The sequence below is a fragment of the Drosophila virilis genome, chromosome 2 (genome assembly GCF_030788295.1).
Source record: "Drosophila virilis strain 15010-1051.87 chromosome 2, Dvir_AGI_RSII-ME, whole genome shotgun sequence".
Lineage (NCBI taxonomy): Eukaryota > Metazoa > Arthropoda > Insecta > Diptera > Drosophilidae > Drosophila > Drosophila virilis.
In genome coordinates this window covers 20143518-20265413 of record NC_091544.1, presented here as the reverse complement: position 1 = coordinate 20265413, position 121896 = coordinate 20143518, and the positions used below count along the sequence as shown (strand labels likewise).

Sequence of the window (121896 nt, the reverse complement as noted above, 5' to 3'; positions counted from 1 at the left end):
TAGTTTCCATTTTTTTTTTTTTAAATGTATTTAAATATAAGTTTATGTCGTTAAGGTTGCGTTTGCTTTTTTTTTATTTATGTTCTTAAAGATAAGGCGCGAAGGTGCTTAAAATAAGCTTGTACTTTTTTCTTGATATTTTTCCAACACGTTTTCAAAATTGATATCAATTTTTTGTTGTTTGTTTTTAGCCTTGAGCAGAGTGTGAATCCTGCATGTTCACGTGTTTCCCATTTTTCTTTTTGACTCCGTCTGCTAGTTCACTTACGATTTAAATTTTGCTTTACGAAATTTTGTTTTCCAAAATTTTGTAATTTTGCATATAATTTTTGGATTTCGAGTTCTTTTTTTCTTCCCATTTTTGCCTAAAGTCTAAAGAATTTTTATTTTTGGTTTTAGTTTTAGTTTTTTGTTTTTTTTTTGTTTTTTTGTTTTTTTTTTGTAAATTTGTTGTCCTGAACTTTACACCGAGAGAGAATTATCCAAACATGGCCGAGAGTTTACAATTTTGTTCGTTTGTTTTTATATTATCATTTTTTGTTTGTTTTTTTTTTTGTTTTTGTTTTTGTCATCATCATTTTGGGGTTTTAACGCGTTATTCATTTTGTTGTTGTTGTTGTTGTTGTCGTTGAAAAGTACAAATTTTATTTTGTTCAAGTTATAAGAGAAATAATCGTGAAACATAAACTTATTATCGTAAACTAACAATTCTTTTGCTTAATTAAAATGCTGCCTGTAAACTATTTTATTTATTATTTTTATCATTGTTTGCCAGTGTTGCCAACGCTTGCCAAATACGAGTTTTCTCTTGTCACCCATTTTTTTTTGTTAGTTTTTGTTTTGTTTGCTAGACATTTTTATTTTGATATTCCAAAATGCTAAATGCTGAATTTTCGTGTGTCCAAAATTGTTTATTCTTTTTGTATTACCTTGTTATATATACATATATATGCATACATACATATATAGGTATGTATATATAGGAACATTACCGAAATATTTTTATATTTATAATTTTACACTTATACCTAACACTGTAATCTTGTATTTTTTTGTGTTTTTTTTTTTTTTTTGGCTTGGAAAATCCGTATTTGGCAGGCGGTCGAAACACTTGCAGCGCGTATTTTGTCATTTGTCATTTTAGAGTATTTTTGCGTCTTCTGTTGTTCCGAAATGTACGCCAAAGTCTATGCCGAGAGTTATGTTCCAAAGGAACATTTTTTTTTGCATTTCTGCATTACCGCCTAAAGTCGTCTTGGTTTTTTTTTTTTTTTTTCATTTTGTCTTCTGTTACTGTCTAAGCCGAAATATTCTTGCTCGAAACTGTTGCCTAGAAGAGATTCATCTAATGCGATACCACTTGAGCATGTTGCCGAAAAGCTCCTTCCATCGAAATTGTGCGCTGTTATGCTGGTGAAAATTGAATCCCACATTTTAGATTCCGTCATATCGTAAATACTCATTGATTTTTCGAAGTATTTGGTTTTTGAATTATGCGTCAACGAGTATGCTATATGAAAGTAGTTAAAATTGGCGCGGAATTCAAATTCGGCACATATATAAATAGTTTCTACAATATTATGTGTATACCCCTTAAAAGTATGCTTTAAAATGATGTTTCTTGTGTGTGTGTCAGTGCGTGTGTGTGTGAGTGTTTTTTTTTTGCTTTTAAAATGTTCAGTGTCGAGATATTGGTTTTGTTTGCTGGACATGGGTTATGTTGTATAGTGTAAATTGTTGTTAAATCATAGGTTAGCTAATTGATAACTGAGTGGCGTCTAATTAGTTCTAGTTCTAGTTCTTAGCGTTTGTTATTGTTGTTAATGTTGTTAATTGAACGGCATTTGGTTGTTGTTGTTGTTGATCTTCTTCTTGTTGCTGCTTTGTTGTTGGCTGGCGAAAATGTCTATTTTGTTTTTTGTTATTTTTTTTTGTAGTTAGTTAATTAGTTAGTCGGCTTGGGAACTATGTAAGTTATGTCCTATATGCGAATTGATTTGTGTCCATTTGCTTAGTTAATTGCAAAAAATAAATTAATTACGATTGCTAAACTATGAGTAGAAATTTATGTTTGATTTTCTGTTTTGCTTTTTGTTTTTGTTTCTTTATAATTATGTAATTTATTTAAGTACGCTTAGTTATCATACTTATGCTGACATTGACTTTTGTTTTTATGTTCCTTTGACTGTGTGTGTGTGTGTGTGTGTGTGTGTGTGTGTCTGTGTGTGGTTATAGTGTTGCTGTATGTGCAAAAAATTAAACCTAAAGGCGGAGCCTCTCCAATTTGACCGATTTGAGTTCTTTTCCATTTCTTCTTGATTATACGTGTAAGTAAAAAAGGATATAAATATCATACGTATTTTTTTTTGTATTGAGTTTTTGTTTTATGGATTGGAACATTTCTGCTTTTTGACTGTTGCTGTTGTTGTTGTTGTTGTTGTTGGTTTGCTAATTTTTCTGTTGTTGCTGTTTTTTTTGGGTCTGCTTGTTTTCTGGTTCCTGCTCAACATTTATTGCATACTGTACTGCATATTTGATGATAGTTTTTGTTTTTCTTTTTGTTTATTTGTTGTAATACATATTTAAAATAGCAACTACCATTATTATTATTTTTTTTCTTTTTTTTTTTTCGATTTACTTCATCTTATATAGTTAATAAGTTATATATATTTATAGGGGGCATGTGGCATGATGCATATATGAAGGATACGTTGTTTGTGTAAGGGCGTTGGGCATTTGGTTTGTAGACAGATTCTGGGCAAAGGGCGTTCTTAAAACACTCGCTTATATATGCTAGAAAAAATTGAGCGCAAATAAATAACTTTTCCGTTCTCTTGTGTTGCATATCATTTGAATTGGTTGTTTCTGGTGTATTTCTTTCAGTGTACATTTAGAGCATTAGCTATGCTGCTATGCTGGAATACGGTTTACGAAGTCTACAGTATGTATATATATATTTATTTAAATATATATACATATTTGTATAGATATTCATGTATATAGTTACTTATATCAATAATATTACCGGCACTATTGTTCAGAACTGAAAGTAATTTTGTTTTTAAAACTCGCAAAATCATAGCAAAATGTACCTAAACTTGTTGTTGTTATTGTATGAGCCGAATATATACATATTTATATATATATATCCAGCTATACTTAGTTAAAAGATTATAACTCATACAACAGATGGAAAAATTGATTCAAAAGTTACTACACTTTTGGTTTCTGTTTCTGTTTCTGTTTGTTTTTGTTTTTATTTTTTAATCAAGTTTTGAGGCTTGAATTGTTTTTGTTACTGCTTTGAGCTCGCAATTCATTTCTCCTCACTCTGGCTCTTCTTCTACTTCACTCTTCACTCCTACTGAAACTAAATATAATCTTTGTATGAACCGTTAACTAAATAAACAGCATTTTGCAGCTGTACTTGTTGTTGTTGTATTTAATGAACTTAAACATTTGTTAACTGAAAACTGGTTGAAAACTGTGGCAACGCTCTCTTGAGACCGCCGCCATTTTGGTTTTGTCTATTTCACTATTTGTAACTTAAACGGTAAATTGTTTCTGTGAAAGGCAACTGTTGCGCAAGTAGCTGCAGCCTGCTCCTCGACGGGGGGCTTGGAGGGGGAGGGGAACTGTCTGCTAGGCTGCGGCTCTCGCTCGGTTTTTTTTTTTGTCGTTTGCTATATTTAGAGATTGTTTTTTGTATATGCTATTGTAAAAAATATTATTATAAATATTTTTGTTGTTTTTCGTTTTGTTTCACTTACGTTTTAATATTGACTTACATTTTGCTTACAAGGTTGCGTTTGTTGTTCTTTGTTCTTTAGTGGATGTTCTCGATTTTGATTTTTTTCGCTATTGCAATAAATACTAGAGAATTTAGGTTTTGGCTTTCTTATTACTTGTTTTTAGCGGTTTCTTGTAAACTTATATTATTATAAAATATCTGATCACATTTGTTTGCAGTCTCTGTATAAATATTGTTTGCTTTTAATTCTTTTTTTTTTTGTTTGTGTTTATTATTTATTTGTTTGGTTTTTTATTTGTTTTTATTTTTTTATTTTTTTTTACATATTTTACACACGCACAAGGGGCGTGTCACCTACATACGTCTTGTGTTGGTTTCGCTTTTATGAAAAGTAAAAGCGAACAAAACAACAAAACTGAGATTCAACTAGAATTAGGAAACTGAAAATCAATAATCTATCATATACATATACATATATATCATTTGATAAAATTGCGTTTTTCGTTTGCTCCTACAGTTTTTACAAAAAATTTTTGTAGAATTTTGACAAACGTCTGAGGCGATTTCTGACAAGCGGCGCTCTATTTCGGCAATATCTATGTGTTTTTGTTGTACCTATATTTTTAGTATAGATTGCAATTAGTTTGACGACTGTTCGCGTAGCGGTGCAACAGAATATATTTTCAACATTATCGTCAATTATCTGTGCGATTCATGGTGCCAATATTTGTTTTTGGTTTGGTTGTACTTCTGTTTTTACGGTTGGTTGGCGCCACTTTAATTCTCGGGGAATTACAAAGATGGCGCCCATTGGGAAAATAAGAATAATATTGCTGGGCTATTGTCTGTGGCTCGTTGAGGCGCACATTTTTGCTCGAATTGCTTGATCAATTTATCGCTTGTTTATTGTTGCTATTTTGTATTGCTGTCTGCTTGTGTGTGAGAGAGTAAACCAAAGGAGCTTGCAGTTATTTTCTGTTGCATACGCGCAGGCGCAGTCGCCGCAATCGCCCCCTGTCAGAAATTGGATCAGTTTAACGCACGCAATGCTTGTGGTTCATATCAATTGATTGATTCTGAGTTTTTCGTAAGAGAATTGTGAAACAAAAGGTTTTATTTGCTGTTTTCTTTTTATCACTTATTTTGTTGTCTATTCTTGTTGCTGCTGCCAATTTGATTAGGGATGGTGCCAAGAGGCTCGCCACGCTATCATACAATGTCCGAGCTTTGTTGCTGCAAGCACATGGGCTGGGCGAATATTTCTTTATTTGTTTGTTGTTTGTTTTTTTTTTTTTTTGTAGCAGGCAGGCATCTTAGGGTCATCTTCCAGTCTTTCAGTGTTCGAGTCTTCGACACATGTGGCTTTTTTTGTGGATTCTATTGTTAATTTCGTATATGGCATGTGCTTGCATCGTTTCTCATCAATTGTATTGCGTGGCAAATTGTTGTACTCTTTGCCGGCAGTCAGCTCTGTTTTCTTGTTTTTCTTTTAAACTTAAAACATAAATGTTGCTGTTGTTAAATTGTGAACGAAAAATGTGTGAATTGTCAACTAAAAGTTTTGGCTTATTATGCTAATTGGCTATTGTTGTTGTTGTGGTTAATTCATAATCGATCTTTTGTTTTTGTTTTGCTTATTTTCTTCTTCTTTTTTTTTTATAAAAATATAAATAGTTTTATAAAAATTTATTGGTATGTATTTGTTGTTTGTTTGTTTGTTTTTTTTGTTTTGTTTTGTTTTGTTGTTGTTGCATTGTACTATAAATTATCCCGGTACGCGCGGTTGGCACGTTTTGACTATTGCAAATGAAACTGTGGCATAAAATTCGTTTAGACATTTGGTTTAGTCATTGAAAATTCAACTATATAAACACTTATAATATTTATAGATTTGTTATATATGTTATTTGTTATACTGGGTAAATATCATGTTTAAAATTTGAACTTAGGATGGCTTAATAAGTCAACAGAAAAACATGTTACGTTATGGTTGGGTTCATTGTTTTGGTTTTTGATATGTGTAGACAACCCAAAAAAAGTTGCTGTTGGAAGTGCTGTGTGTGTATGTTGTTGTTGTTATTATTATTATTGTTAATATTATAATAATATTTGGTTGTTCTTGTTCGTTTGTATTGTCACATTGAACTGGGCTTGTTACATTGTTTTTTTGCTTTTGTTTTTGTTTTTTATTTTGCTGTATATGCGTTTCAGTAAAAATAAATGAGAGATTAACTCAAAAATATCACATACGAGTTGTGTATGTTTCCCTGGCTATTGTTGGTTGTTAAAACTAAATTGTTGAATACTTAGTTATCGATTTGTTAGTTATTTATTAGTTAATATTATTATGGTAAATGTTATACAACTTTTTTGATATTTTGATTTTTTGCTTCACAAACATGTGCAGCATGTGTGTGTGTGTGTGTGTGTGTGTGTGTGTGTGTGTATGCATTCGTATGTGTATATGTATGTGTATGTGTGTGAGTGTGTGTTGTGTTTTGTGTGTATAATATATATATCAATCGAATTTTGAATTTTATATTTGTTGTTGCTTTTACTCTTTTATATCATAAGCCAAAAGTTTTAACATCTTTTTATAAACTTGAGAACCAAGGATGCTTAAAATTGTTGCTTTATATTTGTTTTATAATTGGAAAAATTTCATTTATTTGAACTAAATCCGTTTGTGTGCAGCACAGTGTGCGCCAAAAGTTATGCACTGGCTGTGCTGCTCTATTGCAGTTGTGAACTGAAAAATCGGCGCATCTATTACGATGCGCTCAAAAATTGGTATTCTCTGATACTCTTCGCCAAATAAGTGATAAAAATGTACATTCTTCTCAAAACTTTTTGTTGTTGTATTTCTTTCTTTGAATAAATATAATTTTTCATATTCGGTCAAAAGTGTTTGAAAATTTTGTGAATCGCGTTTGCTACTAAAAAAACGCAATCATTTTAAGTATTCGTTTTCGCTTGTTTGTTTTTTGTTTTTGGATTTTGATTTTATTTTATTTTTGTTTTATTCCATCTTTTGTTTGTTTGTTTGTATTAACCTAAACTGCAAATTTTTGTGCTCATTTTCATTATATTTTTTTGTGATCAGATGTTTTCCAAAACAAGGATGTTTAACTAACTTACCTAAATAGAAGCAGATATTATTATGATTTAAAATTTCATATTACCTTCATTTGCCAAAATCATTGTGTTATTTGATATACATATATGTCCTGTATTGGATACATTTGTATCTGTAACTTTATGTATGTATCTGTTGGTTTGTTTTGGCACATGTTCTCGAAAGTAAGAAAAAATCTTCATTTGCGCGCATTTTCAATGCAGTAAAGCTCTGTGTATAAGGATTGCCTTTGCCCATGGCTGACTTTTGTTGCTGAGTTGGTTAGTTGGGTGTTTGGAGGCTGACATAGGGAGAAGGGTTTATTATGCTGTTTAGGTTTAGTTTTAGGTTTGTTTTGCTTATGCTTAAACTGTAGTAATATTTAATTACGTGTATGTAGTTGTATTTAAATGTGAGTTTTATGTACAAATTTGACCAATTGTTCTCATTTAAATCTTTTCTTCATTCAGAGTATGCGGTATTCAGTATTCAGTATTTTGTTATTTTGTTATTTTGCTGTAATAATGCTTTAAAATCTAGTTAAAATTGCATATGGCTGCGTCTGCATTTATATTTGTTATTTGGTTTACGTGTAGTATATATTTTGGGTTTTTGCTTTTTAGATTATGTGTAGTTTTTGGTTTTTCATTATGCATTAAGTTTAATTTGCTGTGCTTATGCTCACATTCAGTTAATCAGTAAATGAAATTCTTTCGCCTTAGTTTTCGGTCTGTGTATATGCTGCTTTACAGCACTGTAGCGCTGCCGCGTAGTACGTTTACCAGCACTGCGCGTACAGCTTAACCTTATTATTTTTGGTTTTTTTGTTTATTTGTTTACCTGGTTTACCTTATTCTGGTTGGCTGTTTTGGATGCCGCCGCATATTTGCGATCACTGCATTTTGTAGTTTGTTGTCGGATGTTGCTGGTTTGGATGGCTGGCTGTCTGGTTTGCTTGCTTTGAAGTTTTAGATGCTTATGCTATGTCCTGGCCTCTCCCTTTACTTAGGGTGTAAACTGTACTTTGGCTGTATTTGTACTATGTTTTTGATGGGTTCACAAAAGCAGTTACAATTTTTGTAGCATAAATGATTCAAACTATTCTCTAGGCTATGGCGTTCGATTTCTATATTTTAGAATTTATGTACACCAAAATCTCGTACACAAAAATGCGTGTGTCGGAAAGTAAAACGCAATTTCAGCGCCTTAAAGTTTACTGCCAAAGAGTTGTGGATATAGTTAAATGACTGTCGCTGCTTTTGTGAAGCCCGTTCTTGAGCTGCGATAATAATTTGTTTTATGAAATAGATTTGCTTACCGTTAGTTAGTTGTGCATGTGGTTTAGGTTTGAGTTTGTAGTGTTGTAGTGTTGGTAAAGGCCAATCATTTCCGTTGATATCAAAATTGTTCTCTGATCATTGCCAAAAGTTATAATATAGTTTTTGTAATTAAAATAATGTAACATAAAAAATGTTGACAAAAAAGAAATAATGCCAAAGTTTGAAAGGAATTTTGTAAAGAAAAAGCAATCTTCTTTTTGTTTGTTTGTTTGTTTTTTTTTTCTCAATGAATTTTGTTTATTAACCAATTATTAATATGCCTTTTTTGTTTTGTTTTTGTTCACTTATAGTATAATTATGTATGTAAGTATAAATGTATGAAATATGTACGTATGTATGTCAATTTATATAGTATATGTAGTTGTATGTATGTATTGTATTTGTTGTTCTTCTTATTGGTACGCAAGTATGTTAAATGGGCTGATTTAAATTTTTTAAACATTTCAAATTCTTACTTTATCTCATTGAATATCGTCAATGAAATGAGCTATGACAATCTGTTTTTGATCTTTTTAATGGTGTGTTCTTAGAAAATCTACACAAGTAAATAAATTGACAAACTAATAAAAGAACAGAACTTTAATTTTTGCGAAAAATTTGTTTCAATTTTGAGGGTTCATTGGCGAGTTTTTTGGCTTTTCCGTTTGTTTTGGTTTTCATTTCCATGTTAAAAATGCTGAATTTCGACTTGCTTAATTTATAAAATTTTGCCTAAAGATTTTTTTGTTTAGCCGAAAGTTTTGTAGCTTTTGTTTATTGTTAATATGCCTTAAATTGCCTAAAGGTTTTTATTTAAAAATATTCTTTTAATTTTCGTTTAGATTCATCTCTTTCAATTAACTATTTTTACAATCAATAATTTTGTATGGCGGCTCGTGTGGCCAGTGGGGTTGACCACCGTCCCCACGTAGCCACCATATTGGCATATACCAAAACAATAATGCTGTTTTATGTTTCATTCGTTTTTTTTTTTGTGCATTTTTGTTTTCTGTCTTATCACAAAATCAGTTACAATTGTATTTAAACAAATTTTTTGCCAACTTCAGTGCCAAAAGTGTTTCTTTTAGTATCGTTTCCGCTTAATAAATTTTGTAAAGGCATTAACAATCAACGAGCTTTCAATTTTGAATTTTGTGTTTGCTGCAAGTGTGCGAAATGAAATGAGAACCTTAAGAAAACAATAGAAAAGAAATAAAAATCAAAATAAATATTTACTCTTGCCAATATAAACAAGTTATGTTTGTACGTTTTGTTAATCTAATTATGAGTTTTTCAATTTTCTTTTAATCTTTTTTTTTTTTTTAAGAAATTTTAATTTTAATTTCGATATCAATTAAAATTTACCGAAAGTTTCATTAATTTGTTATTTTTGCATTAGATTAGGAAACTCACCGTTTATACTTTGTTTAATTTTGTGATAATTACGCCGAATTGCATAAAATTTTGTTAAGTTTACCATAGTTCAATGGGTTTAGGCCTAAAAGTTGTTAGTTCGATTCAATTTCGCTTTAGCTAAAATTCGACTATTGTAAAAATTTTGCTTAATCCATTGGGTTGCCAAAAGTTGTTGCATTATGATGTTGAACATATCAGCTAAGTATGTTCTATATAAAGCGGTGTTCTTCCCGACTCTAATCCCTTATTTTCTGCCAATAAAATAGTGCTAGGGGGCGTTAGGGTTGGGGTAGTCGGCTTGTGCCGGCTTATGAGCTCCTCAAAGCACATGATGGGCCGAAATTTGTGTGTTTCGAATGGTTGCCGCAAAGTTGTTGAGGAATATTTCTTTTAATTTTTTCAAGTTCGATATTTTCGCGATGTTTTTATGTGTTTGCATGCTTTGATGAATGTTATTTTGTTGTTGTTGTTGTTGTTGTTATTGTTATTGTTGGTGTGCTGCTATTGGTGTTGTGCAGCACCCGTTTGCCCGCCCCATACGATCAGAGCAGGCAAACATATCCCTCTTAACCCGCCCACTTTCCATGCTTGGTGTGAAATGAAAGTGCATACTGAGGTACACAGCCGGCGGCACATATTCAATATTCAAAACGATAAAATGTGGGATCGATAACATATAAGAAAAGAAACTCAAATGTTTTGATTTTAATGTGGTTTTCTTGTTTTGTGTATATATTTGGTTTTTTATATATTTGTTGCAACTTAAGGCCAAGTAAATTAAACTAAACATAAACTTAAATCGAATGCTATTCAATTAAACGTATATGTACATAAATAACAGACTAGTGTGTGTGTGTGTGTTTGTGTGTATGTGTGTGTGTTGGTTTTAAAAAATTAATATGCGTGCACAATTAGGTGCATTCAAAAATTTTTATTTAAAGATGGGCCATGTTTTAAAATAAAAAATCGCATTCAAATTTAGCTCATTAACAATAAACTTTGGTTGTATTTTTGTTTGCATAACATTAAATAAATTTAACTACCCTAACGCCCGCTGCTAATACAAATTATTATTAATTTTTTTCTTTGTAAATACTACTCGCGAATTATTACGTTTTTCTTGATTAATTTTCTCTTGTTTTTTTGTTATTTTTTTTTTTTGTATTTTTTTTTTTTTTGCTTTTTTATAGACATTGAATTGTGCTTAATGTTAAAAGGAAATAAGCAACCTGAACTTGGTTAATTTGTTTTATGTTCTTGCGACAACATTGCAGGACACTTTTTTAAAGCTTGTGCAACATTGCCGTCTAAAAGATGTTCAGAAAAGTTTGTCTGCAATTGGATCAATTACAGCTCCAGCTGCAAAGAACTTTTCAATCGGCTGGAAAAACACACTTTAAATTTCTGCGAAAACTGTACCGAAGTGTAAAAGTGTGTGTGTATGTGTTTGTTTGTGATTAGATTGTGTCTTTGGAATGTGTGTCAACTTTCGGTAGATTAATAGATTGCTCAACTATGTATGTATTTGTAATATAAACGTATAGTAAAAATATTTTTTAAAAAATTTCAACTAGCATCCCCAACGGTCAGAGTACAGTTTACACTCTGTATAGATACAATTGTAGTGTATGCGTTTATGTGTGTGTGTGTGTGTGTGTGTGTGTGTGTGTAGGTGTGAGTGTGAGAGTGCTGGTGTCTTTACCGGCTCAGGTTTTAAATTTGCACTATATTTCTTGTTTTTTTTCTTTTGATGGAACAACATTTGGTAGATGATCAAAAGCGTTGCATACTTTTCAGCGCTCACGTTTTAGGCTGAGGCATGTTTATATATATTGTGTGTGTATGTGTGTGTAAGTGTGTTTTTATTTGATTTTGCTGTTGCATTAAACCTAATGCGACTTTCGCCTATTATTGTGTATTTTGTTGCTTTTGTTTAGCTCCAGAGAGCGACGACGGCATTTTGCGAAATTTTAAAAAAAATATTTTACGGCTCTACAGAAATATTTTCCGATTGCAATTTGATTTCTTTCTTGTGGTTGTGGTTATTCTATTCATTTTCGACGACAGGCCAAAAGAAAAATCCGGGGAATACCTAAGAAAAGTGTTGCCTCTTTGGTGTGAGTGTGCACATAATACAAATGTTATATATGCATTATATCCAGTTGTATTTCTTACGTAGATTTAACTTTTTAACTTTTGTTTTCGCTTCGCTTTCGGCATTGCTGTTGTTGCAGTTGTTGTTGTGGTAGTCATAGCAGGGTTCGTAGGTTGATTCTGGGGTGGTGGCATCGTTGGCATAGCCAACTCCTCCACTTATTCCAGTTGCTCTAAAAAATTCGGCGACTTGAAGTATTCGGGCACGGGATCGTCCATGCGTGAGATTATTTTGTATATAGATTTCTTCCACGATTGCTCGGTGTCTTTGCCACCCTGTATTGCACGGAAAAATTCACGCAGTGTCTGTTCGACCACAAAGCGAAAATTTTGGGGTACCTGTGGGCGTGGGCGGAGTCGAAGGCGAAGACGATAACATTAGCAAAAAGGTCACGGCAGCGAAAGATCGTTGTGTTAATGTATTGTGTGTGTGTGTGTGTGTGTGTGTGTGGGTGTGTGTGTGTGTATGCGTATGTGAGTGAGTGAGAGAGTATGAGTGTGTGAGTGTGCCATAGTTCATAGCAACACACACACCCTCACACTTATACACCGTACTCCGTTAATGTGTATGTTAATGTTCATTTTGTTAACAGAGGTGTAATTACCTTATTACATAATAAATTGCAATTACTTTGGTAGTTACAAAAAAAATGTTTATGTTCAAAAGTAATTGTAATAGCGAAGTGAATTATTTTTGAAGTTTTAAGTTACTTGTAATTTAAAGTATTTACAGCTCTGCTTGTTAGTGTGTTTTTGTTGCATACCTCAATGTGATTATTGCGATTGTAGTGCAAATTGAGCACGCGATATAATTCACTATCTCCAGCAATCAACAGATCATCGGGTGTCTTGATGCCTTCAGTGACAGCTTGTCGTGCATATTTCTCCATTTGTATGTAGTAGAATTCTCTGCAGATGCGTAGATGAGGAATATGTTTGGATTTGGTCAGTATACTATTTAGCTATGCTTTGATTTGTTTATTTTTATTTTTTGAGATTTTTTTAGTATTTTGGACAGCATTCAAATTTACGAAATAAAGGTAAAACATACAAAAATCATAAAAGAGATACTTATAAAAAAATTAAATAATAAAACACAAATAGTCAAGTAAATGAAATACATATAATTGGAACAAAACTGAACTCGAATTGAAAATCAAAAAGTAGTCACATGCATACACCCCTAAAAAGGAAGTTCCAACTCGCACTCAAAGGGTGCCTGTCTGCCTCTCTGATGCCTCAAAGCCTAACTCAGACTGCCTTTGCTCTCGACTCTATGAGCTTAATGCATTATATTGGATCGACTTTGCAATATGACATTATTAATAAATTTGCAGCATACTCTTAGGCGCGCCACGATTTTCTACCCTAAAAGCCTCGACTTTGTCTCCGTGTCTGTGTATATGTGTGGGAGTGATTTTTGTGCTTCTTTGTTGTAAAGAATTTTTAATAAATCTCAAATGTGCAACGACAGCGTTGAAGGGTGCTGCAGCAATACATATATATGTATATCCTGGCGCCCCGATGTGGGCAGTAACAATTGCAAGTCAACGTGCAGCGTCTTCTGGCTGTGGTTTCGCTTCCCCCTTTGGGCCGACTGTCGGCTGCCAATTGCCTAGTGGTTGGGGACTTAATTAGCAAGTGCAGCCGGTGGCTCAGTGGTGCCTCTCAGTGGTGCCTTCTCGTGTTGGCTGCTGTGTCGCCGCCTTGTTTAGTCAAGTGATTTGTGTCTGCTATGGAGCAGCAGGGCAGGGCCGGGGAGCGGGGCTTGGTGTGTGTATGTAAGTGATTGCTTGTCTTTTTCTAATGAACAGTCCACCCCAACCCAGTCACGTAGTCTGTGAGCTGCAATTGTTGCTGCCCGCCCACTTTGACAACGCTCCGATAATCGCGCTAATTTCAAGATTTCCCAGCAGCTGCATAATATTTCTCGTGTTGATTTTTTCCAAACAATAAGCGCGCTTTGCGCAAATAGAACTGATTCGCGGTGGCACGTAGCTAAATCTTTGCTAGAGTCTCATCGCGAATGGGAACGAGGCCTGTCAAGCTGCGAGGAGCTCCCCGGAGGCGGCTGCCACGCGCACTTGAACAGCAACTGCGGCGGGCCTTCCCTACAATGGGCAGTCCACATAATAAGCGGAGGTGGGGTGGGAGTGGGTCCCAGCCACAAGAAGCCAACAGTACAAATTGTGACAGATTGTGTTTGTGTGTATGTGTGTGTGTGTGTGCTTGTGAGTGTTTGTGGGTGCCTTTGTTAAGGCTTGCAACAATATCTAGAAATGTGGCAGGGGCTTTGCGCTTTGTGGTCTATAGTTATTAGGCGTTTGGCAACAATGCAGTTGCCTACTTGTAGGCGTATGTGAAAAGCACAATATTTTGTGTGTACGTATGTGCGCGTGGGTGTGCGTGCGTGTGTGTGTGTGTGTTAATGCAATTAGCTTTGGGTTTTCCCTGTTGTTGATGTTGTTGCCGTTTCGCTTGAGGCAGGCTTTCAAATGCCGCATCAAGGGTTGCGGCTTGGTTGGGCTGGGCTATGCCGGGCTGGGCTTGGTTGGGTTTGTGGGGGCCAGGAAAAGGAAGTTTAGCTAACTGCCTGCCATAAGTGTGCACCACTTAATTTAGATAATACGCTGCTAAACACACACACTCGCACACTCGCACACACACAAAATGGCGTCAACGGATGTGCATTCGCTGCTCTAACTAATTAGTTTATATATTTTTCGTAGCCTATTTACAATTCATTATTTTGTATGCTGCATTTTTCGGGGCGTGGCATGGGCGTGGCCATAAGTGCGGCAGCTGCTGCTGCTTCTTCTGCCCATTTGCATGCATGCAAGCGTGCACACACTACTGACTGTTTGAGTGTGGCTCTTGTTTGTATGTGTGTGTGTGTGTCTGTGTGTCACCGTGTGTGTGCGTGTGTGTGTGTGTGTGTGTGTCAAGTCTGCTTCTTTGCTACTTCTTTGCTTTCTTCAGAAGTGCCATTCACTTATGTTATGAATAGAGAGTAAAGTACATTAATAAGCTCACACATACTCACCCACACATATGCAGACATCTCTACCTCATACATTAATGAAGTAATTGGCAACACTTTATATATATATATATATGTAAGCATCGTTATATATATACTGAAATATGTGTGTGTGTGTTTGTGTGTGTATGTTTTTTTATATACGTATCATGTGTGCTGTTGTTGTTGCTGTTCATTTCATGATATTTTCCTTTTTTTTTTATTATTTCAGCAAGATCTTTTCACGCGGCTGGCTGGCTGGCAGGGGCGGTTAAAGAGGGGCGGGGTAGTGGGGGAGTACTTTAGCTTCTCTAAGGACACTTAACCTCAAAAATGCTCGATGAGAAACACAAAAAACAAACAAAACCAAAAATAGGCAAAAGCAAACATAAAAAAAACACAGCGCATAGGTAGTCATGTCATATGTGTGTGGAGAGCGTGTGTGTGAGTTCCTTGCATATCCTTGAGCGCCTTTTAGCAGCTAAGCGGGGCAGGAAGGGGACTGCCATTATGCGCATCTCGCCAGGCGCGACTCTCAAGTAGCTGCCCCAAACAAAACCCAAAGAAAGGAGCTGCACTTGCGCCTAACTGGCAGTCAGAGTCAAACAAACTAATTAGCCTGGCACCCACTGTGTGTGTGTATGTGCTGGCAGGACATGCATGGTACTTTGGCTGCTTTCTTTTCAGTATTTGCATTTGCCATAAGAGCTGCGGCAGATAATGCAATTATATAAGTGCCATACAAATACAAAAGGCACTTGGGCTAATTAGCCAACACAAAGGACAAAGAGTGGCAAGAAATGGCTACACTCAACCCCAGCCATAGTCCCAGCCACAGACCCGGCCCCAGCTCGAGGCCCCCTCTATTTTTAATAAGCAGCGGCTACTGCCACATTCTTTCACACTTCAAATATGCGGCAAAGCACCATGGACCAGGACTCAATGTTGCAGGGCAGCGGCAGATACTTTGCATTTTCTTAAGTGGCCACAAGAAGCGGCATGCAACATGTTATTAAGCGTATAATGTTTGTGCGAGAGTGTGGCTAAAACTCATAATGTTCTGCTTTGATGAGTCCGTGTGGGTAAGTGCTAGTTTCCTTGACTTGCATGTTGAAAAATAAAAGAAAATACAACTGCAAATGCAACATAACCTCATGAGATACAAATGCAAAAAAAAGTTAAGTAATTGAAAATTAAGAAAAAGAAAACCGTTACGTGGCGATTTACCCTTCAGCATTAAGCGATGGGAACTTAAAAAGCAGAAAATAAAAATCAAATGCAATCAACAAAAATATTCCCACCCATTTTAACCTCAGCAGTCGAAAGTTGAAGTCGCAAGCGAGAAAAAGAAATAAAGAGATACGCCAAGAAATTCCCATGCAAAATCTGGTTTCATTCATAAGACAACCCCTTGGAGCAGCAACCCCTAAGAAACTACCCAAAAAAAAAATCAAACAAAAGGTGCAAAGCCGAGGGAAAAACCTCGCAAAGCCGGGCCCGTGCCGAGTTTTTGGTGCGCAGGTAAAGACTACGGCGAATTTCTTAAGACGTTGCGCATGTCTTGAGACAAATCAGGGCAGGGAGGGACGGGCAGGGTTAGGGGATAGTTGCTTAAGCACGAGCAGCCGAAGGGACAGCTGCTAAGTCAGTGAGCTATGTGCGTATGTGTGTGTGCCTGTGTGATTGTGTGTTTTGTGTTAGGGGCTGAAATCAAAATCCAGGTGAACTATTGTCCTGTCGCGTGGTTGGCTGCAGATGTGCCTCGCATTTGGCGCGAAAATCGAAGCACAGCTCTTCACTGCAAAATACTGCAGGACCCTCAGTTGTGCCGCACCGAGCTCTGAAGCCTTTGCCAGCTGTCGTTTCAGTTTTCTGACTTCTAATAAATATATATCTATTTATTTATTATTTCTACTTTTTGTTTTTGGCAACTTCTTGCGCCCCCAGACAACAACTGACGTGCAAATTTTGCAAATGCAAATGGGAAATACATTTTATTGAATACCATTGTGAATGGTATTATTCAGTCATGATAGAGTGAGACATTTACGATTGCATAAAGTACTGATAATTTCGATCAGTCGATTTGTGTTTCTATGCAAACTAGTCTCTCGGCTCTAAAGCTTTCGTCATGATATGCTCAGATTACTATATAATATGGCTGCCATACGAATATTATCGAACAAAAATGTAGCTCTGTTTCTGGACACAACATGAAATTAATGAGCAACACTCGGATTACTATATCATCTAGCTCTTAAAGAATATGTATAGAGTGCAAATATTTTCCGTTCGTAGGATATTCTAAACAAGGCTTCAATAGGCTCCTTACATACAAGGGTATTAACATTTTGGCTTGCCATAAATAGCCGTTCTTTCTCGTAGTTGTTTTTGGGGCGGGCTTCAATGGGGTTGGGAGCGCATTGCATGTGCTGGGACGTCAGTTGGTGCGATTTCTTGAGTGCAAGTCAAGGATTCGACAGTTGGCAATCGGATTGAATTGGAATTTCTGTTGAAAGTGCCTGACAGATATAGATAGTGTATATAGTATATATACACACACGATACTAAACGAAAACATCAATGAAATCATAAAAATGAATGCTGCTTGAAAAAAGTTACACATAATTTTAAGAGTGAGAGAGACAGATATCACAGATACTTATAGAGGTATTATTAATATATATAAAGAGATTAGTGTAGGTGGGCATGTGTGGAGGCGTGTGCAACTTACCGAAAATTCGAGAACCATTTCACCAATTGTGCTGTATTATTTTTGTTGAATTTTATATCCGGAAAGTACATCTTGAGCACCGCTGAGCTCGGGTAGCGCACCCAGAAGAACATCAGCTTGGCCTTGCGCAGGTGCATCGGTGTCAATGTAGAAGAGTGCAGAGGAGTCAAGGATTCGCAATGATTGCTAAATGTATATATATCGTATATAATATGGTATATGGTTATTATAGTCAATGCAGTTTCCACCCAAGGAAGTTTCCACGTTCGTGCCAAGTGTGTGGGTGGGAGCCAAAGAGCCAAAGAGCTGACGAAGGGGCATGTCTAACTTTGCTGTTGCACTTTCGAGTGTTGCAAAGGCAGCAATAAATGCCAATAATGAACATCTAAGGGCGTCGTGTAGTATAATGCTAGAGGAGAGCAGGAAGGAGAGTTGGGTGCTGTGGAAAGGGGCGCTGAGCTTGCCACTTGGCGTTGGCTGATTGAAAACACAAAACTGCGAGAACAGAGAAAACTGACAAGCAGCCAGTTGCAACGAAATTTGATTGCTCTACAAATTGAATAAGCTCGAAGCTAACTATTTGCTTGGCTTTAAACTGGAGAACTCCAAAACTCCAAAAGCTAGCTATTCTTTATATATAGATATTAAGATCCCTATTATAAAGAGGAAATTATATATGAAACTTAAACTTCGTGCCCAGACGTTTTGCCCACCGCGCTACGGACATGTCTTGAATTTATAACATAATCGTCATACCTCACACAGTAAAGAGTATATTGAGAATGAATGCAGGCTGTTGTTAGTGCGCTGCTTAGTGGGGTCCCCAAAGAGGTGGTGGGTTGCGGTGGCAGGCAACACTTGGAGCACATTGCAATTGGCTGTGCCGATTGGGCATTGATTTTTTTTTTTGCTAGTTGCTGTTGCTGCGATTGCAAATGCAACTCAAGCCAAGAGGCGGTCGAGACCGAGAGGATGATGACTTGAGGGTTCCTCGCTGAGGTCTGGATGTGGGGTTGGGTGGTCGTTGGATTGGTTAGCTGTTTGTTGCTGTGTCGTTTGGGGCGTTGCAATAAATAAGGTTTTGATTACATTTTATAAAAGAATTTAGTTTAAATGGGAAATAAATAAACTGAAGAAGACACTTGATTGGTTTCGTTTTGTAAGCAAGGCCCCTTTGATTGCGTTCAGGTAAATGTACTTAAGTCCGTCTCCCCAATGCAAGCCAATTGCTCTGCACCACTTGGCACTGTGTGGACTAGATGGGTTAAACTCACTTGACCATTGGCACTGAGTGCGCTCCGGATAGCTGCGATTGTTGTTGTTGTTGTTGTTTTAAAAAGGATATAGTAGGCTGCATGCCATCGAATGTCATGTCGGCCGAGTTACACTCGGACTGCCGATCCTGGGCGTCCATGACGGCTCGCAGGCAGGTCTTGTAGTCCGGTGAGCCGCCATGGTGGGCAGCTGCCAAAAGAGCGGGATGGAGCATCGTTGGCGGATGTGGCAGTGGCGGTGAGTCGCGCGAATCCATCAATGCGCCCAGGCTGCCTGGCGGACTCGATGAAAGCTGCATCTGATGGTGGTGCTGGTGGTGCAACTGTGCAGCTGTGGGCTGACCGCCATGTGGCGGACCGTGTGGACCCGGCGCCGCATGCGGATTGAAGAATGGACTATACGGCGAAAATACTTTAGATTCGTGCAGCGATGGATTTGGTATGGCCACTGAGGTGGGCAAAGACACTGGCATCATGGGTGGTGGTGGTGGTGGCGGTGGATGATATGTGCCTGCGGCCTGGCCGCGACCCGTTGGGCTCTGTGCGGGCGTTGCATTATTGTTGTTGTTGCTGCTACCATTGCTGCTCTGTTGCTGCTGCTGTTGTTGTTGCTGCTGCTGCTGCTGTTGTTGTTGTTGTTGTTGTTGTGCGGCAGCAACTGCTGCGGCAGCTGCCTGTCCACTAGGCGGCACAACGCCATCCTGAGCCAATATGCGGCTGACGGTACGCGGCGTGATGCGTGTATCGGTGACCTTATGTCGTTTCTTCTTGGGTGTCACCACCAGGCTCAAGGCCTCATTCTGCTCCAGCTGTTGTTGGGTCTGTTGGGCGCTCTGATGCTGTTGTTGCACGGCCTGTTGCTGTTGCTGCTGCGCGGCCTGTTGCTGCTGCTGCTGTTGTTGCTGTTGATCGGGCGGCAGGCAGAAGGGACTTGCCATCGAATTGTAGAGCGCAGCCGCAGCTACCGGGTTCATGCCCTGGGGCGTTTTGGGCGCCTGAAACATGGCCGCCGCTGTGGGCGAGGGACGTATGTGAGGTGGTGGTATATTAAGTGAACTTAAACTATTGTTAGTTGCATTCGTTTGGTTAACAGTATTGACCGCATTGCCGCCAGCAACAGCCGCCTCACCAGCCTGTTGCTGTTGTTGCTGTTGCTGCTGCTGCTGCTGCATGGCAGCCGCGGCGGCAGCATGATGCATTTGCAAGCCCATGGCTGCGGCAGCAGCGGCCGCGGGTGAGGCAAACGACAATTGATTGCCATTGAGACGGGGAGCAGCAATCAGCTGCTGGCAATTTGGCAATTGCTGCTGCGCAGCTGCCATGGCAGACATAACTTGCGATTGATTTAGGGCATGTTGCGGCTGTGGCGGCTGTTGTTGCTGCTGTTGCTGCTGTTGTTGCTGCTGTTGCTGTTGGTGCTGCTGTGCGGTCTGTTGTTGCTGCTGCTGCTGCTGCTGTGCAAGTTGATGCTGTTGTTGTTGCTGCTGCTGCTGCTGATTTGCATTGACAGCACTACTGCTGTTGCCCTGACCCTGACTCGCCTGCTGACTATTAGCTAATAGTATTGAACCATTATTACCTGATTGTGTTGCTGGCGTCGGACCGTTCTGGGCGCCCGGATGGCCGCTGTTGCCGCTGAGTCCGCGATCGGCGACGACTTTGGTGCGCGGCGATTTGCGATCGAGTATCTGGGAGGCCAGCATCAGATCCTTGTTGAGCTGCTCGGCGGCCGCCGTTACCGAATCCGCCTGTTTGCTGAACAGGCGACGCTGATGCACGAAACGTGTAACAATTGTGTCCACCAGAGCGGACAGCGATGTGGTTATTTCTGATTTCAGCACATCGGCGAGGCCCTCCAAATCGGTGCCGGACATGCGCATCATGGAGCTGTTATTATTGCTGTTGTTGTTGTTGCTGCTGCTGTTATTGCTGTTGCTGCTGCTGTTGTGCTGGCGCAGCATTTGAAACTTCTCGGATAGCTCGGACTTGAGCACACTATGTGCGGCAGCAGCAGCCGCTGCAGCAGCGCCGCCCATGCGTGTGGGCAGACGGGCGGGCGGATGCAACTGAACACGTGGCACTGCAGCAGCAACATGATGCTCCATCTGCTGCTGCTGTTGCTGCAACTGTTGCAAATGTTGCTGCTGACGATGCAGCTGCTGTTGTTGCTCTTCCTTGCGTCGCTGCTGCTCCTGCTCCTGCTCATAGCGACGCTGCTGTTCCTGTTGCTGTTGCTGCTGCTGCTGTTGTTGCTGCTGTTGCTGTTGCTGCTGCTGCTGTTGCTGCTGTTGCTCGGCAGCTTCTTTGGCCATGCGAGCCTCCTGCTCGAAAAAGAATTGCTGGTACATGGCAGCCGCATGCGACATATCGCCCATATGTTGCAGCAGTGGCGGAAAGCCCTGGGGCAGTGCTGGATGCGCCACGCCCACCAGCGGATTGTGCTGATGCTGCAGCTTGCTGGACATCATTTTGGACATCATCTGTGTGAGCATATTGGGCGTGGTGGCAGCAACATTGTCGCTGCTGCTCTTATTGCTGCTGCTGCTCTGTGGCTTCAATGTGGGCGAACTGGAGCCGGCACGTTCTGCTGATTCCTTGGGCGTCGATTCGCTGAGCGTGGGTGAGTGGGAGAGCTCGATGTCATCGTTTTGTTGCTGCAACGGCTCTGGCTCCTGCTCCTGCTCCTGCTCCTGTTCCTGTTCCTGTTCCTGCTCCATGCTGTCCATGTCCTGTTCGTGCTCGTTGTCCAGCTCCTGGCACTCGGACTCCTGCTCCATGCGCGTGCACAGCTGCACATATTTCTGTTGCATCTCGGCCAGCTGTTCCTGCATGGAGCGCAGCTGTGACTTCAGCGCATTCTTCTCCACGCGCTTTTGCTGTATCTGCGGCGATTCCAGCTCATTGGATTCGCTGTCCTCCTGGTCGAGCATCATGCTCTGCAGATTCAGGCCAAAATTGAGACCCGCCGCCGCGGCCACATATCGCTCCATGGCGTGCTGTTGGGGCTGATACAGCTTGCGCTTCTTGCAGCCATTCACCTGCAATTGGCCAGCTTGGGCCGTTGCGGAGGGACTGCAGCGCATGCTGGACACAATGTGTTCGACACGGGCACGCTTCAGCTCCATGCCGGGTTTTTTGAGGCAGTTGGAGCCGCTAGTGTTGGACTCACGTTTTGTCTCAATACAATCATCGTCGTCATCATCGTCGTCCTCGTCATCCTCGATGATGTCATCGTTGTCCAGCACCTCGTCCTTGCTGTTGTCCAGCAGCAACATGTCCGAGTGACTGGGCGATGCCAGCGATTCCAGATCAGAGTTGCGCGAATGCCCATGACCAGACAGGCCCAACAGTTCCACCTCGTCCAGCATATCATCCACGGCTTCCTTTTTTGTCGGCAGCACCTCATTCTGAAGCTGTGGCTCAACTGTTGTCGCGGGCGTGGCACGCTCCTCTCGCTGCATGCTGTCCAGTGAATCGGAGGATTTGCGTCTCAGGCTGCCATTGCTAGCGATGCTGTTGTTGCTGCTGTTGTGGCTGTGGCTGCTGCTGCTGTTGCTGCTGTGGCTGTGGCTGCTGCCGCCATGTGGGGAATGCGGCGCCTGTGTTGCTGATGCCATCAACTCAGGCTCACTTTTGATTTTAATCTCTGGCATTTCGCTGTCCTCAATCAAATTGATGCTCTCTGAGACGACGTTGTTGTTGTTATTGGTGGTAGTGTTGTTATTGAGCTTGGAGTGCAGCTCCTGTTGGTGCTTTTCATGATTTTGCTGCTGCTGTTGTTGCTGTTGCTGTTGCTGCATGGCCGTGCGCAGCTCCTGATCGAGCTGCATCAGCTCTTTCTTGCCCTGCAGTATATTGCGCAACATGTGATGCGCCACTAAATCATGCTGCAGTTGCTGCTGTTCGTTTGTGTTGCTGGCGCCACCATTCAACGAACTTACCGAAGCCGCACGCGGCGGTGAGCCACCGGCAGCATCTGTTGCTGCTGTTGTTGCTGCTGCTGCCAGATTACCATCCAGCGAGCGATCGCTACAGTTGGAGACACGCCGGCTGCTGCCACCTTTGGTAGTGGACGAGTGTGCCGATCCTGGCGATATAGAAGCATTGTTGTTGTTGTTGTTGTTGCCGTTGCTGAGCGGCGTATTATTGTTGTTGTTATTATTAACATTATTGAGCAATTTGCTGGTATTTAAACTGCTGACCAGCCCAGCAGCGCTCAGCAGATCGGCACTCGTGGCCGTTTCCATTGCCGCTGCCAACATGGCATTGTCGAGACTCTGTGGCAGCCCACTGGTGGCATCCTGGGCCTGCTTCATTTGTCGCCCGAACAGCTCGTTTAACATTTTCGCCGAGGAGCCGCCAAATAGATTGCCAAAGGCTGCGCTAAGCAGCGATGATGCCGAATTCACGGAGCCCGGCGAACTGGAGCCGGATAATGCAGTTGCTGTTGTTGCTGCTGCTGTTGTGGCAATTGTTGCTGCTGTTGGGCTTAGGTTTGAGCTGCTCGTGATGTTGCTGTTATTGTTATTGCTGTTGTTATTGTTGTTGTTGGTAATGTTGTTGTTAGTGTAGAGTGCACCACCAGCGGCACCCGCAGCAGCCGCAGCAGCGCTACTCATGAAGGCAGCGGTTGCCGTTGCGCCGCCGTTGCTGCAGCTGTTATTGTTAACACTATTGCAAACACTGTTACTATTCAAATTACTGTTACTGTTACTGATATTGTTACTGTCTTTGCTCAAGGATCGCGTGCGCGTGCGATGATTTCTCACTAAGTTCGAATTCGAGTTAATGTTGCTACTGTTACAATTGCTGGCAACTTTGCTAGATGTTGTCGCTGTAGTCAACGGTTTTTTAGCCGCGCACGTTGTTGTCTTGCCGACGGCCGTAGACTGACTGATTTGTCGTTTGAGTGCGTTACGGCGACTACTACGACTGCGACTGCGACTGCGACGGTTACTGTTGGTTGGTGCTGCCGCTGCTATAGCGGTCGCCTTGCTGTTGTTGCCTTCGATTACGACGACGTCGTCCGAGTCAGAGTCGCCCTCGTCGTTACCGTCGTCGTCCGAGTCGCTTGCTCTGCCTTTGCAATGCTTCTCCGCTTCGCTAACGTTTTCGCCGCAGTTCGCCGCGTCGTCGTTACCGTTTGTCTGTGTTGGTGTTGTGCGACCGATGCCGCTGCCGTTGCCGTTGCTTGCCTGCAGTGGCTGCGGCGTTGGTGGTGGTGGCAGCGCAATCGCTACGCTCTTTGCCTGCTGTGGGGGTTGCAGCTTACACTCAGCCTCTGTCTCCAATGTGGTTGCCGTTGCCTTTAGCAGAACATCGTTCTCATCGCTGTACAAACCAAAACAGTCCGCGTCGTACTCCTCTGATGACATCATAAGATGATGCCAAACAGCAGCAGCAGCGCGCGCTCGCCTCTCCACGTTGCCTCTCCGTTGCCTTTGCAGCGTTGCTCTCTTGCACTTTCGATTGCGCTCTCACAGCGTCAGCCACACACATGCAGGAGGCCACTTCTCCAGTTAGCTAATGAGAGAGCGTTTACTTCGCCTTGGCTTCGATTGGTTGTTGGCGATGTTGTCGGCGTTGTCGTAGCCGGCTTTCTCCTGCTCCTCTCCTTAACTTAGTATAGTAATTCGCCGCAGTAACGCTCAATCGGCGTATGCGTAATTTCAAGTTTAAGTCCGCTCGGTTGTCCGATCTGTAATCCTTTTCTTTATGATTTAGCTGGTTGTTTGTAGGTCCGAGTTGTCGTTGTCTGCCTGTGTTTGTGTGTGTGCGTGTACGTGTGTGCGTATTTGCTATGCTTCAAAACTTAGTAGCTAGCCCGAACTACTAATTCTTCTGGTTACTTATCCTTGTAACGGGCTTGCTCTCTCTCTTTCTCTCCCTCGTTTTCGCTGTCTTCGTTTAGTTGCGCCAAACGTTGAAATTTTGCTTTCGCTCAACTTGTTTGTCCAAATGGTACAATTCAAAATTGCTCGCAATGTTGTTGACAGTTTGTTGCAGTTGCAGTTGCAGTTGCTGTTGTTGCTGTTGCTGTTGATTTTGCGTCTACGTTTTCTACGTTTTTTTCTGCGTTTTCTAATTGTGAATTTTGTTTTGAATTTTCTTTCCACCACCACACACATGCGAATGTCCTTTGCATTTAATGTTATTTAAATTTGTGTTGATTTTATTTTCTCTTTTTGTTTTGGTCTTCGTTTAATTTTTTTTTTTTTGCTTTTCTTTATTTGGTTCGTCGTTAGATTTCGCTTTGATATATAATTCTCTAAAAGTGTTTTTCGGCTTCTTTTGTCGAGAACTTGCGTTGAAATTTGTTCGTTTTCGTATTTTTTTGTTTGTTTATTTTTTTTTTATTCGTTTTGTTTTTGTTTTGGCTTTATTTTTGTTGTTTTGTCTTGAATAATCCTTGCTTGCGCTCAAAAAGTGTTTCTGTGAATATAGAAGATGAAGTCACAAAACTTTGCTAAATAAAAATACCGAATTTTTTTACATAAACAAGCAATTTAATTGCGAAAAGCAGCAGAGGGCAACGGGTGGGTCACCAGAATGCTGGGCTGCGGGGTGGGAGGGTGTTAAATGGAAAGTAAAAGTGGCGCGCCAGAAGCTTTTGGTTTGGGTGGCCACTTGATTGGTTGGTGCTCGGTTACTGCTGGGGGTTGACTCTGTTCGCCTGACCTTTGCCTTTGCTCATCTGTCTGGGCGGGTGGGAAGTAGCTGGAAGCTGTGTGTGCGTGTGTTGGTAGTGTTGTGAGTGTTTGTATATGCGTGTGTATGTGAGCTGCTTGGTCCTTAATTCAGCTAAGGCCAACCCTTTGCCCGCTTTGCAATGCGACAGGTTTTTATCTAATTTCTCCACTTGAGCTTATTTAGCTGGCAACTTCTTTTTGTGTCTGTGCGCTACACCCCTTTCTCCTCATCCACCCAATTATCATATCTACCACATACGTGAACAATAAATATAGATAACGTGTGTTATATTTATGCTGATAAACAAGTTTGACTTACTTTCGGTATAGCCACAGATACTTTTATGTAGATACACAGATACTTTTGCATATGCCCAACGAAGCGAATGCGTAAGCACATCAAAATAATCAATAAGAGAACTTTGGAACTGGGAAACTTTGTGGCAGTACACAATGCGTCAAACTGGCACTGATTGAGGGGCGTTTCTAGTCTCGAATTTTGTATCTAAGAGTAGAAGTTTTCGATATCTACATGGTGAATAAATTAATCGCATATGCACAAGAGCTTAAGACTTCATTCTCATCTGTAGAGAGTAGTAAAAAGTACGAGATTTTTTATTCTGATTTGGCGAAAGCGGGAACAATTAAGTTGTTCATCTTCGACACATAATAAATTTTATATTTTTTAAGCTACGAGTTGTTTACTAAACTGCAATTAAAGGCTCAGGATTCTTGTGATCTTGTGAAATATATCTATTACTTTTTCGACAGATTTTTTAAATTTTTTAAAATTGGGAAAAACCTATACGTTTTTTTTAACTAACTGGGAGAAAAAGCGTTATATTATAATTTCTAATACATTTCTTTTTACAAATAAAATTTTGTACCCCCCTTCTAATGCTTACACATTATTTTTAACTTAATTTAAAAACTTAATTAGGATGACTATTTAAAATTAACATTTGCTACCTTTAGTAAATGGATTTACATCCTTGATACGTTTGTCAAGCTCTTCAAAAAAATAATTTTGCGATTCAGACTTTCCAACTGTCTGTTAACTGACAACTTATGGTTTAACTGTATATGGAGAAAGTAGGTTTTACTCATGGAACTGGTGGTTGTATGTATTTGTATAAATGCCATATGCAGTTTTCCAAGAACCGAATCCTCCCCTACGGGAGGCGCCGTTTTAAAGCATTGCCATGACAACAAAGTCGCATTTGCCATCTAATTGCATTGGAATGCAGTTCTCGAGGCGAGCAGAGCAACCAACCCGCCCGTTGCCCGTGGTCCGTTGCCCAAGTCAATGTCAACAAAAACTACGTCCCCACCCCTATGAGTGCTGTGCCCCTTGCCTGGGCCCGTGTCCTGGTTCTTCAAAGGGACTGTACTTGGCAAGCGTGCAGCTTGCAAGGCATCGGCAAGAGCCACCCCTATATGTAGGTATATATCAAGGATCTAACTTGGGCTTGGGATAGGAGCTGCAGAAATGCCGCTGCAGATCTCTAGACTAGAAATACGCGTCAATATATATATTTAAGCAGCATATTTACCACAAGCAAAGCGTTTTTATTTTTCTCCGTCGTTCATCATAGATCCTCCTGTAAGAAATGCAAAAATGAAATGAATATTGATTAACACAAAATACGCACCATTAAAAAAATATATAAAACTAAATATCCTATTTAAAGTTCAATGCACCTAGTGCAAATGCTGTCTTCAGTTGCTCAATTGATCTATGGGCGCACTACCAACCCTCAGAGCGCAACCCAAAAGTACCATATGGCCCCTTTCATAGTTTAGATAGTACACTAAGGATCAAAGTGAGTTGCTTTGCTACCAACTTTCCACCTACATACAACAGACAAACATCAAGCGACAGCAGCGCAGATAATTACGACCTTAACACACTTCTATAGACACCCTGCTGTAGAGTTTTTCAAAGGACTTGCCAGGCAAGACAGCAGAAAAAGTGCCTGTTTAAATTTCTTTTAGGGTCTTAGGGTTTTAAGGTTGAAGAATTTACGATACGATAAGGTTTAAATAAATGGAACAAAAGTGAAAAAGCTCGCAATGAAAATTTATAATTTCGAAATTTGAAATTTCCTTTATTATATTATAACAGTATCTAAAAATGATAGCCAAATAATTGATTTCTATTTATCATATCAATTTGATTATATGGATATTTAAAATGATTGACAATATATTAATACATTTTATATGAGTTGATCACTTTATAACTAAAGTTCAAATTGTTATGTTAATGTTATAGTATTCTTAATGTTATTAAAAATATTAATAATAGTAAAATTTATTTGCAGCATGCCCTTTAAAGAGTACCAGAAATGTCTGCTTCTATAAAATGTCGTTTTAAATTTAAGTTTTTGTTATTCTGTTCAAAGTTGGTCTCTATAATATGTTTACATACTTTGCATGTACGCACACACACACTGACATTTTTGATAGTGTGTGTGTGTGTGTCGTGCGCAGGGCGAATGTATCTCAAAGCGTGCTTTGGAATGTGCCTTCACAGATCGCGGCACACGGTAATGTAACCATCATATCTGCCTGCCGCCTGCTACCTACAAAATGTACAAAGTGTGGCACGGCCATGTGTTCTCCTTCCACTCCTCTCGTTGCTCATTTGCTTTTGTTGTTGTTGTTGTTGTTATTTTGGCCGGGTGTCATCATTAAAATATGCTTTGGCTCAAGTTGGGCCGGCTGGCTAACTGGCCGGCCGACTGGCTGGTTCGGCTAGCTGGCGACACTTGGACAGAAATGTGGACGCAATTGCGTTACGGTCAACTGACTTTAAAATCCGTTAAAAAAGTTTATGAAGCATTTGATGGGCCCAAAAATGATGACAGCAAATCGCCAAATTGATTCAAATATGGCTATTTGATATAGATTTTAATGAATTGTATAAGAACTTTAGCAACAAGATATAGTATATATAGTACGACAGCAGCTTATATTAGCTGTTGTAACTGCCAGAAATCACAGCAAAAATGTAGCATGGAGAGACAAGCGAGAGACAGAGAGTGAGAGAGAGAGTTAGAGTGAGTGAGAAGGCTGTGTTGTTCATTCAACCCCCAGGCGGCCCCTATATGTGTGCGAGGCACAGCCCAGTACAGCTGATGATTATGATGATGATCACAATCGTGATCGCATGACAGGCAACAAAAGCAACAACAACAAGTACGTGCCACAACTCGGCAGCCACGAGCCCAGTGCACACCTGGACATAAAGTGGGACTTCAACTCGGCTTCGACTCCGACTCCGACTCGACTCGAATCGGTCTCGACTCGGTCTATGCCTCAATGCGCCTGCCCACAAGCTGACGATGATCGAAGGAAGCAAGCAGCGTAGCAAGGCGAACCAGCGGCAACCCAGAAGGGGCGTTTTGGCTTCTGCCTGGTGGTGGTTGACATTTGAAAATATAGAGAGAACGCATGGGCTCCGATTTCGAAGCGTTACCTGAAAGAAATTCTCCAAATTCTCAAATACTGCTTGGGCTTTAGCGGAAGTTGCCGAAGGTTCCTAAAACACCTTTCAACTTGTTTGTGTGTAATTGCACAAGAGATGCCCGTTACCCCTGGCTCCCCACAGCAACTGCTAATCCTGCACATTAGCATTAGATTCGCAATGCTGGCAAAACTTTGCTGGCAGTTGTTTCCACTAGAACTGCCAAATGGCTGCAACAACTTTGTGGCACAATTCAAGCGAAAATTATGCTTAAAGAAAATGTCCTTTATGGTTCGGGCTTGTCGGCAAAGATTTTAATGTTTATGGGAAAAGTTTGTTCGCAAAATTGGGCAAAAGGTTGCAATAAAATGCAATTGTTTCGAGTTGGAGAGAATTGACTGGAGGTATCCGTATACAACTGGCTATTGCATCTGCTAATCAAGCTGTTTGTCTGAGCTATAATTTATATATTTTTTATTTGTATTTTGTCCTGGGCTTCTTGCCTTCCAGCCAAGCGCAGTGATATGCTGATAAGATATATTGAGATAGCGTTGACTACATGAAAATACTTTTATAGCCGCGATACCTATTTAGTCGCCATATGGCGGCTCTATAGATATCAATAACTTTCAGCAGCTCTCAAGTGGAGCAACGCCAATAGTCGTAGTCACTGTCACATCTAGCTGGCTACACTGGCAGAAAATGTGACACTCAAGTGAAACAATTAGATAATAGATGCATTAATAGCATGCTTGGCCGCCTGGAGATCAATGTTGGTTATTTTTTATATGAATAATAAAAAACAAATAATAAGGTTTGGCAAAAAAAGAGCTGCCTTTTCTTTGACCTATTTATTTATCATCTATCGTCAGGAGGCGCAAACGCCTTGCATGCTTTTCAACGCATAAACTTGTTGAGAATTGCAAGCGAACAAGCTAAGCGTTAATGCTATCGCTCAATTGTTATAAATATTTGGGATAGCTAGATGAACAATTTAATATAAAATTAGTTGAGAAAACTATAAAAGTGAAAAACCTAACAAATTGTAAAATAATGGTTTAAAATTTGGAATTTTGACTGAGGTTTTTCAATTTGTACGCTTATTTTGTTTGCCGTGTAGCCATTGCACTTAGCTAGCGCAAAGTTGCTAGCTATAGTTTTTATCCCCGCTCCCTCTCTTACCCCCCATTACCCCCCTTAACTCAGCATACGAGTATCAATATCTACGAGGTATTTCTAGCTGCTCTTGTGGTAGTTGTTGTCGTTGTTTTTGTTATTGTTTTAGACATGAGCACTTTTTGTGGTCGCTGTTTGTCGTGGCTGTGTGTTGTTGGGTTTTATTGTCTTTCAGTGCTTGATTAGATAGCTGCCACACACATGCACACATGCAGACATGCACACACGTAGAGCTGTGCCTGTAAAAATGGCCATATGTGGCCAAGTTGTTTGGCATTGTGCTTGTTTGCAAAGGGCCGCAAAGTCCGGCAGCGTCGACTTTGGCGCTGCTTCTTGCCTGAATGTTTTGTTGCATAGCGGCAGGCGCCGTAGCGAGGCTTTTGTCTATTACCTGATGTCCGACGCCGTGAATGTCCGTACTGTCTGTTTGTCCGGCCATCTATATATGACTGTCGGTTGGTTCGTGTCTGTTGCTTATCGCGCTTTTAATATCAAAAAAAAAAAAATAAAAATAAAAAAATGCACGCCTAACGCGTGAGTGTGTATGCATGTCTATATAGTCTCTTATGGTCCCATGCTACTCAGCTACGTTTAGTAGTTGCTACCTTTCGCGTTGCTATCTATGCAGATATCTTTCTCTGTCCGCCTGCCTAGGTATTGTACTACAGATACTATAAATATACATATAGATGTGTATGTTGTGGGTGTGTGAGTGTGTGGCATTAAAAACATTTTCATTGTAATCAAGCGTACTTTCTTTTATTATTATTATTTGCCTCTCTGTCTAATGCTAACGACGCAAATTACTCAAATGTATCTGCCAGATACTTTTTATTTTCTACTGTCGTGTGCAACCCGCTCGCTTGCTTTTTTCTGCTCATATATTATTTATTGATCGCGATAAGCGTCACGAAGCCAATTTCAAGCGCACACCAAATGATAGAGAAACACTCCAACTCCTCTACGTGCCCCACCCAACACACCTCGGTACAGCTAAGCTGATACCTGTGCCTTCCAGCTTTTGCTCATATTTCATATGACAAACTAGGTACAGTCACCGACTCACTGATTTATTTGTTCCTTTACATCCGCTTTGGTGCGTGGCAGCCAGTTGTCCCCGCCGCTTCCCTCAATTAACTCACAATCAAAGGTAGCCCTACCTTCCACGGCCTGGCCAGCTGCCAGATGCCGCTTCAGTGACTCAGTCACCCCACTCTGCCAGCGTCTTGAAGACGCTCTGGGAAAACAACTGTCAGCCGTTGCCTTCGCCACGTGCTGCATAAGCACGAAGCGTAAAGGAAAACCCAAGGCGAGGCGCACTCAATGGAACTGTAAGGCACACACCACCATAGTTCCAGCTCTGTAGGAACTTATCGCCACCTTTTGACTACTAATATGCCTTATGCTCGCTTTTGTAACGTATTTTTCTTGTTTGAATCCCCTTGCTGAGGCTATTACGAATCAATATACTTAAAATAAGCACAATATAAATAAAGATGGCTAATTTCGTAGTATTTTGACACCTGTAAACTCATGAACCTAGCATACTGTTTCTTAAACTTGGGTCTTACGATCGAATTTGGTTTAAGCTTCGGCTAATGGCATGCAAAAAATTGTGGGCTCGGCTTAAATCTGGTTTATAGTACCCCGAATACTTCCTTCTCTACCTATATCAGAGAATATAAAGAATTTTCATGTTGTTTTCGAACACAATACACCATTAGAAGGAAGAAAATGTTTAAATATAGAGCCACATTGTGAAATGGTATTTAATTGTATATGACAGAAAGTAGGCAGCATTTGAGATAAATAAATTGTGAGCATTGGCTACTAATGGAAAACAAAAAAAAAAAATGTCACAACAAAATGAATTTGCTAATAGGCTGATAAAAAACAATTGAGGACAAAAGTTTATTTGATAAAGTAATTGGAGGAAATACCTGACACCATTTGGCTTATTCAAACGCTATTATTTCGATTTATTGACAATCGTAAAAACTATAAAATCTGAAACTTTTATTAGCTATAAACAAAAATTAAATATTTATTATGAGTACCTAAAATATGTTATATGTTTACAAAGTAAAAAGGAAAATATTATATCTGTACATTGCTGTTATGCTCTGGTTATCAACAGGAGCGTAATTCGTAGACTTCAACCTCAGAGGATGAGGAAGAATCCTAACAAGTCATCCACCTATGGCTAAGTACCCACAAATTTATCTGTTAAGCAACAGCAGATGAATTTCTCTAAGACTCTGGCACCAAAATGCTTTCAATATACGCATAAAATCTATTTGAAATCGAACCACTATGTGATATAACAGCCATGGGAAGACTCGGACAAAAAGTTAGTTTTGTGTAGATCAATTTTTTGTTTTACATTTCCGTGCAATCAAGCGCAAGCTGTACTTTTGATAATTGGTCAAGGCTATTTTATTTATATGTCCCCAACACTTTTTGTGGTCTCTAGCCGTAAAGCTAATAAAGTTTGGTTAAGTATAATTTCTTGGAAGTTCGGCACGCAATTCCATTTGTTAACTTAAGTCCGAAGCCAACGCCTCTGGGCAGGCGACTTAATAATTCAATTTTCGTGTGTGCTGGCCGTAATATGTTCATTTAGTGTAATTACGAACGCATGTGAGCGACGTTTAATATGCATAAACAATTCCTTGCCCAGGCTGCCCAGGCACGAGCTTCCTTAACAAAACGCCTCCAAGTGGGACGGGATCAGGTGTGGGGTCTACAACTGGGAGTACACCTGGCGGGTTGCGTAAGCAGCAATGTGCCATGGGGCATTGGCGTTTGGGTTTGACTTATTTCTATGACAAATGTGAGATATGTTAATGTGATAGGCTGCGGGTTATTAAGGAAATTACCTACAACAACTGGCAATGTCTGGACAGGTAGACGTGTTGGTTCCGCGGACCGCGTTCGAGCAGCGAGGACGCATGTCCAAGTCCTTGGACTCTTAGCCAAAACAAATATTTGAAGTTTCAATTTCATGTGTGCGCTGGGCGGTGGGCAAGCATTAATAGATATCCCTGGCAGAGAAATGACTTCATGTCATGCCTTCAAATAATTAGAGGTTGTGACCCGCCGCACTTACTCTTGGCGCCCGCCTTTGCGCCGTTGCTTATCGTTTAGCACAAATCTGTTATATTTTTCTGCCAATACGAACAAGAAAGAACGGCTATCGTCGAAAAGTAAACACCCTTCTTTTCATATACGATATGGTTTGCAGATATGTGAGGAGAAAAGTGATGATCGTAATTGCTGAGCTTAGCTTGGATTTTTCCCAATATATAACTCTGATAAAATTCTGCTCTTATGGAAGAGCCATGCTAAGATTTGCATGAAAGAAATTAATTTTAAACCTATTGTTCCGATTACAGCTATATGATATACAGGCGCGATTCGTACGATTGCGACACATAGAAACAGACAGAAGCAGACAGACGGACATGGATATATGAACTTGGCAATGCATACACACTTCATGACAAAATTATAATACCTTCAAGAAGTGTGTAAAAAGTATTCCATTTGCATGTCCAGGAGCCTTGCAGATGGCCCCCGGATCGATCAGCACTGGGGTCAATGTGGTAGGTGACGGCATGGGCACATGGACACATGGGTACATATTCGTCTGTATATATATATCACACTTTGGTGTCATTAAGAGTCCATTGCAATGACTAAGTCCATCAACAGGCAGAAAATGCTGCAAAAAGCGTTGACTCATCGAGCATTTGGGGGGCAGGGATTGGGGCGATGTTCAATTGAATTGTGAAATTGTGAGACGTGGCCAGCTCTTTGTGTGAACCGAATGTAAATTTATTTAAATGCAACTGCGTATAAACAAATTGATTGCATTTAATTTAATTTAACTCAAGTGCGGCGACCGTGCGCATGGCTCGACAAAAGCTAAACAGCTGAAAATTGACTTGGACAATTAAATTAAAATTCAATTGACAGCTATCAGAGGCAGTCGAAGTTGCAAAGAGGAGCTCCTAGCTGGAGCTTCGCATGTTTTCATAACAAATTCAGTTGCCGGAGTCAAGAAGTCGCAATAAAATCTTGTAAAGCATAAAATTCAATTTCAATGGTTCCAGCAACAGACTCAATTCGACAGCCTTTACCCGTGGTGCTTGCATTTAATAACAAGATCGAATAATTTCTGTGGCACATCGAAGATTGAATACCCTTGCTGACTTGTTGCTTACGGGCTTAAAGATATATGAGGAGTGCAGTTCGTAGTAGCTGGGCTTATTCAAGAAATTATTTATTTATTTTTTAATCAATTCCTTCTAAAGATGTAAATTATATTGATAAGATGCTACGATTTTGCTCACATTTAAGGTTTATGGTATGCTTTTTCTCTGCCAAGTAACAAGATAATAGCTTAAAAACTGAAAGACTTGTATGCCTTAAGGCATTGCACATCACATGACAAATGGTTAATACCCTCTAAAAGGGCATGAAAAGATTTTCTTGGACAAACAATGGGAGATTCTGTCAACTGGACTATTTGTATAGCCGGGCGAATGTTGATTTATGCATTGGAGCTGAATACTTGTTGGGGCTTAAAGTTTGCCAATAAGCAAAGCATTTAAATCTCAGCCCGGCTATCGAGCTGAGCAGGAGTTTGGTTCATTATGTGCGCTGCGTTAGTATTGAAAGAGCTGCTTGAGGGGAAGCGCATCCTGGTCAGCGCTGTTGCAGAAAATCAATGGCATTTTACTCGAGTGTCCGTGCGGTCGGGAGAGGCGGGCGGACATTAACAAAACTTGCACTCGGCCTGCGGCTTGAAAAAAAACTCTCGGCGGCTATAAGTGACATTTTCATTAAAAAGAAAAACTGTCAGCTGGCAGGGAGAGGAGCGGCAGCGGCAGCAGGGACCAGGCACAAGGACGCTTAGCTTAAATATAAACGCAGCGACAACTTGTGGCCAACGGGCGGAGTGGGGAGCCGACCTGGGGCCCAACTCAAGTAGTTGAAAGAGCAAAGTCGCCCAGTCGGCTTCATTATGATAATTTAGTTGCTCGCGAATGCGCTGACATTTGAAGAGAACTTTGAAGAGCAGCGGGCGAAAAAAAATGAAAAGAAAAGGATTTTCGCTGAGCACATTAATGAAATTAAATTTGTGGAAAATGATTTTGCAATGGGGCAGCAGCTGGTGGCAGGGGGCAACAGTTTAACACGTGCTATAAAACGACTCAATATGAGGGCAGATTTCTGACTCAGTGAATCAACTTTAACAACAGCCAGTGGACAATTCTGACAGCTCCTCGTCAGCTGGCATCTCATAACTCAACTGGCAACTGCACCCCGAGCCCAACTGTCCCGCTGTCCAGACCAGTTTCAGTTCGAGTCGCAGTCAAAGGCTTTGCGCACTGCACTTAACGAGCACATCCGGCTGATGGCTGACCCCTGTTGCCAGTCGCACCCCCACCCCACAGCCGCCCATGTGCTGGCCTTGCATTGCTTCATTGCACATTATATTCAAGTCGCGACATTACACAATACACTAACACTAACATTAATGTTCATTAGTCTGCAGTTGGGCCAGTTTTAAGGGGTTTGTCGTCCATCGACAGGTCCGTCCCGTCCATTATGTCTATGGTGTGGCTAGGTGTCAGGGGCATTGCAACGCTTCACGGTTAATTAACAGCGTCCCAGAGACTCATCATCATCATCTTGGAAATCTTGTTTGTTGTAATTGAAAACCAGCCATTTACTTCTGCTGCTGCTTCATCTTTTTCTTCAGGTGCAACTGCGGCTGCTTCTTCTTCGCAGGAAATGCGAGCAACCGCCGTGACATTTCCTTTATTTGCTTTTCGTCAATTCCAAGGCTTTGTTTTACTTTACAGCACTTAAGTTGACTTTTGTTGGGGCAACTTGTCCACTCACTTCTTAGACTTGACCTTTTGTTCTTTATTTCTTTATTCGGCTTGCGGTTCATTAAGGCAACTTGAAACCCTTTGCGGCCTGAGAACCTTTTTTTATTTTACTTTTTTTTTTTTTTTTGACAACAAGTTGAGTGAACTTTGTTGCTGTCATTTGATTTTTTCCCCAGACTTGGCCGATTTTGTAGTCCATCAAAACGTTTGTGGTGTCAATTAAGTGGATGCCTTCAGAGCTATTTGTTGTTTTAGTAGCATTTCTGCCAGCACAACGACTTCAGAATTAGTTGATTTATGAATTATGACAATGTAGAGCGCGGTCGCAACCATTGCAGACATACTGTCGGCCTCTGCCTCTAAGCTGCCGGATATTCTAATAAAGCAAATGCTGCAGCAGCAGCAGCTCTCACAATTGCAGCTAAACAGTGTGCCACAGTGCAGATTTAACACTTCTTGTCAGAAATTGATTGAAGTAACCCCTAGCAGAGCAGTTGAGCTCAGTTCTATCTGTCTGTCCGTCCGTCAGTCTCTCCCAGCAGCAGCTATTAAAGAAGGAACCAGCAATTGGCCCATGCGGAACTAGACTTGTACCACATAAAATACCCTGACACAACGCACAATGCTAACTGTATCATGCATTTTGCAGCGCTTAGTAAATATATTTGCCAAAACCGTTTTATTTCATAACAAAATATACAAATATTGTTCCTATATTGGACTAACAAGGAATATCACCAGTTCATTTGTAAGGTATGAAGAAGAGCTTAGAAACCCTTTCAACATATAAATATATTTTAAGAATTTAGTGCAAGCATATTCAATAGAGCATCAAATGCTCAATGTATCGAATGGTTAGATTTCCTTTCTTCAGCATAGTGGCTGACCAACTTTGGGTGCTTGGGTGTATTCGTGCCCCTTCCCCAACTCCCAAGCAGTTGTCAGTTGTCGCACTAAATGGCAGTGGGAATGAGAACTGTTTTTGTTGAGGCTGTGCTGCATTCAAATTAGTGCAATCAAGTTATCTTGTATCTGCGTATCTGCAACTGCCTGACCACTTGCTGGCAATTGTATCTTTGCATCTAACACTTCAATTGCCGACTCAGTACACTTTGGTGGGAATTTGTATGCATGCGCAATTGTTGCGATCAAGTAAAAGGAAAAAACCATTTAAACAAAGGAAATTATTAAAAATTATTGTCGACCCTTGGTTTTCCCCGTCAAGTCCAGGCGGTCGCATAATGCACCGTGTGAAAAGTGCACCCTCGCCAATGAGATCTCCGAGTTTCAAGTCTCTGCATGCAAATGGGCAACTACTTCCTTTTTGCTTTGTGGTGGTTAGCTGGCCGGCATTGGTTATGCTTCAAGGCGCTTTTCATATCGTTCAAGGTGCTCTATGGGTCAGCACGCAAATAGCTTAACATGATTCGGGAAAACAATTTTTGGGCAGCAGGTTACCAGCTGGCAGACTCGCCATGCTCGAGGTCCTGGTGAGAAAGCATTGGGCTGGCAAGCAAACCGTGAACAACAGGGGCTTATTCAAGTTGATCGGGTGCCTTTAGGAGCCGTTATTAAGGCATATCGCCTGCCTGTTTCTTAATATTCAAGCAGCACAGGCTGCCTGCCTGGCTGGCGTGTAGGTTGTTCGTAAGTTGCAAGTTCATTGCCGTCTTGTGTTTGCCAGCACCCTCGGGCGCAATTCATTACTTTGTATTTGCAGCGTGTATGCGCCTAAAAGTAGACAATGTGCAACCCCAAAGTGGTGCGCACAAACACCCCGAAAATGTCAGGCCAAGAAAAAGCGAACTGCAAATAAAAAAGTCTTAAAAAATTGCACGAACTGAAGCTCAAGCAACAATTTGCGGCAATGCAACGCCAGAAGACAACCCACACCACCCAATACCCAACTCCAACAGCATTCCGCAAAGGGTGGCTGCTGCCAAGGACATTCGAGCCTGCTGCAGCCCACTTGAGGCCTCGCAGCGAGCGGCTTTTTAATTTCTAGCCAAAATCAGTGGCAGGGGCAAGCAAAACGCATTTCTTATGCGGCAACAAATTTGGCTGCGATTATCGCTCCAGAGCTCGTGATTAGCGATGGTCGCATGAGCAACGCGTGAGTGAGGTGCAAGTAACAAAATCACGAACATTTGAGAAGCCTAATTGATTTTATATTGTCTGTAAGGATTCCTTTATTGGGCTATCGAATAAACGGTTTTTTGTGGTTCGGCTCGCGGTTCGAATAAATGTTGTTGTTCAAATATGTGATTCAAGATTGCTTGCCATACATAATTTAAATTTAATAAATGTATTTTTAAATATTTATATATTATTATATATTTTAAAATAAGTGTATTGTTTCCTATTAGAGCTTCGAAGCTGTAAGCGCTTTATTAATTAATTAATCCGTTTTTAGACAAATTTCTGGTTCAAATCGGTCCAGACTTTATAAACTCTAGCTTATATCCTAGACAGGTTTTACAGACAAGTGAATAAGTTAACAACGGTAATATTTAAATTTCTAACGAGATTGTGGCTTGTCACGCGCTCATCTCTAGTTAAAGATTGAGGCCGATGCTCGAGACAAAAGAAATTAAAAAGTGCATAAAATGAATCTATAATACATAATAATAAAGCTTAACAGCAACAGCGCCGTCATCATCATCATCATGATGATGATGATGATGAGCCTCCTCATCTGGCTGTTTGAGAGAGCTGGTAAATAAAAAAGGGTTGCCTCGCTCATGGCCCTTTTTTTGGCATAGCGCACAACAAGAAATGCAAACAGAAAATAAAATTTTCGTTGAAAAGAAATTAAAAATCTGCAAGATTTGCATTTTGCCTCAGACCAGCAGAAGACCCAGACAAGCAACGGGGAAGGATTCCCCCACCACAGACTAAAAGTTATATATGTATAACTTTTATGCCATTGTAAAGGGTATTATAATTTGGTCAGTATACATATATGCAGAGGAGATGTGTCCGAACCTATAAAATATATATATATTCTTGATCAAAATGAACAGAGTCTAGTCGAGAAATGGAAATATAGTTATCATATGAAAAACATTAATGTTTTTCAAAATATTTTGATTCAACTCGGGATTTACTCTTGGTCCTTATATATACTAACAAAATCTTGTTAGCAACAATGACAAACTTTTCTAATTCTCAAAATATCTTGACCAAACTTATCAATTGCGGACTTCGCCATGCTTCTTACTGCAAACCCGTAAGCGATATATCCACAAGGGTATTTGGTTTTCGGTGTGCCAAAGATAGCCTTTTTTCTTGCATTTTGTATTTTTATTATATGCCCAGATCCTGACTCTCATACCCAGGCATACTTTTGAGTGTTCACCTCAAAGTGCACTGGCGTGGACATTGAGAACTTGCGTGGGCGTCAAGGGCGTGGCAGCTGCTTCAGCTGCAACTAGAGCTTCAGCTTGTGCTTATATTTTTACTTCTGATGATGAGGATCAGAGCGCTGGGCAGTTGGGCATCGTAATGATGTGCGCTTTGATGGTGCTCCAGTGGCAAGTTTAGCTCTGCTCCTGTATTCTTTTTTCTTGTTTTTAGCTGTTTGGCAAAGAGTTGCCGCAGCAGTTACTGCTGTTGCTCTCAATTTTGGTTCAATTTTAATTAATGAGCGCATAATTTGCATTCGCATTCAACTTTCACCGCTCCTCCCTCTATCCGAGCTGTGGCCTTGCCATTATCTAAGCACAATGGGCCTGCGACTTGCGCCCGCTTAATTAAAAGGGAGGCATTGCTCGACTTGCGAGTAGCTTAGCTTCAGTCTGGGCGTGTGTGTGTGTGTGTTTTTTTTTTTTTTTGTATACCTGTTCGCCGTATCTGTGGGCATAGAATAAACACAATATGCAAAGTTTTCTCTGCTGCTTTTATTTACGCCCAGCAGCAGCTGCCATTGAGTTTCGCAGTTCATTGAAATGCCCCGAGAAGCACAAGAAAATTCGCAAAGAAAAAGTGCAATTCATTTATTTGCGTTTCCTTCTTCAGTTTTATCATCTTTTTTTTTTTTTTTGTATATTTTCTCTCTTTTTTTTTGCTCGTTTTGGCCGGCAAATCCTTTTGGCCAAGGAGTCAGACTGGCCCGGGCTAGCCCAGTCTGCTGCTGGAATCCTCATCGTCATTCATATTTATGGGCTTTGTGGGTTTGGGCTCTGCTGCGTCTTCTGCTTCTGTTCTGCTTCTGTGCTGTATGCAATGCACTTGTCAAAGCTTAATTGAAGGCAAGATTGCAGGCTGACTCGCTTTCTATCTCGCTCTGACTTTCTTTACATACACATATATGCTGTATGTGTATGTGTGTGTGTGAATGCGGCATATTTTCCTGACGACTTGGCAGAAGTAACTGCAACGTCGCTGCAACGTCGCTTGAACAAAGTGAAAACCAAAGAAAGGAAATTATTTATGCTCTGCGAACACTGAGCGAAATCGTTGTTAAAATTGACTAACATCAACTACCAGAACCTTGATAATATTTATATCTAACTTTCTCCGAGTTAAGCCCAGCTTTTCCATTTATTTATTTATGGTCGACAGAAACGAGTGTCTTCCTAATTATTCAATACATCAAATTATAATAATCAAAAAATTCTACATTGGTTTTCAATAACGAGCAAATAAAAAAGTCGATTCCACAAGGCTAAAATCCGGATTTGAACTGGATCGGTTTATGAATCCAAAATCTGAAGGAAAGCATATTTTTTCTGCAAAAATTGCAGTACAACGGTCAAATATAAATTTAAAAATAATTGTCTTATCAACATTAAAACCATAGACAATTTACTTAAGGCTTTGCCGCCCTGGTTATTATTAAACTATTCAAAAATGTAATTTAGTAACTTTTATATATATATATTTTTGGTTATTTTAAAAATAATTTTAATTTAAATAATAAAATAATAATAAATAAATAATTAAGTCTGTTCACTATGAATTAAAGGTTTTTTTTGCAGCATTTCAAATCGTAATTCGACACAAAAAGGAAAAGAAACGAAACAGAAGACAAAGCCTTGCGCCTGGCAGTTAAGGACCTCGAGTTAAGAACGAGAACGCCTCCAAGGCGGGTTGCCCTACTCAGCAACAGTCGCACACACGTATCCAAATAAGAAATGCCAGTGATGAGGACGGTGACGGCGACGGCGACGGCGACGGCGACGGCGACGTCGCAGTCAAAAGAATGCAGTTAAGCACACAATTGACATTTGAAACGTCAACTTGGGCAGGCACTCGTGCTGAAGAAGTTGCATAAAAAAGTGCCTCCGTTAGGGGTTTCCTACTTTGGGCGCAAGGCAGCACCGGGCAGGCTAAGACCAAGAAGGACGTACGCGGACGAACGGCAAATCCTTCCTGTTACGGCACACAAACACACACACACACACACACATTGCACATGGCTGCAGTTTATTTGCTGAGCAAATAAATTTCTATATGCGACTTTATGACGTCGGCAACGGAGCGTATGAGTTATCTTTCTTGCCGTGCTCTCCATTCTAAGATAATCAACAAACGGCGGCTGATGCTGAAGACTAACGATGTGCGCATATCTGATTGCAGTTTACTGTTGCATGCATCATTAAAATGTGTCTGTCCCACGACCCACGACCCACCACATGCCACATGCCACATGCCCCACGCCCGACTTCCCTTTGCCATACTGCAGCGGAGCATTGCTGCATTTTCTTTTTATGCCACATACTTTGCTCAAGGTGCATCATCGAGTTGTGGGCGCAGTATTTGCATATGGGACAGTAGCGTTGCAAGACTACTCTCGTGGGTGAAAAACGGGGTGATAGGGGGCGCAAGCCATGCAGTGGCACTGGCTTTGGCACTGAATGGAAAGATGCGCGTCAAGCCTTTTGAGTTGCGTGTCGCTGAACCATGCTCCATGAGAAGGTACTCTGCAACAACACTGATGAAGCTTGCAAGTATTAGTTTTGGGCAGCCCCAACTACATACCGAGTATCTTTAATTAATATCTTAGAACTTAGGGATTAGCTTATTTGCTGTTTTAAGAATTCACTTTGTGCATGCCAAGGCCTATTTTTGGCGAGATTGAATCAGTCATAAAATAAGGGAAAGTTGCAATGATAATAAGTATGAACGACTGAATACTGGTTACCTAAAAAACTTTACTTAAAACGAAAAACACATTTGGAAAAAAACAAGCCTACCGTATAGCTTATCCTTAGTTCCGAGTTAAGAGACCCTATATTGGTTAACTGCCGATAAAGTAAGCGGGAGACTGGGTCTGCGCCATTCACATGCCCATGTTTTTGCATTAAGTACAAACCCGTGAAGAAATAACTTTTGCTACATTTTCCTACCAAAATAAAGGAAATAGAGAGTCAGCCAAACGAATGCTGCAAACGGTTTATGGAGGAGCACCACCACCTGCAGCATGGAGAGCAACAGTATCAGCACTGCCAGCAGCGTGAGCTGGTTCAGATGGAGCAACTACAGCAAAAAGTGCAAAGTTTTCAACTGCCTTACACACACACATACATTCACACACACACACACTGTTGAAAAGAGGCGACTGCATACGCTGCAAGCACCCAACTAGGCTCCAGTTTGCACGGCTCGAACCCAACGCTTTTGACCTCCTCTAGCAGGTGGGAAAGGGCTAACAAAATTTTCGCAACGGCAGCTAAGAGCGCAAAAAAATATTATGTTGCATACATTACGGCGCGCACACAAAAACAAAAGAAAACTGCACGGCAACTTTCTGCAGCAACATTTTTCTTGCTGGCGCTGCTTCTTCAGTCTACCCACTGCCCCTGCCCCTTGCCAAGCCCCACGGGGCAACGCTACTTCTGAGTAAATTAACTGCATTTCTTTAGTGGTGCAACCTCGTGGCGCACATTTTGGAGGCTCGACGTGGCAAAAATATTGCTTAACTACCTGGCTGGCTGCTGTCGGCAATGGGTTGGCAATGGGGCGGGGGCTTGGGCGCGCGCCCTAAAGGGTTGCCCCGCCCTGTTGCAAAACAAGTTTTACTTGTAGAAAATGTACTTTGCATTCGCATTAATTAATTAAAAATAAAATATAGAGAGCACTGCCGCCTGCAGAAACCAACAAAAAAAATGTATATATATATATATATATAAAAAAAGGGTGGCACTGCAGTCGAACGAAGGAGCAGAACAAGACTGGCGGCTGCGGCTGGTCGGAAGAGGGGTATGGGGGAGTGGCAAAGTGAATGCAACGGATGCGAAGACATGGCAAAGAAGCATGGGCGAGCGGAAGTGCCAGTTGGTTTGGGTGCGACTCAAAAACTTGATGACTGCAAAACTGGACTTTGGGGGCGTGCGCATAAAAGCAGCGACCAGCAGCAGAAGCAGCAGCAGCAGCAGAACAAAGGCAACATAAACTCGCGGCAAGGGGCCGCTGGACAGGCTGAGCTGGGGGAACTGGCCTGTTGGATTTTATTTTGTTGATTGTTTGATTTTTGCTTCACTCTCCTCACTTGACGTCGTCGCCGACGCGAACACCGACGCCGATGCTGAGGCATTGCAGTTTGGCGCAGTCGCCTGTTGGTCATTGAAGGGTCTCTAGCGTAGCCTCAAGACTTTCTCTGTGTGGGTTGTCGAGCTAAGCGGAAGTGTGCGGAGGGCCGCCGTACACCGGGCCGTTGATGAAAAACGCACTCGAATTAAAACGTCGAGTGTCGTTGGGGGTGGCTGGTGGTGGCCCTGCCACTGGACTCAGTCCCACTTTTGTGGCTTGGAGTGCGTTTTGGCAAGCCAGAGAAAGCAGCAGAGGCTGGGGAGTTGCTCTGTAGCAACCCCGAGTGGACGCCAATATTTGCATAACGTTTCAGATAAGAAATCGGTTAGAGGGGGGTCAAGGCTTAAAAATGAAATTAATGGCAAATTAAAATATTCCATAAGGAAAAGAATTTTGTAAAAAAAAAATATCTGAGTTCTTACAATACCTAATCACAGTTGGGAATATGTACAAAATAAATACTACATATATAAAATACAAATTACTAATTTTCTATAAAGGCAAAAATATTCCATCACTAATTATTTTTAATTGAAACGAGTAGCCTAAGCACATGTAATTGTTTAATAAAAATTTAAATAGACCATGAATTCATTTAAAATAATTAATAAATTTAAAAAACTTTTATGAACGACTTAAAAGTATTCCTTGATTACAAAAAAATAATATAAAATTAAAAAAAAAAATCAAGAACCAGTTTTAAGAACGAATCAAACATTACAAAAAAAAAAAAATAAAATAATTATAAATATAATAATTATAAATAATAAAATTATTTTATTATTTTATTATTTTTAAAACCTTATTTATATTCGAGCTTCAATATGACAAAATTTTGTATTATTACGTCAATTAATGAAAAAACACGAAAGTGCTCAAAATACGAAAGTACGCCAAAAATTGCAAGTGCTTAGTTTTATATGGAAATCTGAATTGAATATCAATTTGGGTTTTAAGATCCTTTCGCCGTGATTGTTTGAGGCTTATTTAGGCATTTGTGCCTCCAACTTGAATTGGGTCTAACTTAGTCTCACTGCAGTCCAACTGCAGCACTAAATAATGCGTACAAATGCAGTCGAGGGTTGGCCGAGAATGGGCATGGGAGAGGGGGATGGGGCGGCAGACAATTCCTACTGCTTTGAGGAGGAGCTGGCAGCCAGCATATTGCAATTTTACAAATCAAACAAAAGGCAGCAGGCAGTAAAAAAACAAAAACAAATGGAAAAAAAAATGGGAGAGAAAAAAACGGCGCCATAAAATGCAGAAGAATGACTGAGGCAGCGCCTGCCGCTCGGCCAAAAAGGACAATGCGCAGGCCGACCAAGCTACACACACGTCCACGTACGTATCCTGAGGATGGCACAGGACACAGCTCAGCTCAGCTCAGCTAATATGCATTGCACATGCAGCCAGTGAGAGCTGCAGACGAGGAGGCGGACACGGACGCGGACGGAGACGTCGGCGGGGACGGGGTAACGAAACTTTTTTCATGACTGTTTGGCTGTTGTTTGGGCTGGAACGGGAATTCGGCTTGTTTGCCAAGCCAAATGCATCCGATGCAATTTTTTTCGGCGCAATATAGACGCAAGTCCTCGCTGCAATCAACTTTGCGAACGCGAAGGAATGATGGTTGGGTGCCTGGGTGGATGGGCTGTTGGGGCCGCTTTGCAAGTCAATCAGTCCAAAAAGTCGCATAAGCCAAGCGACTCGCCTCTACACCCGCACCACGCCCCATTTATCCGGCTGCTAAAGTACCTATTATCCTTGTACGTTGGCTGGCAACGGGCAAAATGCAATATCGAATGCATTTGGTGGCAGCCACAGCCAACCCACCGCATCGCTCAACTAAACGCACAGAACTGCAGCCGCAAAGAAATTGCAAAAGAGGAAAAACAAAAATAAAAAACAACTTTTATCGTCAGCAGGCCGAAGAGTGAATACCCTTGCAGACAAACGGCTCATTGTTTTAGGATTGTAATTGCTGAGCACGGAAAATATATCTTGAGAAAAAGAAGAAGGTTTCCACCCAAAATTTCATTTTGCGATCGATTCTTTTTATAAAGCCGTTTTTTCACATACGAACTTCATTTTTGAACTATTGTTCCAATGAAAGCTATATGATATAGTTGACTGATTTTGCTTATATGTAAGGAGCATGGCATGAATCAAACTGGCAATGTATATACCTATATACTCAATGAAATCTAAGATCTATTCTGCTTTTACACATTTCATGACAAAACTTGAATATTCTCTTAAAGGGTATACGAAATTTGGTATGCTTTGCAATCGCAAAGAAGAGGTGCCGCACATGGGGGCAACAAAAAGCCGAGTGAGATTTTCAATTAAAAGGAATTGCTGCTCTATGTGGATTTTTGTGCTTATTAGGCTGCTGCACTGCCCCACCTATTCCCCGCACGTACCCACACATACACATACACTCAAAGCCCTTCGCATTTGGTAATCAATTTCAGTTTGTTGTGTGTTCGGCGCCGCGTCGCCTGCCTCCGCTGTTGTGTAGACAATCTTCGCTAATAAGCCGCCAGTTACCGCCCCCAACCTCCGTCGAACGACCTCGCCCTGGCACTTGCATTATGTATAGAGCGGCATTTGGCATTCAGAATTCTGCCAAAATGCATTTGTCGGATATATATATATATATATATATAGTATAATTCACGCCAAAATGCTTAGAATGTCGCATTTCAATTAGGACATGCTGCCGCTGGTCTGCTTAGCATAAGGATTAGTTTCCTGATTATCTATCTGTGGCTGCGCGCGTGTGTGTGTGTGTGTGTGTGTCTGTGTGTGCGGGCACAAAAAGTGTCATTCCGGCACTACAGAGACTGCAGCATAGGCAAAATATTGCTGACAATCCTTTGCCCGGACATGTGGGCGTTGCTAGAGGTTCGAACCCTGCTGGATTTGATGCCTGCTCAAGAGAAAGCAATACGATTAATATAAATGACCTAAAAAGAGTAGTGTACTTGCGCTTGGTAATCAAGTTTGATACAATTTGAATAGAGGTTTCAGCTTTAATCTAGCTCTTAAATTTTGATATATCTCCTTCTTTCGTAGGTGACAAATCTGTGATTTTCAAACTTTGCGACACTTTCGGGCAATAGGGAAAGTGTGTCGCCTAGGGAATATGAAAGCGTTTCGCTTGACAGATACTTGACAAATGCTTGATAATGACAACCATCTGTAACCCACTTAAAATTGTTAAAGGTGATAAAATGTATTTCCATAATATCTATAAATATCGAATCTGCGATAAATTTTAAATAGCTGTACATCATAATCGAATCGATGTTTATGAGCTCTTCACTTTATTTCCACGATTCCCAGGCTAAGCTGTAGATCTATAAATATAGACTTGGGGCAAGGCAGAGAGCATTTTAGTGCCGGTTCGTGGAAAATCCAGCTAGCTTATGGCTGTTTATTCTATCGGCTAATTCCTCATCGCACCAGCATTGCAAATTGCGCTAAGGCTGTTGTGTGTTCGAGGCATATTTAAGTAGAGTCCTTGCGACACGCACAACAAAAACTACAAAAACTATGCAAAAATGTAACAAAACCAGGCCGAATAAAGAACAAAGTCGAGGAAAAACTCTTTGACAAAGGCAGGTAGCAGAAGAAGAAGAATCCAAACCAAACCCCAGTTGAAAGGCTACATATGAATGGTCGGGCCCGGGCAAAGGATTCGCATTGGTTGGGAATGCAAAATAAGCGCAAAGGATTAACAAAAGGTAGATTTGGCAATGCCCAAGTGCATATACTTTCCACTCGAATGACAAACGATTGTCAATATCTACCATATTTGAATGTGTGAGAAAAATCTACAGTTTTCCCGACGTTTTCTTCATCAAAAGTGCGCACTTTTACTTTCGGGGCGCAGCTGAAAATTTGATTTCCTTGGCTGTGATTTTATTGATATGCATTCAGCATTCATTTGGGGTTCTTTGTTTGTCTCACCTTTTGACACATTTCAAGAATGCCAGCAGCCCCTTTTGTTTGAATGGGTTAATTTGTATATTTAGCTGTTTGTCCCGGTGGTTGGCTGCCCTTCCCCAAGCAGCAGCGCAGCAGAAGCAGCTGTCCTTGATAGCCAGCTCTCAGCTGGCGCTGGATCAAGAAATTCCTTGGCCTTCCAGGCTGCATTAGCATGCGGCATTATCGAATATTGATGCAGTGCGTCTGCTGCCAGCATTGAAACATAAATCCAATTAAACGTTAAGTTGCTGCCGACAATTTGTGGCACGTTTGTCGATGTTGCACCTTTTGCGGCGTCGCGTCAAAAAGGAAAACGCAAATCATACGCCAAAGTCGAACGACGGCATCTTGGTAATCGATATGCACCCGCATCCCTAAGATGTCCATAACTCATGGCAATGTGCAAAAGTGGATGTATCGCATATCCTGCGCTCGTCCTTTTGTTTGCCAAAATGAAAGATGCAGCAGCAGCAGCAGCAGCAGTCGCCTGACTGCCTGCCTGCCTGCCTGCATGCCCCTCCACGGCCACGTCCAGGTCCCTTTTAACCTCTTGCTCTTTGTTTGCGCTGCATCATCTGGTGCTGCAATCTGTTTTCCGCATCCTCCATGATTAAACATTGCCAAATGCAGCCAAGTCGCATTTGAAGACTTTGCATTGATATCAGGTGCTCTGCTCTGATGACTCCTGCTGCCGCTCTTCCTGCTCCTGCTTCTGCTCCTGCTGCTGCTGCTGCTGCTGCCGCTGTCGGCGCGTGTCTATTTGTGGCCAACTGTGATTTGCCCACTGGGCTATTGTCTGTCTAGAACTAAGGCCGGATCGTCAGCTGTGGCCACCATGTGGCACGTGTGGATGGCACAATTATAGGCTGCAAGATGCCCGTCTTGCTGTTGTTCGCTTATCTAGCTCTACTTGGAAATGCATTTGGATGTATACATACCCTGCACCTTGTGCAATAGGTGAATAAGAGGGTGCTTGTTTCGTATTTCTTACAGCGAAAGCAATAGAGAGGCATACTCATATACATGATTATAAAATACATAAAATAACTCATATACTTCGTGAATTACGTCAACAAAAACAAATACATTTTTAAAGGGAACAAGAATGGAATTACGACAATAATAAAAGGACAAAATGAAAGGCATTCACAAAGACATTTTAAATAAAATCTAAACAGTTCAAAGTATTCTCTGAGAAATATGACAAATAAATTATTAAAGTTCAGTTTATATTTTAAAAGCTATATAAGTTAATTTAAGATTTTCTTAATCTGCTATTATTCACAGGGTAGCTCGTAACCGAAACCCATTCACCATTAAATATTTTTAGGGGCTTTCGTCTGCTGTTGTTGGCATGCTTAATTACCCGCTTTATTATTAACATGTCACTTTGGCCCACATTCGCAGCGTGCGTTTCTTCTTCTTATATAGAACTAGTACACACTTGTGAATATGCAAATACGACTATTTGAGTTTGAATGGGAGTAATGCGATTTAGGCATGCATTACAATATAATAAGAGGGGATGTGGAGTGTTCGAGAGAGAGTTAAAGGGAAGGAGGGACAAGTTTATCTCAAAGTAATTTCAATCAAAAGGAAAACTGTAGTGCAAAAGGCAGAAATATGCAAAAGCTTTTTAATCAGGCGCCTCAAAGTTGCCGCGTCCAAAGAAACCCGTAAAACGTCAAAAAATAGAACAAGAACCAAGCAAAAAAAAAAAAAAATGTATATATTTAAAAAAAAGAAAACTGTTATTATAATCAGCAGCATCTGCATCGTCCGAGTAGGCATCGCCTTCCGTGCCATGCCGCCCCCTTTAGCTCTTGTCGCCTACTTTGTCATTATAATTTTTCTTTTCATTTAAATAAAAAACAAGCAACAACAAAATGAGTAAACCAAGTGCATTTTGTTATTTATTCGTTATGGCAAGTTTTGCTTGGGTTTTTTAATCAAACTGTTTTGGCCTGTGACTGGCATTGTCTCTGCCAGCAAAACGAGGGAAACAGTTGGCCAGACAGTCCAAGCGGAACTCGCTTTAAGATTGCCTCGTTCTTATTGGTCCCAGTCCCAGACACCCACACCAACAACACGTACACTTGATTGAGCGATGGGCACACGATAAGATACCAAATACACAAACACAGTGCACGATATGCAGCGAAAACAGCCGGCGAATAAGAAAACTTCAAGGCACACACACACACACATCCACACACGCACACTTTTACAATTAGAAAGAGTCGGCAACATGGGCATACCACCACCACGACAACAGCTACTGTAAGAAAACTCACACCATTAAAGTTTCAAGAGAAGATGTGGAGGCGAACCGTTTGAACCACTACAAAGGCAAATTGACAACAAATTCGCCGCAGAAACTTAAGCCAGAGAGCAAGAGGCAGCCAGCCACAAAACGAAGACGAATACGAAAACGAAGCCGAGACCGAAGTTGTGCATTGTTGTGGCCATCGTTTCTTTCCCCTGCCCAACGAGGTCGTCATCGTTGCCTAACTGTGACGTCACGCCTCAAGAAACGCTCAAGGAAATACAACGACCTTCAAACGCTTGAATCGCAACAGGGCAAGAAGCGGCAAAGAATGAGCGTGTAATGGGCATAAACGACGATGAGCATAAGAAGAGCCACGCTCGCTCGCACGCTCACTCTCTCGCACTCTCCGAGCGCATCTGTATCGTGCAGTTCTTTAAGATACTCTCTCTCCGTCTCAGACCTGTATCGCTATGTGCGATGGATCTGGAACTGGGCCTGGGTCTGGGTCTGGGCACTGGCACTTTAGTTGTGCGTTCAGTACAACGACGCGCTTTGTATCTTGTAGTTCGTCGCGCAGAGTCAGAGATAAATTTTGGATTTTGCTCGCGACTCATATGTGTGTGGATTAACTCTAATTTGTTTTTGATTGCTGCCCGGGGAACGGGAACGGGAACGGGAACGGCAACGGGTACGGGTGCGGAATCGGGCACGGGGCAACGGAACGAAACGCAACGTAAGTAAAATGTGCAATTATCTTGGCGCTGCTTTGGTCTTTTGATTTCTGGTTTTCGATTTCGGGACACGGGCACAAGATAAGCGCTCGCTCCATGGGGACCGCTGCCGCCTTATCGCCGCTCTCAGTTTGCGGTCTGTCTTGGTGTCTGTCTGTGTCTGCGTCCGCGTCCGCGTCCATCTGTCCATCTGTCCATCTGCTGTTCAAGTGGGCGTACTTCTTTTGCAATTAAAGAGGCGTTTTATTAATAAACCAAGCGATCCAATCCGCTGGGAATCGCGATTTCAAGTGCTCCTCCACGCTGAGCTGGCAATCATCAAAAAAAAGTCTGACTCGTTTCGAAGAAATAGTGTCAAAGTAGAAACAATAAAACAATTAAGTGATGGCAGGCTGCTAATGAAGCGTAAGTATGTGTGTGTGTGCGTGTGTGTGTGTGTGCGTGTATGTATGCCAAGCCAAGGGCAAAAGATCGATGGAAAACTAGAAAAGTGCGTTAAAGCAACGCGCAGCAGCAAAGAGAACTGGAGAAGATCAAGTGAAAAACGAAGACGCCGCTGGCGTCTCTGGCTGCGGGCAGTTGCTGATGACTCAACGGGAAGAGTATTTTGTGGCCAGCAAGAGATAAACATCAGGAAGAGGCGAACAGGCAAACAGACTGAGAGCGTCGATCAACGGTTAGTAACGGCTAAGGGAGAGTGGGTTGTGGCGCGAGAAACGCACGCAAGAATAAGAATCAAAATAGAATGGGGCAAACAAATGAAGGCGCTAAAGAAGACGGCAACAAAGGCGACACATGAATGTTAACAAAAACCCCGACCCGCAGCCCCCGCTCTACCATCTATGCCCCACTGCTGTTTACTTCTGCATACATACATACATATGTATGTATGTATGTATGTATGTGGGCTCTGATGTTGGCAACTCTGTAGGGGAGCGGAACGCGGGGGTCTTTGGGGTGCATTGAACTGGGCAGCTGCAACTGCAGAGTTGTGGCAGAAATTCGATTTACCAAATAATCGTAGCTGTTGCCAATTCTAGGAATTACCATGTAGATGCAAGTGTCTTGTTGTTGTTGTTTCAAATTTGGCTGTTTTTCTTGTTTATTATTTTTTTGCTGACATTGCGAATCGCATCTTTTTGAGCTGCGGCACAAAGCAGAGAAAATGTGTAGGCCAAAAATAATACAAATAAAATCATAAAAGAAGCAGCTGCAATTGAATTACGAATGAACGAGACGCACACACACACACACACACACACACACACGCTCACAAAGAAAGGGCATAGTAAGAGGAGGAAGCGAAAAAAAAGGAGACGACAATGCCGCTGCATGCGACCCAAACCGAACAAGTCGACGAGACGGGCAAGCTGAGAGGCAGGCAGGCAGCGGCAGGCAGTCAGGGTTGGATGGAGGATAAGGGAATGAGAATGACGATGGCAAAATTTGAGAAAATGTTGCAAGCAACAACAACAACAACAATAACAACGCCGAAACAACGAAAACAAGTAAGCAGGATCAAGGACACATGTGTGCGAGCGCTCAAAGCGAGAACCAGAAATTGTTACACGTCGCACGGGGCGAACGAGCGAATGCCGAGGCACAAAGAAAAGCCAGATTAAGGACCAGTTTCATTTCCTTTGTTGTAGTTGTTGCATGAGTTAATTTCTCTTTATTGTGTTTTCGAGGTAAATAGGTAGCTGTTAGGGTAGTTCGGCTAGGTAGCTCGTCCTGCGGATCGCAGGATGTGCAAGCGAAATGTAAGTGCAAAGCAAGAGGGAATCAAGAAAGAAACGAAAGAACACAGCGCGCAACGAAAGGTAATTAATGGACTGCGAGAGAACGAATGAAAATAAAAGAGAGTGAGACAGCACTGAGAGCAAATTACTTATAGAGGGATCATATGGCGGTTGTACAGTGGTGCGAAATGGAACGAAACTGAATGCAAAAGCATACCAAGATCGTTGGATATTTTGATGGTCACATTTATGAGAATATTGTCGATTAAAACAAGTAAGAGTGGCCGACTGGAAGATACCCAGTACTAACCCAGAAGAAACCTTTTATAAAATATGTATGAAATTTTCAGGCAGGCAGATCATACAAGAGTGTGTATGCATATGCCTAGTATGAGAATATTGTCGACTAAAACAAGTAAGAGTGGCCGACTGGAAGATACCCAGTATTAACCCAGAAGAAACCTATTATAAAATCTGAATGAAATTTTCAGGGAAGCAGATCATTCAAGAGTGTGTATGCATTTGCCTAGTACGGGTATAAAAGACAAAATGGTTTGTTGTTATAAGTGATATACTGGATCGGTGTGTACTATACGCCACATGATCTCAGAGATATGCAAAGTTAACTTTTAAATCGATTTTAATCAATTTAAGGGAGGGACTTGTATCCGAATAAGATTGGATGGAAAAGAATAAAATTTGCAAATTGAATGGAATCGCAATCAATAATGATTAAAACAAGTTTGATACGATTTGTGGGCTGTCCTTGCTCTAAAACCCCCCAGGCTCTACTCACATTTATCACCTGTAATTAAATCCTTTGCTGTTTTCCTTGCAGGCAGCTGCTGACACATTCAAGTTGTAAACGCTGAGCGATAAACCAAGTGGAAATTCATGTGACACCAACAAGAACGGCACACGATCAGAATCAGCAACGTCATCGGGAGGGAAGGGAGAGCAAAGACGAGGGCCATAAAAGGCTCGTGGCACATGAGGCATTAGGCCATCGCCTCTAACTTCGATAGCAAGTACTGGGGGTTGTTGAATTCATAAAGAAGTTGCATGCGGTGGGCAACTGAGGGGCGAGACAAAGCGATCCTGTCGAGGACGAGCCCTGCTTATCAGCCATGCGTTGCCAGCACCGCCAGCTGAATGCTGAGGGTTGAGGCTCTTATCTTAAAGCTAACCGGGCCAGGAGGAGGGTGCACGAAAAAAGAGCAGATGTTCGGAGTGAAAACCCAATCGAGCTGACGAGTCCACACTTTGCGCCTTGAGGGTCGCTGAGGGAGTCGAGGAATTATTTACATTTGCCATTTGCCGCAAAGGACGCGTGTGTGGCATGCGCCGAACTGGCAGCCAGAAGCCATATTCCACCAAAAAGCAAACGCCATTTGGCTATTTTAGGAACCGATCTCTTTAGCTTTCAGTTTCGTGTTTGAAGCTCTACAAAATTTGTTAGTTTAGAATGTCGGCGGATAAACATTTAGAAATTGTAGAATTCAGCTTGGCAGATGAGAGTGCGGCAAAAATAAAAGCAGCAGCGGCAGCAGCAGACGAGAAAGCGCCAAAAACTTTTAAAACATCAGAGAAAGAGAACTGTAATAGACAATCCCCGACAGCTGCTACTGCCACTGCAACAGCGGCTGCATCAGTAACAGCGACAGCAAGTGCAACGCCAGCGAACTGCTGCTCGAGTCAAGCTCCCAAGGCGGAACAGGCCACGCCCACAAGCAGCGCCGCAGCCACGGTTCGTCTGGGCAGCCAAGCAGCCGGCCAGGATGCGACCGATGGCATGGGCAATGGTACGGAGCTCAAGTTTCAGTCGTATGTGAATGGCAACGGCAACGGTGTTTACAAGATCATCAAGACATTGGGCAAGGGCAATTTTGCTAAGGTGAAGCTGGCCCTCCATGTGCCCACTGGCCGTGAGGTGGCCATCAAGGTGATAGACAAGACGCAGCTGAACACCAGCGCCAGACAGAAACTGTACCGTGAGGTGCGCATCATGAAGCTGTTAAATCATCCGAACATTGTCCGGCTATTCCAGGTGATCGAGTCGGAGCGCACGCTCTATCTGATCATGGAATACGCCAGTCGCGGCGAGCTATTCGATCATCTGGTCAAGAACGGACGCATGCGGGAGCGAGACGCTCGTATCATCTTCCGGCAGCTGGTGTCGGCCATTCAGTATTGCCACAGCAAGTTTGTGGTGCATCGCGATTTGAAGGCCGAGAATCTGCTGCTCGATCAGCACATGAATATCAAGATTGCGGACTTTGGATTTGGCAACACGTTCGATCCGAATGCCCAGCTGGAAACGTTTTGTGGCAGCCCGCCGTATGCCGCACCGGAGCTGTTTATGGGCCGGAAGTACGCCGGGCCCGAGGTGGATGCCTGGTCACTGGGCGTGGTCCTCTATACGCTGGTCAGCGGCTCGCTGCCCTTCGATGGCGGCACACTAAAGGAGCTGCGGGAGCGTGTGCTGCGCGGCAAATATCGTGTGCCCTACTATATCTCAATGGACTGTGAGAATCTGATGCGGAAATTCCTCGTGCTCAATCCCGCCAAGCGCACCTCATTAAATGGTGTCATGGGCGATAAGTGGATCAACCTCGGGCACGAGGAAGCGGATCGGCTGCGACCGTATCGTGAAAAGCCCATGGAGCTGCAGGATGCAGTGCGACTGGATCAGCTGGTCCACATGGGCTACAAGCGTCGTGATGTTGAGGTATCCCTGAGGGGTCAGGCCTTTGATGACATTTACTGCACCTACATGCTGCTGGGCGTGGCCAAACCACGCGGCTCCCGCCAGACCACGTCGGAGACAACCACTTCGGATAGTTCCTCTTCCAGCGCCCTGCCCTTGGCCAGCTGTGTGCAGGTGACGCTGCCGCTCGAGAAAAGTCTTTCAGCCACAAATCGTCCCCTGCCGCCGCGAGTAGCTAATGCGCTGGCTGCGGCTAGCCCTGCACCGAACTCCATCATAAGTCCGCCCACCACCACCACCAACGCCGCAGCAGCAGCACCACCGCCCGCCAAGCCCACACGCCGCACGCCCGCTCGCAAGACAGCCTCCTCTAGCACCGGCAACAGCTCAACCACCACGCCCAGTCGGAATCGGTCCCCGCAGACGCCGCAGAGCAAGCGTGCCATCAGCTCCAGTGGTGCTGCCGGCGTTGATGTCAAGCCCACGCTGCTCAGTGCCCAGCGGCAACTGGCCCAGGCCCAGAAGTTGGCCAACAGTCCGCAACGCTTCCACTATCAGGGTTCCGGGCGGCGGCCCACAACGCTCTACGAGAAGGCTGAGCCCGCGACAGCAGCACCGACTGCGGCAGCGAGTCCCTTGCAGGCGCCTCGATCGCCCATGGATGGGCGTCTGCTGGAACGGCTGCATGTCAATGCCCAAGCAACTGGTGCTTGTGCCGCTGGCCGTGCGACGCCCACGCCTACGCCCACGCCCCCACCAGATAAGTCCGGCGACAAGCCCTTCACACGCAGCAATGTGGCGCGCGCCACGTTTCACTTTGGTCAGGGGCGCAGTGGCAAGCATGGGCGCGGCAACTCTGGCAACTGCGATGAGGATAGCTACCATCAGGCGCCGCCACTCTCGGCGGACGATACCAAGCCCGCCTCCCGCGTCGGCTTCTTTTCCAAGCTGACGGCGCGCTTTGGCCGACGTGTCATCCAACTGAACGAGAAGGATGTCGCCGAGCAGCGCAAGAACCTGACCAAGTAGCATAGTATTACTATGTATACATATATATATATATATATGTATGTATATGTATATGTGTATATATATGTGTATATATATTTTCATATATCGTCCATGTACGCCGAGAAACCCCAAATGCATGCCTCAAAATGTCACCAAGTTGTTGGAAAGTACAAAAGAAAAACTAAAAAAATATATATATATATATACATATATATATATATATGAAAAACAATACAAAATAAGTAAACAAAGGAAAATGATATGGAATGAGAAGCAACAAAAACATCAAGTGGAAAAAACTAACGTGAAATTGTTAACTGCTCTTTAGAACTATAAGTGATAGTAGAGTATATATTTAGTTGGTATATTTTTTAAAACTGAACAAAATACATACACACATAATCATAATACTTTGCAATAAAAATTCATTTCAATTTTAAGCACAACACATCTTCCAGCAGGGGCGAGTGACTCCCAAACTGTACAGCAACAAAATGCCATGTTGGCATTCCAATTACAGTTTGGCATCCTTCTGGCACCAACGACAAATTTGCTGTCACGAATTGTGTGGTTTTTTTAGATTAATATTTATCTAAATATTATCTTTTTTTTTTTTTAATTATTTCTTTGTATAAATTGTCTGATATTTGTGGAATTTAATTATACTTTCTATCCTTAACTTTGTATGTTATATCTTTAAAATCCATTTAAGCAAAACTAATTCTATTTACAGGTTTAGAGTCGTTTCCAGTTGAATAGCACCAATTGATAGGCAACAGCAAGTGCCTCACAAACTGTACAGTGACACTGAAACTGTTTTTCGCACAACTATTTCCAGTTAGCGTGTTGTCCACACATTAAGCTGCCAATGGGAATTAACTGAGGCAAGCAGTTTGGCTAGAGCGGGCTGCAAAGGGGTCAGCCAAACAACAACAACAACAACGGCAAACACGAAACCGCAATCATTTTGCACATTTTCAAATTTGTTAAACACAGCAACAAAAAAAACAACAGCATAAACAGGCAGAGGTATACAACAGGTATACAAGTCGGCGTAGGCGTTGAGCTGCGGAAGGAAAAGGCGTTCACATTCCCATTAAGATATACACATACATATACCAATGTCCGGGCCCATAACAATATCCGGGAAATTCCGCAGAGGGGCGCTGACTTTTATGGTGGGAACTAACTGGACAAAAAAAAAACAAACCCAAAAGCGAAACTGCAACAAGAACGGGGCCTAAGCTAAGGGTTGGCCAAGGACTGTTCGACTTATTGGACACTCGCATTGATGGCGGAAGTAGAGCGCGGTTAATTTGCGGAAGTGTTTGGGCGGGCGAGCTAACAGGTCGCACATAAATTATGCATATTAGCGTGTAATGGAAAATGCATTTAAATGCTTTTCCAGCAGCACTTCTCCGATAAGGTACTGCTAAACAAATAGCGACAATTTCCATTTGTGAGTGGAAAGTCAATCTGGGGGCAAGCCACGAATCGCATTGCCTGATAAAATCGAAATCGAATTCGAAATAATACTTGCAGCAAGTAGGCAAATAAAAGGTGACTAGTTGGGCAAACAATACGAGTCAATATTTTAACTGGCAGTGCGCCCGACTCTTGATTAGATATGGGCATATATAAATATCTATATGCCAGATATAGCCGCAATCGCGGTTTATCAAGGATTCAAGTGTGCACAAGATTTGACAAACGGTGCAGACAATCAGATAACCGATTAGATAGCCCAAACAACAGCTAAAACCTCAGGCAACGCCAACTTCCCTCTATTCAAAACTACACGGAGAGAGAAATCTAGTGCTCACTTTTAATACGTATTAAATTTCAGATGATGTCAGATTTTTTCATCAACCTACAAATTCTTGATTCGTATATAACTTCCGATAAGTTCGAACTGCTTGAATTAATTATTTTGCATACTTAATTTCAGCTATATACGCAATTTATTGTACAAAATGTACCTTTTTAAAGTTTTTTATTTTAGTAAACTAAAATGACACATGCATCTTGTGCACACGGTCCAATCGTACTTTGAGGACTTGACTTGATATAAGAAAGAATATCTCTTTAATATTATTTTGGGTTGGGTATAATAATTAATAAGCTTATATAACCTCTTTTGCTTTTTGTGAGATTTGTGTTTCTACAGTTAATTAGAGCACGGGAGTTCGATCCCAAAACCTGCGTGCTGAGAGCATCGAAGCACTGCCTACCGCGCTTCTGAAGGACTTCGAATCTCTTGAATTTTTCTCACCGGGTGCGCTTAAACTACCATTAGATATACGTTTAGTCGCCTGTCTGACATCCTCCTATAAATATGCAATGTAAACTTGGTGCGGAAGTGCCAATAAGAAGGCGTCTGCGTAATCAGCTGCGTCTTTAGAGCAAAACAAAAGCTAATTTGCGGCAAAACTCTCATAACGAGCATGTAAATGAAACCAGAACCAAAAACCAAAACCATAAACTGAAACTGAAACTGAAACTGAGACCCAAACAGCCGAAATAAAGAAAACAAATATTAACAAAAGAACATGCTGGCTTACAGGACACTTACAAAAGGACAACGTCTTTGGCAGGATACTCGAGCAGCTAATTGAGGGTGGATTTGTCTTTAGAATCAGGACCTCAAGTGCCTGGCCAAACGCCTTGAGTGTGACTTGTGGGTCGCTCGCCCGCAAAAATTATGTCAATAGCCCCCAAGAACAACTTTTTTGGTACTGGAAGAAATTTGTAGTGTGCATTGTATGTGTGCGTGTGTGTGTGTGTGAGTTGCCGGTCTTACCTTTTTTTCTTGGCGCTTGCCATTGTTTGGCCTGGGCAAATATTTCAAGAAATTTGCCAGAAGAAAGCATAAATAAGTGTGGCCAGCTTAAGCGGTTAACATTTAATGTCAAGTGGGGTCGATGTTGAGTTTTCATTTTGATTTCTTTTGATTTTTCATGTCGCTTGAAAGCATTTACCCAGCAGTTTCTCTCTTCTTCGATTCGTTTTTGGCATTGTGCTTTTCACGCCAGCCAATTAGTCGGATTCGTTTTGGGCTCCCTTTTATAATTTTCTTTCTGTTTTTCTTTTTTTCTACTACTTTTCCTTGTACCTTACGCAAGCTACCCTTAATTAAGGCTGAGCATATTTAAGCTTCTTTTGGCGTGTCTTAGTTTACAACTATTTGTCTCATTTTCCGCCTGACTTAAGCGTTTAATAGTTTTCAGTTTTCAGTTTTACAGTTTTTGCTAGCTATAGTTTCACATACTCCTCGGAGGGCTGCCTCGTTTTCTTGTTGGAAGTTGAAAAGTTTTTCTTATTGGAAAGGGTTCGAAACTTTGCTGCTCACATTGAGCGTGCTCAGCTGAAGTTGATTTTACGGTACATTTTTTTTTGTGGTCTTCTGGCAGTTAATCAATTTTTCTCTATTGTGTTTTTATGTCTTTTTTCATGTAGTAAAGTTTATTAGAAAAGCGAGTCTGTGGTTTGTTGTTGGTCAAAAACTTTTAATTAAGAAAACCTTGAAGTGATTTATTGATTAGGTCTCTCGGACATACACACACAAACAAAAGCCTACAGTTAAGAAAATGCCCAACGAGAAGGCCCTGCCCAGCCCCATAAACTGAACAGCCAATGAAAATTCGAGCCGACTTGCAAGTTAATCAGCTCTGCGAACGGCGGCCAATGCATTAAATGAAAGATAAGTGACAGACGTTCAAGCGTAGGGGGTGGGGTGGCAGGGGGAAGGTGTGGAAACCGAACTAATTCAAAGAGACGGCGGGCGGGCGAATTGAGCAAAGAGGCAGCCAAGCGACGATGACGGTGAGTAGCAAATACAAAACGCGGCGAAATCAATTGTGTGACCAAAGGCGAAGAAGAAGCGACAAAGCTAGCGGCGCGGGAGTGAGCGTGAGTGTGTGGGTAGATAATGGGCAAAATAGTGGTGTAGGAGGGGAGGCGGGGGGTATGACTAGCGATCGACGCTGCGACGGCTACTCCCATATGACGATTTCTCTCTGATTTTATTGCGCTGGTGATTCGCTGAGGCGCGCTGCTTATGCAAGCGCAAAGAAATACACCCACAACACGCACACACACACACACACACACTTACCGTCACGGTCTGCTCATTAGGCGTAACGAAACTCAGAGCAGCAGCAACTGCACCAACGATAACTACAACATTTTCGAATTACTGAGTTCTATTATAATTTGAATCTCTGTCTCTTTTGCTGGCCAATGCGCAACAAGAAGCTAAATTGAGCTCGAGTTTTTTTTAGACAAAATGGCGGATGTTTCCGGTGACAGTTAAAAGTGATCAGGTGCGGCCCCCTCTAGATGTTGACCTGTGCTGCACATTACACGCCCAGCGCCCGCCACGCCTTCTGCCCCCCCCCCCCCCCCTAAAGCTCTTTTAATTGTAATCATTATACAAAGATAATCAGTGCGTATTCCCTCACGGTTGGGACTGCGGCTGACAAAATTCTTCGTGACAGTTCCGCTCAGAGCGGTGGTAGGCAGCGGGCAGCAAGCAGCAGTAGCCCGTGAGGCAAACAACTTGAAGCGGATGTGCTGCGACTGCGGTCACAACAAAAAAGCGGAACTACTCTTGAAAGATTTGCGCTGGCCATTTGGGCCACCACCTTCGCTGTCACTTTGTCCCGTGCTCTGTGCCGCCTGTCTGCGGCTTTTCAGCAGCATCGACAACCACCAACGAGCAACGTGCAACGAGCAGCGTGCAACTTGCAACGGCATCGGAACTTTGCTTCATGGGCGACGCTTTTACCTTTTGCTGTTGTTGCTTTCTGTAATATTATTAATTGTTCGCTTTTTTGTTGCTTTTCTTTTTATACCCTTTTAGTGGGTATTTTAATGTTGTTCTTAAATGTGTCGCAGGTAAGGAGACGTGTCTTAACCAATAAATAGTATATATATTCTTTATCAATAACAGCCCCTGGATCGCTTAATTTTAATGCTATCAACATACACTTGGCATAGGTTCATATTGCTGTTGCAGAAAGTACATATGTCGTAATTGGCAGAAACTGACTACTTTATAATAGGCACGATCGGTTAAAATTTAAAAATGGTACTTATTATTAAAAATTGAGAAAACCTGGGATTAACAAAGTCTTTACAGAATCGGACTACTTATCATATATCTTTATCGGAAAAAGAGCTATTTTAAAAGCCTTGGAACAGAAATTTCAAGATATCTCGATATCAAGTACGAGCTTTGTTTTCCTTCAAATATATTAACAAACTTTTATCTAGTGGGACTACTAACTTTAAGCCACATGTCGACAAGGGTATTTCAAGTGCGGCGTGGCGAAGCGTTCCTTTATGCTTAATATGTGTTTATTTATGTCGTGCTCCCCCTTATTGTTTCGATTTCGGGCTTGGTGCGTGCTATATGGAGTTGTTGGGTTTAACGACTTGTTGTGCCTGCGACAGGGTGTGAGTAGGGCTTGAGGGTGTGCCACTTGTTGGTGCCGCTGCACGTGGGAAACATATATATACATGCGGCGACTTGCAGTTAGCTATTGTTGATAGCAGCATTCGCAGCCATTAAGCTGCCGCCTTGTCACACATTTCCACAATTCCAAATACATGAGTCTCTATCGTGTTTAAGCCAAACTGTACCAGAGCTGGGCTGTGTAATTCGATGCTTCAATGATTTTGCCATATGAGACACTTAAAACGCGAGCAGGGCCAGTGGACGGGCCTAGAGATCCACAGAATCGGCATCAAAATCGACTAATGACACGCCAAGTGCTCGTGCATCCGGTCGAGATCGAGGGGGTTGGGCGTGTTATTCAAATGCTCTTTAGGGGGTACAACAGGTTCACTATAAAGTTTGTTGTGCGCCGAGTGGACAATTTTTATCTATTTGAAAAAACTGTTTTCAGATATAAGCCAATAAATATTCTTATACCATAAGGGTTAAATGAAATAAGTGAAGAATATGTTTTAATTTTGGTTTCAAATGTTCGAATTATATAATTAAAGCTAACGAAACCCGAGAATTTATGCAAATACTAAATATAAATACTAGATAAATACAATGCATTTTTGTTTAATTTTTGGGGTCGTTTTTTCCAGACAAGAAAATTGTTTGAAATGAACTAAACTGTGCAGGCTATGTATATTTTCAAAAATGTTATAACTAACTGTTGAGTATAGTGGAAATTAAGTGTATATAAATTATTATTGAGAAATTTTCAGTAGCATCTTGAAATGTTTGTAGCTAGATATTTACTTCACTTTTTCGAAGACAGTATTGCTTTTTAGTTATATAATCTTCGTTAATTTAAAAAAAAGATAATAAAACGATTAAAATTGTAGAAAATTGGTTTCAAATAGTCAAGAGTATTTAAATGTCGTTGATAAGAGCTAAACTAAGCTGTCTTGCTTTTATGTAAGGTCCGAGCTTTAGTGGACTTTTTTTTTAAATTTATATGATAGATTGTGTGTGCTGCTGCAGCTGTATTTATCTCAGCGCTCGTTTGGGTTCCTAGATACTAGATAGTTAGATGGTTGTTCGCATTCACAGTCATAGTTTTAGTCGCGGTCAAACTTAGTCGTATTCGTCGTATTCATGCATGGCGCGCACCAAATACGAAATAAATTACACTTGATTATCTTGTTGCTCGGCTGGTTCTCGTTGTTGTTATTTACGTCGCCGGCTCATAACCAAAATAAAAAACAATCTCACAGATACATGGACAAGCAGCGACCAGTTGGACAGCGGCACGGATGGACGGACTGACAAACAGTCGCTGGGCATGTGTTGATATTCTACAAGTCATTTGCTGACTTAATTTCCAAAGCGAATAGCGCGCGCGATCGTTTGGGAGCAGTGAAAATTGGGCCGAAATGGGGCTTGGGGTCGGGGGTGGATGCATAGAGATCAGAATGGAACGGTGGCTCGATTCGGGGTCGCGGCTGCTGCTCAGCGAGGCGTGCAACTTGGTCCAACGTTCAAGTGAGCGGCTGCCATTGGCCATTGGTCAGAGCCCGAGTCGGAAGCAGACTTAAGCTTTATGTGTGTGCGGTTGTGTCTGTGAGTGTGTGAGAGTGTCTGTGAGTGTGTGTATGCTTTATTTAATTCTAGATAATCATAACGACTTGTTGCTGTAGCTAGCTGAGTACTAGAAGCCTCGGTCTGTGTCGCTGTTCTGTTTTTTAGGGTAATTTTCTTTTTGCAATTGAATGAATTTGCGTTGTAGTCGCGGTTTTATGTTTGTTTTTTTTTTCCGTTTTTATTTTTTTTTTATTATTTAGTTGAGTATAAAAGATTATGCGCTGCCCAGATGGACGATGTTAGATGTGTGTTTAGATGGTTGCGCTCAGCTGCCGCCGAACTGGCGAACGGGCACGAGTTAATGCCAGAAATTTCACTTCCGTTCTTAAAACGATTTCCGGTCCTGGCTGCTGACTCTTTGAGAGTTGTCAGTGCATGGCGAACAACAGTCGAACAACTTTCCATACTAATTTTTCAGGCTTAGGTAGTCGGGTCGGGTGGGTTGATTAGGGCAACTGGGCAGAGCTCATGGGTCGCTGTGCTAAATATTCAATGTGCAAAACTTTCTTAACACCGAAGTACACTGTTCAGCATGGCAAGTTTTTCAAAGGCGCCCGAGCAGGGACTTCAGAGACGTCATTGTAGCTGGTCCGTGCATTGTGCGCCTAAAAGTCAACTTTAATTTACATTTTTCATAAGTAGCCTTAGGTGCACTTACTTAGGCCGACATAAGAGCAGCTGAGCAGGCAGCGAAATGAGAAGTTGTTGTTGCTGCTGTTGCACATATGGCAAATATGAAAAGAAAACTGGCAAAGTAGCAGCAGCAGCATGCACATGGCCAGCACAAATCGAGGGGAGAGGAGCACACACACGCGGCAGCAACAGAAGCAGGACTCGTGACTCAAGCAGCCAGGCAAAAGTTGGGCCTGTTTAAATTAAACACAGCACAACACAGCACACACACACACACACAACAACAACAACAACAATGCTGGGGCACACAAAGTTCATGATAAAGAAAACAGAATACCATACAGATAAGAGGGCACGACTGTATAATACTAGTCAGAATTATTTTCACTTATGAATATAGTTCTGAGCTAAAAGCCTCAGATTTGAATAATATTTCATATTATTAATATTTAAGCTAAAATTTCAAAATATAATTCCTTTGAATTTGGAATATTACAAAATACAAATTTTGTATGATTTTAATTGCTTGGAGTTACTAACAAATATGTGTTAAGAAACAGCGCGACAAATTAAAGCGACACAAATGGTTTTCATTTTGAAATTTAAGTGAAAATACAAAATAAAATTAACAAAGAGAAAGTTATCTATAAGAATTGTGCTTAAACTTACTTATTTACTTTATTTTACTTTATGCGTACTGAGATATACCCTACTAATCTTAGATGGAGGGTATTCTCGTGTGTAGGAATACTAAAAAAAACTCATTTACACGTCGGCAACTTGCGCGGAGGAGCTGACTGCCAGCAGCAGCAACAAGAATAACAACAAACAATACAACAACAAGAATAATAACGAGACCTGTGCCTGGGCTGGCTTTGGTTAGGTGTGCTAGAAATGCTTAAGACTTGTTTCCTTGTATTTTGTCATTTAAGCTGAAAATAATTGCAACTGCTTGTAAATGTTGCACGGCGGCAGCAATAACGGCAACAACTAACTGCGCCTGCTGACAGCAGAAGGATAACAACATGTCGCATCATTACACACTCACACACATACACACACAAATGCAACTTCAGCAATATCCGCTTCCGTTGCTGTTGCGTCTGCCTTAAGAGGCGTTACCTCTCCGAGCCCGAAGCGCCTCATCTTCTTAGTCAGCGTCTATTTTTCCTATATTGCAATCGAAAGAGTTGGAGGTATAGAGCGAGAGAGAGAGAGAGAGTGGGGTAGAGTAAGAGAAAGATGGAGATAGAAATGAAAGGAATTGGCAGTCAACGTTGCGTTAAGAGCACCTAAAATTAAAACGGACACAGGCTAGTGCTGTGCCATGCATATAAGGTCCCACCTCTTCACTGCCGCCCTACCCTTAAGAGCCGTCGCTCTTGCATCCCCTGTGAGCTGCATAAACGTCACTTTTCTTGCCATTTCATCTTAAGTAGCACACAAATATACGAGTAAACAAAAGCCAAACAAACTGGCCAGGAGTGAGAGCTCACAAAGGCGTCTCTCATATATGTGAGTTTCCCCCCCCGCAATTTCCCAGCCCGTTTCCCTCATCTGTGTCTCTGTGTATGTGTTGACTTTCTAATTAAAAAATAAAGTCCAGTCGGGCACATAAAAGCGTCTCATTTGCAGAAGACTGTATGTCTTTGGTCAGTCTATGGATGGATTGCCTTAAAGATAGCTTAACGGGTACTTACCAAAATTTAAGCGGCTTTCTCATTGGATAACTTCTCGATATGGTGTAACCTGCAAGTAAAAAGCAGACAGTTGCACAGCGCGCAAAAGAATGTTGTGATTAGTAATTTGATCTTTAGGTTGGCGATTTTAAGGCTGCAAAAAATAAATATATAGTTATTTGTGTGTGTGTGGAAGACGAGCTAATCGATTTGAACTGCAGTTGAATCTAAACTTTGGCCTAAACAATATTTTTGACTGGTTCTAGATTTTAATTAAATTTATTAATTTCCTTAATTGATCGGTTTAATATTTATATGCGAGTCAGCATTGCTTGCTCGAAGAATTATTTAAAGCTGCAAGTGAAAAAATATTAAAAAATAATTTTTAAAATTATATATTTTAACAAAAGTAATAAGTTCATAAAATTCTGCAAGAAGTTTTTAAAAATGTTGTGAGCAAAACTAATAAGTAAAAGCATAATTAGATTAAAACAATTAATAAAAACAACAAAAATATTATAATAAATGCATAATTTCTTTTAAGAAGAGAACATAAAATCTTGCTGCTTTTCTGTTAAGTTTATATGCAAGCTTCTAAATTATGAAGTGCAATTGCCTTTTATTTACATAATAATCTACATGATAAAGGGAACAAAGCTCAACGTTTCAGGGGCTCAAAAGCTTTGAAAGTCTTGGGTTTATGTTTTATATCAAGTATGCATATATTATTAGTTTCGTTTAGTAGTTTTTTGTTTGTTTTGTTTTTGCACCAATACCATTTGCGATATTTTACCCTTAATTTAAGTTTACATAGCCATTGGCGATTTCGTTGCGAATTCGTGCAGTGGAAACTGCGTTGCGGCTCAGCGTTCGCTACTGGCGGACCCAGCGGCCCGGCTTGGATGCCACCAAGGCGCCGCCATTGACTGGACACTGACCAGTGGCAGTGGCAGTGGCTGTGCCAGTGGCAAAAGCTCGTGGCAAGCCTCTGCCTGGAGTTGAGGGGTTTGATGTTGACGTCGTTGCTGGCACATTTTGTAGCCGGCTCGTTTGAACACAACAAATTTGAATTGAATTTTGTTTGGGGTCAACACAAATGCACTGTAGCGCTGCGGGCAACTGAGGGGTCAAAAGCGGGCGTCACTAAACACTTTTTTATTTGGTTGTTAAAATTTTGCATCAAGTGGCAAAATAATAATAATAATTATAATAATATCATTTAACATACAGCCGCGCTGAATGCTACATTTTCAAAATTTTGCGTGTTGTTTTCACTTCAAGCACTGCCGAAAGTTGGGCTACACTTTATATTTTAAAAAACATTTTTTGGAATTTTTAACGGCGCTGCATTATTTGAAAAAATTTGTTTGTTTGTTTTTTTTTTGTTATAACATTTTATTTTTATTTTTAGTTATGTTTGCTTGTTAATTAAGTTGAATCTTTCTAGCACATTAAATATAACTTTTTAAAATTTCGTTTCGTTGCCGCAGCGCTTTTCGAGTTTATTATTTATGTAAATTAGTTGTTCAATTTATTTTTAATCATTCTTTCTAATTTGTATGCTTCCAAATAGGGAATTTCTAAAGAATATCTGAGAGAATTTAAATAAGTATGCATAAGTATATCATGAATATGTTTAGAAACATTTTTAAATATTTGATATATGTTAAAACTTTTTTTTATGTTCCAATCGTGAAGACAATTCAACACAATTTAATTTTTGGTAAGCAAAATAAGATTTATTGTATCTAAATGGAAGCATATCAGAAAACTTATGTTCTGTAAGAAATTTGTGTGATTAATGTGTTGGAATTTATTCAACATATTAAATCACATATTTCAGTATTGATTTATTTTTTTAAGCGATTTAGTTAACTCAATCTCTTGAAGTTTTCGCTACTGTTTACACACATTGCTTGTATTATTATTATTCATTAAATATTCATATTTCAAAATTTTGTATATTGGCACTTCTTTAGTGTTTTTATTTTGCACAATTTATTTAATTAATTGTAAGATTTAAATAATTAAATTATTATCATATTGTTATCAATATAATGGAGCTAAAACTAAATACGTTTTAATGGAAATACGTCTCGCAGAACAGTGTCCTTTGACAAAGTCCCAACACGTACCCACGAACTGGATGCTGCGTTAGCCGAACTACAACTGACTACCTGACTGACCAACTGACCAAAGGACCAGCTGCCTTTCCTAACTGGCTACTGCTGCTGCCTCTGCTCCTGACTATGTTCTGCTGTTGCTCCGGCCTGCGAGGCCACGACGCTGACGCTGCGAGCCAAGACGATCGAATGTCTCACAAGAAACGAAGGCCAAGTGCTTTTATATTCGACTCGTGAAACCCACATTGTGGCTGTCAGTGTACGTGTGTGAGAGTATTTATATAAATTAGAAATTTCTGTGTGCGTATTTCAATATATAAGTATTTGTGTGTATGAAATCCAGTTGCTGACAAAGTTGAGCAGTGCTGCGGCGAATCAAAGGCGCTCCACTTTGTGTTTGCTTGTGTGGCGGCTTGCCTTAAGAGTTTTAGATAATTTCCGGCCAAGTTTTTGCCCCAACAAGGCCATGAAGGACTCGCTGCCAATACGAAGCAAGCGAAACTGAGTGACAACTTGTCGTATGCGCAATGTTGGCTACCACCAATGCCAGCAACAGCCGCTACTGAATGTGTATGTGTGAGTGTTTATGTTTTTTTGGTGTGTGTGTGGTTGCCGCGTTGGTTGGCTAATCGAGCGCCTAACTGACGTCCGCTTTGAAGTATGCAACAAATAAACTCATCTCGATTTCAACTTTAAATTTAAACATCATCTGCGACTCTCACGTACCACAAGCAGCAGCCAAATATTTGAGATCTCAGTTATTTATATTTTTATTTAAGATATTACTTTTTGACAAATATTTTGAAATATTTAAATTATTTATTATTTAAGGTGGTAGTTTTTATAAATTTTTTGTTTGTTAGTTGATTTAGCAGTTGCTTATTGCACTGTATATGCTTCCATGGAAATTCCGTTAGTGGCGTTTTTTTTTTAAATATTTGAATTTATTTTCAGTTAAATTTGTAAGTTTGATTTAAATAATTGAATGCATTTTTACACAAGTCGAGGCGGCGTGCGTCAACGTCGTCGGGTCAGAAGACAGAAACGCCAAGCAAAACTTCTGCCAGCGCGCGTGACTAGAAACGTACTGAATTTTGTATTCTAGAATATAAAAGTAAAATGCTTGGTTTGGCCAAATGCCGAAAACCCAAAGACCAAGGCGCTGCTGCTGCTATTTCTGCTGCTGCTGCTGCGACGTCAACGCAATGCCCACATAAGTATGCAGCACTTTCTTGTAAGCAGGCAGCCACGTCCTCGTCGTCGTCGTCATCGTAGTCGTTGCCTGCTTGCTGGCTTGCTTGCTCCAACCTAACGACGCCTGTCTGCTGCTTGCTTGTTTTTTCTATATACCCGGAGAGGAACGAAGAGCGCATTTAAATATATCTATATAATAATATATATTATTTATATATGTATTAGGCGACGTCGCAGTAGCAGCAGCAGCAGCAGCAGCGGCGAAGCAGCAGCAGCAGCAGATAATTTCCTATACGCAGGCGACAGTAAGTGCAAGTAAGTGTGCGCTCGCTCACACACACAAACGCACACACACACATACCTAGACGAAGAAACTCAGCAAGGCAAGAGCCGATAACAAAGCGTCCTCACGAGCGAGGCGACGACTGAACCGAGGAGCACGAACGGCGAGGCGAACCGTACGCGCGCGTAGCTTAAGATGAACTAGAAGAAGCAGGCAGCCAGCAAGCAGCAGGCCTGCTACAGAGAGACGCACTCCCACACACACACACAAGCATACTTGCCCAAGCCGAAGCCCGAAGGATGCCGATGTGTTGCTGCTGCTGCTGCTGTTGCAGGCTAATGTAATGCACTCACACACACACACACATACAAACACACACATACGCACATATAAGGCCAGATGCAGGCGGCAGCTATAGAGAGAGAGAGAGAGAAAGAGAGAGCGAACGCAATTAGAAAGCAGTGCCGCACGAAGCAGCCGAAAATTATGCTGCCCGAAGCACGAAGGCACTGCAGTCTTCGTGTGCTGCCGGCGAGAGCGAAGAGAGAGGATATTAGGAGGTGTTAGAAATGAAGTTGTCTGAAGCTGAAAGGAGAAGTCAGCGGCAGCAACAAACGTGAGCATCTTGCTGATGCTGCGAACCGTTTGTTGTTGTTCTGTCTGATTTCTCCTAATTTCCTTTACATTTAACACCGAGATTTTGCACACATTCTGCTTACCAATTCGTCGAGTCTCAGAGCATCACGTGTGTTATATTTGTTGGTATAGAAAATGTTGTTGCTTTTCGTGTTGTTTGTGTTTTTAGTTGTTCGCGATGTTGTCGTATAAAAAATACATATATACAAATAATAATAATACGTATATACTTATAAAAATGTTGCCAACAATCTTTTGTGCTTTGTACTTTTGATTTTACATTTGAATTTGGTATTTTGTAGTATTTTGTTTTCTCCTTTTTGTTTTTTATTTACTTGTTTTTTATTACAAACTAAAATGTTTATGATTTCTTTTTAAGAGCTTTTAACGTAAATGCAAGATTCAAAATGAAATATACTTGGAAACAGTTGAGAGTTTCTTCTGGTAGCTTGTTGTCGAGATCGAGTTTCAGAGTGTTTTTTTTTTCTTGATCGAAATTGCACATAAAAATGTTTCCGACTTTTCGTTTTTGTATTCGCTTTTCCCAAAAAACGGCAAAATGTTTAATACAATTTTGTTGTTCGTTTTCTTTTTGTTTATGCGTTTTCAATTTTTTTTGTTTTGTTTTTTTTTTTTCTGAAAAGTGTTTTGACTTTTGCTGTAGTTGCTTTGGTTCGAGGATAGAGTTCGTATGCTTATGTACAATATACACGTATGATAAATTTTTGAATGATTTTGTTGTTTTTGGTTTGCTTGTATTTTTGTTGGTTTTGTTTTTTTAGTGCACGCAAAATTAATACTTTAAAAAATAAATGAAAACGTAATTGAAAAATCCGAAAATAAAAATTTGTTTGTACGACGACGTTGATGTGAAGCTTTGTACTAAAAATGCGAAAAATTATTTCGCCGCGAATAGGCCGAGGACGACGCGGTTGCCGCGTCGCATTTCACAGTCTGTCAGTGTGTGTGTGTGTGTGTAAGTGAGCATACATGTATTGGCAGGCAGCCCCAACAACAACCAGTGCAAAAAATTGTGTTTCCTGCTGCAGCCGCGAAAAAATACGCGAGCGCAGGACATTGGCAGGACATCGGGTAGCAGCTGTAGATTTGCAAAGCCAGCAGAAGTCGCAGCAGCAGAGGCAACAGCAAACACAAAACGCAAGCGCTACCCCCCTTTGGGTTCCTTTTTGCAAATAAAATCGTTGACAGCGCTGTCTCCCCCACGGGCAATAAAATAAATGCAAAAACAGGATACACATACACATTAGGGAATGAGTGAGAGGGGAAAGGTGAGGGTGGGGGGTGTAGCACAAAAACTCTCTCTTTGAGCTAGAGTTAGTGCGCAATTCAAATACATGGAGGGGCAGCCAGCAGCGCCATCAGCGCCAGCAGCAGCAGCGGCAGCGACAGTGACGCCAGCTGAGACGTCGACAGCGACTGCGCGTTGGGGCAATAGAACAAAATGGAGTATGAGCGATACGAATGTGTGTGTGTGGGTGTCTGTGGATGCGTGTTCTGGGGGAGGCCGCTTAAGCAACCCCTGCAAATGGGCAGCCGTATTTTGGCAGCAGCCTTAATGCGCTTCGCTTCTTAAGATAAAACATGCCAAAAGGACGCAGATTCCCTTATATGTGGCTGTATTAGTTAAAATACCTGTTCTAGATACTACTGAATGTGTGTGTGAGTGTTTTTATAATGTCTTTGACTTTTTGCCGACGGCTGCTGAGGAATTCGCGGCGAATATTGCGTTGGAGAAACTCTCGCATTCAAGCTTAATATATTTTTTGCTTGAATAAAATTGTATTTTTTTAGATACATGTGCTTGTGTTTGGGGTTGTCTTTGTGCGTTTCCTTTTCATTTTATATGCTTTCTTTTTTCACTTTTGTATATAAAAAGCAACGAGCACGTGCTTGGATTTGCAAAGGACGGAAGCTAACAAGTAGTTTTTTCGATGTGTAAGAAAATGATGATGTGAAAATATACAGATAAAATAAATTTATAAATAGATAATGAATAGAACGATTATACATTTATAATAGTATTTATTTTAAAGATTAAATTGAGTTTTTGTCTGAAAAATAAAAGAAACAAAAAAAAATAATTTAAAAATGGAATCAAAACTATATTTTGATATGCAAGAAGAAGAATAAAATTATAATAACAAAAAAATATGTATATATATATAGATGTACAATATAAATATAAATAAATTAAATAAAAAGCGTAATGGTTCCGAGCGTGAAACAGCTAAAGGGACCATGTCTGGGTTTGGTCTTCAATCGCAAGCATAGTAAAAGTTGCAAGGTTCTTAAAAATGTGGAAGGTTTTCTTGTTTTAAATTTTTTGCGATCACCTACAGGACAATTTACTGATGTTATTTATCCATGGCAATGTTGAGGTTTTCTCTCGTGTCCACAGCTAATGCTGGTTGTCTGAAGTGGCAGTTCGTTGAGTGCGGGGCGCAGCGTGTTGCCAATTTTGGCATTTTTGTCTGCGTCGCCGTCGCCGTTAACGAAATGCGATGCGAACGATCCGAGGGATCCCAACTTGGTGGCTCTTGCAATTGGAATGTGTCAAAGTATCTGTCGAATTGCAGCAGCCTCAATTTGTATGCGTACATGAGAACGCCAAAGAAATTATGATATTAAGCTTTGGTCTGTATTTCTTGTTTGTATTTTTCAGAACTAATACAAGCCGACTTGGGATTTATATTTGAATGTTGAGTTTAGTTTAGTTTTTGATTTTGATTTTGAGGCAGCCATTTGAAATATTTAACATAAACGGTGATCAGACGACGACGCAGACGTTGAAAATTATATGTGAAAGACGATTTGAAAAAATTGTTGGCTTCTTAAAAAACTTGTTTGGACTTGTTGGAATTACGGCTTAAATATTTATCGTGAACAATTTTTTGTTTGTGTTTTTTTTTTTCTCAATTAAAGGTCTGTTGTTGTGACGGGGATTTTTTTTTATTTTTTTTTTTTTAATTGTATTTTATTTCCATTAGGCGGCAATAAATTTTAAAAATTAATTTGATAATGCGAATTTTCATTTTATATTTGCATTCATTCCATTCCAAGCGTTTAGAATTTCGTGTTGTTATTGTAAATCACACGCACTCACACTCGCGCAGGCTCCTGGCGATATTTGATATAGATATATAGATATATATAAATTCATATATATATATATATATATTTATTTTATTTCATTTATTGTATATGAATAATATTTAATGGCATTCGAAACTCAATGCAGGCAACGGCGACCGATACGAGGGTAGCTTCGGGGGCGGTAAACGCGCGCGCACTTTGCGTCCATATAATATATATACATACAATATATATACAATATATATATATATATTATATATATAATAATATGGGTTTTTATATGCGAATGCGAGTGTGTATAAGCATTTTAGAAAATAAGCAAGTCCGAAAATGAACCGAACCGTCGACGACTTGGACCAGCTCTGTCTCTGCCAGGACTTCTCGACGGCGTTGACGTTGCCCGTTTACCGTTTTGCCACTCGGGAACTGCGTGCGTGCGTTCTGCGTCCTTTTGCTCGGTGCGTCGAGCCGAGAATATAAAAAAGCAATGTTGGCACTCAAAAGACGTCCAAAAGCCGTATGCCAACTACCCGCACGTCCGATGCCGATCTGATCTGCGATGCGTTCGGCGTTCCATCAACTAGCGACCAGCTTACGGCAGCCTGTTACCAGCAACCAACGATACAACACGGCACAAAACATAACACGGACGAGCTCGACGCGTACATGGTTGCCACCACTCGCCTTCCATGCTAACCCCTGTTAGAGCGACCGCCAAAATAAAAAAACGGCCAACAGACGCGCAAAATGCAGCGCGGGGCAATGGTTCTCAGGTTCCCCCCAATCCCCTATTTATGCAAGTCCTATGTAAAAAGTATCTGTGATAAGTTTTTTGCCTTGGTCAAAGTTCGCGCGCGCAAATACACGCAAGCAAGCACACACACAAACACACAGAGGTGGGGAGAACAGCTCGCTCTATATAAATCGTTTATATACTGCACGGCGTCGCTGCATTGAACGCACATCGAACGGTTGGGTGGACCTCCCTTCCCAAAAAAAAAGGAAATTCCAAAAACTGCGCATCAAGAAATAGAAAAAACTTGGCGCTGACTACGCAATGTCTACGCGACCACACTTCCGTTGGATGGTGGCTCACAACCCACTTAAGCCCCACACCCACACACAGCCTAACCAGCCAGCTGCCCACTGAGCCGACCAACCACGCAGCCACGTTCACGACGACGACAACGACTATGATAAAGAAGTGCAGCTGCTGGCGGTGCGTGTGGGCAGGCCAACTGCCACCCATTGGGGGCCAGACAGGCTCCTGCTCATCATCATCATGGTCATCATCGCTGCAGAATTGCAATGCACCAACTCCTCGCTGTGGGGTGTGCATGTGCGTGTGTGTGCGCTGAGCTGCCTGCCTTTTGGTCAGTTGCTTGCTGCACGTGCTGAGCCTCCACGAACAGCTGCTCCTGCTGCTGCTGGTCCGGCGTAGCTTCCATGTAAAAGTTACGAGTCTGGTTAAGTAAATAAACGGTTTGGAGCTGGGGTAGGCATAACTTCTAAAAATATGCCGAAAAGAGACAACAAAACATAAAAAAAGAAGCAACGACTACTTGTGTGTGTCTGCTTCCTCCTGCATGCAGGCGCCGCTGCTGCCTCGCACTTCAAGTGCATTTGCGTTGCATACTTTTGGGGGGACTGCGGCCTGCAGTCGCAGCCAACTCTTGCTTTCTCTCTCTCCCACACACACTCTCTCGCTCGCTTTCTCTTTCGCTCACTCCCTCTTTCGCTGTGTTTGGCTCTCTCTTTAGCATTCTCTGGCATACGCACATGAGCTTGGCTTGTTGCAGCTCCTTTTTGGCCATCTAAATTGTGGCAAGTTGACGTTGGCAGCGACGCCAGCGTCGCTGTCATGTACTCCACATGCAGCAGCAACAGCAGCAGTTGGGTAAATGCATATCGTCCCCCTCCCACCTAGTGCACCCTCCCCTTTTGGGCCACTATCTTCTAGTTGCATTGCCATGCATTGCAACATTTCTCCAGTTGGGGAAGCGCAAATGCCGCTGTCAGCGTTGCATTGCGCATGTCCTTGTTTACATTATGTGCCGTATGCCCCAAACTTGGCGTCGCCGACTGCATCTGTGTGCTGCATGTGCATGTGTGAATGTAGAAAAGCAAAAAGTCTACTACTACAACTAAACCTTCAGCTCGGGACACCCGAGTTGTATACACGTACAACCAGCAGCATCCTTCTGCATGCTGCAAGTTGCTGCCGTGTGTTGCTGCTGTAGCTGAGCGCCGCCACCGGCGACGCCGACGAGTCAACTCTGAGAACGACAAGGAACCCGAGTCAAATCTGAGCTGAATTGGGTTGATAGAATGGGGGAAAGAGTCTGGAGACGAAATAAATGATCATGGCCAACTCATACGATCGTTTGCGCATACATTTTCGATCGAACTCCTTAAGTTTAATATATATTTAAAGAGATCATTTTGTGGAGGTAAAATATTTTATATATTTTGATGACAATACAAGGTGTATGAAATATATTTTTATTTTTCTTTTAGTTTATATATATAAATAATAAAATTGATTTTGGGGAACCTTGAAATGAACAAATATACATATATAATAAAAATTGTCTATGCATAAGAAATTAAGCAGATAGCAAAAAAGTATATATTGCTTTTTATATATTTTTGTCTACCTTTCATGTCCTATAAGAAACTAGACTGCAGTTTACTATGATATTTTTAAATATATTTAACAGTAAACAATTTTTAAAAATAAATAAAATATAAAAAAAACTATCCAAGGATCAGCTTAATGTATTTTAATATGACAGGGTTAAAAAAAATGATGACCAAAGGATATAAAATATATATACAAATGATAAATATCATATGTTTATTGCATATAAGAATTGATCATTAAAAGTGCGTTTTGCTTATAGATTCTTTTAATTATATAATAATACTTACATTATTCTACATTGCTTATGTATTAATTTTCAAATGTATATGTGTGTAATAGGGTTAAAATAATTTATTTTTTAATTACTTATCATAATGTTTATATTTTAAAAATAAAATACTTTAATGACTACTTCACTTACCAGAACAATAAAAATATATCGAAAAAATATCACATCACAACAATTTTTGGTATTAATTTGCTTTAATTTTCTTGTGTTCCTAAAATTTTTACTAAACGATCTTAAGTATTTTTTTTTTATTTTCAATTTTCTCTATAATTTGTTCGCGTTTTTTTTTTGTTGTAAATAATTATAATGCGATTTTGCACATGTAAAATTTGGCTTATAATTTTCTGCTTCGTGCTTCCGTGCTGCTCTCGTAGACTTTTCAGTTGTTTCAAAAATTTTCAGGTAATTTCGTAGGTTTTGATTTGAATTTCTCTTCAAATTTGTTGTTTTTGTTTTTAGTAATTTGTTTTTATTTTACTTATTCGCCCAAATGTTCGACGCCAAAATGCACCATTAAATTGGTTAATTAACTAAAGAGTTACGTCTGAATTTGCAGAAAACTAAAATTTGCCGTTAGATGTGGACCGAGACAAGATTTGTTGGACCGAAACTTGGAAAACTCAACTCGAGACGAGATCAAATTCAGACGCTTGAAATTTGCTTCAAATCGGAATCTGTGCGGAACTGAAACAGAAAGTTACTTCTGACTGACTGACTGACTGCCTGCTTAGTATATATGTATATTTAGTAGTTAGTATAAGCTACTAATTATTTTTTCTTGATATTGAATCCTTATGTTGGCTTGTTGTTTTGCTTTGCTGTTGTTGACGAACAAAATGCGATGCGTGTTGTTGTTGCTGTTGCTGCTGCTGCTTATCGTATTGGTAAAAATGTAACTTTGTCTATTTGATTATTTGTTGTTGGCTGGCTGGTTTGTAGTTTTGGTTGTTTTTGGAAATGAAGAAAAAACTGCCTACATGCTAAACGCCGGCGTTTACATTGTCTTTGGCCTGTGCATGGATGGCAGTATTGGGCGTTGGGCGTTCACTGGCATTCAAGATGGCGTTGCGGCGCTCAGGAACGGCGCCTGCAACACCTGCAACCAAGTGGTGCGCCTTGGGCCAGCTGGATGTTGAGCCTTCATGGCAAACGGTGGCATTTCGAAGCACATATATGAGCAGCCCACCTGAAGAAAAAAGGCGATGCCACGATTTGGAGCCTTGCACGTGTGGGCGGTTGTATTGGTTTATATATTTTGGTTGGCTCTGTACTCTTGCACTTCAAGTCATTTTTGCGCACTTTCACTTTTTTTTGCCAAGCATACACATACACAGATGCACACACGCACCCTCACTGCGATGTTTTTCTTTTGGTATTTCACTTTCTTGCCGATGCGTTGCGTTCGAGTTCGAGTTGAGTTCGAGTTGAGTTTGAGTCTGTGCGTTGTCTCGGCCTGGCTGTGAGACTGTGATTTATGCGCTGCGAAGACTGCGAACTGGACTGTCGACCTGCCTGCCGACTGCCTGCCTGGCACTGCCTAGATATTTGCTTGCCTGTCTGCCTGCCTGCCTGTCTGTCTGTCTGACTGGCTGCTTGCCTGCCTGCGTACTAAGCCAGCAGCATGGACAGGACCCGAGTAGCAGAAAAAACGCCGCAACTTGTTTCGCGTTTAGCAGATTTCTGTTGCAATGTTGTGCAAAAATTGTTAACGTTGATGGCCAGCGTCGTTGTCAGACCGGCGGTCGTGCTAGCTGGCGTCGCTGTCGCTGCCTTCGATGACGTCGCTGCAACGCGATTTGATTGTAAAGTTTCACCTCAGTCACCGCACTGCACCGCAACTCCCATCGACCCAAGGTTGGCTTGATGAAACTGGCCGCTGGCCGTGCGCGTTGATGTGGCGGGCGCGAAAGGCGAGAAAAAATTCAACGCCAGCGCGCAGCCAATTGTCCTCTTCGTTTTTGGTTTTGGTGCTTGGCGAATAAAAAAAATTGTTGCTGCGATGGCAGTGGCAGCGGCGGCGTCGCGTTGTTAATGTACGTACATACATGTGCAGTGGCGCACACATACACACACACACACACACTGAAACAAACTCATACATACGAGGCGCACATATGCACATTGCTGGACAAATCCAAAGCACACATAGGGACAGCAATGACATGGACAGGGAACGCGCGCTCAGTCGCGAAAAATCAAAACAAAGCGCAACGACGGCAGCGCCAACGATGGCAGCAGCAGCAGCGAAAGCACACACACACACACACACACGAACACATATATACACAGTTGTAGGCAGAGACATGCACATGCCTCACACAAACAGCTATCCCAATCAAGCGGCGAACGCATTTTGTGTTTGCTGCGCCTAAAAATCAAATAGCGCCAAAAAGTATGCAACACGAAATGCAGCACACGAAGAGTTTTGCGCTAGTGGTTGGGGAGGAGGACTGCAACGTGGACAGCGCTGCCCGCAACGTTGCTGCGTATAGGCAGCTGAAAACGCCGCAGTCGGGCCTAATACATAACTAAAACATTCATCCATTTGACTCGCCCGCAGCAGAAGCCGCCCACTAACAACCCATCCACTTTGCACACGCACACACATGTACATACATGCACATGTGTGGTTTGGGGGCGCGCTGTTGCTCCTAGCTTTGCATTGTTGCTGCCGCCATTTCGCGCTCAATTCGATTGCCCCGCCAGAGGCAGCGGCAGCCCGCATCCCACCACCCTCTGGCAAACCCAAACTTCAGTCTCAATCCCCGCATAGTCTGTGTTTTGTTTTGATTTCGTACTTTTGTTCGTTTTTTTTTTCTCTCGCACGCTCACACATGCACGGCAAATGCAATTCTTTCGTTTTCATTTTCCATCACAACAACAACAACAACAAAAGTGTTAAAAACTCTGCGTATTGCCCCTCCGCGTAAGCAACACTTTTCCTTATTGCGCGTTTTTTTTTTGCCTCCATTTTGGTATTAGTATGGGTAAACGCAAAGCCAGTTTTGCCAACACAATTTTAAAACTGCAGCAAGAAAATACATCAGCACAAAAAAGTGGAACGTTGGCAACAACAACAACTAAATCGTAGCTACAGTACCTTCAATTTTGCCCGTATCCAAAACACACAGATAAATACATACGCATACTAATATGTATTTATATGTGTATCCCTTTATGTATATAATATACTCGGTATTTAGCCATGCACGTACGCACAAATGCGCGGAAATGCATCAAAAAAGCGGAGAAAAATTGTTGGGCCAAAAACACGGCCCCTTGCTGTGAAATGCATATGCATGAGTATATATGTGCCTGTGTGAGTGGCTTATACATGCACACCCATACATGCTCAGGCATGCATATGGCCTGCAAACTAAACAGGGAATGCATTTGATCCCGGCATACGTACGCATTTCGCATTTAACTCATACGCCGTGTAGGCGGGGCGGGTCAAGTTAGGCCTGCACATAACCCGCCCGCTACTACTCACACCTTTGCCACATACATACATATATGTGCTGGGGTGGCCATAAGGTCTGCATATGTACATTTATGGCTCTATCGATGGCATTGGTTATTGACTTTGATTTTGGTTTTGCTTTTGGTTCAAAGTTTAGTAGCTACGAATGTGGCTAGCATCTGGCTGTGTCGGCGGGGTGGCCTTCATTCATTTCATGTACATAAAAGACTTACCAGATAGCTTATAGATTAATAAGCTGCCCCCAAACAAATGCCAAAGCTACATCAAATACGAACACTCCTCTACACCCCGCTATACAGCTAGATATCTGGCCTGTGGACTGCGGTTCCTGATTAACTGTCTGCCAGTCCTGCGGTTTGACCGATCCACCGGCCGGTCCACCAGCCCCCAATCTATGCCCATTAGTCGCTTTGTGATTATTAATTAATGAATCAACGGTGGAATGTGGCTCATAAATTGTGAAATTGCGCTGAAAAGCGATAAAAAAATTCATTTGCATAGAAAATAAAACAAATGAGTGAGTGTAGACAAAAAATGGGGTTGGCCGTAAAGAAATTCCACATAAGTCACGGCTTTCTATAATTTTTATTCTATGTTAGGATCTGACTACAGAGTATTATTGGCCCCTCCAAAAATAATCAAATTATTTTTTTTATTTTAGCCCGTCAAATGTATCTCAATTTATTGGTATATTTTACATATTTATTTAATTTTATTATGTATGTCTGTATATAAAGTGGTTCCAGATCGTATTTTAATATAAAAAACCTTCACTTAAAGAATACATTTTTTTACATTTTATCAATTGGGTAATTAAATTCTAGAAAATATAAATTCCAATTCAAATCAATTAATGCCATACACAGGAGCATATGCACAGCCCTGAACAACTCGGCTGCCCACAAAAAAAAAGAAGAAAACGTAACCTATGTGTGCATATTTTTTATTGGGGAAAAAACGAAAGCCGCGTGCGACTTTTGCAATTGGTATCGCTAATCGGTTTTGCTGTTCCTTCTCGATGGGAATTAAAGTTAGGCGATAGAAAATAAAGGATATGTAATTTTACTACAACACTGTAGTTATCATGTTTAAGAGACAGTTTCACTTTCATGATGATAAAGAATATATATACTTTAGGGGTCGGAGATGCTTCCTTCTGCCTGTTCTACCCGTTGTCAATGTGGTCAGGGTATATAAAAACCAGATGAAAAGTAATGTGAACCCAAATATTATTTAAAACGCCTCGTAATTGGTTGAAATTAATAGCAAAAATGATCGATTAAAATATTAACCTTAATAGAACTTCGGGTATCTAGCTAGGGAAGTATGCAAATTGCTTGGGGCCGCATTTGAGCGTTGGCCGAAATTCCTTTTTAGTTCGATGATGTTGATTCTGTGCGCAGCTGGTAGGACGCCTGAGTGCAGATGCTGATGATGCTGATGCGGCTGTCGATACTGATGTAGTCTATGTATTGATGCAGCTGCAGCTGCTGATGGCCGTTGGCTGATTTGCATATTCCCCAAAGCGCAATGCGTTGCAGTTGCAATTCGTTTGCCTAAAAGCATCAAGCACGGCCGAAACCTTATTCATGGTGGGCCCGGGGAAGTTCGGATGGCCGGTGCATAATGAAAATATGGCATGGCAGCTGCAGCAACAGCAGCAACAACCAAAATGACAAAGACAACGCGGAAAATTGCGCGAAAAACTAAACATGCGACAGGCGCAGAGGGGCCAAGCGACAGCTGCAACACAGCTAACAACAAAAATCCATTCGAGGCTTTGCCCTCGCTCCAAAGTAGCTGCAGTTGCAACATTCTATCAAAAAAAAAAAAAATGCACACCACTAACTGCAATAAGGGAAGCTGCCAACATGGGGTTCGGGTGCAGGTTTGCTGATTTCCATACAGGCTATAGGTACGCATTGCACTTGAGCGTGGCAGTGGGCAAAGAGGGCAATTGTGGGGAGAGTTGGGTCAAGCGACAAGCGGTGCACACGTGCAGGTCAGGCTCGCCATATGGCCAAGTCGCACTTGAAAGTTGGAATCATCATCAGCTCCCGCGAGTACTTTATAATTCATGCGGCTCATTTTTTGTCGCACATCAGTCCCCAAAGATTGCTGGCCATAAGTATATTTTATTAATATTAATTAATCAAGCGAATGAACAGCGTAGCTCAAGGGACCTGCAGCCAAAACGGATGCCCTACAACCGAACTTTGAACTTTCAATATAGAATATTTTGTATGTACTCTGTAATTCTATAGACAATGCGGGCGGACAGCAGAAGCAAAAATTGCTAAGCCCCCTATTTGGCATGTACTCTGAATGCGAGTGTGGGGCGAGTGGGCGTGGCTGGGCGGCCTTACACTGCATTGCTTGTTGTTGCATTCAAAATGCGCGCTTGCGTTTGAAAGGCAACACAAAAAATACAAAAATGCTCCGCCTACCAGCATTCAGGCAAACAGTGAGTGAGGAAGGGGCCGGAGTGGGCTTGGGAGATGGTGGCTGTGGCGTCTGTCAACCATCGTTGCAATGGCAGAAAATAAATGCAACTGCGCTGCAATGGCTACTGTTGAGCTGCGCTGCTCTGCCTGCGTCTGCGTGCATTGCTCATACGCCCCGTGCGACGCCGTTAACATACGCAGAATGCACTTTCACGATAACAACAACAACAAAACCAATAACAACAACAAATGTCGCGCTGTTGCTGCAACTGCTGCTGCTGCTGCCGTTCGCTGAATTTTGTTAGAGCAGCTGCGGGCGTTGCACAATTAAGGGGCATGGGTTGGATTTGCAGCTTGGCATGGGCAGACAGACAGGCAACATGGCTGGGCTTTTACGCTGCAGTTGCTTTGTCAATCCGCGGACTTGTTCATATATATCAATTTGTTGCCCGTTGCCATAGCCTTTATATTTACTGCAGTTGCCCGTCTATGAGGTTGCGACAGTCGTTTGCCCACATTGCCCCCAATTTGCGAGCCAACTTCATTTAATTCCGACTCCACTCGCACAAAAAATGCATAGCCCTGCCTACAAAATTGGATTAAACTTAGCTGTACTCGAGTATTGATCAAATGGCAACAAATATGCATATTCAAACAGCTTAATTTCACTTACGAAATCATTTTTAAATTTTCTTGCTTCACTTTAATTAAGACATTGTTTAGTGTAAAGAAACGTACTCATTTCAATTAAGCACACACACTCGAGACTTTTCTTGTCGTGTCAGCGAGCATAGTTATTACCTGTGCGGGACAAACACGACGACGTCATCTTGGCGCAAGAAAGTGACCATGTCAAATACCCATAAATAATAAAAAAAAAGGAGCAAACTAAATACACTATCGAAATGCTTGAACCAAACAATTTAGATTTTTATAAACTAAAATCTTTGTTTTTATTTTGAAATTAATACATTTACAAAATAATATTATTATTGCTAGTGTTGTGCTGTTTTTCTTTTTTTGTTTTTTTAAAGATATTTTTAAAAGTTAATACGAACTTTACAATTTGACGAATATATGTTTCTTATTTTAAAAGTTTACCACATTCAATTTGACATCTAACTATATTTTTTCTCAAGGCTTCAAGTCGATTTCAAACCAATTTGAAATACAAAATATTTTATTTTTAAGATTTTAGAGTTTTGCTTGAGCGTCTATTAGTTTGTGGACATATTGTTTTTTTTTTTTAAATAATAATAAAACTTTTAACAGTTCGGTTAGATCTAAACTTTTTTTCTTATTGAACAAATAATAATAAAACAGAACAAGCCTAGTGCCAAAGTCTAAGTATCATTAGAGGATAAGGGTACACAAGCTAAGCAACAGCGACATCATGAAACAAACATGCAAATAGTTAAGTGCCAAACCGCCGTTAAGGATAAGCACAATAGCGCGGAGGAGTGCCGCACACAACTTTTATTCACTCACTAACACATGCACACACACGCACACACACTCTGGCGGTCTGTGGTTGGTATGAAATATCTCAGGAGACAGCGCATAAGCCACAACAACTACAGCAAAAGCAAGAGCAGCAGAGACAACGTTGGCGGCATATTATAATTAAAGTAGAACAGCTTAAAGGACATTAACACAAGGACACGCCAGCTGGGCAAGTCGTAAGTTTGCTTGGCTGAAGGCGTCCGGCTGGCGGACGACCGCTGAGCGACGACATCTTTTGCACATTTTGCGCTTTTGTTGTGCGCTGAACGAAAAAAATTCCGCTTGTCATGTGATAAGGATAATGAAATCCTTGGCTCTGAAAATATTTGCCTTGCCACTATTTACATGCGTCGGTTCGTCAGTTTGAATATGTGTGTGTGTGACCACGTGTAGGTAAGCAAAGGTGTGGCCAAAGTTGTCGCCGTCTTTGAGTCCTTTGGGGTTACCCAGCGGCAACTGGCTAGCAACTGGCCGCTATTTTTGTTCGTTTTTAGTATCAATTTGGTCGCAAGTGTTGTCGCATAGCATAAAGACACTTGTACTTATGTGTGCCAGCGTGTGTGTGTGTATTTGGAAACCCTTAAGTCATCAGCAATTTAGCTGGGTGCGCCTTTTACACATATGTGACTAGCTGCAATTTTGAGGTCAAGGAAGTGGCTCCATTTGGCTGCCAGTTAGATTGAGCGATACAACAATTATGCAGCCGGCGCAACATGCCCAGAGCCGGAAACTTTAGCTGGCGCCAAACTAATTGCATACTTGTGGGCGCTACCCCAATTTAATCTTAAAGGCAATTTTGCATTTCTTGCTACGCTCGCCACACCGAATGCAATTTGCAAAACTTTTGCACCCGAAATTGCATGCAATTGCACACATTGTGCAGGATCTCTCGACGGCCTCAAGAGTGGGGGGCTAAGGACTGCGCTGCTGATAGGCAGAAGGCGATTCGGTTCGGGTAATTGCGTTTTGGGCCATGCACGTCTGCTAGACAACAAGTTGGCAGCCTTACAACCAACCCCCAGGGGTGAAAGTCGGGCCAAAGTGCATATTATGCAGGCCAAAAAACTGCAATTCAACAGGAACGGTAACGGGCCATGAGCCACAAGGATGAGCCCTGATTGCAAGCCGGCAAATTAAAAACTTCCATTGATGGCAAACAAACAATGCCCAGACTGGTTACCTACTCGTCATCACAAACATCATCATCATCGTTGCGTCGTCGTCGTCGTCGTCATCGTTCGTCGATTCTTTGTCGTAATTTTGTTGATTTATAGCTGGGAAGTTCGATTAAACGTACTGCTGATAACAATTGGGGTTATGGATAGGTGTGTTAGGGAGAATTCTGCAGGTGTTAATATTTCCTAAAGATTGCAAGGAAATTTCTATTGAAAATAAGTAAAAATATTCAAATTAAATTTTATTTATACAATTCTTTTTATTATTATTATTATTATTATTTTTGTTGTAAAATGAAACGATACATGTGTATGCAGTTATACCTTGCCTAAAGTTTGAACCTTGAAAAAAGAAAGAAAGAAAAAGTTCAATGGGAATTGCCAAAAAATTGATTTTGAATCGAGAATATAAGTTGGGAAACATTTCAACAACCAGCGTAAGTAAAAACGTAGTCATACTTAACTATTCTACATTTATAAATGATTTTTTATAAATTAATGCAAAACATGACAGTCTCATTTAATAAACAAAACTGAAATTGAACAACAAGACTATTCACTTTTTGTAAGTGAATTTAATTTTGATCTTGGAACTGTAATTTTTGCTGTTTCTGCAACTAGCTAATGCATAAGATATGCATAGATGGCGGATCGGGCATTGCCTCGGCAGTGCAATTATAAATTAATTAGATCGGCTTAGCTTAAAGTTCTCAAGTTTCCAGTTTTTTAATATACATTTGACAAGGTGTGGCCTCAAACTTACTCTGACTGCCTTGGTATGGCCAATATTCTTAACCGATTAGTGGCATAACTAATAAAACTATAATTAAAAGAAAAACAAAAGTATTACAATTTCGAATCGTATTATTAAACATTAATGTAAACATGATTTTGTTCAAACACACAAAAGATTCCGAATATCTTAAATAATTTATATAACTTATTTGTGCTTATCAGTGCTGTTGTTGATCTATTTAAATGTATAGTGAGCGTTGCTCTAACTACTTCAATTAATCTGCTTAAAATTAACATTAATATGTATGTAACTTAAATAGAGCCCATTTCTTGTAGCCATTCCTTGGCGAAGAAAACTTTTTGTAAAGACCTTGTTACCGCAGAAGCAGTCGCTGCAAAATTCGGACTGCACGCCTTCTCTTTCATTGTGGTACGCCTCTTATTGTTGTGGGGACATCTGCCAGCTGTTGCATGACGTGTTGCCTGATACACACATCTACACATACAGCCACAGAGAGAGCGACAGAGAGAGAGGCAAGTGTCGTAAATGCACATATGTATAATGAGTTTGACCGGCATTATTTTGCAATTTTAAAAATTGCACGTGATTTTTACGAGGCGTCAAAAAAGGCGCAAAACAAAAACCGTAAAGAGAATGTGTGGGCCGGATAGGGAAGCAGTGGGCAGAGGTAAATTGAGTCGGCACGAGTGAGCGTCGCGTTTAACGACGGCCGCAGTATGAGAGCGAGTACAGGACACCGACCAGCAAGACTCCCATTCAGGCTTTATGTATACAACAGCCAAAATAAAATATAAAAAATAAAACACAAATATAAAAACAAAAATACAGAAAAAAGCAGCACATGGAAATGAGCACCCATAAAACGATATATACGAGCAAAAATTGGCGGCAAGTGCAGTCTTCTTTATTTCCTTTTTGCTTTTGGTGTTTCTCTTTTGTGAGCTGAAGCAACACATGGTTGCCGCACGGGTCCCAAGAGATATTTAAGCTGATTGCAAGCGCCGAGGCAGCAAACAGTTCTAGTTGACTAGAGCAACAAGCAACTGAATTTTCCAAAGCTTGAATCTAATTACATTTGATTCAAATTAATAACTACAACTGAGCTGTAATTTTTTGTGTTAAAAGATAGATTCGACTAAGGCAAGGAAGCCAAACTTAACTATGAACCCAACCAAAAATAAATAAATCCGTAAGCGGGCTAATTTTCTTGAAAAGCTAAAATTTCTATATTTGAGCCATAAAGCATAAAACCCATGTCACCAGCCATTGCGTTTGTCTAACTATATATGTATGTAAGATTTTTCGAAATATTTTCCATAGGACGGGAAATTCTAAATTCTAATTTTAATTCTTTTATACAAAATTAAAAAATATCTAAAAAGTAAAATTGCAACCAAAACCTGCATTAAGGTGAATGAAACCTAAAGGCAGGGAGTGCGTCGAGCCACAGACAACTTTTTTTTTTTATTATTAAGTTTTGTTTTATTTTAATTTTTCTGTTATTATCTGGAACAACTTAAATTAAATTTATATGAATATTTACAACTACTTATTCTACAGGTAAGTCTAACATACTATTTACAGTGTCGACTATATATATCGATCAGGGAGGTCTATTGGGTGAGACCTTCGCAGTCTCCTCCGCGTTCGGAGTCCTCCAATTCTACGCCTATTCAGAAGACGCCTAGCCAGACGATTAGGATGATTTCTCAGTCGCGCTATATAATTTGCGGCCTGTATATTTATTAAATCCCCGACTTTGGGCACTCCTAAGTCTTTTTGAACGTAATCGGGATTTATTTGCCCGTCGTTATGTCGTTATGTCGTTTTGAAGCGACATAGCTCCGCCGATCTAAAAAAATCATGGAGATATGACGTTTCAAAGCGACATAGCTTCGCCGTCGATCTTGGCGGATTCTACGGACCTCCCCGAGTAGCCCCTCCCTTTTTGGCGCCTATCGGGCTTTATTTGGCTGAGATATAGCCATTTAAAGTTTTTGGGGTAGTTATGTCGTTATGAAGCGACATAGCTCCGCCGATCTAAAAATATCATGGAGATCTGACGTTTCAAAACGACATAACTTCGCCGTTGATCTTGGCGGTTTCTATGGACCTCACCGAGTAGCCCATAACTTTTTGACCGCAATCGGGCTTTATTTGGCCGAGATATGACCATTTAAAGTTTTTCCAAAAAATTCTACATACATGACATAATAGTAACGCAAAGCATTGCTTACTTTCGAGCTGTTCACATAAAAAAAAAAATGCAGAACGACATAATCTTGCCATGATCAGCGGCGGAGTTATGTCGTTTTGAAGCGACATAGCTCCGCCGATCTAAAAAAATCATGGAGATATGACGTTTCAAAGCGACATAACTTCGCCGTCGATCTTGGCGGTTTCTATGGACCTCCCCGAGTAGCCCATCCCATTTTGGCCCTCATCGGGCTTAACTTGGCCGAGATATAGCCATTAAAAGTTTGCGGGGTAATTATGTCGTTTTGAAGCGACATAGATCCGCCGATCTAAAAAAATCATGGAGATATGACGTTTCAAAGCGACATAACTTCGCCGTCGATCTTGGCGGATTCTACGGACCTCCCCCAGTAGCCCATCCCTTTTTGACCGTAATTGGGCTTTATTTGGCCGAGATATGACCATTTAAAGTTTTTCCAAAATATTCGTGTGGTTGTGTGACAAGGAAGTAACGCAAAGCATTGCTTACTTTCGAGCTGTTCACATAAAAAAAAATGCAGAACGACATAATCTCGCCATGATCAGCGGCGGAGTTATGACGTTTCAAAGCGACATAACTTCGCCGTCGGTCTTAGCGGTTTCTATGGACCTCCCCGAGTAGCCCATCCCTTTTTGACCGTAATCGGGCTTTATTTGGCCGAGATATAGCCATTTAAAGTTTTCGGGGTAGTTATGTCGTTTTGAAGCGACATAGCTCCGCCGATCTAAAAAAATCATGGAGATATGACGTTCCAAAGCGACATAACTTCGCCGTCGATCTTGGCGGATTCTACGGACCTCCCCGAGTAGCCCCTCCCTTTTTGGCCCCTATCGGGCTTTATTTGGCCGAGATATAGCCATTTAAAGTTTGCGGGGTAGTTATGTCGTTATGAAGCGACATAGCTCCGCGGATCTAAAAAAATCATGGAGATATGACGTTTCAAAACGACATAACTTCGCCGTTGATCTTGGCGGTTTCTATGGACCTCTCCGAGTAGCCCATCCCTCTTTGACCGTAATCGGGCTTTATTTGGCTGAGATATGACCATTTAAAGTTTTTCCAAAAAATTCGTGTGGTTGTGTGACATAATAGTAACGCAAAGCATTGCTTACTTTCGAGCTATTCACATAAAAAAAATGCAGAACGACATAATCTCGCCATGATCAGCGGCGGAGTTATGTCGTTTTGAAGCGACATAGCTCCGCCGATCTAAAAAAATCATGGAGATATGACGTTTCAAAGCGACATAACTTCGCCGTCGATCTTGGCGGTTTCTATGGACCTCCCCGAGTAGCCCATCCCTTTTTGACCGTAATCGGGATTTATTTGGCCGAGATATAGCCATTTAAAGTTTTCGGTGTAGTTATGTCGTTATGAAGCGACATAGCTCCGCCGATCTAAAAAAATCATGGAGATATGACGTTTCAAAACGACATAACTTCGCCGTCGATCTTGACGGATTCTACGGACCTCCCCGAGTAGCCCCTCCCTTTTTGGCCCCTATCGGGCTTTATTTGGCCGAGATATAGCCATTTAAAGTTTTCGGTGTAGTTATGTCGTTTTGAAGCGACATAGCTCCGCCGATCTAAAAAAATCATGGAGATATGACGTTTCAAAGCGACATAACTTCGCCGTCGATCTTGGCGGTTTCTATGGACCTCCCCGAGTAGCCCATCCCTTTTTGACCCCTATCGGGCTAATTGGCCGAGATATAGCCATTTAAAGTGTTCGGGGTAGTTATGTCGTTATGAAGCGACATAGCTCCGCCGATCTAAAAAAATCATGGAGATATGACGTTTCAAAACGCCATAACTTCGCCGTCGATCTTGGCGGATTCTACGGACCTCCCCGAGTAGCCCCTCCCTTTTTGGCCCCTATCGGGCTAATTGGCCGAGATATAGCCATTTAAAGTTTTCGGGGTAGTTATGTCGTTATGAAGCGACATAGCTCCGCCGATCTAAAAATTTCATGGAGATCTGACGTTTCAAAACGACATAACTTCGCCGTTGATCTTGGCGGTTTCTATGGACCTCCCCGAGTAGCCCATCCCTCTTTGACCGTAATCGGGCTTTATTTGGCCGAGATATGACCATTTAAAGTTTTTCCAAAAAATTCGTGTGGTTGTGTGACATAGAAGTAACGCAAAGCATTGCTTACTTTCGAGCTGTTCACATAAAAAAAAAATGCAGAACGACATAATCTCGCCTTGATCAGCGGCGGAGTTATGTCGTTTCGAAGCGACATAGCTCCGCCGATCTAAAAAAATCATGGAGATATGACGTTTCAAAGCGACATAACTTCGCCGTCGATCTTGGCGGTTTCTACGGACCTCCCCGAGTAGCCCATTCCTTTTTGGCCCCTATCGGGGTTTATTTAGCCGAGATATAGCCATTTAAAGTTTTCGGGGTAGTTATGTCCTTTTAAAGCGACATAATTCCGCCGATCTAAAAAAATCATGGAGATATGACGTTTCAAAGCGACATAACTTCGCCGTCGATCTTGGCGGTTTCTATTGACCTCCCCGAGTAGCCCATCCCTTTTTGACCGTAATCGGGCTTTATTTGGCCGAGATATGACCATTTAAAGTTTTTCCAAAAAATTCGTGTGGTTGTGTAACATAATAGTAACACAAAGCATTGCTTACTTTCGAGCTATTCACATAAAAAAAAAATGCAGAACGACATAATCTCGCCATGATCAGCGGCGGAGTTATGTCGTTTTGAAGCGACATAGCTCCGCCGATCTAAAAAAATCATGGAGATATGACGTTTCAAAGCGACATAACTTCGCCGTCGATCTTGGCGGATTCTACAGACCTCCCCGAGTAGCCCCTCCCTTTTTGGCCCCTATCGGACTTTATTTGGCCGAGATATAGCCATTTAAAGTTTTCGGGGTAGTTATGTCGTTTTAAAGCGACATAGCTCCGCCGATCTAAAAAAATCATGGGGATATGACGTTTCAAAGCGACATAACGTCGCCGTTGATCTTTGCGACCCTTTTTAGTAACGCAATGCATTGCTTACTTTCGAGCTGTTCACATAAAAAAAAAATGCAGAACGACATAATCTCGCCATGATCAGCGGCGGAGTTATGTCGTTTTGAAGCGACATAACTCCGCCGATCTAAAAAAATCATGGAGATATGACGTTTCAAAGCGACATAACTTCGCCGTCGATCTTTGCGGTTTCTATGGACCTCCCCGAGTAGCCCCTCCCTTTTTGGCCCCTATCGGGCTTTATTTGGCCGAGATATAGCCATTTAAAGTTTTCGGGGTAGTTATGTCGTTTTAAAGCGACATAATTCCGCCGATCTAAAAAAATCATGGAGATATGACGTTTCAAAGCGACATAACTTCGCCGTCGATCTTGGCGGATTCTACGGACCTCCCCGAGTAGCCCCTCCCTTTTTGGCCCCTATCGGGCTTTATTTGGCCGAGATATAGCCATTTAAAGTTTTCGGGGTAGTTATGTCGTTTTGAAGCGACATAGATCCGCCGATCTAAAAAAATCATGGAGATATGACGTTTCAAAGCGACATAACGTCGCCGTTGATCTTGGCGGTTTCTATGGACCTCCCCGAGTAGACCATCCCTTTTTGACCGTAATTGGGCTTTATTTGGCCGAGATATGACCATTTAAAGTTTCTCCAAAAAATTCGTGTGGTTGTGCGACATAATAGTAACGCAAAGCATTGCTTACTTTCGAGCTGTTCACATAAAACAAAAATGCAGAACGACATAATCTCGCCATGATCAGCGGCGGAGTTATGTCGTTTTAAAGCGACATAATTCCGCCGATCTAAAAAAATCATGGAGATATGACGTTTCAAAGCGACATAACTTCGTCGTCGATCTTGGCGGATTCTACGGATCTCCCCAAGTAGCCCCTCCCTTTTTGGCCCCTATCGGGCTTTATTTGGCCGAGATATAGCCATTAAAAGTTTTCGGTGTAGTTATGTCGTTTTAAAGCGACATAATTCCGCCGATCTAAAAAAATCATGGAGATATGACGTTTCAAAGCGACATAACTTCGCCGTCGATCTTGGCGGATTCTACGGACCTCCCCGAGTAGCCCCTCCCTTTTGGGCCCCTATCGGGCTTTATTTGGCCGAGATATAGCCATTTAAAGTTTTCGGGGTAGTTATGTCGTTTTGAAGCGACATAGATCCGCCGATCTAAAAAAATCATGGAGATATGACGTTTCAAAGCGACATAACTTCGCCGTCGATCTTGGCGGATTCTACGGACCTCCCCGAGTAGCCCATCCCTTTTTGACCGTAATTGGGCTTTATTTGGCCGAGATATGACCATTTAAAGTTTTTCCAAAATATTCGTGTGGTTGTGTGACATAGAAGTAACGCAAAGCATTGCTTACTTTCAAGCTGTTCACATAAAAAAAAATGCAGAACGACATAATCTCGCCATGATCAGCGGCGGAGTTATGTCGTTTTGAAGCGACATAGCTCCGCCGATCTAAAAAAATCATGGAGATATGACGTTTCTAAGCGACATAACTTCGCCGTCGATCTAGTCGGATTCTACGGACCTCCCCGAGTAGCCCATCCCTTTTTGGCCCCTATCGGGTTTTATTTGGCCGAGATATAGCCATATAAAGTTTTCGGGGTAGTTATGTCGTTTTAAAGCGACATAGCTCCGCCGATCTAAAAAAATCATGGAGATATGACGTTTCAAAGCGACATAACTTCGCCGTCGATCTTGGCGGATTCTACGGACCTCCCCGAGTAGCCCATCCCTTTTTGGCCCCTATCGGGTTTTATTTGGCCGAGATATAGCCATTTAAAGTTTTCGGGGTAGTTATGTCGTTTTAAAGCGACATAGCTCCGCCGATCTAAAAAAATAATGGAGATATGACGTTTCAAAGCGACATAACTTCGCCGTCGATCTTGGCGGATTCTACGGACCTCCCCGAGTAGCCCATCCCTTTTTGACCGTAATCGGGCTTTATTTGGCCGAGATATAGCCATTAAAAGTTTTCGGTGTAGTTATGTCGTTTTAAAGCGACATAATTCCGGCGATCTAAAAAAATCATGGAGATATGACGTTTCAAAGCGACATAACTTCGCCGTCGATCTTAGCGGTTTCTATGGACCTGCCCGAGTAGCCCATCCCTCTTTGACCGTAATCGGGCTTTATTTGGCCGAGATATAGCCATTTAAAGTTTTCGGGGTAGTTATGTCGTTTTGAAGCGACATAGCTCCGCCGATCTAAAAAAATAATGGAGATATGACGTTTCAAAGCGACATAACTTCGCCGTCGATCTTGGCGGATTCTACGGACCTCCCCGAGTAGCCCCTCCCTTTTTGGCCCCTATCGGGCTTTATTTGGCCATTAAAAGTTATCGGTGTAGTTATGTCGTTTTAAAGCGACATAATTCCGCCGATCTAAAAAAATCATGGAGATATGACGTTTCAAAGCGACATAACTTCGCCGTCGAACTTGGCGGATTCTACGGACCTCCCCGAGTAGCCCATCCCCTTTTGACCGTAATCGGGCTTTATTTGGCCGAGATATGACCATTTAAAGTTTTTCCAAAAAATTCGTGTGGTTGTGTGACATAATAGTAACGCAAAGCATTGCTTACTTTCGAGCTGTTCACATAAAAAAAAATGCAGAACGACATAATCTAGCCATGATCAGCGGCGGAGTTATGTCGTTTTGAAGCGACATAGCTCCGCCGATCTAAAAAAATCATGGAGATATGACGTTTCAAAGCGACATAACTTCGCCGTCGATCTTAGCGGTTTCTATGGACCTGCCCGAGTAGCCCATCCCTCTTTGACCGTAATCGGGCTTTATTTGGCCGAGATATGACCATTTAAAGTTATTCCAAAAAATTCGTGTGGTTGTGTGACATAATAGTAACGCAAAGCATTGCTTACTTTCGAGCTGTTCACATAAAAAAAAAAATGCAGAACGACATAATCTCGCCATGATCAGCGGCGTAGTTATGTCGTTTTGAAGCGACATAGCTCCGCCGATCTAAAAAAATCATGGAGATATGACGTTTCAAAGCGACATAACTTCGCCGTCGATCTTGGCGGTTTCTATGGACCTCCCCGAGTAAGCCCATCCCTTTTTGACCGTAATCGGGCTTTATTTGGCCGAGATATGACCATTTAAAGTTTTTCCAAAAAATTCGTGCAGTTGTGTGACATAGAAGTAACGCAAAACATTGCTTACTTTCGAGCTGTTCACATAAAAAAAAATGCAGGTCGAGATAATCTCGCCATGATCAGCGGCGGAGTTATGTCGTTTTGAAGCGACATAACTCCGCCGATCTAAAAAAATTATGGAGATATGACGTTTCAAAGCGACATAACTTCGCCGTCGATCTTGGCGGATTCTACGGACCTCCCCGAGTAGCCCATCCCTTTTTGGCCCCTATCGGGCTTTATTGGGCCGAGATATAGCCATTTAAAGTTTTCGGGGTAGTTATGTCGTTTTGAAGCGACATAGCTCCGCCGATCTAAAAAAATCATGGAGATATGACGTTTCAAAGCGACATAACTTCGCCGTCGAACTTGGCGGATTCTACGGACCTCCCCGAGTAGCCCATCCCTTTTTGACCGTAATCGGGCTTTATTTGGCCGAGATATGACCATTTAAAGTTTTTCCAAAAAATTCGTGTGGTTGTGTGACATAATAGTAACGCAAAGCATTGCTTACTTTCGAGCTGTTCACATAAAAAAAAATGCAGAACGACATAATCTCGCCATGATCAGCGGCGGAGTTATGTCGTTTTGAAGCGACATAGCTCCGCCGATCTAAAAAAATCATGGAGATATGACGTTTCAAAGCGACATAACTTCGCCGTCGATCTTGGCGGATTCTACGGACCTCCCCGAGTAGCCCATCCCTTTTTGGCCCCTATCGGGCTTTATTTGGCCGAGATATAGCCATTAAAAGTTATCGGTGTAGTTATGTCGTTTTAAAGCGACATAATTCCGCCGATCTAAAAAAATCATGGAGATATGACGTTTCAAAGCGACATAACTTCGCCGTCGATCTTAGCGGTTTCTATGGACCTGCCCGAGTAGCCCATCCCTCTTTGACCGTAATCGGGCTTTATTTGGCCGAGATATGACCATTTAAAGTTATTCCAAAAAATTCGTGTGGTTGTGTGACATAATAGTAACGCAAAGCATTGCTTACTTTCGAGCTGTTCACATAAAAAAAAAAATGCAGAACGACATAATCTAGCCATGATCAGCGGCGGAGTTATGTCGTTTTGAAGCGACATAGCTCCGCCGATCTAAAAAAAGCATGGAGATATGACGTTTCAAAGCGACATAACTTCGCCGTCGAACTTGGCGGTTTCTATGGACCTCCCCGAGTAAGCCCATCCCTTTTTGGCCCCTATCGGGTTTTATTTGGCCGAGATATACCCATTTAAAGTTTTCGGGGTAGTTATGTCGTTTTAAAGCGACATAACTCCGCCGATCTAAAAAAATCATGGAGATGTGACGTTTCAAAGCGACATAACTTCGCCGTCGATCTTGGCGGATTCTACGGACCTCCCCGAGTAGCCCCTCCCTTTTTGGCCCCTATCGGGCTTTTTTTGGCCGAGATATAGCCATTTAAAGTTTTCGGGGTAGTTATGTCGTTTTGAAGCGACATAGCTCCGCCGATCTAAAAATATCATGGAGATATGACGTTTCAAAACGACATAACTTCGCCGTTGATCTTGGCGGTTTCTATGGACCTCCCCGAGTAGCCCATCCCTTTTTGACCGTAATCGGGCTTTATTTGGCCGAGATATGACCATTTAAAGTTTTTTCAAAAAATTCGTGCAGTTGTGTGACATAGAAGTAACGCAAAGCATTGCTTACTTTCGAGCTGTTCACATAAAAAAAATGCAGAACGACATAATCTCGCCATGATCAGCGGCGGAGTTATGTCGTTTTGAAGCGACATAACTCCGCCGATCTAAAAAAATCATGGAGATATGACGTTTCAAAGCGACATAACTTCGCCGTCGATCTTGGCGGATTCTACGGACCTCCCCGAGTAGCCCCTCCCTTTTTGGCCCCTATCGGGCTTTATTTGGCCGAGATATAGCCATTTAAAGTTTTCGGGGTAGTTATGTCGTTTTGAAGCGACATAGATCCGCCGATCTAAAAAAATCATGGAGATATGACGTTTCAAAGCGACATAACTTCGCCGTCGATCTTGGCGGATTCTACGGACCTCCCCGAGTAGCCCCTCCCTTTTTGGCCCCTATCGAGCTTTATTTGGCCGAGATATAGCCATTAAAAGTTTTCGGTGTAGTTATGTCGTTTTAAAGCGACATAATTCCGCCGATCTAAAAAAATCATGGAGATATGACGTTTCAAAGCGACATAACTTCGCCGTCGATCTTAGCGGTTTCTATGGACCTGCCCGAGTAGCCCATCCCTCTTTGACCGTAATCGGGCTTTATTTGGCCGAGATATGACCATTTAAAGTTTTTCCAAAAAATTCGTGCAGTTGTGTGACATAGAAGTAACGCAAAACATTGCTTACTTTCGAGCTGTTCACATAAAAAAAAATGCAGGTCGAGATAATCTCGCCATGATCAGCGGCGGAGTTATGTCGTTTTGAAGCGACATAGCTCCGCCGATCTAAAAAAATCATGGAGATATGACGTTTCAAAGCGATATAACTTCGCCGTCGATCTTGGCGGATTCTACGGACCTCCCCGAGTAGCCCCTCCCTTTTTGGCCCCTATCGGGCTTTATTTGGCCGAGATATAGCCATTTAAAGTTTTCGGGGTAGTTATGTCGTTTTGAAGCGACATAGCTCCGCCGATCTAAAAATATCATGGAGATATGACGTTTTAAAACGACATAACTTCGCCGTTGATCTTGGGGGTTTCTATGGACCTCCCCGAGTAGCCCATCCCTTTTTGACCGTAATCGGGCTTTATTTGGCCGAGATATGACCATTTAAAGTTTTTCCAAAAAATTCGTGTGGTTGTGTGACATAGAAGTAACGCAAAGCATTGCTAACTTTCGAGCTGTTCACATAAAAAAAATGCAGAACGACATAATCTCGCCATGATCAGCGGCGGAGTTATGTCGTTTTGAAGCGACATAACTCCGCCGATCTAAAAAAATCATGGAGATATGACGTTTCAAAGCGACATAACTTCGCCGTCGATCTTGGCGGTTTCTATGGACCTCTCCCTTTTTGGCCCCTATCGGGCTTTATTTGGCCGAGATATAGCCATTTAAAGTTTTCGGGGTAGTTATGTCGTTTTAAAGCGACATAATTCCGCCGATCTAAAAAAATCATGGAGATATGACGTTTCAAAGCGACATAACTTCGTCGTCGATCTTGGCGGATTCTACGGACCTCCCCGAGTAGCCCCTCCCTTTTTGGCCCCTATCGGGCTTTATTTGGCCGAGATATAGCCATTTAAAGTTTTCGGGGTAGTTATGTCGTTTTGAAGCGACATAGCTCCACCGATCTAAAAAAATAATCGAGATATGACGTTTCAAAGCGACATAACTTCGCCGTCGATCTTGGCGGATTCTACGGACCTCCCCGAGTAGCCCCTCCCTTTTTGGCCCCTATCGGACTTTATTTGGCCGAGATATAGCCATTAAAAGTTTTCGGTGTAGTTATGTCGTTTTAAAGCGACATAATTCCGCCGATCTAAAAAAATCATGGAGATATGACGTTTCAAAGCGACATAACTTCGCCGTCGATCTTAGCGGTTTCTATGGACCTGCCCGAGTAGCCCATCCCTCTTTGACCGTAATCGGGCTTTATTTGGCCGAAATATGACCATTTAAAGTTTTTCCAAAAAATTCGTGTAGTTGTGCGATATAGAAGTAACGCAAAACATTGCTTACTTTCGAGCTGTTCACATAAAAAAAAATGCAGAACGAGATAATCTCGCCATGATCAGCGGCGGAGTTATGTCGTTTTGAAGCGACATAGCTCCGCCGATCTAAAAAAATCATGGAGATATGACGTTTCAAAGCGACATAACTTCGCCGTCGATCTTGGCGGTTTCTATGGACCTCCCCGAGTAAGCCCATCCCTTTTTGGCCCCTATCGGGTTTTATTTGGCCGAGATATAGCCATTTAAAGTTTTCGGGGTAGTTATGTCGTTTTAAAGCGACATAACTCCGCCGATCTAAAAAAATCATGGAGACGTGACGTTTCAAAGCGACATAACTTCGCCGTCGATCTTGGCGGATTCTACGGACCTCCCCGAGTAGCCCCTCCCTTTTTGGCCCCTATCGGGCTTTATTTGGCCGAGATATAGCCATTTAAAGTTTTCGGGGTAGTTATGTCGTTTTGAAGCGACATAGCTCCGCCGATCTAAAAAATTATGGAGATATGACGTTTCAAAGCGACATAACTTCGCCGTCGATCTTGGCGGATTCTACGGACCTCCCCGAGTAGCCCATCCCTTTTTGGCCCCTATCGGGTTTTATTTGGCCGAGATATAGCCATTTAAAGTTTTCGGTGTAGTTATGTCGTTTTAAAGCGACATAGCTCCGCCGATCTAAAAAAATCATGGAGATATGACGTTTCTAAGCGACATAACTTCGCCGTCGATCTTGGCGGATTCTACGGACCTCCCCTAGTAGCCCCTCCCTTTTTGGCCCCTATCAGGCTTTATTTGGCCGAGATATAGCCATTTAAAGTTTTCGGGGTAGTTATGTCGTTATGAAGCGACATAACTCCGCCGATCTAAAAAAATCATGGAGATATGACGTTTCAAAGCGATATAACTTCGCCGTCGATCTTGGCGGTTTCTATGGACCTCCCCGAGTAAGCCCATCCCTTTTTGGCCCCTATCAGGCTTTATTTGGCCGAGATATAGCCATTTAAAGTTTTCGGGGTAGTTATGTCGTTATGAAGCGACATAGCTCCGCCGATCTAAAAAAATCATGGAGATATGACGTTTCAAAGCGATATAACTTCCCCGTCGATCTTGGCGGATTCTACGGACCTCCCCTAGTAGCCCCTCCCTTTTTGGCCCCTATCGGGCTTTATTTGGCCGAGATATAGCCATTTAAAGTTTTCGGGGTAGTTATGTCGTTTTGAAGCAACATAACTCCGCCGATCTAAAAAAATCATGGAGATATGACGTTTCAAAGCGACATAACTTCGCCGTCGAACTTGGCGGATTCTACGGACCTCCCCGAGTAGCCCATCCCTTTTTGACCGTAATCGGGCATCATTTGGCTGAGATATAGCCATTTAAAGTTTTCGGGGTAGTTATGTCGTTTTAAAGCGACATAATTCCGCCGATCTAAAAAAATCATGGAGATATGACGTTTCAAAGCGACATAACTTCGCCGTCGAACTTGGCGGATTCTACGGACCTCCCCGAGTAGCCCATCCATTTTTGACCGTAATTGGGCTTTATTTGGCCGAGATATGACCATTTAAAGTTTTTCCAAAATATTCGTGTGATTGTGTGACATAGAAGTAACGCAAAGCATTCCTTACTTTCAAACTGTTCACATAAAAAAAAATGCAGAACGACAATCTCGCCATGATCAGCGGCGGAGTTATTTCGTTTTGAAGCGACATAGCTCCGCCGATCTAAAAAAATCATGGAGATATGACGTTTCAAAGCGACATAACTTCGCCGTCGATCTTGGCGGATTCTACGGACCTCCCCGAGTAGCCCATCCCTTTTTGGCCCCTATCGGGCTTTATTTGGCCGAGATATAGCCATTAAAAGTTTTCGGGGTAGTTATGTCATTTTAAAGCGACATAATTCCGCCGATCTAAAAAAATCATGGAGATATGACGTTTCAAAGCGACATAACCTCGCCGTCGATCTTGGCGGATTCTACGGACCTCCCCGAGTAGCCCCTCCCTTTTTGGCCCCTATCGGGCTTTATTTGGCCGAGATATAGCCATTTAAAGTTTTCGGGGTAGTTATTTCGTTTTGAAGCGACATAGCTCCGCCGATCTAAAAAAATCATGGAGATATGACGTTTCAAAGCGACATAACTTCGTCGTCGATCTTGGCGGATTCTACGGACCTCCCCGAGTAGCCCCTCCCTTTTTGGCCCCTATCGGGCTTTATTTGGCCGAGATATAGCCATTTAAAGTTTTCGGGGTAGTTATGTCGTTTTGAAGTGACATAGCTCCGCCGATCTAAAAAAATCATGGAGATATGACGTTTCAAAGCGACATAACTTTGCCGTCGATCTTGGCGGTTTCTATGGACCTCCCCGAGTAGCCCCTCCCTTTTTGGCCCCTATCGGGCTTTATTTGGCCGAGATATAGCCATTTAAAGTTTTCGGGGTAGTTATGTCGTTTTAAAGCGACATAATTCCGCCGATCTAAAAAAATCATGGAGATATGACGTTTCAAAGCGACATAACTTCGTCGTCGATCTTGGCGGATTCTACGGACCTTCCCGAGTAGCCCCTCCCTTTTTGGCCCCTATCGGGCTTTATTTGGCCGAGATATAGCCATTTAAAGTTTTCGGGGTAGTTATGTCGTTTTGAAGTGACATAGCTCCGCCGATCTAAAAAAATCATGGAGATATGACGTTTCAAAGCGACATAACTTCGCCGTCGATCTTGGCGGATTCTACGGACCTCCCCGAGTAGCCCCTCCCTTTTTGGCCCCTATCGGGCTTTATTTGGCCGAGATATAGCCATTTAAAGTTTTCGGGGTAGTTATGTCGTTTTGAAGTGACATAGCTCCGCCGATCTAAAAAAATCATGGAGATATGACGTTTCAAAGCGACATAACTTCGCCGTTGATCTTGGCGGTTTCTATGGACCTCCCCGAGTAGCCCATCCCTTTTTGACCGTAATCGGGCTTTATTTAGCCGAGATATGACCATTTAAAGTTTTTCCAAAGAATTCGTGTGGTTGTGTGACATAATCGTAACGCAAAGCATTGCTTACTTTCGAGCTGTTCACATAAAAAAAAATGCAGAACGACATAATCTAGCCATGATCAGCGGCGGAGTTATGTCGTTTTGAAGCGACATAACTCCGCCGATCTAAAAAAATCATGGAGATATGACGTTTCAAAGCGACATAACTTCGCCGTCGATCTTGGCGGATTCTACGGACCTCCCCGAGTAGCCCCTCCCTTTTTGGCCCCTATCGGGCTTTATTTGGCCGAGATATAGCCATTTAAAGTTTTCGGGGTAGTTATGTCGTTTTGAAGCGACATAGCTCCGCCGATCTAAAAAAATAATCGAGATATGACGTTTCAAAGCGACATAACTTCGCCGTCGATCTTGGCGGATTCTACGGACCTCCCCGAGTAGCCCCTCCCTTTTTGGCCCCTATCGAGCTTTAGTGGGCCGATATATAGCCATTTAAAGTTTTCGGGGTAGGTATGTCGTTTTGAAGCGACATAGCTCCGCCGATCTAAAAAAATAATCGAGATATGACGTTTCAAAGCGACATAACTTCGCCGTCGATCTTGGCGGATTCTACGGACCTCCTCGAGTAGCCCCTCCCTTTTTGGCCCCTATCGGGCTTTATTTGGCCGAGATATAGCCATTTAAAGTTTTCGGGGTAGTTATGTCGTTTTGAAGCGACATAGCTCCGCCGATCTAAAAAATTATGGAGATATGACGTTTCAAAGCGACATAACTTCGCCGTCGATCTTGGCGGATTCTACGGACCTCCCCGAGTAGCCCATCCCTTTTTGGCCCCTATCGGGCTTTATTTGGCCGAGATATAGCCATTTAAAGTTTTCGGGGTAGTTATGTCGTTTTGAAGCGACATAGCTCCGCCGATCTAAAAAAATCACGGAGATATGACGTTTCAAAACGATATAACTTCACCGTTGATCTTGGCGGTTTCTATGGACCTCCCCGAGTAGACCATCCCTTTTTGACCGTAATCGGGCTTTATTTGGCCGAGTTATGACCATTTAAAGTTTTTCCAAAAAATTCGTGTGGTTGTGTGACATAGAAGTAACGCAAAGCATTGCTTACTTTCGAGCTGTTCACATAAAAAAAAAATGCAGAACGACATAATCTCGCCTTGATCAGCGGCGGAGTTGTCGTTTCGAAGCGACATAGCTCCGCCAATCTAAAAAAATCATGGAGATATGACGTTTCAAAACGACATAACTTCGTCGTCGATCTTGGCGGATTCTACGGACCTCCCCGAGTAGCCCCTCCCTTTTTGGCCCCTATCGGGCTTTATTTGGCCGAGATATAGCCATTTAAAGTTTTCGGGGTAGTTATGTCGTTTTGAAGTGACATAGCTCCGCCGATCTAAAAAAATCATGGAGATATGACGTTTCAAAGCGACATAACTTCGTCGTCGATCTTGGCGGATTCTACGGACCTCCCCGAGTGCCCCTCCCTTTTTGGCCCCTATCAGGCTTTATTTGGCCGAGATATAGCCATTTAAAGTTTTCGGGGTAGTTATGTCGTTATGAAGCGACATAGCTCCGCCGATCTAAAAAAATCATGGAGATATGACGTTTCAAAGCGACATAACTTTGCCGTCGATCTTGGCGGTTTCTATGGACCTCCCCGAGTAGCCCCTCCCTTTTTGGCCCCTATCGGGCTTTATTTGGCCGAGATATAGCCATTTAAAGTTTTCGGGGTAGTTATGTCGTTATGAAGCGACATAGCTCCGCCGATCTAAAAAAATCATGGAGATATGACGTTTCAAAGCGACATAACTTCGCCGTCGATCTTGGCGGATTCTACGGACCTCCCCGAGTAGCCCCTCCCTTTTTGGCCCCTATCGGGCTTTATTTGGCCGAGATATAGCCATTTAAAGTTTTCGGGGTAGTTATGTCGTTTTAAAGCGACATAATTCCGCCGATCTAAAAAAATCATGGAGATATGACGTTTCAAAGCGACATAACTTCGTCGTAAATCTTGGCGGATTCTACGGACCTCCCCGAGTAGCCCCTCCCTTTTTGGCCCCTATCGGGCTTTATTTGGCCGAGATATAGCCATTTAAAGTTTTCGGGGTAGTTATGTCGTTTTGAAGTGACATAGCTCCGCCGATCTAAAAAAATCATGGAGATATGACGTTTCAAAACGACATAACTTCGCCGTCGATCTTGGCGGATTCTACGGACCTCCCCGAGTGCCCCTCCCTTTTTGGCCCCTATCAGGCTTTATTTGGCCGAGATATAGCCATTTAAAGTTTTCGGGGTAGTTATGTCGTTATGAAGCGACATAGCTCCGCCGATCTAAAAAAATCATGGAGATATGACGTTTCAAAGCGACATAACTTTGCCGTCGATCTTGGCGGATTCTACGGACCTCCCCGAGTAGCCCCTCCCTTTTTGACCGTAATCGGGCTTTATTTGGCCGAGTTATGACCATTTAAAGTTTTTCCAAAAAATTCGTGTGGTTGTGTGACATAGAAATAACGCAAAGCATTGCTTACTTTCGAGCTGTTCACATAAAAAGAAAATGCAGAACGACATAATCTCGCCTTGATCAGCGGCGGAGTTGTCGTTTTGAAGCGACATAGCTCTGCCAATCTAAACAAATCATGGAGATATGACGTTTCAAAACGACATAACTTCGTCGTCGATCTTGGCGGATTCTACGGACCTCCCCGAGTGCCCCTCCCTTTTTGGCCCCTATCGGGCTTTATTTGGCCGAGATATAGCCATTTAAAGTTTTCGGGGTAGTTATGTCGTTTTAAAGCGACATAATTCCGCCGATCTAAAAAAATCATGGAGATATGACGTTTCAAAGCGACATAAATTCGTCGTCGATCTTGGCGGATTCTACGGACCTCCCCGAGTAGCCCCTCCCTTTTTGGCCCCTATCGGGCTTTAATTGGCCGAGATATAGCCATTTAAAGTTTTCGGGGTAGTTATGTCGTTTTGAAGTGACATAGCTCCGCCGATCTAAAAAAATCATGGAGATATGACGTTTCAAAGCGACATAACTTCGCCGTCGATCTTGGCGGATTCTACGGACCTCCCCGAGTAGCCCCTCCCTTTTTGGCCCCTATCGGGCTTTATTTGGCCGAGATATAGCCATTTAAAGTTTTCGGGGTAGTTATGTCGTTTTAAAGCGAAATAATTCCGCCGATCTAAAAAAATCATGGAGATATGACGTTTCAAAGCGACATAACTTCGTCGTCGATCTTGGCGGATTCTACGGACCTCCCCGAGTAGCCCCTCCCTTTTTGGCCCCTATCGGGCTTTATTTGGCCGAGATATAGCCATTTAAAGTTTTCGGGGTAGTTATGTCGTTTTGAAGTGACATAGCTCCGCCGATCTAAAAAAATCATGGAGATATGACGTTTCAAAACGACATAACTTCGCCGTCGATCTTGGCGGATTCTACGGACCTCCCCGAGTGCCCCTCCCTTTTTGGCCCCTATCAGGCTTTATTTGGCCGAGATATAGCCATTTAAAGTTTTCGGGGTAGTTATGTCGTTATGAAGCGACATAGCTCCGCCGATCTAAAAAAATCATGGAGATATGACGTTTCAAAGCGACATAACTTTGCCGTCGATCTTGGCGGTTTCTATGGACCTCCCCGAGTAGCCCCTCCCTTTTTGGCCCCTATCGGGCTTTATTTGGCCGAGATATAGCCATTTAAAGTTTTCGGGGTAGTTATGTCGTTATGAAGCGACATAGCTCCGCCGATCTAAAAAAATCATGGAGATATGACGTTTCAAAGCGACATAACTTCGTCGTCGATCTTGGCGGATTCTACGGACCTCCCCGAGTAGCCCCTCCCTTTTTGGCCCCTATCGGGCTTTATTTGGCCGAGATATAGCCATTTAAAGTTTTCGGGGTAGTTATTTCGTTTTGAAGCGACATAGCTCCGCCGATCTAAAAAAATCATGGAGATATGACGTTTCAAAGCGACATAACGTCGCCGTTGATCTTGGCGGTTTCTATGGACCTCCCCGAGTAGCCCATCCCTTTTTGACCGTAATCGGGCTTTATTTAGCCGAGATATGACCATTTAAAGTTTTTCCAAAGAATTCGTGTGGTTGTGTGACATAATAGTAACGCAAAGCATTGCTTACTTTCGAGCTGTTCACATAAAAAAAAATGCAGAACGCCATAATCTCGCCATGATCAGCGGGGTAGTTATTTCGTTTTGAAGCGACATAGCTTCGCCGATCTAAAAAAATCATGGAGATATGACGTTTCTAAGCGACATAACTTCGCCGTCGAACTTGGCGGATTCTACGGACCTCCCCGAGTAGCCCATCCCTTTTTGACCGTAATCGGGCTTTATTTAGCCGAGATATGACCATTTAAAGTTTTTCCAAAGAATTCGTGTGGTTGTGTGACATAATAGTAACGCAAAGCATTGCTTACTTTCGAGCTGTTCACATAAAAAAAACATGCAGAACGACATAATCTCGCCATGATCTGCGGCGGAGTTATGTCGTTATGAAGCGACATAGCTCCGCCGACATAACTTCGCCGTCGATCTTGGCGGATTCTACGGACCTCCCCGAGTAGCCCCTCCCTTTTTGGCCCCTATCGGGCTTTATTTGGCCGAGATATAGCCATTTAAAGTTTTCGGGGTAGTTATGTCGTTTTGAAGCGACATAGCTCCGCCGATCTAAAAAAATCATGGAGATATGACGTTTCAAAGCGACATAACTTCGCCGTTGATCTTGGCGGTTTCTATGGACCTCCCCGAGTAGCCCATCCCTTTTTGACCCCTATCGGCCTTTATTTGGCCGAGATATAGCAATTTAAAGTTTTCGGGGTAGTTATGTCGTTATGAAGCGACATAGCTCCGCCGATCTAAAAAAATCATGGATATATGACATTTCAAAGCGACATAACTTCGTCGTTGATCTTGGCGGTTTCTATGGACCTCCCTGAGTAGCCCATCCCTCTTTGATCGTAATCGGGCTTTATTTGGCCGAGATATAGCCATTTAAAGTTTTCGGGGTAGTTATGTCGTTATGAAGCGACATAACTCCGCCGATCTAAAAAAATCATGGAGATATGACGTTTCAAAGCGATATAACTTTGCCGTCGATCTTGGCGGTTTCTATGGACCTCCCCGAGTAAGCCCATCCCTTTTTGGCCCCTATCAGGCTTTATTTGGCAGAGATATAGCCATTTAAAGTTTTCGGGGTAGTTATGTCGTTTTGAAGCGACATAGCTCCGCCGATCTTAAAAAATCATGGAGATATGTCGTTTCAAAACGACATAACTTCGCCGTTGATCTTGGCGGTTTCTATGGACCTCCCCGAGTAGCCCATCCCTTTTTGACCGTAATCTGGCTTTATTTGGCCGAGATATAGCCATTTAAAGTTTTCGGGGTAGTTATGTCGTTTAGAAGCGACATAGCTCCGCCGATCTAAAAAAATCATGGAGATATGACGTTTCAAAGCGACATAACTTCGCCGTCGATCTTGGCGGATTCTACGGACCCCCCCGAGTAGCCCCTCCCTTTTTGGCCACTGTCGGGCTTTATTTGGCCGAGATATAACCATTTAAGGTTTTCGGGGTAGTTATGTCGTTATGAAGCGACATAATTCCGCCGATCTAAAAAAATCCTGGAGATATGACGTTTCAAAGCGACATAACTTCGCCGTCGATCTTGGCGGATTCTACGGACCCCCCCGAGTAGCCCCTCCCTTTTTGGCCCCTATCAGGCTTTATTTGGCCGAGATATAGCCATTTAAAGTTTTCGGGGTAGTTATGTCGTTTTGAAGCGACATAACTCTGCCGATCTAAAAAAATCATGGAGATATGACGTTTCAAAGCGACATAACTTCGCCGTCGATCTTGGCGGATTCTACCTCCTTCGAGTTTTCTCTGTTGCTCTTCTGCACTCTCTTGCAGTCAGTCCGCTCCTTTTTTGGCCAACTCCTGCTGCTGCTTCTGTTTGCTTGTTGCAATATCCATTTTTATATTTTCGACACATTCTGTTTTTATTGTATTTTTGACGCTGCAACACCCCAGCAACAGTTTTACCACTCACCAGTGCCAGTGCATACACTTACCAAAAAAAAAAAAAAAATAACAAATATATATATATATATATATATATATATATATATATATATATATATATATATGTATATATAAATATAAGCACACAGACGCCATTCACACACTTAAAAAGGACGCCATGTGACTCGTCGACCCGCCTGCTGTTGCTCCTGATGCTGCTGACCGGTGTTTTTGGCCGGCTTTTTTGTATCATTTTTTTGTATTTATATTTATATTTTTTGTATTCTTTGGCATTTTTGTTGATTTCTGCAGTGCGCTTCGCATTCGCGCGCATTTTTTCATGATTTTTGTTGCGCTTTTTGTACGAATAAAAAATAAATTAAAAAACAATCAAAAATAAATTGCGGCCAACAATAAAAAATGAAAACAAAGCAACAAAAAAAGGCATTTAATGTGGAAAATCTGGTTATTGCCACGCCCCCGCGGCCTTTATCAGTTTGTGTGCCATTGATTTTTAATGATGTTGCATACTTTGGGGCGCCTGCATTTTTGCCATTTCTTTTTTCGGCAATAATTTACACAATGAGGTGGCGCTGAGGCGGGGCTCGGTTGCAGCAATTGCATTAAATGAAAATTAAAGAAAAACAAGTGACAAAAATAAATATGAGACGCAGAACAAGGCCATTAAAATGTGAGTGAACCCTAAAGGGGGTAAAAAAAGCTGTGAGAGAGAAATAATTTTCATTATCAACGATTATGGTTTGACCTTGAATGGCATTGGCACACACGCCCGTTGTTGTTGTTTTTTGTTGCTGTTGTTGTTATTATGTGGCATTGTAATGGTATGAGTAAGCGAAAAAAATTAAATGCCGGCTCCGTGTCCGGTGAATGAGTTGAAAACGGTGCGCACGGGCCCTTGCTTATATATGTGTGTGTGTGCTTGCGCTTATGTACATGTGCCGGTTAATGAAGCAACCGGTACGCACCCCATTGGAATGGGGTCACGGTTTACAGCTCCGGCAACCGGTCAGTGCCACAACATTGTCCTGTAGGCTGCTCCCGCAGGAGGATATGGGCTTATGTCTGTGTGTGCGTATTGAATTTTATTTCGTTTTTCGGTTAATTTTAATTGATTACTCAATATGCGAAAATTATTCGCTCGTTTTTCAGTGCCCTTCATTTCCGCAAATGATATTATTTTTTCACACGTTTTCACTTTTCACGGTGTTATTTTTATTTATTTTTTGTTAAACAACTTTTACGCGATTTCATTCATGATTTTCTACTGATTTCCATTGCATTGTTTGCTTACAAATGTATACGTAAATTGCTTGCGTTTAAAGGCATGTAAATATTTTGGTCAGTTGCCATTGACTGAGTAAAACTTTGGCCATAACTTAAGGGGTAACCAGCTCGATGGTAATCTTTAAGAAACAATAAACGCATCCAGATGAGCAACTTTATGGCAAACAAAAGAGGAAGACTCTGGAGACGCAACTTTACACTATTCTACGGCCTGGCGCAATTGCTGCTCCTGTGTGTGTCACGTAGCCGAAATTAAGAAATGGCCAGGCAGTTGCCAAAGGAGCCCAGGTGGTGGCTTCTCGCTTCATGCTTGTCCTTTTGTTTGTCACACTAACCATTCAGAAGGCCATTAAAGGGTTGGCCGTTAAAACTATGGAAAGTGTTTATGAATTTAGTGCCGACTCGAGCTGAGCTGAGGCCGGCATTCAAACCTATAATTATTGGCGTGCCTTGTGTATGTGTGTCTATGGCGAACCGGTTATCCTGCCGTCGGGCATGCTAACCTAATGAGCAGTTGAGGAAAACGCATATTAAGCTTATCGCCGCACTTGCATCTCGGGCCTTTGTGCTGCTGCTTTGGTCCATGGTGGGCATTGGAAGGGCTTCGATAAGAGAACGAATGCTCTGTTAGGGGTTTGGATTTTTGGGGACTTTTAAGCCAACTTTGCTGGCGCTTAAATCAAAGACAATGTGCAGGCTTGAATCTTGAGGCAATAGAGTGTGTGTGTGTAACAGAATATGCTGCAACTTTTCCGCTGTCATCGTTAAGATAGGAATCTTTATGAAGGTCGCTCGCTAACTATTGAATGAGAGAATGCCATAAAACTTGGCTAACTTAATGTGAATGCTTAAAGATACGTGATAGTTACCTTTTGCCCGATATCCTGGAACAAAAGCAATCTGCGCCTCACGTTGAATTGAGTCCTTGGGCTGCTCCGGGCTCGATTGGGCTTACAGCCTGGCTGGCAGGTTTTATTCTTCGACCCACTTGTAAGCCTCGGGTGTCATTTGGGTCGCTTGACTTTTCTTGTCGCTTGTCGGTTGTCTGGTAAATTTATGACACAAGTAATTTGCGTACGGTCAAGCGCACACACACACACCGCAGCTACAGAAGCAAATACAAATGAACTTTCATAACCACACATATCAGTCGTCTGCTTCTCTGTCCCGAGCTGTATTATCATGGCTGGCATGTGTCTAATTAGTTGTGCGTCTTCACCAGCTGCAAAATGAGGTCAAATTGTATGCGAGGGACATTTCGACATTTCGTTCCTTGGCGTGTGCCATGGATTTGTCTTGCCCAAGTTTATGGCCAGCGCTTGCCGTGCGTTTTGAGGTGCGTCGGGTTAATTGAAATGCCCGCCGCAGTTGGGGCACTCAAACTTGGATTAGACCGGGCATTAGATGACTTTCTTTTAACCTAGCCCCAGGCATTCCCCGACTCACTGACCACTGTTCATTGTCATGGCTAATTGAAGTTAATGTCCAAAGTCTTCAGTTGGCGTTGGGCAGACAGAAAGACCGTGAGATCCGCGTGGGAGCAGTCAGACCGGTTGCTTGTTGACAGAAATTATGCAAATTTAAAGCAATTAAAAATACTTGCTAATTGACTTGAGCGCCGCTGGAACATGCAGCTACAGCTTCACGTCAACGAATTGGCAAACAGTCAGCAAAAAAAAAAGCCAAAGAGAGGCGGGTCCGCATCGTGATACGGGCACAGGCGCGAGCTCGGACGCATGTGACAGGCAGGCGGACTGGTGGGTAGTTGTAATACAGAAGGACGACTACTAATTAAATTAAACAGCGACTGGAGCGGACTCAAGCGGATGGTAAGCGGTACGGTGCGGGCACTGGGCCGGAGCGGTGTATTAACTTATTTTTCGTGCAATTAACTTTTTAGTGGCGTACAAACAGCCAAATAAAAATCAAATCAAAGAATTCCCATTTCCATATCCACACATGTGTGTATGTGTGAGCTCCAGCCAGAGCCCAGGACTGCCCAGCCATTCGAATAATGACCGAAAAGTAGCTCGGCCAAAAGCCTTCCGCCTGTCCAGCCTCCCCCACCCCCATTCAAGAGTCATTCATTGCGCATTATGCAAAAGTCGACAAGTGCATGCGTGCAAAGTTCCTTTTTGGCGAGCTCTCTTTACCAGCTTCACACACACGACGGCCTCTGCATTGTATGGCTATAAAATTCACATGCTTATAGAGGCCGTCAGCATCAATCATTAGCAGTGCTTCAGTCCAGTCTACACAATTTGAGACCTCATTGACTGTTTGCCTTTTTGTTCCACTGTTTCTTCCATCGCTTGCATTGAATACCAAATGTTCGACGAGATGTTTTATATTTATGTTAGATGAGAGCAAAACAGAGTATAAGAGAAGTGCCGTAGATATGCGGGGAAGAGAAGAAGTACATGTGTGCATGTTTGAGCAGCCTCTATACTGGCATTTGCAATTTTTACTTGAAAGATTTGAAAAGCAGTGAATAAGTTAAATTTAATGGTAATAAATGAGCTTAAGGGAAATTATTTTCACTCTTCTTAATAACTAATAACTAATAATCTTCTAGGGGAGTCAATCCGAAAACTTTCTGCTCAAGCAACTAAATAAATAAAGAAAATATAAATATAATTAAATTTTTTATACCCTGAACCCATTAAAAATGCTTAAAAGGATATAAAGTTTTTGTGCAAATGTCCATCTGTCTATCTGTCTGTCCGTCCGTCCGTCTTAAGTTTCTTAAACTAATTTATATTGCCCTCCAATTTAAGCTACAATTTAAATTAAACGTGTTTTGGCTGGACACGAGTTTGGGGCAGCAAGAGCAAATTGTTTTTTTTTTCATAAGCATTCAAATGTTGGTGTGGCTGTTGGGTTGAGGCAGTTGCAAATAGGGTGGTCTGTTACGAGATCGATCCCCTACCGGGAAAGCACTTTTTAAATCTTATTTTTATTGCTGCTGAACCAAAGCAGCGCGTAACGCGTTCGGCATTTGGTTTTAGTAGATGATAGAGGATTCAGGGTATCTCCTCATCGGGAGCTCCCGACTAGAGCCTTCTACTTGTTTATCTTAATATTTGATGATATTTGTTATTCCCAGAAATATTTTTTTAAGCAAAAGCATTTTAAAACCATTGAACCTTTAATATTTAAAAAATAACCTTTTCAACTATAATCAAATTTCAAATATATATCAATTTATTTCAGTGAATGCTTTTGATTCCTAATTTAACACAGACAGATAAATACACATGCAAATTGAGAGCACACATTAATTCAACTGCACATGCTCGAAACTGGCCCCAGGGCGATAATGTTTGACGTTGAGGACTGCATTTGATTTTGAATAGCGTCCGTTGGTCAGTACGCCCTCTGCAACGCCCGATTTAGAAATCCCGGAGTCTGTGGATACTTGGGCTCCTTTGCATTTCCTTTATGTCCGTTCAATTGTACGCACACAACGGTTATAAAGGAGGATGTGCCCTCACGGGTTGTGATTAGTTCATATTAATTAGGTGTGTTAGGAACTCTATGAGCTAGATGGTTCTTCTAAAATCCAAGTAAAATAAGCTGAAAGCAAACAAAAAAAACCCTTTAAACGAATCGATATATAGGATTCCAGCAAGAAACAATTTAAAGAAGTTTTTATTTTCTACACATAGAATACAACGGATACAATGCCTCTGGCTGGGCATTAAAAAATGAAAATAACGCCCGTTGCTCAATAATTAAGGAAAAATAAACCAAAATTCTATTGCCTTGGGGGTTGGCTGACTGACTGTCAGTTAGGGCTGAGCCTAGTCAACTGCCAAGTCAAAGTTTTGAAGTTCAGTTGGTCAATGAAAGCAGCTCATTTCCGCTTGTTTACGTGCGTGTCCCAAAGACAAGGCACAAAGGATTACCTAGCCGTCTCACTCAGAATCGGAGTAATCAAAGAAATTAGCGCCACGTTGCGTGCAGCAGCCCGTGGCGAGTGTGGATGGATGGTTGGCTGGCTAAGTTGAACCGAGTTGAGCTGTGTTGAACAGAGCTCAGCTGGGCACTGTCCAAGAAGGGTTGCGACTGACCGTACCCATAGTCCTGCATCCTTATACGGTATATTCAAATTCAACGCAGCGTGAGCCTCGCTGACTACCACCCTTGTCAATGCGTTGCTTAAAGTATGTTTGTGCAATGTCTTAAACAGTTTGACTTTTCATTTTCTGTCAAGTTTAATAACAAAGACAGCTAACAGAACGCACTATACCAGGTCTAGCTCACACCACACACAGTTTTTAATTAGAAAATAAGAGAGAACGACTATATTAGGCACGTCGAAGATTAAATACCCTTGAGGGCACAGTCTTGCTGATTTTGATCATGATTTACTGAAAAACGGATCAATTTTGCAGATATAAACTCTTTTTTCGTCCAGTTCTTCAAGTGAATCTATATGGTATAGCTATCCAATGTTGATAAGATTGTTCGTATGTATTGAACATATTAGAACCAAAGACAATTTAAACACTTTAGATTGTCTTTGATGGAACTCATAAATGCCAAGTTTAACCTAACTATGTTGACTCAGATGTTGAATCTAATATATAATATACATACAAAAAGAAAGCAAGGACTATTGATTTTTATTATGTAAATTATGAGTGAAATTGAAATATTGGTTTGCGAAAAAGTTAAAGAATAATACATATGTTTATAGTTAAAAAGTTATATATTTCAGTATACATTTAGAATACCCTCTACAAGTGTATAGTAATGATATTATGTATCAATCTTATACTATGCTTACTTGTGCGTACTTTAAGAATAATTTGCTTGCCAGTTTCACCCTCATCCTTGCAACCTTAGCATACGTGAGTGCAATTAACCCTGGGCGTTGAAGTGTAAAATATTTATTAATAAATAACACACACGCCTACTAATTGCTACAAAGGCGACAGACGACTAGGACAAGCGGGAGCCGCCGTTAACGTTGCCTCAAAGAGCTTTTCCAGCCGTGAGACGACGCACAGGACCTCGTTGGAGACCAGGCCTAAGTTCAAAGTGCCCACCGCACACACACGTTGGTTGGTTGTTTTTTCAATTTTTTTTTTATGTTTGTGTTTGTTTTAATTTCTGCCACCTCAAAGTGTTAATGGAAAATCAATAATTACGCATCTTGAAATTATTAATAGGAGCGCACCATGGCGCACATGTCCTTACCGCATGTCCTGCCCGCAGTGAAAGAAACGGAAGCTGACAGCTCATTAGGCAGCTGTAGGAAAGTAATTGCAATTTCTCGTGCGTCGATTATAATTGCCCTAGCTAAAATGAAACTACCATACAAAATATTCTAATTACACTGTTAAGTTCATACGATATATTTAGAATCATCTTTTGGACTAGCGGGTACAACCCGGCCTTGCCCGTGACATGTAAGTATGTTATAAAATTAATGTTTTCAAGAAGCTTTTGAAATGATTTTGAAACTGAGCGGACGGGAAACAAACAACTTTCATCCAGCAATTTACCACTGTTGCGGGTGGAATTTGGCAAATCGCTGAAAAATGTAAAAAAAAAAATTAAATGGTCACCGAGGATGCTTTGATTCTGCGAAAAAAAGTGAAACAAGTCTCAGTTTCTCTTAAACTGCCGAAATAACTTTTTCTTTTATTGTTACCGCACTTTAATTTTGTTGTAGACGATCTTCTGTTATCTATTTGTATTAAATCAAACTTGTGTTGAGCGAATCTCACTTTTAATGAAAATAGCTCAAAACATAAGCTTTAAATCAAACAAAAAGCGAAGCTAAAAAAATACACTTTACCGCGTTATATAGAAAGGGTAGAACTCACACCAAAGCCCGACCATTCGACTGCATTCCTTTGCGCTTTGCCGGACACTAGTAGCTTATTCAAACGCGAATTTGTGTATATTTTATATTTTATATTTTATACTACAATTTGTTTTTTGTTTTGGTGCGTTTGTTGTAATTGGCAACATGTAAGCATTTGCCGCATTTATTTCAACGTTTTTATGCATTTTATTTATTTGCAACAAAAATAATTGCGACTGCCACACGACGCAGAGGTTGCTGTTGCACGTTCGGCTTTGATTGCAGCTGCCTGAATGCATCGCTGCATTTTGGTGGCCGGGAAGGGCTGGAGGTCAGGCGGGCTGTGGCAGCAGCACTAATTGACAATAAGCCGCACGCACTTACAGCAGGTTTTGGATCGCACACCCGGAAGACGCGACCGGCGCCCAAATCTAGCTAAGTTCCGAGTGGCTGGCTGCGCTTGGTCTCTGGCAAAGGCAAATAATTTTAATTAAATGAAAAAGAAGCGCAACGAGGGCGTCCGCTGGGGCCTGGGGATTGGGGCGGGGGAATGGGGAATGGGGCATGGCTAGAGCCATAGCACTTAAGCGCCACTCCAGCGCTTCAATCCAACATGCCAGCGAATTGGCACTTGGTCGTCAACGAACCAAAGGCCGCACCAAAATGCAACGGCCAAGCCCCACCCCGCTAAGCCGACCCATGATCTGGCGGCACACACATGTGCGTGTGTGTGAGTGTGTGCGCGCATGTTTGTATATTGGGCTGTGGGTGGACGCATGTCCTTTGTAAGAACTCATTTGCAACGCGCAACTTTTTTTTCGAAATTTCTAACGCCGCACACTCAAAGTCGCCAAAGAGCCAGTCAAACGCGGTGGCAGGCACTTGCACTGGCGGCAGTCCTACGAAAGGCAGGAAAGGGCGTGGAAGGCTGGGTTTGGGGTTGGCTGCTGGGTACAGGCTAAACTGCACTTAAAGTGCAGCGAGAAAAAATGCCAGTCGCGAACTGCAACTGACCAAAAATGCACTCGGCGCCCAAGGCGGGTAACGCATGGGAGTGGGCCTGTTGGACGCTGGTACTAGCGACGTTTATATGCAAAAAGATAAAGAGCAAGAGCCATACACACACACATACACACACACACACACACACACACACACACACACACATACACACACACATACGCACACGCGCACACTTGCAGCCTAACTGTTTGTTTTATGCGCTCATGTGCGCCGCAAGAGTTTGCGAGCTTGCCAAAATGCTGCCGAGTGCAATTTTTGTGAAGTTTGTTTGTTGTTTTTGCCCCTTGTTGTATGTTGTTGTTGCGACTGCGACTGCTGCTGCAGTTGCTGCTGTTGAGCGATTTTGATTGAAAATGCACTCACACCCCAAACAACAGCGCACTGCTAACAGAAAAGGATGAGTTTCGGTTCCCCCAGCAATGAGCTTTTTTCAGCACTGTCCTGGCAAACGTCACTGCACTGACTCGACATATGTGTACTTATATATATGTGTATATAAATACATATATATTTTTATATAAATATATTTTTTTTTGCTAAGTGCCAATTGCGAACACACAAAAAATAAACAACTTGCACGTTTCGATTTCGCTAGCCAACCATTCAAAGCGCCGTATGAGAGAATCTAGACTTTGACAAGGATTTGGGACAAGGAGGTTTGGGGAATGAAATAATACAAGCTATCGACCAGGATTACCAGAAGTAGAAAGGAGCTCGGACTTTCATTAGTATTAACAGCCTCCCTTGAAGTATTAACAGCCGAGTAGGTGTTGCAGACAGTTGTATAATAGCTGGTGTTTTGTAATTTGCAAAGTAGTTTTTCTTATGGCTTGAGCAGATCAAGTTTTTCTTTCGAATTAACAATATCTTTCCCCATTTCCATGAAACCGATCAAAATCGATTTGTTGAAAACATATTCATAAAACTACATCAATATACATACATTTTAGTACATATATAAATGTAACATATACATGTATTTAAATAAATATACAAACATAAAAAATAATAAATAAAATAAATATGGGACTATACACAGAAGCTTATCAAGAGGACATTTCCTATAATCAGGTGCTATGGGAAGAAGAAGCACAGCTGCAGCATAGTGTGCGCAGCAAGTGATATATGTATTTTTTTTTTTTTTGTAATTCCTATCCTAATAACAAAATAGTCAATTTCTATGCCACGTGCTTGGAGCTATTCTGTCCTGTAGCATTTTCGGAGCATAGGATTTGTCAACAAGCCTGAAAAGCTTTTCGTTGTAGATTTTTTATAATGTTCGCTTGCTATTGACATTGTCATTGTGTGTGTTTGTGTTTGGTTTCGATTTTGTATTTGACTTTCGGCATTTTTTTCGATTAGCTCGCGACCCCCACTAAATGTTTGTTTTTGTTATAATTCACATTGCTGTTGTCTGGATCGCTTAACGTCAAGTCAGTCGCACTTCCATGGGAAAATTGCGATTGGCATCGCTTTTGTATTTTTTTTTTTAATGGTTTTCACTGCCAAATTGTTGTTGTTTTTGTGATTAATCCTCGGCAATGGCAGCCACTTTGGCGCACATAATTGAGGATACGTTCGGCTGCACAAATTGCCAGCATTAATTGATTATGGGAGAGAGGATTGGGACGATGTCAACAGCAACGTTGCTTCATTCGAATAAAAAATGTAATAATCGGATTTTCGTGGCTGCATTTTGGACCGTATGTGGCACATTTATTGTTTGACGCGCGACTCCCGCTGGGACTCCATTGGAATGAGGGCTGAGTGTTGGGTGCGCGGTGCAGTGCCCGACTCTGTCAAAGTTTTGTTCAGTCCATCGAACCTGACCTGCACAATATGCCAGAGCAATTTCAAAACGCGACACTTGCGGCACGCACAGACCACAAAAGATTACCACCCTCGCCCCCACCACAGGCTCACCGAAAACCAACCACCAACAAAAAAAAATGGGAAGGCAATTGAGCATCTACAAAACATGTGCTTCACTTTTTATGCTGCTCGTCTCGTCTTTTTTAACACCTCAGATTTATGGCTTGTCCGCGACCGTCAGTTAATTGTCCCACAATTGTAAATTGTTCATCTTTCAAACATGTCGAGGCTTAAGGTGACACTTGTGCCCCTCATAAATATGAGAAGCAATTTCGGGACAGCGCATATTTTTATGGCAAAGATGATGGACAATAGCTCAATTTAACTTTTTTTTGGTTTTATATTCGTTACGCCTTGTTTTCTTACTAGTTAATGATAAATTTGACATTTTATTGGGTCGTCGTGCCGCCAAAAACAATCTAAATTTAATTGCCTCGCAAGACTTGTGACATTTGTTGCTGCGTCGGCTTCATTTTTAATATATCTTTAGAGGTTACTTTGACTTATGTTATAAAGATCAGAGCACATGGTTGATCCATTTATGCAATTTATTAACTTTTCATATGATTCAGTTGATGAAGAGAATATGTTTCTTTGTAGGATTTAAATATTTTTCCATCTGTTTTGATCGGCACATTGAGATCCTATATAGGTGAAAAAATGTTAAGCTACATATCTGCAGAGAGTCTACTTTGCATCCTTGAAATTAAGTAAATATTTGTACGAGCAAGTCGATTGTGTCTGTTAATATAGGCTGTTAACATAGGATGTGCACATAAAAAAAAGACAAAAGCAAATCATAATTGATTAAATATAAAAAGGTTTTTAGACAATCAAACATATTGGTTAAATTAAAATTATTAAAAACAAAAAAAATCACTGTTTACAATTAAACACATATATAAAAGGTTAGCTGCCTTTTTATAAAATATATTAGGAATGCTCAAAAGGAAATTATTATGTACTTCCTACTTCGAAGCCTGGCAGAGCATTAAACAAGTTAACTATTGTTTCACGAATGTCCCTTTTTCTAACATATTTAATAAACATATTGCCAAGAATCGTTTCACATTCCCAGGAATATATCAAAACAATAACCAAATAGTAAAAAATTATAATTCTTTGAATAAAGGTTGCTACAGAAAAATTAATAATAATACAAAGGTGAAAACTAGTGAAAAAGAGGCCTCTTGATTTCTGACTTTGGCGATCATGAAAAACGTGCCTGCCACATTTGGTAACCAAGGGGGTGGGGGAGGGGGGTAGGAACTGATGAGGCCTTAAACTTCTTTTAGCTCTAATGCACAGTTTCTCTTTTGTCGAAAAAAAATAATTTAAGCTTGTTTTTAACTTTGTGTAACAAAGCACAAACAAAAAACAATATTGTTTTCGCGCGAATGTGTTTTGATTCATATCAACAAGGTTTGTGTTATTGCAGATTCTATATTGTTATTAGTGGAAATTATTTAAACAAAGCACGTTGCAGGTTTATATACAAATTTAAATATACATTCGCAATTACTACAATTTATAAAAAAGACAATCAGTACTCTTCTTCTCACTATTTTCCTGGTCAAATTTCCCCAAATTATACCAGACACCCTTTCCATTCAAATCAACCCTCATAGTTAAACTACCTATTTTACCCAATCTCTATGAGCGGGCTCAAAAATGCTGTCGCTAGCGCCATCTATGGGCAGTTAGATACCTTAGAATAATTGTCGGTAAAGTAGTTTCCTGTATCGGATAATTTAAGAGAAACTACGCAGCAGTATTCTAAGTGCAGCTCTTAAATAACCACCCAAGGGGTGGCACAACGAGACCACCCCCCTGTCGACACGCTTGGCAGAATTTCCTACCGATTTCAAGGCTTGTGGCATGCGGCTTGAGGCGTGGGCAGCCGTGCCGAATACGACTAAACGCCATGGCCGATGCTGGCAAAATGGAAGCTTGGCAACTGAATGGCCGACGCAGTGTCGGATTTTCATTGTTTAGCTGCTGCATACACACAAATGCGGCACACACACACAGCCATACACATATATATGCATACAAATATGTAGCGAGATTGCGCATGTGCGTTAGCCATGCAGCCACAGCATCAGCAGCAGATGTAAAGGCAGCAGCAGCCGACGGCAGAGCAGCTCTATGCACTGGCCCTTAGTAAATATAGTGGATACAGTTATAAGCATAAATTGGAAAATTTCCAATGCAACAAACACATGCGGTGGGTGGTGCAGAGGGGAGGGGAAGGGTCTTTGGGTAGGTAGGGGGCTTGCGGCAGCATTGATAGACAGCAGACAAAGCAGATCTCACACACACACACACTCTCAGGTTTACAGTAATTAATCATTTTTATGGATTATTAATGGATTTGCAAATGTTTTTGTTTCAGTTTCAGTTTCTGTGTTCGTTTGTTGATTGTTCACCTGGCATCGGCCCATTTACTCATTTCAAATTGTAAATTGCTGGCGATTTGCTTTTGGGCACGGATTAGTGCTATTTATTCAATATCACCTTTGCGCTGGGCAGCCAGATTTGATTTATAAATGCTGTCACTTCCCCTCAATTGACAATCAGATCGTTCGTATTTCTGCCACAAGCCAGACACGCGTTAAACGTTCTGAAATGGGACCCCATAAAGAGCAGAGGCAAGTAACTAGACTGTGGGGCGGACAAAAGGACAGACATATGACAGACTACAATGCCGATGATAGGCCATAAACGGGGCAATACAATTGCTACAAAAAACAGAGACAGCAAAAACGGGTGAGCAAAAAAAGGGATACAAAGTAAAGTGAATCTTATAATGATGTCACACACCTCAGACACCCTACAAATTTATTGCATTCAACTGCATTTAGGCACTGTACTGAAATATATAATTGAGAATTCTTCTTGGGTAACTTTTCAGTATAATACTAGTGTTAAGATGACGTACGCCAAATAAATGTTAATAATTTTGTATTAAATTATAGCCAACAAATATCAATATATAAGCAAAATATGTGCAGATTGTCTGTACAGCTATTTCGAAATTCTCGCTATCGACTTTTTGGAATGCAGCTTATCACCTATTCGATGTTATAACTTGTTGAAAATTACAAGCATCAAGCATCAAGCATCAAAATAATGACCAAGCGAGGAAACCCAAAACCAAATTATTATTATTAAAATGATGGGATATTAGCTAAAAACTATAAGCCAGTAGAATTTGTATCCAAATATGATATTATATGTCAAATTGTTCTTACAATGTATTATTTAATTTATATGCTTACAATAATTGAAAATTACTATGCTTGAAATAAAAACATTTTATTTTTTAGAAACTGGATTTCCTTAAGTTGAACTTTGTATACATTTCTTCCAGAGTAATCGTATCTCGAATTGACTATGATATTGAAGAGATTTTCTGACCAAGCAGAGCGCAACCTTATGATGCCATTGAAGAGCTTGTACAAACAAGAAAGCGAACAACCCTATGCAAATATCAAGCAGGGGGAAAACCAGACTAGACGCAAACTCGAACCTCTTTCCGTCTTCTGCAGTTTCTTTTGAATAGTTTTTGCGTCCTGGCTCACTGTCTAGTCAGGAGTATATCGTCTATTTGCCTATCTGTTTGTCTGGCTTAGCTGATGCCCCTGCCTGCGAGTTCATTCAGCTGTCTGAGGCAATATTTGTGCGCTGCATACATTAGGTCAAGTTAAGGGCATGGGAAGGAGAGGCCAAGAGCAGTAAAGGGGTTGACAGAAGAAAACAAAACGAAAAACCATTTGGTAAAGGTATTTTCTTTAATTAAATGCAAGTTGAGAGTGAAAATATAGCCAAGAAAGATGCGTTAGATACTATTTCAAGCCTTAACTAAAAATTCAACCCACACGCCCGACTAATTCAATAACTCATTGCCGGGGCCAGTGCAAATATTTGTAGCCAGGATGAAAATGCAAATTGAATTCGTTTGTCCCAGTCCTCAGAATTGAGACCCCAATCTAACATGGCGTCTTCAGTGGCCAAAAAGTCGCAGCTGCCCAGGGTGGGTGGGACAATCGAGATTCGCAGCCAAAACGAAGCCCGCATTGCCAGCTTGGCATAGTTGTGACTTTTGTCTGGGCAAGAATGTGAATGTGGGCTTGGCTTTAGCAAAAAGAGGGTGTTGGTTAGCAGGTGCCTAGACAAGGGTAGCGCTTGCTGCAGATCCCTCGGCGTTTTAGTGTGGGTGCAATAAAACTTATTTCCTTCTGGCCGAAGTTGTGTAGTGGTCCCAAAGTTCTAGCCTCTCAAAAATGCTCGGTTCTTTAACGATAGCTGTGTGTGTCTGTAAATTGAATTTGTTGGTTGTGCAGGAAATTAAATAGTTTTAGTTAGTTAGTTGGCAAGTAATTTGCTACACAAATGAATTGAGTTTATTCCTGTGCCTGAGCCAAGCCCAACAAATGCTTAAACAATAATAAAAAGGAAAATAAAAACCAAACGAAAAACTTTTCAATTTTCTCGTTTATGTTGATTTTTTCAGCTTTTGTTTGCGTCACTCAAATTTTGCCCGCCTTTGTTCATCAAAGTAATTAGTAAAACTCTGAAGGACCTTCTCATTGCTGGCTCGCTTTTGTTCTCGCAGTAAGTTGACGACGGCCTCAGAGTCCAGTTTTATGTTCATTATGTGTACATGGAGCTTATTTGATTTCTGCATGTAAATTAGTCGACTGAGGCCATTTGTTGTATAAATTCAAGCACTCGCTCTTTTGCGGCTGGAGATTTTGGGAGCTGACCAGCGCTCGAAGAAGCCAAAAACTGAAAGCTGTTTATACAAAACATGGTAGCAACACACACACACACACACACACACACTCACCACACCACGCATTACACACAAAGTACCCGAGCACCCAGGCAGGGATCCCACTGCTAGAGCTAAGCGTGTAAACCGAGCGCAGGTCCTTTAACCAGGCGAAGCATGAGAAGTAATGCAAAGTTGTCAACACTGAAGGGAAGGCAGAAGGAATATGTTGACGATGACGGCGACGACGACGACGGCCACGGCGGCGGCGCCATGGCGCAGATTATAATTTCAAAAGAGACGCGCCAGGGACACGGGCACGCACACGGACATACTGGCGGCAGCGAAGGACCTTCATTATGAAAGTTGCTGTTTTCATTATTTTCTTGCGCGAACGACTGCTGCGAGTGCCAGAGCGACGCCAGATCCTGGCAGCGGCAAACCCAAACAACTAATCTAAATAAAGCAGCGAGCGGGGGTCTATGGGTAGAAGCCTTTGGCACGAGGACGAGGAAGAGCAGAGACCGTAACTGCCGTTGCTTGTTTTATTTTTGCACCCTGAAGGCATTTGCCAAAAGGATTCATCTTACGACACTAGTGACCTCACCAACTGCGCACGAAACATGCGGCGGGCACTGGAACTGGAGCTAGAGCTGCCGTTGCAGCAGGACATTGGTTAATCTAATGTGTGGGTAGTCCAAATACAGCATTGAGTGTGGGGCACTCACTGCTTTGTTATGTTTCTCTAGCGCAAATATAAGTTTGCCATAATGGCTGCCAGCAGCATAAGCAGCAGCGGCAGAAGAGAGGAGCACTTTGCTTGTACCTTGGGGTACAATCTGCCACAAATACAACAAGCAACCACGCAAACCAGCCACCCACCCAAACTCCAGACCCTTCACTCCTTGCTTCGGGGTGTCAAAGTTGCGGGCCATGTTCAGGGC

At 41.8% G+C, this 121896-nt stretch overlaps 2 protein-coding genes across 10 annotated transcripts; one reads left to right on the top strand and one right to left on the bottom strand.

Annotated features, from left to right (window-relative positions):
* Positions 1-477: 477 nt before the first annotated feature.
* On the bottom strand, positions 478-77363 carry pros (homeobox protein prospero). Of its 7 annotated transcripts, none has more exons than XM_032434085.2 (8): positions 69718-70498; positions 65420-65468; positions 27025-27072; positions 20362-25214; positions 18783-19794; positions 17509-17694; positions 12520-12664; positions 478-12094 (listed from the first exon to the last, which is right to left on the bottom strand). In XM_032434085.2, the coding sequence occupies exons 4-8, from the start codon at positions 24158-24160 to the stop codon at positions 11915-11917; spliced, it is 5322 nt and encodes a 1773-aa protein (XP_032289976.1). In that variant the 5' UTR covers positions 24161-25214; positions 27025-27072; positions 65420-65468; positions 69718-70498; the 3' UTR covers positions 478-11914. The 7 variants fall into 7 exon arrangements, with proteins under 7 accessions (XP_032289976.1, XP_032289979.1, XP_032289972.1 ...); XM_032434088.2 differs by having other exon boundaries at positions 17509-17663; positions 18854-19794; positions 69718-70496; XM_032434081.2 differs by lacking the exon at positions 69718-70498 and adding an exon at positions 75814-77363 and having other exon boundaries at positions 18783-25214.
* KP78a lies at positions 49516-56442 on the top strand. Of its 3 annotated transcripts, none has more exons than XM_070207454.1 (2): positions 49516-50547; positions 53127-56442. In XM_070207454.1, exon 2 carries the CDS (start codon positions 53750-53752, stop codon positions 56018-56020), a length of 2271 nt encoding a protein of 756 aa, XP_070063555.1. In that variant the 5' UTR covers positions 49516-50547; positions 53127-53749; the 3' UTR covers positions 56021-56442. The 3 variants fall into 3 exon arrangements, with proteins under 3 accessions (XP_070063555.1, XP_015027794.2, XP_032289983.1); XM_015172308.3 differs by having other exon boundaries at positions 53123-56442; XM_032434092.2 differs by lacking the exon at positions 49516-50547 and adding an exon at positions 50998-51221 and having other exon boundaries at positions 53123-56442.
* Positions 77364-121896: the final 44533 nt, after the last annotated feature.

Coding starts and splice junctions, on each gene's coding strand:
- pros (XM_032434081.2), bottom strand. CDS start 24,160: ATGATGTCATCAGAGGAGTACGACGCGGACTGTTTTGGTTTGTACAGC. Junction 17,695..18,782: donor CACTCAGTGCCAATGGTCAA/GTGAGTTTAACC, acceptor ATATACATTTAG/CAATCATTGCGAATCCTTGA. Junction 12,665..17,508: donor AAATGGTTCTCGAATTTTCG/GTAAGTTGCACA, acceptor ACGCATCTGCAG/AGAATTCTACTACATACAAA.
- KP78a (XM_070207454.1), top strand. CDS start 53,750: ATGTCGGCGGATAAACATTTAGAAATTGTAGAATTCAGCTTGGCAGAT.